The following is a 144,179-nucleotide window of genomic DNA, read 5'->3' as shown; positions in this document are numbered from 1 at the left end:
TCAGCCTCCTTCTCTACATCTTGTCTACAAAGGTTTTGTCTCTAACAAAGGACTCTGCAAGAGTTCTGCAAGTGTTCTGAAGCTCCTAAACTAGGAACAAATTTATCAATGAGTAATGTCACAAAGCATGACTTCATCTCCCTCCATTCCAAAATTCAACATTCTCCACAAGGACACCTGTACAACTGCATATGTCATCTTGTCAGACACGCAAGAGTGATTCCCACAGCAGGCACCTTCTGCATCTTAATTAATACAACTTCATCTCCTAACCTTCTTTTAAAGAAAACATTTTATTTCTTAACTAAACACATAACATGACCTACAAAATAACGTTTTAATTAGGCAAGACATATTAAATGTAACGTGCACTTTTAAAATAACTAATGTTTTCTATTCTCACTAAAGACAATAATTAAAGAGGGTTTGTTTAAACCTTCGAACAACTCCAGAAATACAGCTCAAGGTCACAGCTATAACTTATTCAGCTGTTCTCTTTACCAGGTGAGAGAAATTTCTTGGCTTATCTTGAGGGCCTACAGAAACTTTCTGAAAGCAATAGCTAATTAAGAGCGGTTTCTGTGTTTCAACATTATACAATATTGTGCTAATGATCACCCAAGTTATGTTGTACTAATGCACACGTTTAGCACTTTCACAAATTAAAATCACATTTTCATAGTGAAAACAAAATCTAACCAAAATACATGTAAGTCAAGCTATGAATTACTTGCGCACAGATTACATAATTTGCCCAGTGAAAAGTGTCCGGTAACGTCTGCATTTCAGAGCTAATGTTTTCACTTTGTAGCACAAAATATCTGTATGTCACTTTTCAAATGCACTTTCATTTCTGAAGCGAAGCAAGGTTTTACATTATTGATGCTACATTTTAAAGCACATGTTTTAGGCGCAATCAGTGCAAAGCCTTTAATATTAAAGCATTCAAAACAGGGGGCCCGATTCACAGAATGAACCTAAGATTCAATCCTAAACTTACTACTATTGTGGTATTTACAGAATGCACTTACTACTTTTAGCATGCACAGAATGAACTTACTACTTTTGGTATTCACAGGAGTTAGGATTTTGTCTTAGGTCTGTCTTAAGACAAACTTGAGACAAAATCCTAACTTCTGTGAATACCAAAAGTAGTAAGATTATTCTGTGAATGCCAAAAGTAGTAAGTGCATTCTGTGAATACCAAAATAGTAGTGTTAGGATTAAGTCTTAAATTCATTCTGTGAATCGGACCCAGTGTGTTTACCATCATTTAGACACATATCTTGCTCATGGATGTTCTAAGAGCCGTTTTGACTTCCTGGTTTCTCAGGCTGTAAAAAAGGGGGTTCATCATTTGAATAACCACTGTAAAGAACACCGCTGACACTCGGTCCTGAGCCATGGTGTGACTTGAAGAGGGCTGGGCATACATGAAGACAAGAGGGCCAAAAAATATAGTCATACAGACAAAGTGTGAAGAACAAGTGCTGAACGTCTTCCATCTCCCTTCTGATGAGCTTATCTTCAAGATGGCCACCACAATGCAAGCGTAAGAGATAAGGATGACAGTGAGGCATAGCAGTATGAGTCCACCTGCCATTGAAGCCAGCAGTATCTCATTCAGAGAGGTATCAGCGCAAGAGATCATCAAGATTGGCGGTATGTCACAGTAGAAATGAGTGATCACGTTTGAGCCACAGAAGGACAACTTGAAAGCGAAAATAGCATGGGTCAGAGAATTGGACATAGCAAGTAAATAACTAAAAATAATCATCTTGATGCAGGCTTTGTTGCTCATAATGACTGAGTACAGTAATGGGTTACAAATAGCTATGTACCGATCGTAGGCCATCAATGTCAACAAGAACACCTCTGAACTTCCCGTTGTAATATTGAAAAACACTTGTGTTGCACACCCTAGGAATGAAATTGTCTTCCTCTCAGATAAGAAGTTAACCAGCATGAGGGGTGTAGATGCTGAGGAGTAGCCAATGTCTGCCAAGGACAAGTTAAAGAGCAGGATGTACATAGGTGTGTGAAGTTTATGATTAAACCTAACCAAAGTCATTATCCCGACATTGCCCAGAAGGGTAAAAGTATAGACGAGAAGAAAGAGCATGAATAGTGGAAGATGTAACTTTGGGTTATCTGTGAGTCCCAAGAGGATGAACTCTGTCACCCGGGTTCTGTTGCTTGTTTGCATTGATCTAGAATGAGGAACCTTTCAGAAAAGACATGGAGATATAAACTTAAGATGAGAATTGTGCATCGCTGTCAAAGTTGACCATATTCAGTTACAATCGTAAAAACACAGGACGAAGTGGTTGGCATTCAGCATTAGGATGAAGTATCTGCTTGGGAAAGAAAACAATACATCTCCACTTTTTGTCTAGAACTTAAAATGGGCACAGAGTTTCAACATTCAGGGAATGACAAACATATCCAGAAGAACGCTTGGAAACTTGTGATTGTACAGTCCTGAAAAACTTTTCAGAATTCTATATTTGCATGAGAAAATGCACACATATATATTTGCTAGTGTGAACATCTTTTAAGCACATATTCATGGGTATACAGTCAAAATATCGAGTTTTTTATTTCGAATTACATTAATATCGATTCAAAATATAGAATGGACACAATATCGACTGGACAGAATATAGACTACAAAAATATCGACTAGAATAGCATTAATATCGATTCTAAAATATAGAATGGACAAAATATCGAATGGACAGAATATAGACAATAAAAATATCGAATGAGAGGTAAGTAAGTTATTATCAATTTTTTAAAGTGTGTTATATGTTACAATATGTGTGAAAAGTGTATATTTATTGTATAATTTATTTTAATAATTAATTTTATGGTATTTTTTTGTGTAATATAAATAAGTAGCGGGTTGTGGGTTTATAGGAGAAGAGGTTGGGAAGTAATTTAATTATAATTAATTAAATATGGTAATTTATTTATTGGTATTCATTATCAATTAATTGTTCATTATTTATTAATTGGTAAATAATTAAAATTAAATTTGTAATTCATTTTTATTAATTGGTTAATTGATACTTATGTTAATTATATTTATGTATTTTCTGTCGTGGGTTGTGAGTTTATAGGGGAATAGGGTGGGAAGCAATTTAATTATAAATAATTACATTTTTTATTTATTTATTGGTTATTTTTGTTGAAATTAATTAATTTATTATAAAAAACGAATGATTATTTTTAAGAAATCAATTGGTATTAATATTTAATTAATTGCCATTCATATATGAAGTATTTACGTTCCCTACTGTTGCACTCTCTGGAGTGAGAATAGTAATTTTTACCCGTACGCTATCCAACGCTTTCCCTACTGTTGCACTCATTGGAGTGGGAATAGTAATGTTTATCCCTACGCTATCCAATGCTTTCCCTACTGTTGCACTCACTGGAGTGGGAATAGTAATTTTTACCCCTACGCTATCCAATGTTTTCCCTACTGTTGCACTCACTTGAGTGGGAGTAGTCATTTTCACCCCTACGGTATCCAAGGTTTTCCCTACTGTTGCACTCACTGGAGTGGAAATAGTAATTTTTACCCCTACACTATCCAGCGCTTTCCCTACTGTTGCACTCACTGGAGTGGGAATAGTAATTTTTACCCCTACGTTATCCAGCGTTTTCCCTACTGTTGCACTCACTGGAGTGGTAATAGTAATGTTCACCCCTACGGCATCCAAGTTTTTCCCTACTGTTGCACTCTCTGGAGTGGGAATAGTAATTTTTACCACTACGCTATCAACGTTTTCCCTACTGTTGCACTCATTGGAGTGGGAATGGTAATTTTAACCATTTAACTCTATCCAACGCTTTTACCTACTAATGCACTCACTGGAGTGGGAATAGTATTTTTTACCCTCCCGCTATCCAACGCTTTCCCTACTGTTGCACTCTCTGGAGTGGGAATGGTAATTTTTACCCTCCCGCTATCCAACGTTTTCCCTACTGTTGCACTCACTGGAGTTGGAATAGTAATTTTTATTCCTACGCTATCCAACGCTTTCCCTACTGTTGCACTCTGTGGAGTGGGAATAGTAATTGTTATCCCTACGCTATCCAATACTTTCCCTACTTTTGCACTCTCTGGAGTGGGAATAGTAATTTTTACCTCTACGCTATTAATTTTTTAAATTATATTAATTATCCATTAGTTTTGTTGTTATTTAAGTATTTTAAGTATTTTTAAGTTAGTTATATTTATTATTTTATTAATTTTACATTACTTTTAACTATTTTAAAAAGTTTATATTTTGACTATCTATATTTTTTACATCGATATTTTTTTTTGATATTTTTGTACTTACCTGTTTTGAGATAGGAAGTGGCTATTTTGGTATTCTATATTTTTAACTCTATATTTATGTATATCGATATTTTTGACATCGATACTGTGTCAGTGATCCGTATTCATGCATATGCTAAACATATATTTTCTTTAGGCAATACGTTTGTCATTGAAAATCCCTTACTCCACACCACAAATACATTTGTAAGGTTTTTTTCATCCTATTTGCAATAGGAACCAAATACAGTGTTATCTGAACTCTTACACGTATTGCTTATTCCGCCTTTACTAGTGCTCCTGTTATTTCATCCTGTGCAATGGAGAAACAGAAAGCAACTTCTGAGATAACTGTGCCTGCTCAGGGGCATTCCCATACCACCATTGACAGTTATTTGGAAAGGGCTATAGAGGCCATAGCAAAGGAGATGCAGTTACGAAACAACTACTCAAAAATGTCAATTTTCTAAATACATTGTCCTTATATTTTGTATTAATAACACTATACATTGCTTTATAATGCATATATATTGTCCTTATTTTCAGATCTTAAAAGAATTAAGTTTTTATGGAGAAACAACTGTGTGATTTTTATCTTGTAGCTATTGCAAAATCATTTATATTATCATTTCAAATTGTTTTTTAATATAATGTACAATCTATTTCAATATACCACATGTAATTAGAATACATGCTAAACACTGAACTTATGTAATTTACTATTCCTACTCCCATCTACATTTAATTTTGGTAGGTGATGGACACTGAACCTATTTAATTTACTATTCCAACTCCAATCACCATTTAATTAGGGTAAGTGCTGGACACTGAACCTATTTCATTTACTATTCCAACTCCAATCACCATTTAATTAGAGTAAGTGCTGGACACTAAAACTATGTAATTTACTATTCCAACTCCAATCACCATTTAATTAGGGTAAGTGCTGAAGACTGAACCTATTTAATTTACTATTCCAACTCCAATCACCATTTAATTAGAGTAAGTGCTGGACACTAAACCTATTTAATTTACTATTCCAACTCCAATCACCATTTTATTAGGGTAAGTGCTGGACACTGAACCGATTTAATTTACTATTCCTACTTCAATCACCATTTAATTAGAGTAAGTGCTGGACACTAAACCTATTTATTTTACTATTCCAACTCCAATCACCATTTAATTAGGGTAAGTGATGGACACTAAACCTATTTAATTTACTATTCCAACTCCAATCACCATTTAATTAGGGTAAGTGCTGGACACTGAACCTATTTAATTTACTATTCCAACTCCAATCACCATTTAATTAGAGTAAGTGCTGGACACTTAACCTATTTAATTTACTATTCCAACTCCAATCACCATTTAATTAGGGTAAGTGCTGGACACTGAACCTATTTAATTTACTATTCCTACTCCAATCACCATTTAATTAGACTAAGTGCTGGACACTAAACCTATTTAATTTACTATTCCAACTCCAATCACCATTTAATTAGGGTAAGTGCTGGACACTCCAACTCCAATCACCATTTAATTAGGGTAAGTGCTGGACACTGAACCTATTTAATTTACTATTCCAACTCCAATCACCATTTAATTAGAGTAAGTGCTGGACACTAAACCTATTTAATTTACTATTCCAACTCCAATCACCATTTAATTAGGGTAAGTGCTGGACACTTAACCCATTTAATTTACTATTCCAACTCCAATCTACATTTAATTTGGGTAAGTGCTGGACACTGAACCTATTTAATTTACTATTCCAACTCCAATCACCATTTAATTAGGGTAAGTGCTGGACACTGAACCTATTTAATTTACTATTCATACTCCAATCACCATTTAATTATGGTAAGTGCTGGACACTAAACCTATTTAATTTACTATTCCAACTTCAATCACCATTTAATTAGAGTAAGTGCTGGACACTAAACCTATTTAATTTACTATTCCAACTCCAATCACCATTTAATTAGGGTAAGTGCTGGACACTGAACTTATTTAATTTACTATTCCAACTCCAATCACCATTTAATTAGGGTAAGTGCTGAACACTGAACCTATTTAACTTACTATTCCAACTCCAATCACCATTTAATTAGGGTAAGTGCTGGAAACTGAACCTATTTAATTTACTATTCCAACTCCAATCACCATTTAATTAGAGTAAGTGCTGGACACTAAAACTATGTAATTTACTATTCCAACTCCAATCACCATTTAATTAGGGTAAGTGCTGGACACTGAACCTATTTAATTTACTATTCCAACTCCAATCACCATTTAATTAGAGTAAGTGCTGGACACTAAACCTATTTAATTGACTATTCCAACTCCAATCACCATTTAATTAGGGGAAGTGCTGGACACTGAACCTATTTAATTTACTATTCCTACTCCAATCACCATTTAATTAGACTAAGTGCTGGACACTAAACCTATTTAATTTACTATTCCAACTCCAATCACCATTTAATTAGGGTAAGTGCTGGACACTGAACCTATTAAATTTACTATTCCAACTCCAATCTACATTTAATTTGGGTAAGTGCTGGACACTGAACCTATTTAATTTACTATTCCAACTCCAATCACCATTTAATTAGGGTATGTGCTGGACACTGAACCTATTTAATTTACTATTCCAACTCCAATCACCATTTAGTTATGGTAAGTGCTGGACACTGAACCTATTTAATTTACTATTGCAACTCCAATCACCATTTAATTAGAGTAAGTGCTGGACACTAAACCTATTTAATTTACTATTCCTACTCCAATCACCATTTAAATAGGGTAAGTGCTGGACACTAAACCTATTTAATTTACTATTCCAACTCCAATCACCATTTAATTAGGGTAAGTGCTGGACACATAACCTATTTAATTAACTATTCCAATTCCATTCTACATTTATTTAGGGTAAGTGCTGGACACTAAACCTTTTTAATTTAGTATTCCAACTCCAATCAACATTTAATTTGGGTAAGTGCTGGACACTGAACCTGTTTACTTTACTATTCCAACTCCAATCACCATTTAATTAGAGTAAATGCTGGACACTGAACCAATTTAATTTACTATTCCAACTCCAATCAACACTTAATTAGGGTAAGTGCTGGACACTGAACCTATTTAATGTACTTTTAATATTTCTTATCTACAAACATACTATTTTAGACAATATCCACACTTATCCACTATATACACAATAACACACTACCAAACATTATACATCATTTTAATTTTTTTAAGACTATGTTGCAAATATTATAAATTAAAAAATAAATTCAAAATAATAATTCTATTTAAAATACATTTTGAAATTTTAAATATATATTTTACTTTTATTTTTCTAAACACTAGCCACCCTTAACGCCTATAAACACTATAACCCACTACTAAACATTACTATACAATGTAATTATACATTATTAATCCACACTTATACACTATATACCCAATAACACACAAGCAAACATTTATAAAAAAATTTAAATCAATTTCGAAAATTGTTTAAATTTTTATTCAAATTCGATTTTTTTTTAAAAACAATTTCGAAAATGTAATACAATAGTTCAAATTATTTTTAAAACACTACCCACCCTTAACCCCTATAAACACTATAACCCGCTACTAAACATTACTATACAATTTTTTTACACAATATTAATCCATACTTATCCACTATATACACAATAAAACACTAGCAAACATGAAATATCATTATAATTTTTTATATACTATTTCGCAAAATGTAGTAATTTTTATTCAAAATCGAAATTTTGTAAATTTAATTTTTAAATCTTAATTTAAAAAAAAGATTTCAATATTTATTTTAATACACTACCCACTATATACCCAATAACACACTAGCAAACATGTTATGTTTTTTTTATTCAATTGCGAACATTTTGTAAATTTTTAATCAAATTCGATTTTTTTTTTTCAATTTGCTAACATTTTCGAAATTTTTAAAAAAAATATTTCAAAATATTTTTTAAAATACTACCCTCCCTTAACCCCTATAAACACTATAACCTGCTACTAAACATTACTATACAATGTTTTTTTGACATTCTTAATCCAACCTCATCCACTATATACCCAATAAAACACTTGCAAACAAAAAAAACATCATTTATATTTTTTATATACTATTTGGCTAAATTTTGTAAATTTTATTCAAATTCGAAATTTTGTAAATTTTATTTTATAAACGAAATGTTAAAACAAAATTTCTAAATTATTTTTAATACACTACCCACCCTTAACCCCTATATATATACATTTCCATACTATTTTAAAACACATTATTAATTAACTAATATTTTCAACTTCTTCTCTATATTTTAATAATTTTTAATTTATAATTATTATTAAGAATATATTTTTATATTATATACATTTTAATACACAACCCACCCTTATCCCCTATAAACCCTACATCCCACTCCTAAACATTTTACATAATTTATTTCACTAATAATTAATACTAAAATTATATATACCTAACATTTTACAATATCATTACTTAACATTCATTAAAAATACATATTTAAAATGTCGATATTTTTTATAATTGATATTTTTAGCTTCAATATTTCCTATTTCGATATTAATGTCCTCGATATTATTTCCACACACATAAATCGATATTTTTAACGTCTATATTTTGGTTGTCGATATTACTTACCTTCGATTTTTCTAACTCGATATTTTGTCTATTCGATATTATCAACTCGATATTTTGACTGTGTACCGGTAGGAACTTCGCTGAAGATTAGGGGCCCACTGGTCGTAGCTGGGCTGCAACCATTTTTGGATCCTCTCCCTGTGAAAAGTCTTCCCCCTTTCTCTTGCACATACATTGTTATATTAGCCAACACCCGAAACCTTCCATCTGGGGCAGCAGAGTCCACTGTAGTTCTAGAAAATGTGGTAACACACTGAATCTGATATTATTTTTCTGCATACGGTAGGGCAGATTGGGCCACTACCTAGACAGTTTTACTGTGAATGTGTTATCATAGACTTTCTCAAGCCATCAATTGCAAAGAAAAATTAGCATCAGGCCAGGACATGTTTATCAGATGCCGGAGTAATAAAAGTACTGCCTTTGGGTTTCTAAACCCCTTCCTTGCTCATGACGAGCTCAGCTCGTCATGCAGTACACTGGTCATGTGCTTATGACGAGCTGAGCTTGTCATGAACAATGGAAATCTGAAGAGTTCAGCACCTTGCTGGAATTGCTGTAGCAGTCAAGGTCTTAAACACACTTGATGCCATCTACCTCTCTGACGAGAGGATGTCAACTCCAAATCCAACTCCTCTGCCTCGATCAACATATATATTGGAATACGTTGTAGCCTTTGCTAACCTTGAAGAAATTGACAAACAAAGAGAAGGGGTACTTGTTTCTAGCAAGGTCTCAGACAACATGATTTTCACTCTCTTGCCTTCTCATCTGCCCTCACTCATGCTTACAACACCTCCTACACCAATGCAGAGACCCTCTAAATCCATTGACATGCCCCCTGATTTCCCCCATGCCCGGTAGTTCTGATGTGCCCCTGGAGCAATTGTGCTGGGATCTTTGTCAACCTGTACCTAGGGCTCATCTTAATTATCAGGTGCCATCTTCTGCCAAGGACAGAACCAATCTTAAATTCCTTATCTGGAACATTGCTGACTTTTCTTAACTATATATTGATAATTGAGTTACCCTTGTTAAGGCCTACAATATTGTAATTTCCAGGAGGTCTACTCCCAGGAGATATTCGTTTTGATGGAAATACATGCTATAATCGTTCTGTGTCTCCTTCCAATGAGGGGCGAGGAAAGGGTGGGCTGGTCATTTGGTTTAGAGTAAGCATTGACTACAAAATAACTCCAATATTGATAGATGAGGAGTTCACACAGATATTTGAATTAAAGTGAGGTCCATATCATGGCATTATAATGGTCAATTTTTATTTAAATGATTTTGCCAGCAGGGATAATTGGATTGTGTGTAGGTCGTTCACTTGAATAAATGAGATAGCATTGAATCATGCTGTCACACGATCTCCTTTCAATTTAATAGTGACAAATGACTTCAATGCAAAAGTAGGTAATTTGCCTCCCCTATCAACTGCAACATTTACACCAAAACTAGATGAAGTCAGCTATATAAACCAAGACGGTATTGATACAAGAGGGTGATTGCTGTTTTCTTTCATGCTATCATATCACCTGGACGGTACTGTCCCCACCCTGCTATTTGCACACATACCTACTTACATTGGAAGGGGGGTGGGTCCCTGTGTTTCAGAAATGTTATCAAGATCTCTACGCAGAGGAGGCACAGGGCACTTAGGAAAGTCTGTAGGGGAGGTTTCAATATCAAGAGGGTAGGAGGCTGGGTAGGGACAAGGGTGATAAGCTGGAATCCAAACTGGTATTAGAGGAAGTGCAAATAGAAACGCAGAAGCTGGCCTCAGGAAAGGCAGTGGTTGCAATTTTACAAAATCTTTTAAGTAGAACTGGCTTCCGTATTGATTGATCTATTTTTGGGGGTGCAATACTCCGTGTATCTGCCGTACTCATGGAGGGGCACTAAAATTATTATCTTCCCCAAAAAAGATAAGCTACCCGACATGCCTACCTCATTTAGACCAATCTCTTTTATAAAGGCAGATGCAAAATGTATTAAAAAATGTTAGCAATCCCCATTGCGAGGGGAGTAGTCATAACAGTCTTGATTCCCCTTGACAACACTGATAAATCTGAAATTATGTTGTTCAGAGAAGCTATGATGAAATAGTCCACAAACTGGTGGCCTGAGGAACTCGGATCAGCCACATCCCCCAAAATGTGGTGAAAAACTTAGGGGTGAATCTCGACCAGAAACTTACACTAGAAGTCAAGTCAACCACACCGCAGGGACATGCTATCACACTCTAGGCCTCCTCCGTAGTGGTTTTCCCCTTCTACCCCCATCTACACGCAAAACTTTAGTCCTTGCCCTAACTCTTAGCCGCCTGGACTATTGTAATGCCTTACTCATCTCTGCCAAGGAATCCTCCCTCAGTAAACTTCAAGTTGTTCAAAACACTGCGGCCTAATTGGTGAACGCCTCTCCCAGAACCTCAGCTGCTCCGTTACTTCAAGAACTTTACTGGCTTCCAGTAAAACTGAGATTAAAATTTTAAATATGCTGTATGGACCAACAATCGCTAAACAACATGGGATCCAGCTACCTAACCAAGAAATTGGTTAGATATATGCCACCCAGAACCTTGCGATCAAGCAACCAAGGATTCCTCCAGGTTCTACGCTTCAAACTAGCCCACATGGGTGGTAAAGCATTCTCCCACCTTGCCCCGCAGTACTGGAACCACCTCTCTTCCCAGTTGCGTCAATACCCCAACTTCTTAGCCTTCAGAAAACTGTTGAAAATGATTAACCCTGGGCTTAGTTCGCAAAGTAGTGCTACGCGTGCTACCGGAAAGGGCACTTCACACTACGCGAGGTAGGCGTAACACTACATGAACTGCATAGTACCCTGTTCGCACTGTGCAAGATGACATTTTCAATGATTGCACTGTGTGGACAAGCATCCGGCACTGTGCAGTCATTTAAAACTGCATCTTGCACAGTGCGAGCTGTAGTTTTCTGCTGCTCAAGTAGATTTTACTCGAGCGGCAGCTTTCTCAACGCGGACTGGTAGTTTATCGTCACGAACGGTCACGAGCATACGTGACCACTCGCAATGAGAAACCTGACCTCCCCGCGTTGACAATCTCGACGGTAGGTTTATTTTTCCATGCCCGCGATCGGCAACTTGATGTTGTTGATCGCGAACCAGGAAAAAGTCTCGCTTGGATGTAATTTTGCTTGCTCGCGGTCACCAAATATAATTACCGCTGCACTACGCTACCCGTGTTTGCACTGTGCTACGTGCAGTTTGTGTAACGAGAAGTAGCAGAAACTTCGCTAACTACGCGAGCATAGCGTAGTGCTTTGCCCAGGGTTAAAAACGACTCTGTTCTAACACTCCTTGGTTGGCCAAAAGCAGTCACAGCGCTGAGATACCCTGATCGTCAGAAACACCTCTGGGTTTGGGCTCCCAACAGTAAGGCAACGCCTCTGAGAACAAAATAACTGCCAGTACTGTGAATGTTTTACTTTCTTAACGGCCATCCACTAATTGACTCAAAACAAAGAGTGACATAGACTACTTTTTCTGTCTGAGTTAATCAAATTGAAATTATTGTTTATTCAAATATCACATTTTTTACTCAATGTTTTTACTTCTTCATTTTTTACAAAATTGCAACATTAAAAACACATCTAATATACAAATTCAAGAACATCCTATACGCTCTCAAGCACTCCAAAGTCTGGATTCTCTCACCTTCAGTCACACCCACTCCACACATTCACCATATACAACAACTAATATATTTACAATAGTCACATTTTTCAAACATTTCTATTGACAATGCCATAGAAAATTATATCAAACAAAGTTTGTTTTTCAAAAATCTTTTGAAGTTAAAGTTTACACGATCTTATGGCTTGAAAATAACTGGACCAGTTATTTTCAAGCCATAAGATCGTGCAAACTTTTACCTCAAAAGATTTTTGGAACAGCTCTCGGAGATCAATATTACAAAAGTTTTTTTAAAAAAATGCAAAAAGGAAGGGAGTGGGTCAGTAAGAGACTAGGTGGATGATTAGGATGACGGGTGGACTTAGTCCTCCCGCCATCCTATCGGAATTCTGGACCGCCCGTCATTAGGGCGGGGGTCCCGTGGGGGGTATTTTGGTTTAGGCGCCTTGACGCCCACTGGGCATAGCTGCGCGTTATAAATAATATTTCATTTCATTTCATTCATATTAGGATGTGCCCGCCACAGTGGCGGGCACATCCTGCATTTTTCCCATTGTGTTGGGTGGTGCTCTCAGCAGCGGCCGCCACAATGCTAAAAATGCACATTTGCATTTACAATAACAAAGCATCAGGCACCGCGCGGTGCCTGCCGCTTTGGTAATGTAAATGCAGGGGGGTCTACAGGTAGCCCCGTGTGCACCCCCCACCTGTCCTTCACTCCGGGGGCCCGCTAATATGGCGGGGGGTGATTAAGGGTAGGATGGCGGGCGGTTCGCCCCGCCAGGCCGGCGGTGGCTACCGTCTCCCTGGCTGGGGCAATCCGCCCGCCATCCTAATGGGCCCTTTAGTCTTTATCTATCGGAGCCAGCACCCCTTCATTGTAAATGGGTGGGTCATTCCCAAACTGCATACTGATCATAATCCCCTAGCCCTTACCTTTATCATATGCCAAGGGAACAAGTCTCACCAAGGGGAGCAGGCAGCTGCTGACCATCAAAGCTGCATGTCACATGCTAGTCTGGTACTCTGCAGACATGAATAGAGTAATGGTCCAGCTGACTAACAAGAGTGCTGATCTAGTGACAGGATGCATATTAGAGATGATGTGGTCCTCCGAAGTCCTGACCAGTTATATAGATCAAACCTCTTAAATTAGGGACTAATCCCATACACACTTAGCTCAGTAATACACTTTCTTGGTTTGATAAGGCGTGTAGAACAGCTAATGAAAAGTTACATTGCACATTGAAGCAATTCCCTAGGGACCAGGGAAAAATTAGTTCCTGTAGAAAAGCTCATAACCTAACTTTAAAAGACAGAAATGCTAAACTTAGGGTTGAGAAGTGGGGCAACTTAGTTGCTGCCTGCCAGGCCCAGGACAGCCTGGCCTTTTGAAAATCAGTCCAAACAGCTTTTGCTCCTGGATGCTCACCTGATGTAGTGACCATGCACATGGGACTTGATTGCTTGACAGAACATTTTAGGAAAATATTTGTATATAGCACCTACGTAGTGAGATTGTCCATTGGATGTACCACTACCTTTGAGAGATAACTGTACTCTGAATGAAGTATCCAAGGCTATTCACCATAGACCCAATAAAATGCTCCTGGACCGGCTGGGGTACCCATGGACATAGTTAAGGTTAGCCCGGGTTTGTGGTCAAGGCTGCTTGCAAACATTTGGAACTCTGTGTGTAAGGCTGGCATACCCTCATCCTGGTGCAAATCTATTATTGCAGCAGTCTTCAAGAAAGGAAACATGCATGACCCCAAGTGCTACTAGCCCATTTATGTCCTTGATTTGCCACAAACATATTTGGGCCTATTATACTGGATCACCTGTTAGGTGGACCCTGGAGAGAAACATCATTTCCCCAGCACAGTTTGGATTTCGGAAAGGCCATGGCACTATCTTATTTGTTTCTGAGTACAAGGATGCCAAGAGCAGTTACCCGCAGCTAGCATTTATGGAACTGTCAAGCATCTTTTATTGTGTTCAATGGTCCTAATTAAGGTCTATATTAACATCTATAGGTCTGAAAGCAGGAATTATCACTTTCCAGTGCCATCTTCACTGGGACTTATAGTCATCTTTAAGCCAGCGCACTCTAAAAACACGCCTCCAAGAAGCCTGTATCCAAGAGAAGGCCATCAACTGGACCACATCATTCATTTCCGACAGATCGTCCGCCTCCCACCTTTCTGATCTGAAGCCACCGACATCATCTGCGGCGTCCCCCAGGGCTCCTCCCTCAGCCCGACGCTGTTCAACATCTACATGGCCCCCCTCGCACAAGTGGCCCGCCACCCCAACCTCAACATCATCTCCTATGCTGACGACACTCAGCTCATCCTCTCCCTCACCAAGGACCCACACACCGCCAGAACCAACATCCACGATGGAATGAAGGCCATCGCCGACTAGATGAGGAGCAGCCGTCTGAAACTGAACTTGGACAAAACGGAGGTCCTCATCCTCGGACCCAACCCCTCAGCCTGGGACGATTCCTGCTGGCCAACCACTCTGGGGACAGCACCGACACCCACCGACCACGCACGCAATCTTGGATTCATCCTCAACTCCTCCCTCTCCATGTCCGAACAGGTCAACGCCGACTCCTCCTCCTGCTACAACACCCTCCGAAAGCTCGGTAGGATCTACAAGTGGATCCCGACCGAAACTAGAAGAACGGTGACACAGGCCCTCGTCAGCAGCAGGCTGGACTATGGCAACGCACTCCATGCCGGAATCCCAGCCAAACACCTACGACGACTACAGCGCGTCCAAAATGCCTCCACCCGACTGATCATCAACGTCCCCTGCCACAGCCACATCACCCCCCACCTGAGAAACCTACACTGGCTCCCCGTCGATAAGAGGATCACCTTCAAACTCCTCACCCACGCACACAAAGCACTCCACAACGCCGGACCAGCCTACCTGAACAGCAGACTCAGCTTCCACACCCCTCGCCGCCAGCTCCTCTCCGCCAGCCTCGCCCTCACCGCCGTCCCCCGCATCCAACGAACAACCTCAGGTGGCAGATCCTTCTCCTACCTCGCCGCCAAGGCCTGGAACACCCTCCCTACCCACCTACGGCAGACCAAAGACCTACTCGCCTTCAGAAGACTCCTCAAGACCTGGCTCTTCGAGCAGTAGCAAAGCTTACACCCCCCCGCTCAGCACCTTGAGACCCTCAAGGATAAATAGCACACTCTACAAATAGATTGATTGATTGGTTGATTGAAGGTCTGGTTAAAATGGTTAGTGCTCCCCCACTTTCTCGGTTAACCAAGGAGTTAATCAGGGGTACGTTATTGCCCCGATCCTATTCATGATATAAATAAACAACATTGAATCAGTTCTTGTGAACATGAGGGCCAATGTGCCTGTACTTAAAAATAAGCCCATGCCGCCTCTTCTTTGATAGGATGACGCTGTGCTGCTTGCCAGGATGGTTTACGGCCTAAAGTTACTGATATCTAGATTTGTGAGTTTCATGGAGAATCTAGATTTACAATCCAACTTCTCTATGACCTTTATTATGGTATGTGGACCCAAGAAGACAAGAACACAACCCATATGTATGAGAGGCATAGTATTTGTGAGCTTGACCCAATTTCCTTATTTAGGATTGGTGCTTGTCGAAGCATGTTCCAGGACCCCGGTGTTGGAATGAGGATAAGTCGTTATTTACTAGCTGATGGCTCTGTCTTCTCTTTAGCCACCACCTGGGGTGCTCCCATTCTTGAAATCTACAATAGAAAGTGTCTCGCATCTCTGACTTATGGCTCAGGCTATGTGATTATAAGCACTCTAGTAGGGTGCAAGTGGATGAGAATTGAGTCTGCAGGAAGATACTGAGCATACATCCCTCAACCCCTCACTTTATAGTCTACCAGGTCCTAGCTCTAGAATATGTGGAGGATCAAGTAAACCTTGCACGTGTGCTAATATGGTGCTCAACTTGGTCAAATGACAAGACTGGTGTTAATCATGTAATTATATCCGATTGCCGCTCTTGCAATCATGGTCCTAATAACCCTTAGCTCAGATACATCTGGGAAACAGACCCTTGCTTTAGGTTGCCTGTATGTATTTGAAAATCCAATAAGCATCACAAAGAGGGATGAACGGTTGATTAGGGACTGCTTTATGTCCTACCGAAGGGCTCGGAGGGATGCAGTAATGAAACCAACAGTTAGAGATTATTACCTCCTTCAACCTACTGAAGCTCTAGCCCCCTATTTAACTTGTACAGAATGCATCGGAGCAGATGTTACTAACGCGCTTCAGAACAGGCTCTATCAGATGTCTTTTGTGCTTCCCCCAGGTACAGTTAGCCCCTACAAACATACTATTGTGTCCCTGCAATGAACCCTCACTGCAGACCTTATTACATTTCCTATTTATTTGCAAGTTTTATAACCCTCTCACTAAATGGTTTTTACTTCCATTATTAGGCAAGCACATGTTTAGCAGGTACCTTGATTTTTCTTCAATAACTTGAAGGTCCCTCTACTTGCAAGGCAGTTGGTTATTTTCCAAATCCATGCTGTTTTAGTATTTGTCTTGAAGGCTAGTTCCTGAAGGACCAATGCAATGAGGTAACTTAAAGGAGAAACAGAGATTACTCAAGAGCTCTAGGGCACATTACTTTGGGGGAAAATTGCAATTTTGTTGCGATTAGCTGTAGCACTTAAATACAATATTGCACTGTTGTTCTGTCGCACTGTTGTTTTTATGTTAAAATGTTCAAACCTCGAATTAGAATGTCGCATTAATGCTTTAGAAGGAAAACATATATTTTAAATCTGTTTTAAGTGCTTTTAAATTCAGAGTTTTAATCTTTTGAACTTCCTGGTTGCCAATAAGAGTTGCTATCTTGGGGGAGTTAGCGCTTGAAACCAACTCAATGAGCTCTGCACATAAAATTATGGCAGCAGATGCACCACTGATGTGATGAGGGCGCACCAAAGGCAAGCCCATCAGCGCTTGTCTGCGTTCCTTCAGAAACCAGTACCAGCCACTATGCCAGATTTCCTGCTGACACCCCCAACACATATGTTACACATCTGAGGCATTGAAGAAACTGAACATCCTCTCTTGTAAGTCCAGTCTAACTTCCAGTATAGGCCCTGTCTCATGCGTCGGTTGTGAAGCCTGCTTAAGCTTTTTAAATAAAGTTTAAACAACTATACAGTAATAATGTCACTACAGGGTTCAGCCTCCCCTGAGAGCTGCTCTTGTTAACTTCTGCTCCCTACACACTCTTCCGACATCCATAATCTACGTTTAGACTCAGATTATGTTGTATTTTTCATGTCAGAGACTTGAATGAAAGAGGACTCCATCCCAGACATTGAACTTGCTTGTCAAGAAAATGTTGCTTGTCTGCACAAAGTCAGGAGAGAGAAAGCAGGAAGTGGGTGCTATTACCTTTAAAACTACACTCCTGTACATTCCCCATAGATTACATTAAAGGTGCCAAGGAACTAGCCTTCTTCCTATTCCTCATTGGGCAGTCCACTTTCTCAAGTGTCCATTTGTATCACCCTTCCAGGCTATGCTGGTCAATTCATTGATTCTCTTGCTTTGCCTCCTTGGAGACATCAATCTCCAGATGGATAATATAGAAGGTAAAATGCCTAGAACTGTTTTAGACATCATTACAGCCCTCAACCTTACACTGATGACCTTGGGCCCCACACACAGAGAAGGGCATACCATAGACGTAATAATGTCAGACTCATCCATTGCTCTAGAGACACCCACAGAAGTTACTTGGTCTGACCATTTCGTTGAATTATTCCTGGGACTCTCCCAGAACTAATGAGATACTCACGCAAGGCTCTTCTATGAGGCAATAGAATAAAGCTGACATTGCAGACTTAAAGAGAATCCTAAATCGCTGTATACCAACCCTATCAGGCGATGTCAATGGGGACATATGGTTAATCAGTAAATTGCTTCTGGATGCTGCTGATCAAATTGCCCTCAAGCAGAAATATACTCCCAGGAAGCAGAGAACTAACCCCTCAGCACTCTAGTTCATGTCAGATTCAGGAGAAAAAAGAAAAAATGTAAAATACTTGAGACTACCACACCATAGACAAATCATACTCTAAAACAGTTCTCAGAAACTATCACTATCACTATCTATCTTTTACGCAGATAAAATAGCCAAAGCTGAAAACAAGTCAAAAGAAACTTTCAACATCGTCTCATGCTTTATGGACACCAAAGCATGCACACCGCGGGAATACTCACCCCAAAAACTTGTCAGTAGTTAATCAACTTCTTTGATAACAAAATTATCCAAATACAAATTAACCTTGGAATCTGCACAACTTCTCCTACGTCTCCCCTCTCGCTTCCAATGTACCCACTCCATCTAATTTTCTGAAGTCTTTCATACTCCCAACTGAAGAACTAAAAAGACTGCTCCGATTTTGCAAATCCGGTTTACCACCCACCCCTTACCCCTCCCCTATACTGAGACAAATAACAAAGGTCATCGGTCTGGTCTGCACAAAGGTGTTTAATACCTACCTCCAAACTGCTTTGGTATCTTTGCTATGGAAATAGCTAGTGTCATACCACTACTGAAGAAAACCTCTGAAGACAGTAGGATATTATCTAATTGTAGACTCCCAGCAGCTAACAAAATACTAGAATCTATCGTATATAACCATCGTTTGGAATTCTTAGAACTCCATCATCTCCTGCACCCCTCCAAGTCAGGTTTTCATTCACATCACAACACCGAAACAGCGCTGCTTGAAGCCTCCAAGTCATTAAAAATGTTTCTACACTGTGGGCATAATGACACATTTATTTCCTAGATCTCTGCGGCCTTCTACACTGTACTCTGGTTAACTGGAGTGTCAGGGAAGAAGCGCTCGATTGGCTAACCTTTTTCCTCTCTGACAAGAACAATCCGTCTGGAATTTTTTTTAAATATGTGGGGTACCCCTGGGTTCTAAGCTTAGCCCAAAATTGTTTAATCTTGTAGAACTATATTGTTTGATTAATAAAAATAATTACAATGGTAAACATGTATCAAAGATTAAAAAACACATGTATCGATATTACTTATGTATTTACACATAATGCAGGAGACACGCATTTTGTCTAGGAGCTGTGTCTTAGCTTTAAAACGTTTATTTGGTTTTTTAGTTTTTTTCTCTGGGAATCCTCCTAAGGGTTGTCCGTTTGGTCCATTTGTATCATCACAGTGGGTTAAAAAGAAAGATTCATCCATAAATATTTAAAAACACCTGGCCATCCATCTTTGTTAGTGAAATGGTAACTTCAATTGACCAGTGCAACTTGATAACGGACAATTAAAAACAGTTGGGACCATGGTTAACATCTGCTAAGGTCACATGCCAAGACCCTAGTCGTTGAGGATGAGTGGTTGGTACCGCTGATAGCGCGGGTCCATTAATGTGGAGAAGGCCCTACATATGATGGTTTAAATGTTCTTCCAGCGCACGGGTGGAGGGGGGGGTAAGAGGTAATCCGTGTGAAAAAAGGCCGTTGTCAGTTGTTATTTGGTGCAGCAGAGGGCTTAGACCGCCCTTTTACAATTGACTATTATTTACTTGCTGGCTCTCTCTGATTATAAATATTCTTACTGCTCTTGTCATAAACTTAGGGAACCGAATATTGAGCAGTGAATTGTCCGGATTCATTGAAGCAATGATAGCTTGTCGGCGCGTGCGGATGCCAAGCTGATTCCATTCGCTCTTTAACAAGATTTTTCGGTCGTCAAGTAGTGTGAGGCAGAGACATGCCACATGCTCAATCGTTCCCTTGCTACTCCTGCACCCCCTGCACATTATATTAGTGTTTGCACGTTGCCAGCTCTGCAGGTGGTACAGGAATGGCGATTCACCCATTCTGAGGGCCATGAATCTTTTTTTTATAGCCCAGAATAAGTACATGACAGATATGTAGCCATAATCCCTGGCTGGAATCGTGATACAAATGACCAGGCATGCTTACGTTGGGCCATTTGGGCTCTGTCTGAATGGAAGGATCAAAGGCGAACGCTCCTTTTAATGTGGATTTTCAGTGCCTGCTGCGGTGGATTCAAGCTCCAGATTTCTTCTGAGTCCAGGAGTTTTAGGGAGTTTTGTAGATAACTCCAATATAATCTACCAAGTTGTCCGGCTGAGATTTCCTGCCACAAAAGAGCCTCCAGGCTTCCTTCTCTGGAGGCACGCAACTTGTTACACAGCCTGATAAAGGCTCCGGCCCCTACTGCTTGATGGTCTTGAAGTATTGAAAGAAGGTGGTCTGCACACCGTGTTTATCGTGATGTACTCATTTATATTTTTAAACAAACTATACAAATTGCATGCGAAACTGGGCAGTGCTTCGCCCTTCGTGCACCATAATAAAACAATGCATGTGGGGAGCGCAGAAATCACGCTCCACTCCCAGACGCACTGCATTAATGGATATCAAATCCAGCCACTATTTCTCCATTTAACCATGTTCACAAATTGTCCAATCAATGTGTGCGCGCCAAATTGAGTTCAGTACAGATTGCATTATGAGCAGGTACGCGTAGAGTCAGGCTTTTAATAATTAAGGAGTGCGTGTAATGTAGGAAAGTTTTGCAGAGTGTCGGAGCATGTGTAAAATCTGTCCAGTCGGGAGAAAAGTTACCATGATGTTTTGAAAGAGAGAATTAGAACCGATCTGTCACTATGATTGAGTAGGTGTAGTTTAAGGAGAAGGCGAGTCAAAAATGAAATTTTGCAGATGGGTGGAAGAGGTAATTAGAGAGAATGCGGCACAAGGGAAAGCTCTGATAACAAATGCAACGTAGGTTGCAGTAACGTTGGTTTTTATTCTAGTTTGTTAGAAGGATGAAAAAAGAATGTTTCGAGGGCCACGGGGGATGAGTATTTAATTGTTTTGTTTACTTTGAAATGATGATTTTTCACTTAGAAATGATGGTTTAAGCACATAAAGCTATATATGTAAGATTTAACAATGATTTTAGTGATTAAAATCGAAAATGGAACACTTTAGTAATGCTGTAATTGTTAACTTGCAGTTACCCCTGACGAAGGGCTGGAAGGTAGCCCGAAATGCATTGGGTTTTCAAGAGACATGCTGCTTTGAATCATCTTGTGTACTTGGATCGTATTTGCAAAGAAGTCTGGATGGGCGCACGCGAATATGGGAAGCATTCCTTATACACTACGTCATATATGTGGATTAAATGGAACAACACGAAGAAAATGTGGAAAATAATGTGCATTAAACTGGACAATTTGTGAACATGGTTAAACGGAGAAATACTGGCTGGATTTGATATCCAGTGCGTCTGGGAGTGGAGCGTGATTTTCGCACTCCCCACATGCATTGATGGTCTTGAAGGCCAAACTCGAGACGTATTTGAGCGGGAGATGAAGCTTTCGTAAGGCTCAATACTTGTTTGAATATTCTTGTTGGTATTTTGTTCACGAGGGTGTTGTCCTTCCCTTGCATGATCAAATGACTGTAAGTGAGGAAATTGATGATTTTTACCTTCATAACTGTCATGAGTGGGGTCAGACTCTGCCCAGGCAGTTGCCTGGAATGTGTCTTAAATGCCCCCTGGATTGTCAAAGCTTTGGCTTCTACCTCGTCTCTATGTTTGGAGAATGAGCCCCTTCTATCCATGTGGACCCCCAGGTACTTATATGAGATGGCTTTGTCAACACTTTTGCCGTTGTACAGCCATCCGCCTCCTCGATATTTCCTTGACCCAAAGGTGATTGCCCTTGTCTTTGTTAGGCTCAATTCCAGTTTGTTCCCAGTGGTGTAAAGGGACAATTGATCCAGGAGTCTCTGCAGGCCTACCCTGGTGTGGCTCAGCAGCACTAAGTCGATAGATTGCTGAATCTTACCCCAGCAAGTTTTGGTGGATGAGAATTAACTTTGTTGAGTGACTGACAGGTCAGAGATGAAGAGATGGAAAAGAAGGGGCGCTAATACACATCCTTGTTTCACTCCGCATGATGTTGGGATTTTCCTTGACGTATATAATCCGTCCCCAAGTTTTAAGCGGATCCATGTGTTGGTGTGTAGCGCAATTATTGCTCGTAGAAGAATTGTTGGAATCCCCCATTTCCGCAATTTGAGCCATAGTTGACTACCGGGTAAGCGGTCAAAGGCGGCCTTAAAGTCCACGAAGCAGCCATGCATTAACATTCCTGAGGAGACCGGTTTTTCCAACAAGACGGATATTGTAAGCAAATTTTTTATGGTGCCTATTTTTTCTCAAATCCTGTCTGGTTGAAAGGTGTTAGATTTTTTTTTGTTGCCAAAGACCCCAGATCTTGCAGGAGCAGTTTGGCATAGTATTTTGATTCCACGTCCAGTAGGGTGATCATCCTATAATTTTTCGGGTCTGATCTTTTGCCTCCCTTATAGATTGGATGTATGATGGCACCACGCCACGATTCTGGTAATATCGAATTGGTCCAGCAGTAGGAAAAAAGGGCTGCCAGTTGATGGTCCCAGAATACTGTGTAATTTTTAAACAACGCCTGTGGTAGCGCATTTGGCCCTGGGGCTCCGTCTGCGAGACCCTCGGTTATGATTCGAACAGTTTTATCCATGATGGTTCCAAATTTTGTAAGAACATGTTGGAATGGCTCTGGGGGCTGGAGCGAGGTTTTAATATTAGTTGCCGGTGGCATCCTTATGTTTGATTCAGCTTTTTTCTGTAGTGAATCTGCATCCGTTGTGTGGCAGCAGTTGCGTTGTTGGGCCAATACCGGGGAGTTTACCGGTGGACCAGCTTCTTTTTTCTTGTTCCTCGAAATGGGTTGTTAAATAGAATACCCATTCGGCTTTGAGATGTTGGCGCTACTTTGTCCTCCCTGCTTGTGTGTTTTGGAGTTGACAAGTGACCTGAAAGCTTTTGGGTTATGACTTCTACTTGCTTGTGTCAGTTTTAGCCCAAACTGTTCGGAACGTTTGTTTTTTTTCGAGAAATATTTCTTGTCGAAGTGCTTTCTGGGCTACCTTATATTTATTGAATATCTGATCTTCTCCTGGGTGCCTATGAGCTTGTCTTAGCGTAATTTTACGTATTGATTTTAATTTCTTAATTTCATCTGTTGTTATTGCTAGGTTACATTTTCTGTTTTTTCTTGAAGTACGAGAAAGGCTTTTGAGCAGTTCCCGGGAGAAGGTGTCCCATGCTGTAATTGGCGATGGTTCATTGGTGCTCCTTAGGTCTTGCAGGGCTCTACATTTACCCATTATTGATGGTATAATTAGATCTGACCATTTCAGCCTTTTGACATTTTTGGTGTAATCCCCTCCTGAGGTTTGGCTTGTTGTGGCGTGATGTGCTAAGTGAAATGACATAGTGATCACTTGAGGACGATGATCACTGTCACCTCGATCGACTATGGCATAATTCTCGATCAGGGGGAGGATGTCCTTGTTACAGATGTTGTAGTCTAGGAAGGAGTGCATATGACCATTTGATCTTGTCCAATTTGGTGGATTGTCTTTAGGGAAACGTCCATTCAGGATTGTGTAGCCCAGAGCGCTGAGTTGCAGCACCATGTATTCGCCGAGTTTGCTATATTTGGTGCTGGTGGGTTTTGTTTGTTTTAGAATATCTTGCCATGGTGCAACATGTTCTTGAAAGAGGTTTGTATTATAATCACCAGACACTAGGCAGGCTAGTCTTTTGTACTTACTTTCTAGGTTACACCGGGTCTGGATTAAATGGTTGAACTTCGTTTTTTTTCTCCTTAATACTTGTTGAAATATAAACGTTGATCAAGATCAGTTGGTCAGTCTGTTTGGCATTGCCTATCCTTATACCAGAGATCCAGACTTCCTTAAATGTCAATTGGGCAATATTAACATTTAGCTTAACTGAGATGTAGATTGAAAGACTGCTGCTGGGTCGGCCAGGTTTATGTGACCTCTGAGCGGGGACGCTATATTCCAGGTATCCTTCTATTGGAAGGCTGACCAGGGACCATGTTTCCTGCCATAGTATGACCCCGTGGTTTTTAAGAATGTTAAGCATGTTATCACATTGGTAGATTGAAGTTTCGTAGTGAGGCCGTTAATATTCCAAGAGCATACTGACCGGGTTGAGTACTGATTCAATTTTGGTTTCCCCCGTCCAGGGCCGCTGGAAGCCAAGCCCAGTCAGACGCTGTGATTGTGACCTCCTCTGTTTCAGGGCATATGGCACTTCCTGGGGATCGGCCTTTAGCAGATCTTAATATTGAAAGAGATGAAGGTCCTGGTTGATCGAGTAGGGCCTGGGATTTTGCGAGAGCCGATGGATACCGTGGATCCGCTTGTTGAACTGCTTTAATTCCCTATGTATTAAGTAAATCAGACATTGTTAGACCCTGCTCCATGATTACTGTGGTTGAAAAGGTGATTAACGTTGGTTCGGTCAGTTGATTACGTCCGATGGGTTTGAATTCAATCGAAGTTATATAGTTGGATTCAATAGGGCATAGTTCAGGGATGTTTTTAAAAAGGTTCAGAATGTTCCCTCTTTTCAGGATGTCATGTGGTCCTTGGGTGTGATATTCAGGGATAATTAACAATTCAGTTTTTGGATCTGTTGTTGTTGAGATCTGAAAGGGGGTCTTATGATTCTTTTTATCTATTGTCTGGGGTAAATTAATTCTCCTTTGGGTTTGATGTAATTGTTGCTTGTGTAGCACTTGTTCTTCTTGAGGTTGGTGGTCCTCAATCTTGGGGGACTGTTTGCCCATTTGTATTATGTCCCGGTTCTTGAATAGTGTTATTTGAAAATTCTCTTTGCGTCTTGTCCTATTCTCGTCCTCGTGCTGGTCTAACTTTTCCCATTTTTTTTTGTCCCTTAATGAATGTACCATATTTGTTAAAGCTATCAGGTCTTCAGGTCTGATCTTAAACATATGGGGCAATGTTTGCGACTTGATGGCTCCTCCTGACTCATCTAGGGTCAATTGGTATGGGGACTTTACTAAGACCTTGCCCCTAGCCGCAGATGTGTCCTTATGATTTTTCCTGTTGGTGGGGGATGATAACATCTTACTAGTTGACTCTGTGGGTACTTGCGAAGATGAATTTTGTGATAGTAAAAAGATGCTATCAAAACTCGCAGAATTGATTGAGCCACGTCGTGTGTTGTCATTTTCGGCGTAGGGGGGACATTAGTCGTGTTTTCAGTCACTGTGCAGCGTTTATTGCGTTTTTTCCTTAATCTCTTCCTTTCCCTTTTGCTAAAATGTTGGTTTTGAAGGGGTTTATTCATTGGTCTTGACCTCGAGTCTACGTCTCGGTGTCAATATTTTGTCTTTTCTCAGACGTAAGCAGTGTTTCTGTTTTTAAGGTGATGTTATTTTTATTGCTTAGTTTGGCGGTTTGAAAGATACTGAACTCCTTGGGAGCCACTTGATTATCTGCAAACGGTACTGGTACTGTAACGTTGGTCACTTGAATATCAGTTTTTGCTGGTAAAACCTTGTTGCCGTCACTGATTTTATTATGGTTTATGCGTTGTTTGTTAACTTTCTGAGTAGTTACGTTATTTGTGAGCAGACATGGGTGATTTGGTGTATCTTGCAAACCTGATGGTAATTTTCTTAATTCTGTCAAGCCCAGGGCAAGGAACTGGGCTTGACTGGGTGAAGCGTTGATAGGCTATCAATGATTGGTGAGCAGCAGCATATCGCTTGGGTCAGGTTGACTTTGGATTGTGCTTTTGTAATTAAGGCGTTCAAGCCTTCCAATTTATTGTCAATCCCTGCCATGTATACTGCTAGTGTGTTTAAAAGGTCAACTTGTAGATCGAGTTAATCTGAGTGATAATTTAAAGCTGATACTGTGGAAAGTAGAGTTTGTAAAAGCTGGTGCCAGACGGCGGTGAATTCAAATGCAATGGGGTTGAGACCTTCAGTCTCATTTTTTGTTTTATTTGATTCTGTTTTCAAGAAGGATAAGTCCATGAGGGAGTGATCATTGGGTTCACCTTGGTTGGCTTCAGGAGTTTCCTGGTGGGCCAAAACAGGTTGTGTTGTTGGTGTTAATGGTTTAATGATTCCCAGTGTAGTTCTGGTTCATTGAGCTGCTTGGGGGGGTAGAATTTATTTTGTTTCCAGGGGACACCGAGTTATCTATGAGAGGGTTGGATTCATGCTGCGGGGGTAATCTGGTGTTGAGAGGGGAGTCATCGTCACTTGACATTGAAATTGGGGATGAACATTGATCCTTGTTTAGTTGAAGCACTTGTAAAGTAGGAGACATGTCTCCAGACTGAATGTCTGATCTTGGCCCTTTTTTTTCTGACGTATGGAGAATGTCCCTTGTGGAACAACTGTCTGGAGGTGTGACAGTGACTTGATTGTGGAGTTGTTCATGGATAAGGGCCTGCACTTTAATCTGAACTAGATTGGTGTTGGGAAGGATTTGGGGGGCTGAACTAATACAGACAACATTTCATTGGGGTTGATCAGAGTTTGGGCTTTTGATCCTTTTCTTAAAATAATCTCCGAGGGTCCTCTTTTTTGTATCATTACTTGTTTCATCCTGCGTATTATGATGTTGGGTGAGGGGCGCTGGAGAAGTTATTATTTCCGTCGTGGTTGTTTGGACCGAGGTGCAAGGTTTATAAACGTGATGCTGTAGAGGGGGCAGTGATGGTGCCTGGGGAGGGGATCGCACCAAACCCGATTCCCCAGGTGACTCTGTAAGGTCTTTGTTCAGCTTCTTGTGGATTTATGTTGTTTCTTTCTTTAGCCTTCCGGACCGTGATGTAACTGTAGCTTAATGTTGCTAGGTTTCCTTCTTTAACGTTTTTGGCTTCCTTATGGAGTAAGGGAACACCCGTGGCTCTTATAAATTGAGAGGTTTGACCTCAGTGGGCTATAGCTAGCCTCTGCTCTGTTTTTGGTTGATGGTTGATGGGTGTGGGGTACCAACAGCGGGGGAGTAGGAGTGCACTAACCTGTGCTGGACCCTACTCAAACCCGCTACACAACTCCTCCGCTCTTCCAACTCGTCTCCCAATCACCGGTTTTGTACTGTGTCCAATGGGTGGCGGACTACTAACTACAAAGGGGTCCTTACCTTCCTTTGCAAGTGTGCACGGCCAGGTCAAGGATGCTCAAGGCTATTCTCTCTCCCTCCAGGTGAAACTCTGGATGACTCTCCACACTTTCGTAATGGGATAAGACAGTTGTGTGGTTTAAAAGGGCTAAACTACTCCACTCGACCAGCCTACATGTCCCATTGGTGAGTGAAGGTTTAAGGGGGGGAGCTGAATGGGAAAACTGAGTTGGAGGCTGGAGAGGGATAAGAGGGGGATCAGGAGCAGGGCACACTGGGGCACTGTAGCCACACCCAACCTAGTTGAGCCGCTTTCCGCGGTGCACCCGGGCACAACACTCTGTAGCCTCTGATAGCAGAAGCTGTGCTCCAGACCCTGCTCTTGCCCCGCCCGGGTGTAGACGCAGGCTCCTCGCTGGCTGCTCGCTTCTTATCGAAGGCTGCCTATGTTGTGACAGGGGCAGAGGCAGCAGTCAACAGATCGTGGACCTTCTGGGTGCAGGCCATGTGAAAACCGCATCTCTACCACGATTTGCCGATTCTCCGCGGTCCTAGACCCACCGAGGGACCCCCGGCGTCCTCCGGCAGCGTCAGCTGCAGTGACAGTTTGACTGCTCTTCGCTTGCTCCTCTCTCCTCGCGATCCTGCACTGCCACCTAGCGTTCAAAGTCTAATTCCCAAATGCTCACGCACGAAATCAATACTAGCATAGATTTTAAAAACGTGAAATACTTTACGGTTCGGTGTACCGATTTGATTGTCGTGGAATCACAGACCCACCTGTGTCACAGAATAATATACCACCCCATATATTAAGCTCAACGTACCAGGCCTCGGTTATTTAATGTGTACATGTCTTCATTTGCCATCCTGGAAAAGACGTTCACGATCAAAATAGATACTTATTTTGATGACACCCAGCTGGTCTTTTCCTATGAAGGCAATGCAGAAATCTGCAAAGAAGCATTTTCAATTTGCATGAGAGCAGTCTTAGTTTGGCTCAAAGAAAGCCAACTACAAATCAACCTGGATAAAACAGAAATCATACTGTTAGGGCCTAACCCTAATTCGGGTTGGGATGGTGTCTGTCCCATAGATGGACCTACGCTCCCCATCTCCCCCCATGTTGGCAGCTAGAACTCTAGGAGTCATTTTTGATTTATCCTTCAAAACCCAGATCCGCTCAAGTTTGTCAGAAACTGTATGTGGATCCTCAAGGCTCTCAGGAATTTCCTCCCCCTCCTCCCATAGGAATCCCTAAAAACTGCAGCCTGAGCGACACTACTCTCTCAGCTAGACAGCGCAAATGCCTTGTATCTAGGTCTACCTGCATATCTAATCCAGCGACTACAGGTGGTCAAACTCATAGCATTGAGCCTCGTCTTTAACCTGTAAAAATGCACCCCCACATCACCCTTCCTCATCAAATTGCACTCACTCTAGTGCACAAGGTCTTGTACAGCACCAGCCCCAGATATCTGAACAATAGAATCACTGAGTGTCAGCTCAGAAGAAATCTATGTTCCAGTAAGGACCCTCTTATCAATCCCCGCTTCAAAAAAGCTAGACAAGGTGGGACCTCTTTCTTAGCATGCACTGTCAAAATCTAGAACCACATCTTTTTTCAGCTCAGAAGCACAGAATCTGAATACGCCTTTGTAGTTCTTTAAAAACTGCTCTGTTTAGCAAATAGTTCTTTATCCTGCTCTCTCTTCTCTACATTTCCTCATTAACCACTTTAGGACACTACGTTTTAAGTATCGCTTTGCACTATACCATTTCCCTAATTCATTCACTCATTCTTGCTAGATCTTTTTTTACAACTGATATGCACTTATTGAATTTGTTGTTTTTATACACCTCTGCTAGTGTTTTATGTGTTTTCTTTATATATTATGTGTTTTTTATCTTACATCGTTTATGAACTGCTTTCATGAGATCAAATAAAGATGAATTTGATTTGATTTGATTTGATTTGGAAACATAGGGAAGAGAATGCTGACGGTCTTTGCAGCTAACATTTTGGTTGGTTCCTGGCGGTATAAGAAAAAATAAGGATATTTTTGTAGCTTATGTTATTTTTAATTGGTGTTTCTACAGTCAGTTAGGCAGATTATTTCTCAACTTTCAGAGGGACAGATCTCTCTACTTACCTTTCTTGCACGTGTGAAGGCTAAAAACGTATTCCCTTTTAAGTCTTCTACAGAAGTGTATGCTATGGTGGCACATTCTAACCTCCCTAAATAGAAGCCATAGTTAGATGGTCCTGTATTTGATCTTGTCAACAGTTTGTTTTATGACTAGTGTGGCTGCCACTATTCTGTATCTCATTTTATTATTGGTTAAACTACTGAGATATGTCATCTTACCACCAGTATTGTTGTATCTCTTGAACCTATTTTTCTTCTGATTATATACTGGATTGATTAATATCTTAAAATAAACCTCATTCAATCATATTTTGGTGATTCTTGGTCCTCATTTCGAGTCATTTTGGCTTCACAAGTTATAAATGTATTGATGCTGTCTTCTCCCTTACAGCACTTCAAGTAAACCAACAAAGCTCCATACAACCAATGGGGAAAATCTTTGATGACTTTACCAAAAGATTGTGGTATAAGTACCAGCACGCCATCACATTTAAGTGTTATTTAGAAAGACCAACCCAAACCAAACCAAAGAGCACTGTACTGTAGTGTAGTTACTATTTTCCCAATAGGCCCTGCGCATTGGAATAACATAAACAATAGTATGGACGTAGAAGTGCGGTCTTCCAGGTCTCTACTGACTATGCTAAACTTAATTGGGTTTGTTACCAACTAGCTCAGAGGTCACTGGAAACTTTCTTGACTGAATAGGAAGTGATCAGCTTCCCTGGTACAGACAAGAAGGGATTCAGTTTTCCAACAACCGCATAAACATGACAACTTTGCTCCTTAGAATAAGAGTCAATCTCTAGAGTCGTGTGAAACAATAGACAGTTATTTTACTCAGTCAGTTGTGCAGATTACTTTCACCAAGATGCAGATAAATAGAGAGACGGGCGTTTTCAATAAAAAGGTAGTATTTATTGAACAGTCTTTCTTCTCATGCAAGAGAAATGAATTGCCACAATTGCAAGACTAGTTATTATAAAAAGTGCGTACAGTAAAAGGAGGATTGCGAAATAATACTGTAAAAGCATTGATATGGTTTCTTAGCCATACAATGGTTAAAATGAATAAAATATATACATTCATATATACATTAGGCTAACGTACTCAACTGGTGCTTCTAACTACGCCTACCCCAGTGTACCTGACCTAAGCCTAATACTTGGGAGGGAGTAAGGAAGTAGCAGTTTAAGTTAAGTTGGTTTTGCCAAGGTTTGCTTCAAGAATTCTCTCTAAGGGTTTAGTCAACACCATACCTCTGAAATAGAATGTTGGAGGTCTTGTATCTCCTTCCAGGACTTGATATCCCAGTCACTCGCAAGAGTAGGCTGGGAAACGCCGGAGCTGGATTTTCTCGGCAGGAGAAAAGACAGCGTCTCTCTTAGCGCATCGAGGAGGAGGAGGGGCAGCGTCCGTGGGCAGCTTGTATCTGCTGGGCTCTGTAAGGGACAGCTGATCTGCTCCTGTGTTCACCACTCCATTGCTATCATCGATGTCGTTGAGGCAGCGTTTGCCTAAGGCAACGTTGGTAATATTTATACCTGAAAGGTGCCTTGTTTGACGTAAGTTTTTGGACATAAGACGTCAATAAAGATGTCACTAGGAAGTGATCGTCTCTCAGTGCTCATTAGAGTTCTATTACTAATCAAAACATTACAAGCAGGGCTTTCCCAGTTTGCTGAGTTTTATCTTGTTGAAGAACTCGGAGTGTAATCTAGGAATCTTAGATACTGGCTTCTGCTGTGTCATTTGCTCTAATGAGCTGCAGAGGAAGAGATTCTGAAATGTGGCTCTGATCGTGTTAGGCCAGAGACGAGTTTCTGAAATATCACTCTTGATCGTTTATGCCATTATAGGGGTATGAATGGATTATAGCCGTATAGGGGCATAAGGTCACAGTATTGATCGGGGTCCTAGATTAGAACGTGACAGTACAGGGTCAAAGACAAAGACAACATATAGTATGAGAGGTAGGGGGTTTATTAACGGTTACCACATCATGCTTCGTAGTGCAGTCTTCTTTAAAGTTGTAGTCTTTATTTCTTTCTTATAGGTGAGCAGATTTGCAGCAGTCCAGGAATGCAGGGATATTGTACCAGCCCCTGGCAGCATAAATGGAGAAGGCCTGTTTTCTTGTTTTTCCTCTTTTCCACGTTTGTCACCGGTGAGATGGCATCCTGCCAGTTTGTTCACAAAAAAACACCAGAGATAGTGAGCTTTTCAGCCAGATCAGCATATGCAAGTCCTGATGTCTTTAAAAATGGTGAGTATTTTTTTGTATATGGTGCCAGATTTGAAAATGTTGTCCAATTTGTTTCACTTCTGGATTGACTTGTACTGACTTCCTGTTGAATAAAAATAATATTCAAAGGTCTTTGAATCACTTGCATTTTACAACTTCTAGGTTCTTTCTGACCACTACACTGGAGCACCACATTGATTATGACTAGTGAAAAAGTAAATATAAAAAGTAGGTGATCACTATGTCTACCCTATTACAATGAGCTTACATTTACATAAACCTCCAAAAAGTCAAGCCCTATCATGCCTCTTACAACAAATTGCATTAGATGCAATTAAATTACATATGCAGCTTGTAGTCAAGCATTGAAAGTCCCCATAGCTTCACTTTTAAATAAATTATGTTGAATTGAATAGTTTTAGACAAGACTAAACATGTAATTAAAATAGCATGTTAACAGAAAACATTATAACAATGGTGAAGATAAAATTACATTTATAATTGAGCACTCAACTTCAGATAGAATCTCAGAACGTGAGCTTGCAACAATATAAAACAACATACTTCAAGAAACAGTTCACATAATAAAGGAAAACAAATGGGTATTATGTCAAAGATACTAACACATTTCCAAAAGATGTTGTCACAAAAGATATTTTAGCTGGTTCCATGTTTAAATATCAAAAACAAAAATATAGTCAACACAAAAATCGATGTAAAAATATCAATTACAAAAATATCGACTCCCTATTCTTAAACAGGTAAGTACAATAATATCGACTCAAAAATATTGATGTAAAAAATATAGATGTTAAAAATATCGACTTTAAAAACTATAACTTAAATTAAATTAATGAAATATTAACTAATTATAACAAATAAACTTAATTTAATACATATAAACACAAAAACGTGTACATATACATATATTTACTTAATTACATCTTATTAAATATTATCCTTGTATAATTTATATGCTTTATTAATTATATACAAATAAAATAAAAACATATATAAATAATTTAAAATAAAGTAAAATATTCCATATTTAGTTAACACATTCAACTATAAAAAAAGAATACATATATTTAATAACAAAATAAAACATTAGTAGTTAAAACATTGGATAGTGGGACGGTAAAAATTACTATTTCCACTCCAGTGAGTGCAACAGTTGGGAAAGCGTTGGACAGCAGAGGGGTAAAAATTACTATTCCCTCTCCAGTTAGTGCAACAGTAGGGAAAGCGCTGGATAGCTTAGGGGTAAAAATTACTATTCCAACTCCAGCGAGTTCAACAGTAGGGAAAGCGCAGGATCCCAGTGGAGTGGTGTGGCTCACTGGTTAGAGGCGGCAGACCCGGAAGCAGAGGACGGCCCGGGACCAGGGTTCAATTCCCTACGAGGCAGGGTCGTGGACCAGGGTCAGCGGACTCGATAATTCTCGCCTCAGTGCCTACTCTAACCAGGGATCACACTCGGCAACTCTGGGCATTAGCTTGCCTTATTTCCACAACGGCCCCCCACATATGCTGGGGATGCCTGGTTTCACCTTGGAGATACCTAGCAGGGACCATCTCACAGGGAAAGCCAGGACGGGTTCCCCAGCGGTCTACAGCGCTGAGATATCCCATGGCGGGGTGATACATGCGCTTTACAAGACAACATTACATTACATTACATCCCAAAACAATAAAAAAACAAAACTATCGACATTTTTATTAAATTGAATTTCCAATTTTATAATAATTAATATATAAATGTAAATATACTATTATTAACAAACATAATAACAAATTATTAATCACACATCATTTAGCACTATAATATACACAACACACACCTAAAATGAATTACAAAATTAAATTTAATGTGTACTAACTAATTATTGACAATTAATGTATAATTATTTATCAATTAATCAATACAAAATGTATTACATATCAGTTTTCACACCATTTACACATATAAACACCACAACACACTCCTAAAATTAATTACACAATTACAAATAATATTTACTAAATAATTAATGGTAATTAATTTTAAAATATGTAATAATTAATCAATACAAATTAATTACTTACAAGCCTTCACACCATTTTCACAAATAAACACCACAACACACACCTAAAATTAATCTAACAATTAACATAGTTATTAATTGACTAATTGAAATTAATTACCAACTAATTATTAAACTATTATTAATTAATACATTAACACATACATTTATTTATTTTTGTCCTCATACATGCCACCAGATGATAAATACTCTAGATGGGAACTCCACATGCCTTTTACACTGTCGATCTTAGTTACCACCCTGGACTCTCCCAGAGGTAGGCTGATTCCTTGTCCAATTCCCATTCCCTCTGATGGAACGCCTCGAAACCTGGGAGAACAGGACCCACACACCTCTGGCATAATCATTGGACCACCATTAGATCTTCGACCAGGCCACCAGTGCCGACCACACCCTATCTGCGCTCTCTGCTTGACAAGCCATGTGAGGCAAAGCTATTAATGTTATAGCCAAATGGCAAACCAAAGAGAACTAATCTTGGAGAGCATGTAATGGGGACTAATGAGACCTTTTCCAAAAAGCCAATAACAGTCTTCCAGTATTCAGAGATCTCTGGACATTCTAAAAACATGTGTCTATCATCGGCTGCCGTAAGTTTGCATCTATGGCAATGGTAGTTGTCTAGCGTAACCTTAGATAGTTTAGCCGGGGTCCAATATACCCTATAAGCAGTAAACAAATGATTTCTTTTAAGATTAGCCGGTTTTATTATGCTCTGGGACATGGAAAATGAGTCTGTCCAAATCCTTTGAGTTTCCTCAAGCTATCTGATAGCACATTACCCCAAAGGCTCATCAGCTCTAAATTTAACGTTCCTTTTACCCCCGTTAGAGAACTGTACCGAAAAGAGACCTCTCCTTTCCATAATCCTTCAATGCAGACAGAATCAAGGATCCCAGTTTCATCTTCAAACTCCAACGCGTGCCTTGACCACCAGGCAGAAAGTTGGTAGAATTTAAATCTTGTTGAAGACCCGTTGTCAGGGACGCTAGAGAATCCCAGTCTATAAGGCCTGAGTTACCACAGAGATCCCCCCATCTGCTCGAACCTGCTGCTTTTAATGGCTGGGACAATTGATCCTGAAGACATTCGGAGTGCCCGGGGAATCCCAAATTGGGGCATGAGTGTTATAATATGGAATCCCCAAGGCTCTCCGGACATATAACCAGTTCCTAAATGCTGTCAGCAGAATCTTGAGTCTGACTTTTTAAAATAATTTTTTTGTCCTCATACATGCCACCAGATGATAAACACTCTAGGTGGGAACTCCACTTGCCTTTCACACTGTCGATCTTAGTTACCACCCTGGACTCTCCCAGAGGTAGGCTGTTTCCTTGTCCAATTCCCATTCCCTCTGATGGAACGCCTCGGAAACCTGGGAGGACAGGACCCACACACCTCTGGCATCATCATTGGACCACCATTAGATCTTCAACCAGGCCACCAGTGCCGACCACACCCTATCTGCGCTCTCTGCTTGACAAGCCATGTCTAACTTACTGACTGACATAATTTTTTTTAAACAGTCAGCGAACCTAGGAGGGGCCTCCGACTTCCATTCCCTACAAATTTCTCTCCTTGCTATAACCGTCACATAGAATATAAATTGTGAGGCAAAGCTATTAATGTTATAGCCAAATGGCAAACCAAACAGAACTAATCTTGGAGAGCATGTAATGGGGACTAAAAAGACCTTTTCCAAAAAGCCAATAACAGTCTTCCAGTATTCAGAGATCTCTGGACATTCTAAAAACATGTGTCTATCATCGGCTGCCGTAAGTTTGCATCTATGGCAATGGTAGTTGTCTAGCGTAACCTTAGATAGTTTAGACGGGGTCCAATATACCCTATAAGCAGTAAACAAATGATTTCTTCTAAGATTATCCGGTTTTATTAGGCTCTGGGACATGGAAAATTAGTCTGTCCAAATCCTTTGAGTTTCCTCAGGGCTATCTGATACCACATTACCCCAAAGGCTCATCAGCTCTAAATTTAACGTTCCTTTTACCCCCGTTAGCGAACTGTACCAAAACGAGACCTCTCCTTTCCATACTCCTTCCATGCAGACAGAATCAAGGATCCCAGTTTTATCTTCAAACTCCAATGCCTGCCTTGACCACCAGGCAGAAAGTTGGTAGAATTTAAATCTTGTTAAAGACCCCTTGGTCAGGGGCGCTAGAGAATCCCAGTCTATAACGCCTGAGTTACCACAGAGATCCCCCCATCTGCTCGAACCTGCTGCGTTTAATGGCTTGGACAATTGATCCTGATGACATTTGGAGTGCCCGGGGAATCCCAAATTGGGGCATGAGTGTTATAATATGGAATCCCCAAGGCTCTCCGGACATATAACCAGTTCCTAAGTGCTTTCAGCAGAATCTTAAGTCGGACTTTTTTAAAGAATTTCTGGTCGCCAAATTTAAGAAGGAAGAACTCCTGGCCCTGTGGTTGGTCGTGCAAAAACGCCTGAAAGAGGCAGCCCTGTGAAGAAGAGTCCAATTTATTGGCCAATAACCTAAAATTTTTGAAGTGAAAGGCATGACAATATAAAAATAAATCTGGTAGGGCCAGACCACCTTTCTTCAACCCCCTCCTTAATTTCTTCCAGGCTATCATGGGAGATTTTAAGGCCCATATAAAGGAGCCGATCTTGCTTTACAGGCTCCTAATATCTTTCGGGGCAGAGGGTAATGGGATGGTATTAAAAAGGAAGGTTAATTTGTGAAGTATAGTCATTTTGACGAGATTAACTCGTCCATATAAATTCAGTGGCAGATTGCCCCATCCTGTTAGCTTTTTTTAGTAATCTCTTTCACAACTATCTACCAACTGATTTTAGGGATATCATTACATTTTTGAGTCAGATGGATTCCCAAATACCTCATTTTATGTTTGGCCCCCTGAATGACCGTACAATTATTCCATCCCATTATTTCTGTTTTCTCCTTATTAATTTGATACCCAGAGAATCTTCCAAATTCCTCGGCAAGTTGAAATAGCCTAGGAATTTCCTCCACATGATTGGAAGTATATAGGCGGAGATCATCCGCATACACAGCTGTTTTAAGCTCCAGGTCTGCTATTTTAAAGGGTTGAATTATCTGATCCGCTGTAATTGCATAACCAAAAGGTTCAATATAAATGTCAAACAAAAGGAGGGACAGGGGGCGCACCCTGCCTGGTACCACGGGAGATTTTAAACCAATCAGACAGGCCTCTGTTAACCAGGACTTTTGCTCATGGACTCTGGTAAAGTGATTTAATTCCATCTATACAAACAGAGGGGAACCCAAAACTGACCATGGTGGCCCAAAGATATGACCAGTTTACCTGATCAAAAGCTTTGGCCGCATCAATAGCTAATATGGCTAGTGGCAACCCTCTCTCTTCCGCAACATCAATCTGTCCTATCACCTGGAATGTTAACTCGTTCAATTGCCTCCCTGGGATAAACCCTCTTTGATCAGGGTGAATGATTGATTTTATGATTTTGGCAAGTCGAGTAGCCAATATCCTAGAACAAAGCTTCAGGTCCCGTTTCAAAAGAGAGATAGGCCTGTAAGATTCTATCTTTTTGGGGTCTTTGTTGGGCTTCGCTATAAGAGTAAGAGTTATCGTGGTTTCAGACCATAAAGGGGGGATACTATAACCATGAATCAGAAGGCTGTTAAAAAGTGTGGTAAGCACAGGAACCAATGTCTCTGAACAATCTATATAAACCTTGATCGGCAGCCCATCTGGGCCAGCGGCTTTACCACAACTGATCTTCTTAAGTTGTTCTCTTACTTCCCCCTCCGCGATCTCACTCACCAGATAGTTCCTATTTATTTCTGATATTTGGGGTAGATTTCTCTGGATCAGCCAGGCCTGGGCCTCCTCTAACCCAAAGCTCATATCTTCATGATATAAGCCTTTCATAAACCGCCTGGCTTCCTCCCTTATAGCCCCATCCTCCATGTTTGAAAGGTCTGACTCCCTCTGAATTAACTCTTTCATGTTATTCCTGGATCTCTCTGCTCTAGACTTCCAAGCTAGCAGGACCCCACATTTCTCTCCATACTCAAAGTTTCTCAATTTGCTGACCTCCCACCTATCCTTAATGATCTTATCATCAGCAACTTTGAGCAAAATGTGTAGATCTAACAGCTTCTTCTCCAGCTCCGGGATCATCCCCCTATCTGAGAAAGTAGCCAACTGTAACTCGGAATCCTTTTCTATTATTGCTTTCAAATCGTCTGACTTTTTTTTCTTAATAGTTTTCCTCTTATGAGCCACCAATGAACTCAACAGTCCGCGTAGAAAGGCCTTAAAGGATTCCCATACTATCTGATCTGTAGAGGAGCCAGTGTTGAAGATGAAAAATTCAGAGGCTTTTTCTTTCACCTCTGCTTTTACTCTGTCATCCAGGATTTGCGTCCTATCTAGTGTCCACCTGATATCTGTGGGTCTAGAGCTCAAGATGAAGACTAATTCAACTACAGAGTGATCGGAAATCCCCACTGGAGTATGGGAAACCGAAATGATATCTGCAAGCAAACATTGATCCATTAAAAAATAGTCTATTCTAGAATACTGTTTATACTTTTTGCTGTAAAATGAATAACCTCTAGTAGTACCATATTTGGATCTCCAGACATCCAACAAATTAAAGTATTTTATAATGATTCCCAGAGCCGAGATAGATTTAGTGGGAGCGTGATACTTCACCTTAGAAGTCCGGTCTAAGGTATGATCAAAAAACAAATTAAAATCCCCCCAAGAATCACAGGAGCCGATATCTCAAGTAGCCCTGCTCCAAATTTTAAAAGGGGGCCAGGATTATCGTCATTAGGGTCATAATAAATGGCATAGGTGTATTGAATGCCGCAGATCGAAAGGGCCGCCACAAGCCACCTACCTGTCTGATCCGTATCCCATTTTAGCAACCTTATCCCCCTATTTGCCCTAATAATTATCGCGACCCCCCTAGTTGCCCCCTTCTGTCTGGAGCACACTATTTCCTGCACCCACCCCAATCTCCCGAAAACAATCTTACAAGCATTTGACTCTAGGTGGGTTTCTTGTAATAAAATAATATGGGCATCTGAGTATTTTAAGAATTCGCAGACCATGGATTGTTTACTCCCTTCTCCTATTCCGTTCACATTCCAGGAGAGGAATTTTATGCTTGTTGACCTGCTCATGTTCCGGCACCTACTTCCCACCCATCCAGAGCTTTAAGTAGATTAGTTATCTTCTTTATGTATGAGGAAGTTTTTTCCCTTTTCCCTGCCACCCAGTGAACCCTCCCAACCCCACCCCCGAGAAACCCTCCCTTCATACCTGACGATGTAACCGCCTTTAGGGCCCCAGGAGAACTGCCCGTGGCTGAATTGTCTTCAACTACACCTACGGCGGCATGATGTTACAACTCCTAATATTTGAGAGGATGGTGCTTTAAATAAACCATATATTTTTATAATTTATTTTATCCCTTTATCTCCCTTTAATTTTTTTTTTCAAATGTCATTATTATAACACTCCCTCCTTGTGCTGTCCCTAGTATTTCGCTCTTTCTTCATCTTTTCCCCATTCTCTCTTCCCCCTTTCTACTTTCTCATTGTGCTATTATTTATGCCTCATCTGAGAAACGAGGTCGTCTACATCCTCAGGCTGACTGCAGTTATGCATTTTGTTCCGCCACATGATCTTTAATAAGGCAGAAAATTTCATTTGGACTTGAGCTCCGAATGATCTCACTTCGGGCATCCTGGAACCCAGTTCCCACTGCCTCTGAGCTGTTCTCCCACCAATATCTGATCTTATTAAATATGGGTTTGCCCGATGATGGAGGACAGACTGGGATAAACATCTTCCCAGTACTAACTCCTTAGTTCTATAGGACTGAAAGTTCAGTAGAATCTTTCTGGGAGCTTTCCTGTCTGTACGTAGCTTAAAGGGGTCCCTATGCACCCTTTGTATTTCTGCCTCCAAATTGATATCAGGCCGATCTTTTAAGACACCATTCCTTAAAAGCTTACAAACAAAGCCCTTGATATCATCCTGTTCTTCCCCTTCAGGTATCTTCAAGATTTTAAGATTGTTCCGTGGGGCTTGCGTTTCTAGTCTCTCCAAATCCATAGCAAGGGATTTGTTCTGCAGTTTTAGGGTGTCAATGTCCTTGGAGTTCACTTGGACAGATTTAGTTAGGGCAGCAACTTCAACTTACAGATTTCCAGTACGGGTGATAACATCGTCTAATTCAGACTCCAATTAATCGAACCTGTCGTGAATAGCCTTTCGATTACTTTCTGAGATCTCAAATTTGGTCATTATGTCCCCCCTTAAAGATTAAAAGAGGGAGCCGAACCTGTCTCCGTCTGAGCTCTCTGACTGCCTCCGATCTCACTGAACCTGAACCAGATCGTTTGACTGAGTTAAAACCTTGCAGTCGCTATGAGTATTACTCCCTTCTCCAGATAGTTGTGGCGTGGGAACCGCTACTGTCAGAGAGAACTGATGACTCTGTGGGGCTTCCGAGGCTCTTATACAATGAGAGGGATGTGAGGGAGGAGGAAGGGGACTAACTATAGCAGACTGCCCGCCCTGGGGCTCAATGGTTAGAACTTCAACCGAATCGACTTCCCCACTCCCAGCATCCAACAAGCCCTCCAGAGGCGCAAAATGATTTTCCAAAGGGAGCGGAAGGCTGAACGCCGGTCGTAGAGGCTCCGGGGGACTGCTCGGTCGGCTGAAATGCAGAGGATAAAGACGTGAAACCAGGCAGCTTGATTAGGCAGTTGTTGCGTTAAGAGGGTGATGGCACTGTTTAGGGGTTAGGAGCAGACGTTGTCAACCTAATTTGCTTGTTTTTCTCTTTTTCTGTTTTCCCGAGGTTTGGGCTCAGCTCCGGCTCCGGCTCTGGCTGCGATTATACTCCCTATTCCCTTCAGTGGCGGGACCCGGGGGCAAGAGAGGCGCGTATGACTTTCAAGGGGGAAATGGAGGAAGGACGATTTGGAGAACGCCAGACGAGCTTGTGGACTCGAACCCACTCGGTTTTGGCACTACTCCAGCTCCGGGGGCCAGTCTGTAAGGATATTTGCTACGCTCCTCATTTTTTTGGTATATCAAGGCAGATATCAGCGGTAAGGGGCTTTAAGGTGGGGTTAGTGTGAAGCACGATTGCATGGATCTGGAGTTGGCAGTTGGTTTTCCGGTTAACCCCACAAGTGGGGGGGAGGTAGAGCAGTGCCGAGAACAGGCGCAGAGGCAGAAATTGGCTGACAAATCAGCTCCGTTTCCAGTTACGATCCCCAGTTGCTGTTCCGCTCCTGTCTTTACCTCGGGTGTTGCTCCTGTCACTAATAACTCAGGGAGAGCTGTTAGCTGTATCTCTTTCCCCTCCAAGGACACGCAGGAACACATATCAGCTCAGATCACAGCAGGAGCTGAGATTCAATAGAAAGGGAGCGGCCTATGCCATTAACCCCCGGTAAAGGAAAAAAAAAGACAGGGAGCATTAAAAAAGTTAAGGGGTTGAAAATAGCATTACACATTAATTAATAAATTAATTTTATATAATGAAATTACTTCCCACCCTATTCCCCTATAAACCTACAACCCGCTATGGAACTAATAACGCAAAATAAACTTAAAATAAATTAATAACTAGAAAAAGTCTAAAACATATAATAAAATGACAAGCAATAAAAACACTAAAATACATAACATTATTAATAAATCGATATTTTTGTCAACTATATTTTTGTAAACAATATTTATTACAACTATATTTCTGTAATCAATATTTCTTACCTGTGTGGCGATATTCTTGTCATCTATATTTTTGTTGTCGATATTTCTTCCAAACAATATTTCTGCAGCAATATTAATGTCCCACGATATTTCTCCGTCGATATTCCTGCTTTGCACCATTTTGGCTTTTCAAAAAGTTTCATAATCGACTACCAGTATCTGCAAGTGGTCAGTTGCTCAGAGGTGAGGAAATCATAGTTTCACAATCTCAACAGAATCAAATTGATGAAACAGCACATAAACGTCATATGGGTGTAGTAAAAACAAAATCATTTCTAAAGGATACATTTTGGTTTCCTGAATTAGTTAGGCTTCAGGAAGCCATGATTAACATGAACCATCTATGCAAGTGTCCTGAGATACATCCACCTCCAGAAAAGTTAATTCTGTCTAAGCTCCCTGATTCTACATGGGATTCAGCAGCTGTTGACTTCTATGGTCTAATGGATTGTCTAAAATATTTACTTTTTCTAATAGATGAGTATTCAGGTTTTCCAATCGTACAACATGTGTCATCTACAGCGTTAACATCTATACTATCTATATGAGATGAATTGTTTGCAGAGTAGAAAATACCCTTCACACTCAAGTCAGATAATGGACCTGTATAGAATATGCAATATTCAGGAATAAATCATAGGAATGTTAAGATGGAAATTGCCTTATTAACAGAATCATCCATTGTGAACTCCACATAAACCTTGTCTTAAATGTAGTCAAGCATTCCATAGATGGCTTATTGTTAGGTCTCAAGTGGAAGGGTACGTAGCTGGTAGGCAAATGTTTGGCCAGGAAACTCTTGATCAGTCCCACGGATAGCCACAACGGCATTACAAGGTTCAAAGGCGATTTCCCCAATAGAGCACACATGGCCGAAAGGGGTACATGTATGGCAGATGAGGGTAGGTGCATTCCTAAAATACCACAAAAAAGTCATATGCCACTTGATTTAGGAACACATAGCCAATCAGGCAGTGATCACTCGCTCCCCATGCCGGACATCTGGGCACGTTGTGGTAGCCATTAGACAATTAACTTACTACTCCAACGTCAGAAACCAAGGCTACTTACCATATATTTACTGCACTGGAAATACTCCATCATGTTTTGTATAGAAGAAAGATTCATACTGAATATAAATTGAGACAGTCCTCAGACCTTGTGCCTGTAACTGTTCCTGTTTTGCTGAACAACTCCTGTCTACTGTTATTTAAGGGATTTCAAACTCAAGCAAAAGGAAGATCACACCAATGTGGTCACAAGTGGATGGAATAATTGAAAGATGTATGGACATCTTCAAGAAAACAATGCAGTGAGGAATATTTTTGCAAATCACAGTTCATCAAGCTTTATTCAAAACTCTTAGGGACATATTTATAAATTTGTTTGCATCACCCTGGCACTAAGCAATAACATGTGAGAGGGATGCAAAACCTAGATGAGATTTACCAAGCCACGCAAGGCCACCTATCATGACCCTATGGTGGTTAGTAAATCTGGAGTTAATCTGGAGTAAAGCAAGGTAACACAAGTCTCTGCCTGGCGTTGCTCTGCTCCAAGGAGGCATTCCATGAATGGGGCATGGGTGTCTCAAAGCATCCACCCATGGATGTTGTGCATTCTCAGATTTACCATGAGCGGCAGACCTGTGAATGCCCCAAAAGGCTATACGATCCTAGGGGAGGCATATTGAGAAGAAATATCTTTATCTTTCCTAGTTTTTGCTCTTTCTTTGTGTGCTGCATTCTGCAGGGCACACAGAAAGAGAAAAAGCCACAAAGGATTGTTTTGTGCAATGCAGGCACACCTGTACCATGGTGCAAGGATGCCTGGTTTGGCCAAAAGAGTTCCAACGCAAGGCAAGAGCAGGAATGTGCCATATTTTGTGAAATGCATTGCTGCCCCTCCCTCATGCTAGAGAGTATGATATTGCTGTGAGTGACTGGGTTATTGTAGTATAAATTAAAAAAAAGAAACCTGACCCCTTACTTCACAAAGCACCTTTGTAGGTTACACAAGTTAAAGGAACTATGATCTGTGCAACATTCTCAACCAAGTCTGTTACCAGAAGTAATTCACATTTCAAAACAATAATTAGTCAAAGTGATGAACCAAGAATATCATGAGCACTAACAGGAGATGTAGAAAACAGAACTAATGGATGTCCTTTGAACGATGATATGATTTCAGAAAAAAAACAAAGTAGTAACGGAAAATAAAGTGGTAAAGGAAAATAATGTTCATACAGGAGTGCATGACAACCACAATTATTCTTATGAATTTCTTAAGAATTCATAAAGCCCATGGCTATCCAGAATGTTTCCTAGAGCTGAGGACACTGTATCAGCCGCAACGTCCTGTGCATACACAACTAATTAAAGACGACGGTCTGCAAGTATTTTCTAAAACTCCGTTCGGTCAGTTCTTTCTCAGCTCCATCAGAAGAGCATTCTAAAGTTTGTGAGTGTCCCCCCGCCCCCAGCCTTCTTGATCCTAAGACCCGCAAACAACCACTAACAGCCTCTGATCAGTAGAGTGCAGTGTTCTCCTAGTGCTGTACGGACAAAGCAAATCCTGCATCAGCCGATGCCCATTCTTATGCATTGCTCGATGGTCAAGACAAAGGGGCATATTTACAATAAAGTGGAGAAACGTATCATTAAGCAAGGTACAAACAGGTGGAATGGTGGTAGTGTTCCCCTAACAAGATGGAAAACGTCCGCACATAAGGCAATATCCTTCACAGAAATAATTTTTAAGACGTATAGCACAAAATGAGGTGGTTATGATGTCGCCTGCAAAGGGTGCTCTTGTGGCCTGATGAACACCCACCACCAGGAGTGTCAATAAGGCACAATGTGCCTAAGAAGCAAGAGAAAATGAGAGCAGGCCACTTCGCACTCCACTTGATGTCCAATTGGTATGTATTCTAGGAAATCCTAGACCCCAAATCCAGTCGTCAAACGCCAAACGTTTGACGACTGGATTTGGGGTCGGCCGACTATCAACTCTGTAGAGACTTACGAAGGTCTCTATTTTCATACGCTCTAAATTATAAGAGGGACCTCCACCCAGTACTAACATACTATATACTAAAACGGGCGTACAATTCCCTGTGGTTCGCAGTGGATAGGTTCCCTAATACTCAGACCAATTATAACTGACCTCGATTTTTCTGCCAACCGCTAAATGCGATGAACAATAGAAGGTTCTCCACACAGCCTTAGTTAAATTAAATTAAATTGTGGGTTTGTAATGCGCTAGAATCGACTCCCGAAGGAGTATCTCTGCGCAGTAGACCACTGGGGAACCCGTCCTGGCTTTCCCTGTGAGATGGTCCCTACTGGGTATCTCCAAGGTGAAACGAGGCTTCCCCAGCGTATGTGGGGGGCCGTTGTGGAGATGAGGCAAGCTAATGCAGAGTGTGATCCCTGGTTAGAGTAGGCACCGAGGTGAGAAATATCGAGTCCGCTGACCCTGGTCCACGACCCTGCTGCGTCGGGAATTGAACCCTGGTCCCGTGCCGTCCTCTGCTCCCGGGTCTGTCGCCTCTAACCAGTGAGCCACACCACTCCACAGTTGTGAGGATAGGAATTGTGGGCGTATATTTTCCTTCTCTACCATTACTGAGGACCTGTACTTGGGTGAACATATTCCGACCAACTATATCGGACCTTGGACAGCATTCCTATCTGCACTTTTATCTTCTTTGCCTTGAAAAAGTCTCTGTGAGACGAAACACGTGTCGGAGGTGTGAGCTATGAAGTTGTTATATAATTTTGGATTTACAATAAAAATTTGGAAGAATACAACTTGACTTGGATCTCTGAATTCGGAGTTGTGTGATAAAAAAATTGGACATTATATATCTATGATTGTGGACTAACATTAGATAGAATAACCGGTTTTGACAGAATTTGAATATAGATCTAGGATTTCCTAGAATACATACCAATTGGACATCAAGTGGAGTGCTAAGTGGCCTGCTCTCATTTTCTCTTGTGTCATAAAGCAAGAAGGCTAACAACATGCTTCTTTACTTTAAAAATGCAGGGCTGCGCCATATTTACCAGAATATGGTGCAGTTTGCGTTTCGCCCTGCGCTGACACTAACTTTAGCTGCCTAGTGCCAAAGCAGGCCCCCTTGCACCAAATTGCAAGGGTGCCTGTGTTGAGGGGAAGATTGTTTCTGTGCAGCAATGTCCCTGCACATAAACAATCTTTAAATGCTGTTTTGTAACTTCTATGTTGTCAGCTAAATGCAGCACACATTGAAGTTGCAAAATGGACCTTTTTTTAAATGATTGTTTATGTGCAGGATGGGGTTTCGTTCTAGCACATAAACAATCATACACACTTTTCTGCTTCGATGTGTGCTGCACAAGGCAGCACACATAGAAATAGCAAAAACAAAGAGAAAAAAAACATTTCTCCTTATTTCGCCTGTTTACGACCAGGGTTTCCTGGACCAGCGTTCTCCTGAGGATGAAAACAGTTGCGAGAGGTGGGTCAACAAATGTGTTCTTAAGGGTATAGGTCACCCCACACTACTTCAATAAACACACAATCAGCCCTCAGCATCTGTCAATGTCTCAGGAATCTGACATTACAACTTCTTTCAAATTAGCATTGGAACTCTACACTTCCTAGCACAGTTAGTTGTGGTTGAAGGCGTACAGGTATTGGTAACTGACTTGATACTGCTGATAACCATGCCGACCCATTCCTGACGAAGATTAGATGGCTCCGCTGGGGACAAGTGCAACTCCTGCAGGAAGGCAATATGTGAATGTTTAGTGGGAAGGAAATGTAGGGCTTTCTTATGCTTGATGTAGTGAACAGTCCGAAACTACACACTGTCTGTGTAAATAACGGACAGTTTGTCACCCTACCTGTAATATTGTTTGGCCAGGAACCTCCTGATCAGTCCCACGGATAGGCACAGCGGCATTACAAGGGACATGGGAGATTGCCCCACTAGAGCACATATGGCTGCATGGGGTTCATGTACGGCCGTTGGGGGTAGGTGCGTTCTGGAAATAGAACAAAAAAAGGCATATGCCACATGAGTTAGGAACACATAGCCAATCAGGACCTAGCACACGCAGTGATCTCTTGCTCCCCATGCTGGACATCTGAACACGTGTTGGTAACCATTAGACAATTAATTTACGACTCCAAAGTAAGCATTTCTTACCATATATAGTACACCAGAAAATGTTATAATCCATCATGTTTTGTATAGAAGAAGGATTCATACTTAATGTAAATTGAGACAGTCCTTCGACCTTGTGCCTGTAACTGTACCTGTTTTGCCGCACAACCCTTGTCTTCTATAATTTAAGGGATTCCAAACTCAAGCAACAGGAAGATTACGCCAATGTTGCCACAAGCGAATGGAATGATTGAAAGATTTATGGACAACCTTAAGCAAACAATGCAGCGAGCAACATTTATGCAAATACCAGTTCACCAAGCTTTATTCTACATTTGACATAGAAATCATATTGCCAAGACCAAAATAAATAAGGATGAAGACCGTAGAAGACATGGTAGAGATAATGATATTGCTGTAAGTGACTGGGTTATTGTAAAATAAATTCAAAAAAAGAAAACAGATCCCTTATTTCACAAAGCACCTTTGAACGTTACTTAAGTTGAAGGAACTATGATCTCTGCAGCATCTCCAACCAGTTAGAAATAATTCACATTTCAAAAAGATAATTATTCAAAGTGATGAATGAAGAATATCATGAGCATTAAGAGAAGATGTAGAAAAAAGAACGAATGAATTTCCTTTGAACGATGATGTGATTTCAGAAAAAAAACAAAGTGGTAAAGAAAAACAATTTTCAGACAGGAGTATGTGTTGACCACAATTATTCTTATGAATTTATAAAGTACATGGCTATCCAGAAGGGTTCCTAGAGCTGAGGACACCGTATCAGCAGAAAAGTTCTGTGCATAGAAAACTAGTTGGAGAAGATGGTCTTCAAGCATTTTCTAAAACTCAGCTCCACTGGAAGAGGATTCTAGAGTTTGTGAGCTAGGAAGGCAAATGAGTCTCCCCCTTGCCCCCAGCCTTCGTGATCCTAAGAACCGTAACAACCTCTGACAACCTCTGATCAGTGGAGCGCAATATCCTCCTAGTGCTGTATGGACAGAGCAATTCCTGCATCAGCCATGGCCCCTTCTTATACATTTCTCAAAGGTCAAAACAAAGGGGCATATTTACAATAAAGTGGTAAAGCGTGTCGTTAAGCCAAGAAGGCTAACAACATGCTTTGTCACTTTAAAAACGCAGGGCTGCAACATATTTCCTATAATATGGTGCAGCGTTGCGTTTCCCCCTGCACTGACACTAATTTTAGCTGCCTATAGCCAACTCAGGCGCACTTGCACCATAGTGCATGGGTGACTGTGTTGAGGGGAAGATTGTTTATGTGCAGGAAGGTACCCCTTCCTGCACATAAACAATCTTTACATGCTGTTTTGTAACTTCTATGTGTGCTGCTTAAAGCATGCCTCCATCCAAAATGTCACAGTATATCACATTTACGGAGTAGGCTCCTGTTTAGTAAGAAATATCCGGTACAAAAGGGGGTGGTAATGGAGTGTTTTATTTGATTTAGATGCTCTGTCCTGTGAGTGTTTGATTGATTCAGATGCTCTGTCCATCACCACCCCCTTTTGTACCGCTTTTGGCCGCCATAAGTGTGGCAGGGTATGCTCAGACGTGAGTCCCTTGCTCACTTTGCCACTGGATTCAAGCAAGCCGGGCTGAAGACGGCTGGAATGCCAGAAACCGGTCCTCGGAAGCTTGTTTCCGGTCCAGGGAAGACATGGCTTGGCAGTTCGGGCTGGACTGTTCCCATGAGGCACAGGGTCAGACTGATTTGCATATGGCCATGTCTGAACTGGGGTGGCAGAGTGGGCTAAAGAACGGTTGGATTAAACCCAGATCTTTTGACTGGGTGTGAGTGTTTGATTGATTCAGAGGCTCTGTCCATCACCACCCCCTTTTGTACCGCTTTTGGCCGCCATAAGTGTGGCAGGGTATGCTCAGACATGAGTCCCTTGCTCACTTTGCCACTGGATTCAAGGAAGCCGGGCTTAAGACGGCTGGAATGCCAGATACCGGTCCTCGGAAGCTTGTTTCCGGTCCAGGGAAGACATGGCTTGGCAGTTCGGGCTGGACTGTTCCCATGAGGCACAGGGTCAGACTGATTTGCATATGGCCATGTCTGAACTGGGGTGGCAGAGTGGGCTAAAGAACGGTTGGATTAAACCCAGATCTTTTGACTGGGTGTGAGTGTTTGATTGATTCAGAGGCTCTGTCCATCACCACCCCCTTTTGTACCGCTTTTGGCCGCCATAAGTGTGGCAGGGTATGCTCAGACATGAGTCCCTTGCTCACTTTGCCACTGGATTCAAGGAAGCCGGGCTTAAGACGGCTGGAATGCCAGATACCGGTCCTCGGAAGCTTGTTTCTGGTCCGGGGAAGACATGGCTTGGCAGTTCGGGCTGGACTGTTCCCTTGAGGCACAGGGTCAGACTGATTTGCATATAGCCATGTCTGAACTGGGGTGGCAGAGTGGGCTAAAGAATGGTGATGGATTAAACCCAGATCTTTTGACTGCATGTGAGTGTTTGATTGATTCAGATGCTCTGTCCATCACCACCCCCTTTTGTACCGCTAGTAAGAAATAGCCAGTGGGACTGAGATGTATGAGGCAGGAACAACATTTATAGTCCCTTTGAGATGGGTGGTGCAGATGCCAGAGTTCAATTAGTGCGAGGTCATCAAGAAGGTAACACAGCAATGATTTATTATTCCAGTAATAGATGTCTACACGGCCTATTCTATCTCAGGCCAGGTCCAGGATCAGGCTCCAGTTACCCTCCCCTAACAGGTCCAACATTCTCCTCAGGATGGTAACAGTTGTGATAATTGGGTCAAGAAACATGCTCTTAGGGGCATAGGTCACCACACTACTACATTGAGATCCAATATTCATACTTCAATAAACACACAGCTCAGCCCTCAACATCTGTCAATGTCTTAGGAATCTGACATTGCAGCTTCTTTGAAATTATTTTTTGTAGTCTGCACTTCCTAGCACAGCTAGTCGTGGTTGAAGGCTCTCAGGTATCAGTAACTGACTTACTACTGCTGCTAACCATGCCCACCCATTCCCGCCGAAGATTAGACGACTCCGCTGGGGACAAGGGCATCTCATGCAGTAAAACAATATTAGTATGTTCAGTGTGAAGGAAATGTAGGGCTTACTTATGCTTGATGTAGTGACCAAGAACATTGACTTTCATGGATAATATTGTCAATGACAAGGGCTTCCCCGAGGCCAGCGCCAGAGGGAAACAACATTCTCATGAAGATGGGATCTACCGAGGCCATATCATTGCAGGGTCAAGCAGGTTGCAAGGGGGTAGGCATCAGGGAAGCTTTAGCATTAGTACTCACTTCAGGGAAGTACATCACAGCAGCATCTCCATACAAGGGCACAATATGACATCTGTTCTCCACCAGAACTCCCCTTTCCGGCTCCGAGTCCACCGCCTGCGTACTTGGGGCTTCGTGGCTAACACAGAAACATCTGCACTGCTTGTAAACTCATCTTACCCGTGCAAGCCCACGTCATTGGTCTGTCTCCAGTAATGGCACCCATTGCAAAAATTCAGTGCTTAAGGTCATCCGGTGTAGGTCTTCCATCAAGTATGCAATTCATGACCCTAGACAGATTGTGCAGAGAAAGGTATTTCTACAGGAAATAAATCCATGAAGATTGCAATGCATTCTTGTTTGCACTATTATATATCAACTGATTTGCCACCACTTTCCCAAAATGTTAGAATCAAAATTGAATAACTAGTGTGGCTGGTGGAATCTCACAAGGAGAGGATCTCTACCTACTTTCCTACAATCAGTGCCTCCCGCGTGGAAGGAGGGATATGTCCTAACATTATCACCATCTCCTCGGCCCATAAAAACAGAGGTGCCACACTTACTTCCTAATTTGAATGGAATTTCACCGGGAGACCATCCGTTTTTGATCTTTTACATCCACCTATCTATGAAGTAGCTTCCTTTATTTCCTGCAGCTGGATGGGGTCCAATGTCAGCTAAATTTAAGGAATTAACAGAGGGAAGTGGGGTATAATCAAAGTAAAAACCAAGCTCAGGGCAAGGCATACAGGATTTTACATAGTCCTCAAACACTCTCCACTTCTGAGTTCATGGCCAAGCATCTCTCCGGTCATGTAAAGCTCCCATCTGAGTACTGGGATTGTCAGGTTTTAGGAGCTATGCAAGCATGTGCCCACCTTGTCGCCCTGGGCGTGTTGTCTAGCAACTTTCTTGCTGTGCTCTATTCAATTTCCACCTGGTCTAATCTTGAATGCCCTATCAGCCACAGGCCAATCTAGGTAACGTAACAGGCTGTGTCTTTGGAGGGTGAAATCCAGCCACAACGTTGGCTGTCGCCTTGCACTGTACGACAATGATGGCAACCTGCATCAGTTGAAGAAGCCATTATGGACAAAGGACAGAGTCTGAAACTACACACTGTCCGAGTGACTAACAGACAGTTTGTCACCCTACCTGTAACAGAACTCACTGCAAATGTGTACGTCATTATTTTAAACTTGAATTACCACCAGTATAACATAGGCTTCAACAACATGTACAAAACAGTTAAGTTTAAGATTAAAAAAAGTACTTCCAATGAATACCTCTATTTAGCGCAACATTTTTTTTTAAATGCCCATCAAAAGCAGGCACTCCAGAGCTCAGCTGGTAATCCCCTTACAACACCTCTAAAAAATAAATCTTTATAATTATGAAGCTTCAATTTACAATGGAGAGAAAAACTGGCTTCCAAGCAGCCTTTGGATTTGCAAATTAACCAGTTGTGCACCTTTACATTTCTTTCAGGCAGCGGGCACCATGGCAAGTAGGCTATTTAGCAGCCTGCCCCTCCCTTGGCCCCACAGGAGGCCCCTTTCCTCTTAAGCTGCAGCACCTTCAGTGCCAAAATTAACCTTTCTCTATTAGCACAAAGGCTGACATTGTTTTAAGAAGAGTCACAGCCAAGAGACACAAGGGCTAATTACAGACTGACCTTGTAAATTAAAGATGGATGGTCACAGTAAAATATTCAATGAATGCTTGTCTCTGACGTGTATGTGAAACCTCAGAGTTACCTAAAAACCGCAGATTCACTCTGGCTACACAAGAACGTCGTGTGTGGTGCAGTTAAGGGCAGCATCCTGGGAGGGACACTCTGCCATCTCCTTAGCCTGGATCTGAAAGGATATGTGTTTATGTCAATGGTTTTAAAGTGTTTTGGTTGTCATCAAGGAGACAGTCCCAGTGGTATGGAAGCTCAGGCAGTATTGAGGATAATTACATCTGAAGACATAAACAGTTGCACATATCCCCACAGGGAGGGTATGGATGCAAGATGCGACTAAAGCTTATTTGATGTTTCCTAAGACAGAGCTATGATAGTAGACATGGGAATACTGAAGTATAAGGGTTTCACTTTTTCATCAAGGGTTTCACACAGTCACTCTGATACACAGAGGTAAACTTACTCTTTTGCCTAAGTTTCCTACTATTCAGTTTTTACAAATGATATTCTGCATTTTACGACTCCGCACTCTCTATACTTATGTGTGCGGACTTCTCTGCGCCAGTTGTGGGGTCTCCCGGCAGTGAGAACTCTGCACAAGGAAGTGTAGGGAGTGCAGAGTCATAAAACTCTGCACGTAGATTATGACTACCAAAAATTGGTAAACTTACACAAAAGTGTAAGTTAAATTAGTAAATATGGCCTGGGATGCTCTGCTCACATAGCAATGGAAGAGTGGTGGGCACTTTGTAAGTGCGCATGACAGTTTGGCGGGTGTCTTGAGCCGGCTAAACCATCATGAGCACTTTGCAAGTTCCCCTCCAGGCTTTAATGCACAGCCTGTTTGGGGAGCATGGACAGGCTCATAGTCCTTGTCTAAGCCTGGTGCTCAGGCCAATCACAACACTGCTAACAGCAGCGTCTTGATTGGCTTAGAGGAGCCTGGATGATTCTGTTCCGGCCGGACGCAGAGAGATGATGGAGGTGAGACAGGGTGACAAGGTAAGTTTATTTTTATTTTCTACACCCCTTGGTTCTCAGACGTTCATGATGACAGCTTCAAACTTGTTTGAAGCCAGTTCATCTTCCCTATTAAGAGAGGAATGACTTTACAATAGCTTGACTTGCTCAATAAAGTGCTGCAGCCGAGAATCATCCTGAAAAATGGTGCCAGACTTTTTACTTGCTATGATCCCAATTTATGAGTAGTCCACACTGACTTAGAGACCTATATTTCGCAAATGCTACTGGGAGCTAAATCGGGGTATGTTCTGTATCCTAACATTTATAATATTGTCTTCCAATATTAACTACTATTTCTCACCAGATTACAGTTATTTTACTGAATACTCTGAATCAATCAAGGGTTTTTAAGTGCAACTACTCACACAAATGTGTCGCAAGGCACTGGGGGAAGGAGTGGAACGCAACTTTGAGGGTTCAAGCTGACTCGTCAAAGAGCCAGGTCTTGAGCTCCTTCAGGTACTTGGAGAGAGTTAGGGCCCGATTCACAGAGCAGACTTTAGACAAAATCCTAAACTTACTACGTTTGGTATTCACAGAAGTTAGGATTTTGTCTTACAACAGACTTAAGACAGACTTAAGACACAATCCTAACTTAAGTCTGTCTTAAGTCTGTCTTAAGACAAACTTAAGACAAAATCCTAACTTCTGTGAATACCAAAAGTAGTAAGTTTAGGATTTTGTCTTAAGTTAGTTCTGTGAATCGGGCCCATTGAGTCTGGAGATGTTGGAGAGGGAGGTTGTTCCAGGCCTTGGCAGCGAAGAAGGAAAAGGAACGCCTGTTGTGGTCTTCTTGATGCCCGGCACCGTCACAAGGGAGAGTTGGGCTGAGCAGAGGGATCTTTGTGTTTCGTGAAAAGAGAGGCGGCGGTTGATGTAGATGGGGACCGGTGGTATAGAGGGTGTTGTGGGCGTGGGTGAGAAGCTTGAAAGTAATTATCTTCTTGTCGGGGAGCCAGTGCACTCTTGCTTATAAACATTCAGTTCCGCAAGGTCTGCAGAATATACATACTTCGATAAGATGAATAATGGTTAACACAATATGATAAGGCATTGAAACCTTTGGCTCACTGAAATTCAAGTCAAAATTAGTATAAACTGTGCATAGAATTTTTCCAGTGATTGTCACCTATCCCACTCAAAATAATTCATTAAAAAGGTTATTTGTAGACAATGAATTAATTAACTGATGCAAATATTTGGGATCATATCAGTTATACTGAAGACCTCACAGAAATTGCCATCGTCCAAGTAGTGTTTTTTCTTCTTGCCTTTGAGATACTTCACAGCATTATCAATGAAAATGACTCTTAACTATTGAGCTGATGGTGGGGGTGGTTACAGTGCCATTGACAGAGGCCTCATATCCTGCGGTTTTTTTCTCTCTTTTTTGCAAAATCAGGTAAAGCATTCTCGAAAACTTGATCATTTATGCTTTTTTCGAACCACAGATTTTTGGTTCTACCCTTAGTCTTGGATTTTCACCACTCCACAGCTCAGGAATTTGTACTCCCAGTGTTTTTGCACCACTATTCATCCTATTAAATATTTATTGCTGATGAGTGTTAAATCAATATCCAGGAAGACATACGGTATAAAAAGTAAGTTTATTCCAAAATAGGAAGCAATCCCTGGAACACATCCGATGGCTCCGTGCAACAGCAGTAACTGATCTCCATTAACTGAATGACATGGAATGGTACATTACAAACAGCACAGTGTAGCGAGGAATATACATTTGAATGAATACAGGTCACGAGATACATTTGAAAGGAAATACACCCGCGAGGTAGGCGCGAGTATGTGCAAATGAATGCAAGTGCGAGGCAAACAAGCACGAGAGATAACATGTGAACACAACAATGAGCAAGTTAAGACATAGTTTAGCTACAGATTCCTTACCTAAGAATTTCCCAGGTGTCAGACTGGATCCGGCAGACTTTTGCTCAAGCAATACTATTGCACGCTAGTAAGTGGCATCGGTCGACAACTCTGCATGATGTCATCTGTGCCATCTATATAGATGCTACCTCAGCACGCTGACGTCAGTTACTTTTTCATGACTTTCCACGCCAGAAGCATGGAGCCACGAAGCACAGTGATGTATTTAGAATAAATAGGGCCCTCAAAAGGAACAGGCCTGACCCTAAAAATCTGTCCACAGTGTAGGGAGGATGGGTGGGTCAGGAGAAATGTAAATCGTTTCAAAAGGTAAGTGACTTGTCCATCTGATAGAGACATCTAGCTGCGGATTCCTTAACTAAGAAAAGATACCCCTGAAATATCATCCCTGGAGGAGGGACTGCAGACAAGTTTAGACCAGGAAGTACTGTAGTACAGAGTAGCCAAAAAGGCCATCCATGCAGACTTGACTGTCCAGGCAGTAGTGCTTAGTGAACATGTACAGTGATGCCCACATTGCTGCCTGACAAATGTCAGGCACTAGAACACCATGTTGCATCACTGTGGTTGCAGCATTAGCTCTGGTGAAATGAGCTCACAAGCCTACTTCTTGACCAGAGTGTAGCAAATTTTGATGCAGAGTTCAACACATCGCAAGATAGTCCTCTTCTGCACTACATGACCTTTTTTTGATCCAACGTGCCCCACGAAGAGTTTGTTGTTAACCCGGGTTAGAACTGGCTATTTCTGGTAGGCTAAGGCTGACGCCAAAGCCAGGCAGAAACCACCATTCTAGTCAGTGCAAGGAAGTCACACGCCAAGATAACCCCTGCTCACCCCCTTGGTAGCTTGGCACAAGCAGTAAGGCTAAACTCGGAGGCAATGTGTAAAGCATTTGCGCCAGCGCACAACAGCAACAACATACTAGGCACACCACAAAAGAGACTCCACACAAGGTTATTATACAAATAACTTTTGTATTGTAAAAACACATCAGATAAAATCACACATATACATGGTGCCAACTGGCACGGGCAATATTCACAGGGATTATGTACACAAGACAGGGCCACATGGGCGCTTGTCAGAATCAGATATAGCACTTCTAGATACAATGTAGAATATAAAATCACTTCTAGAAAATGTAACATTAAATAATAATCAAAGATAACAACCAGTAACCACTGGTAACAGGAACCAGGACCTTACTAGGACCCCCTGTACTAAAAAAAGAAGAACCACCTAAGTATCACACAGCATTTAGGGGTCTAAGAAAGAATACATTACTCATGATGCAATAAACCTACATTCAGAGGAGTAGAAAAGACAACCACCTAAGTATCACTCAGCGTTTAGGGGTCTAGGAAAAGAACACATTACCCATGATGCAATAACCTACATTCAGAGGAGTAATAAAGAGAACCACCTAAGTATCACTCAGCGTTTAGGGGTCTAGGAAAAGAACACATTACCCATGATGCAATAACCTACATTCAGAGGTGCAGCGCAAGAAGACGCATGATGACTAAGCATTCAGAGGTGCAGCGCATGGAAAGAAAGACACATGATGCATAAACCTACACATTCAGAGGTGCCAGAACAGAAGTCAATAGCGCAAACAAAACACACAGTAGGCAATTACTATTAAAACCATAGAAATTACATTGCGCATGACTTACATAAGCCACCACCTGTGGCAGTCCCTAGGCCAACTGGCCTTGTTGGGGCTAAGATGCCCTGGGTCCAAATGTCAGGGCGCGCTGCCATGCAGCACCAGTCCAAAAGTACCAAAACCTAAACGTGGCAGCCGCCCACAAAGTGCTGGGCAGCTGGGATCAAAAAGCTGTGGCAGGGCTCTCAGTAGCCCCTAGAACAAATCTGTGCCACCTGAGCCACACAGGCTCTAAAACAAACACTGCGCACGTTGGAGCCACACAGGCTCTGGCCAACACTGGTCAAACGTTGGAGCCACACTGGCTCTAAAGCAACATGCCCCCTGGAGCCTCCCTGGACTCTCTAAGCGTTGGGGCGACCCACTGCCAACCGGGGCCGCCTTTGAAGCCCTCGTGGCTTCACACTGACCATGAGCGCGAGCTCGCGCTACTGGGGAGGGGCGGACACCGACAATGTGTCCCGGCGCCCCCGCCTTGCTCTTCTACCCCCTAGTTGGAGCCTTGCAGGGCTCAACACAAACACTGGCCCCCAAGCCCCTCACAGGGGCTTCTGCAACAACTGCGGGCTCTCAAGAGCCCCTCGCGGGCTCTACAACCACGGTGGGGCGACCCACTGCCATTCGGGGCCGCCCTTCCTCGGTGCCCCGACCGGCACCAACCGCAGCCACACGGAGCCCCCCCCAGCCCTGCCAACTCACCGGGCTCTCAGGGGCAGGCTCCTCCGGGCGGCGGCTCAACTTCGCTCGCGGTAGAGGCAGGCACCGACAATGTGCCTCGCGCCCCCTCCGCTCCTCTCCTCTCCTCTTGGCGCGCCTCTTCCTCCTTCTCCGGGGCTCCCTCAGGTCAGAGGAGCCCCGTAACGGCTGCCATGCTTCTCTCCTTTCTCCCGCCTCCCAGGCTGCGGGGCGGGACTTCCGGCCGGCCGCTAAGGGATTGGCCGGCCAGCCAGGTACTTCCGGGTCGCCACGGGCAGCGCGGCTGCCCTTTCCTTAGACAGGCAGGCGCATGCAGGCACAGTTTCCCGAGGAGTGGGATCCCTCGTGGAAAATAAATAATATCGCGGCAAGGTCCCTGGCAGGGTAGGCACCTGCCAGAGGACAATAAATCCAAAATAAGCGAGGTGGGCACTCGCAGGATCGATAATCCACATACGGGCAACATCGCAGGGTAGGCACCTGCCAAGTCTCACGCATCGGGCGTGAGACGCTAAAAACACCCGTAATATCGCAAAGAGCGCTCTCAAGGCGCTGGAGGCATAGGCAAGCCCACAGGAATGACCCCTGCATCAAGAAGGGTCCCAGGGACACAGCAAGTCCATCAATAAAGTCCCCCCTGGAACCAAGGGGGCAGAGTCCAGTCAGCCCCCAGCAAGGACAGCACACAGCAGGTCCCAGCAATAAGTCCTTCAGGAGTCCAGTAAGCAGGGGGACAGTCAGGAAGAGTCCCCCATCAGTCCATCAGGTGTCCAGGAGCTGGGCAGGGTCCAGGGATTCCCCTGAGCCCCAGCAGCAGCATGCCCCTGGCAGATTCAAGTTAGAAACAAGAACCTTATGGAAGGGGACACAACCCCTTCTTATACAGTGAAAAGTCTTTGAAGTCTTTGAAGTCTCAGTGTGAGAACCAGCTGGACTGGTTTAGAGGGAAGTCCCTTCAGTATCAGGGACAGAGGTGACAGTCGCCCAGCGGGAGGTGGAGCCAGCTTTGTAGTTAGGCAGGCACAGCCCTTCACTATAAGGTGCCATCTCCTCCCACTTCCCTGGCAGCATATGCTGCCTTTCATCCATGGGCTGACTTCAGACAACCTCCTGGGCTCTCTAGCCCCTGTCATCCTCAAACCAGACAGTCAATCGACAAGCAGGCCCAGGCACTCTGGGCCAGGCTCACCAGCCAATCACACGCCAGCACTAACTGACACAAATATGCCAACTTTCAAAAGTAGTACTTCTAGACTAGACACAGTCATGCCGCATATATCATTTTGCAGCATTAATTCTCACGAGTTCATACATATCAAACTCGACCCTGCACTCCCCACACATCAGGAACTACCATGGGCATACATATTCCCCATTCATTCCTATGGGAGGGCAGGTCACTCACCACTCATTCACAGAGAGCTCCAGCACTTTACACTGTACCACAGTGAAAAAGTGCGCAGAGGCCTAAAATCACCAACACCAGGTTCCATAAACAGGCTAGGTAAAAGCAAAAAGTCTAGGGGTGAACCTGCCCAACGGGCCGGGTCCAACAACCCGGAACTCATTTTTGCGGTCAAGGTAAAGCGAGAATGCTGTTTTTGGGTCCTGACAGTGGAGTTGATCCTTTGCCTTAGAGAGGTGCAGCGGATCATAGAAAGTAGGCAAGGTGATTTATTGCCTCATGTGTAAAGGTGTTACCACTTTCGGAAGGAAGAGGGCCTATTGCAAAGCACAAATTTATCAGGGAACATTGTCAAGTAAGGATGCTTGGATGACAAAGCCTGCAATACACTCACCCTCCTGACAGATGTGATGGTAGGCAGCTGGAGGGGGCAAGTGTGCAAAGGTACAAATGGAGCACACATTAGGAATGTGAGAACGACATTAAGGTCCCAATGAGGCATGATGAAAGGGGCAGGGTGAACATATGTGCAAGTCCCTTAAGAAATCTGCTTACACTAGGGATTAAAGTAAAGAGGGTTGGCCTAGCAGCCTCTAGAAGGCGGAAAAGGCTGAAAGGCAAAATTTAATAGTGCCCATGCTGTCAATTGCTGCTGCTCAATCTCCACACAAAAAGGTGTTGAGTTGACATGTTCCGGTGGAGGACACTCCCCTGCTGCTAGGACCTAAGATCCTCCTAAAGGGGCACCCTGATTGAAGGAGCAATGCTCAATTGGAGAACACAAGAATGGCTTGGGCCCAGTCGCTCCTGATCTTCTTGGGCACTCTGGACAGGAGTGGCATTGGCAGAGACCTGAGCTCCACTCAAGATGAAAAGCAGTTACAGAATGCGTGCTGCCTTAGAAATTCTGTTGCAAACATAAGGAGATGATGGAAGGAGCACTTAAACTTTTCAGACAGTCATCCACAGTCACAGATATAGGTTAAATCCATCATCGTTCTTTAGCATACTTCACCACCCTAGTTCAGACCCAGCCATATGCAAATCAGTCTTGACCCTGTTCCTCATGGGAACAGTCCAGCCTGAACTGCCAATCCATGTCTTCCCTGGACCGAAAACAAGACATGGGCCCCGGGCTCACTGTGTCTCTGGATTCAAGCTACCCTGGTTGATGAGGAGTGATGCCCAAAATCCCATCCCAGAATGCTTGTTTCCGGTCCAAGGAAGACCTTGCCTGGCAGTTCTGGCTGGACTGTCCTCATGAGGCACAGGGTCAAGACTGACTAGCACATGGCTGGGTCTAAACTAGAGTGACATGGTGAGAAAAAGAACAATGGATTTAACCCAGATCTTTTGACAGGGGTTGAATGTTCAATTTGCTTTGCATTTTATCCATCATCTGTATGTCTTTTGCTTTCTTCCCCTAGTGTGTCGGTTATGCACAGACATGGGTCCCAGACTCACCCTGTCACTGGATTCAAGCTAGTCTGGCTGATGAGTGGTGATGCCCCAAAACCAGTCCCAGGATGCTTGTATTTGGGCCAGGGAGGACAAAGAACAATGGATTTAACCCAGCTCTATCGATTGGGGGTGAATGTTTGATTTGCTCTGCATTCCGTCCATTATCTGTTTGTCTTTTGCCTCAGAAATACCAGCACACAAAATCAATCAATCAATCAATCAATCATAGTACTTGTAGAGCGCCTCTACTTACCCGTGAGGGTTTCAAGGTGCTGAGGGGAGGTGGGTGCTGCTACTGCTCGAAGAGCCAGGTCTTGAGGAATCTTCCGAAGCCGAGTAGGTCTTGGGTCTGCCGTATGTGGGTAGGGAGGGTGTTCCAGGTCTTGGCGGCGAAGTAGGAGAAGGATCTGCCGCTGGAGGTTGTTCGTTAGATGTGGGGGACAGCGGCGAGGAAAGCTGGCGGGTGGGGTTGTAGAAGCTCAGTCTGCTGTTTAGATAGGCTGGTCCAGAGTTGTAGAGTGCTTTGTGTGCGTGGGTGAGGAGCTTGAAGGTGATCCTCTTGTCGACAGGGAGCCAGTGTAGGTCTCTCAGGTAGGGGGTGATGTGGCTGCGGCAGGGAACATTGGCGATCAGTCAGGCGGAGGCGTTTTGGATGCGTTGTAGTTGTCGTAGGTGTTTGGCTGGGATTCCTGCGTAGAGTATGTTGCCGTAGTCCAGTCTGCTGCTGACGAGGGCCTGTGTCACCATTCTTCTTGTTTCGGTTGGGATCCACTTGTAGATCCTGCGGGGCATGCGTAGGGTGCTGTAGCAGGAGGAGGAGATGGTGTTGACCTGTTTAGACATGGAGAGAGAGGAGTCGAGGATGAATCCTAGGTTGCGTGCATGGTCGGTGGGTGTTGGTACTGTTCCCAGAGTGGTCGACCACCAGGAGTCGTCCCAGGCTGAGGGTGTGGGTCCGAGGATGAGTACTTCCATCTTGTCCGAGTTCAGCTTCAGACGGCTGCTCCTAAATCCAGTCGGCAACAGTCTTCATTCTCTGGTGGAGGTTGGTTTTGGCAGTGTGTGGGTCCTTGGTGTGGGAGAGGATGAGCTGGGTGTCGTCGGCGTAGGATATGATGTTGAGGTCGTGATGGTGGGCCACTTGTGCGAGGGGGGCCATGTAGATATTGAACAGCTTCGGGCTGAGGGATGAGCCTCGTTGGTGTGGAGTTGAATGCCAGGCTGCAAGCAGATTTAAGGACTGCTCCCTCAAATTCTTCGGAGCCATGGCCCCGGCAGTCGAGCCTGGCTTCAGGTTGTGATCATGCCCCAGACACCAGGAACAAACCAAGTGTGGCTCTGTCACTGATATTGTGCTATGCAGGCACTGCATGGTTTGACTCATTAGCACAACATGACCCGGTTCTTTAAGGCAGCTGGAACGTGTACAGCGTGTTGCAATTTAGCAATTTTCTCCCCTATCTTTTATATGTTTGGGGTAGAGCGTATCACGTTCATTTGCCCATTTAATAAAACAAAATTAATCCCTGCGGGCGCATGCTTTAACTGTGTTTTACTGTAGATAAGCCGATGGTTATCAACAGACGCGGCTTTGATAAACATCGGGAACGTGCAGGCCTGAAGAGACACTAGCACAGATAGAACATCTAAGCGCTGAGGACTAGCAACGTTCTGGTAGCAGCTCAACTTATCTACAGTAAAACACAGTTAAAGCACGCGCCCTGGAGTTCTGGACTTTTTGGTTCCGTCCAGAGGTGTCAGGGAAACAACACCCAAAGACCCCGGAGTTCCACCTGCCTTGGTGCACAAATGAACAGAAACACAGGCTTCTCGATGGTGGCGTCAAAGACCAAAGGTTTATTACTGCAGGGACACAGAAGTCACAGAAACTACGCATGGGCAGTAACTAGGAGCCTGTTCGAATTGTACAAAGAGGGTTGCTCCTTATATACTAAATATTGGCCTTTAGGCGAATTCTTCACATGTTAGTACATTCCCAAACCTTTGTGTCATAAACAATAAATATTTGGCGTACACAGGAATCGTCGACAATATCTGATGTCAAAACATTACGAACGAGGGGTTCCCACTTTTCCATCATAATCCCATGTCAACTTTTCATTCAAGAGCCGGACCGCCTCATCGTAAATTTCGTTACCTCCCCCTAATAAAGGCCCAGAAGGAAAGGAGCAGAGCCAGGTGCAGAAGATAGAAAAGCAGGATAATGGATGTTTGTGGGTTGTAAATGGGCAAGGCTACCGACTTCGGCCGCCTAATCGTGATCAGGACAATGGACACGAAGACCAGTTTAGCAGGACTGGCCTCGGGCAGAAGAGGCAGCCTTTGTCGAGTCATGCAGCTACAGCATGATCTGGTTTAAGGTGCACGTGTCATGAAAGAGGTGAATCTCCGGCTAAGGCTACGTGTCCTTAATCGAAATGAAGTGATCAGAGGTTATTGCGTATGTGAGGGCAAGAAGCACAAAATGGCGGCCATGATCTAAGATGGATGCCGTGGGTAGATCAGAAATGTGTTTATAAAAGGAGTGCTCTTGCTCGTAGCGTAGCGAAAACACCAGGATATACTAAATGGATCATTTGCGGTTCGCTGATACCAATATTATGTATTTCCGACAATATTGAAAACACGGGTTCAAATCGTCACGGAACCTCAGGCCCTCCTTTTGCCCTTACATAGGCAATTACTCAGTCTATGTCAGCCCCACGCTGAGATCAGAGTCCAAAACCACTCCAAGAAGGACCAGTTTCCCTTGTCTACGTGAATAGAGTCGGAAATCTTATGTAGCTTAGAGATCGCCTCATAAACTGTTGGAGCATTATTAGGAATGAAGACACAGCAGCTCGATTGGATCATTCTGCATACCCCACCTCGATCTGCAAGTATAACGTCTAGAACCATACGGTTCTGCAACGTCATGAGTCTATCCGCCTGAAGCTCAGCTGTCAAATTGCTAAGGGCACCAGCAGTTTCTGTAATAGTAGATTCAACTACCCGTGTTAGCTGACGTATGTTTCTACTATTGGCCATAGGCCCCCAAAACGGAAGGAAGCCTTTGAAGAAGTCTCCGGCTTCCTGACCAGCAGTATCTTCTTTGCTGAAGACACCTCTCGCTACTCTGGTTCTGTGGTAATCAGATGAAGCAGTGTATGTTGGAGGCAACAATCGAGCAATATAGCATGATCCTGAAAACTCGGCAGGCAACCATGTATAAACTCTATCTCGACAGATGAAGTAGGTACCCCTAGCAGTAAGAAAGGCAGGGGAAGAGTTAGCCGGAAACACATAAGTCTCTACGCACTCACTCCTCCCTAGCTGAGCTCTCGGATTTCTCCCATTCCCTTGCAAACAGACCTGACCTCGGTGAGGTACGACCCAGATTGGAGTTGAGCTTTTGCGCTTGCTTTCTCCTAAACTAAGGCGATACTCTGAAGTATTCCAACTTAAATACACTCGTAATTCGTCTCTAGGGTATGATGGAGTATTATTGACGTCCTTGACCATGTCAATAATTCCCTGGACTAAAGCTTTGTTGGCAGAGTTATATTTAGTGGAACGTGGTGGACGTGGAGGATAGGTCTCGAGGGCATAAGCAAAGATGGTTTGAAGGGCCTGAAATGATCCATTGTAGCTAAAAGGCAAAACCAGATAAGGAATACCTTTATCCATAGTGTGGGGTATCAGGCCACACACCCAGCAGTTTGTAGTGTTAACTACCAGTTGGTGTTGGTGCAAGAGCTGTACAAAAGTGTTGTTAATGAACTCTGAGCGTCGAGCTTGCTCATGTTCAGGAAACGAATGAAAAGAGTGTATAGAAGAAACAGTAGAAATAGCAGGATCAAGGGGAGGTACTGTAGTAACTGGCACAAAAATCTAATTTATACTGAAGACGATTCCACCCACCAACGTTATCAAAATAATCAAGAATGTAATGGCACATTGCATCAAAAAGCATTTGCTATGAAGAATTCTATAAAGTCTGTTTCTGCGAACATAAATCACATTTTCTCGTTGCAGCGCAGGAAGCTCCATCTTCTACAATCCGCTCGCGACCACTGATGATGTGTACGTAGATGAAAATGCCTCTATCAGCCCTGGGAGTTCCCAGAACCAACAGAAAGATCGACCTTGTGTCAGATCCCTGCAGATTCAACTAGGCACACAGCCACGACCCTACGGCTACCCAGACGGCAAGGCAATTTTAAAAACAATAAAACAATAGCAAACTTCCTGGCTGAAGGCAAAAGTTCAAAATTATAAAATATTCACAATAGGCAGTTGCCTGCTTTATTTGTCCATTTTACGGTTTCGTAAGTTATATCTCTGTTTCGCAGGTACTGTCTGATCAGCAAATAGCGTTTCACTAGTAGTTGTTGTAGTGTTCAAGTTCGCAGATGACAGAGTTCTTTCTGATACAGGGGACAAATGTTCAGTGTTCAAAAGAGTCTTTTCTGAAGGAGAGTCAGAGCTTGGAGTGTCAGTGATCAATTCGGCATCGCTGAAAGGGATGAATTTTGTCGGGCTTTCAAATTCGGAGGAACCAATTCCCTTCTTCACCCAGTCGTCGTAAGGAAGTGGCAAAGGCACACGCTTTACATGGGATGCATGCACCCAGTGCTTGCGTCCAGCCACACGAACCGCTGTCCTGGTTGCCAGTAGGATTTGGAAGGGGCCGACAAATCTCGGCTGAAGGTTCTTCGTCCTCGCGAAGTTCCTGATGACAACGAACTCGCCTGGTTTCAGCTGATGCCCTGGACTCTCCGGAGGCTTTGGCAAAGCATCGAAAACCTGTTGATGAATAATACTCAATTTAGCAGTCAAGTCGTAAAGGTAGTCGATCAACATAGGATATTCTAGAGAACAAAACTTTTTAGGCCTTGGCACACCCCAAATATTTGCCGGGCGGCCAAAAACGATTTCATACGGGCTAAGCCCCACTCTAGAATGTACAGTTGCTCTCGTGGATAACAAAGCCAGAGGAAGAGCGTCTGGCCAGGCTAAACCTGTGGATGCTTGTATTTTAGCTAATTTCAGCTTGAGGGTGCCATTGTAACCCTCTACTAAACCAGCAGACTGGGGATGGTTCGCACTGTGGAACTTTTGTTTGATGCCCAAACCGGCACACACACTCTGCATAACTTTCCCTATAAACTCACTTCCGTTATCTGACCATACAATCCGTGGCATTCCAAATCTAGGGAAATATTCTTTGAGAAGAATCTTGGCAGTTGATAGGGCAGTATTGTCCTTTAGTGGATATGCTTCAATCCACCTGGAAAAAGCACAGACTACCACCAGGACATATTTCAAATTATTACAGCGATCCATGTGAATGAAGTCTAACTGGATCACTTCAAAGGGGCAGGAAGGAGGAGCGAAATGACCAGCTGGAGTTGGAGTTCCCTTGCCAGGATTATGCATCAGGCATACCATACAATTTTTCACCACTCTCTCTGCACACTTACTGATCCCATCATTCTTCCAGACCGGAGCCAACATCTTACAAATTCCCTTAGAACTTATATGCGCTACTCCATGCGCCATTGTCACCACTGCAAGCACATACGCGTCAGGCAACATCCATCGCTGCTGTTCTGTCAAATCAATCCAACACCCATTCGTATCTAATTTGCCCATACTTTCTTTCCATACACGTTTTTCTTCCTCAGTTGCTTCTTTCTGAATCTCTTTCACGCTTTCCATGGTATCCTCACACATTCCAGAGTCAGCAATCCATCTTGCAGATGTAGCAACATACATTCTGCTCATCGTGTCTCTAGCTGTCTGTTTAGCAATTTCATCAGCAAAAGCATTCCCACGACCAACATCATCCGTGATTGCTTTATGAGCACTGCACTTTACAATCGCAACTTCAGTCGGCAAGGTTAGAGATTCCAACAAGTCGTTAACTAGCTGACCATGTTGGATCTTAGTCCCATGGGACGTAATGAAACCTCTTTCTCTCCACAAACGGCCAAAACTATGGGCCACGCCAAATGCGTACTGACTATCTGTAAAGACATTCACTCTCTTTCCCTTAGCTAAAACACACGCTCTTGTTAGAGTGATTAATTCTGCAGCTTGGGCAGAATTCTGACTCACTCTTGCAGTCTCCACAATCGTCTTCAAAGTCGTTACTGCATAAGCAGCAGTCACATCACCATTCTCCAATTTAAAACATGACCCGTCCACATACAGCGTACCATCTGGATCGGATAACGGAGTATCCTTTAGGTCGATGCGTCCTTTTGTCTCTTCCTCCGTTTTAAAACAACAATCATGTGGCTCGGAATCACTCGACTCTTGATCAGTCGGCAACAGCGTTGCTGGATTCAATACATTACATCTTTTGATCTGAATATGACTCGCTAGTAATGTCAGCTCGTAACCAGATAGTCTCGCACTGGTAAGGTGTTGTGTCTTCGTTCGATTCATGAGTGTATCCACTGCATGAGGAACCATGACTACTAGCATGTTGTTCATCACCAAACCAGCAGATTGTCGAATGGAAGCCGCAGCTGCCGCTGTAGCTCTCAAACAACTAGGTAACGCTCTAGCTACTGGATCTAATGTTGATGAAAAATACGCACAAGGGCGTTGTTTATCACCAAACTTCTGTGTCAGAACACTCAATGCGCAACCTTCTCTCTCATGAACATAGAGCGTGAATGGCTTGCTGTAATCAGGTGTACCCAATACAGGAGCTGAACATAATGCTTTTCGTAATTCAGTAAAACTCTCTTGACATTCATCAGACCATGGCACCGGACTCGGAACATTTTTCCCAGTCAAAGTTACCAACGGTTTTGCTAAAAGAGAAAAATTTGGGATCCACTGCCTACAGTAAGAGGTAATACCTAAAAAGGCACGCACTTCTCTCTGCGTGCGAGGAACGCTCATCTGTGTAATTGCTTTTATTCTTTCTGGGGTCAACTTCCTTCCCTCCTTTGACAAGAGATGACCTAGGTAGGTCACTTCTTGGCAACAGTATTGCATTTTAGAAGGTGATACCTTATGGTTCAAATTAGACAAATGATGTAATAACGAAATCGTAGCTGCTTTGCAAGTTTCGTTGTCATCGGCAGCCACTAGAAGATCGTCTACATACTGTACTAGAGCAGAACCTGGAGGAAGGACAAAGGAATCTAACTGGCTTTTCAATGCTTGACTGTAAATGGATGGGCTCTCACAATAGCCTTGCGGAGCGCGTTTAAATCTGAAACTTCGACCTCCTAGACAGAAGCCGAAAATATCTCTGCTTTCCTCGGCTATCGGAATGCTGAAAAAGGCATTTTTCAAGTCGATGACTGAGAACCAAGTAGCTGTTGCAGGAATCAGTGTTAACAAGGCAGTAATGTCTGGAACTACAGGAAACTGCGGAATTACAATCTTATTAACTTCTCTAAGGTCGATAACAAACCTATAAACTGGAGGCTTTGTAGGATCAGTTTGTTTCAAAATTGGTAGTACAGGACTGTTACAGACATTTCCTCTTGTTTCCTCAACCACACCTTTCTTAATCGAATCTTGCACAATCAATAAAAGTGCACGCTCACCTTCACTAGATATTTTGTATTGAGGAATTCTTGGAAATTTTACATTTGCTTTCAAAGTCACTACATATGGTGGTATTTCTAAAAGGCCTACATCGTTAGGACCAGTCGCCCAAAGAGAATCAGGGAGTGAACGTAGCTCTGGCGGGAGTGCATCCATTGACAAGTACATCGGAGAAGTGATATTTTTACCCAACGTAAGCTGTACTCCTTCTGGAGAACAGTACAATGTTGCATATAGTCGTTTTAACAAATCTAAACCAAGCAGATTTTCATTACAACCTGTTGTCAAAATCAGAGGTGCTTTTAAGTGACACGGTCCAACAGAAATAGATAAAGGACCAGATATCGGGTTGTAAACAGGGGCGCCTGAAAAACCTACAGAGACATTTGTTGAGTCAGACAAAGGTGCGCCAGGGAGTTTCGCATGAATGATCGAACTTTTTGCGGCACCAGTATCCAACAGAAACGGTTCGACTACACCTGATGTTGCTACTGCGACATAAGGCCCACTCTGATCCACTGGAACTGATACTACTCCCTCTCTTTGTCTATGGCTGTCCTAGTACCCATTTTGCTGAAATCCCTCATCCACTTCACAATAATCTTCAACAAGATATTGTTGAGATCTATTTTGCTGAGTAGACTGTCCATTTCGGTGATCAAAGTGATTTGAAGGACGATCATTCGTTTGTGGAGGCATAGCACCTCGTCCTCGACCTCTAGAATTTTGCACAAAACCACCACGACCTCTCTGAGCTGCTGCTGCATTATTTTGTGCTAAAACCGGACACTCATTCTTGTAGTGACCCTCTTTCTTACAGTATGCACATTGGTTCCACTGATATTGAGGCCTCGATGTACTATAATCTGTTCTTTGATACGAACCCTGTTGCGTATTAGTCTGATTCGTGCGAGGCGGATACGCCTGCTGCAAAAGAACTTTAGTCTTTAAATCCTTCGTTTTCTTGTCTGATTTCTCCTTTACCTCTTTATCCCTGTTTTCGTAGTACTGTGCAGTCGCAAGTATTTGCGCAGTTGTGGAAACAGCCCACGCACTCTCTGAATCCTTTAATTTATTGCATAACTCAGGTAACAAATTATGCACGAATTTATCGACAAACAGTCTTTGTCCTCCTTCTGTGCTCATATCCTGACCACTGTGATCTACAAAAGTTTCTTCGAACCTCGTGAAGAAGTCGGAGACACTTTCGTCTTTCTTCTGCCTGCATGCTGATAACTTGTCCCAATTAACACGTAATGCGGGCATCAGAGTCTTCATTAAATCAATAATTCTACCTGGAAGATTAGCAATTAGAGGTTCGGGTTTTGCACCACCTACTTGCTGACCATCCGCTGCAGTGATGGCTGCCCAGTCACCACCTAAGGCAACTTGATGATCCTCTCTACGGATCTTAGCCCACACTGGTTGCGGAACTACGTTGCCAAATAACATATCTATGTCTGCTAAGTTCATTATACAAGCCTCAACTGTCTGTGTTAATTCCTTGTAATATCCAGCAGGATTCTTACGCGGATCTGGCAAAGCCTGCTTCACTGCCAATACTTCAGCTCGCTTCCACGGAATGTGTATCCACACTCTTTGGAATTGGGCCGGAGCAGCTGCAATATTATTCAGTGCGTCAGCTTGCACAGCTTCACGCCAAATTGGAGGAACCTCCCTCATTGGATATTGGCGACTTAGCTTCGTCTTGCTTTTCTCTAAATCTCTCGGTGAACGAAGTGATGGATCATTCCTATAACTTAAAATCAGTTCCATCGCTTCTTCTATATTCTCACCCACTATCATTCCAGCAGCAAACTCTTTCTGAACCTTAATCAAATCTTCTAAATTTGATTCAACATCATCTTCTTCTATTTCTTCACGTAACAACGAGCACATCTCGTCAAAGACATACCGTTGCGTTGGTTCTTTCCACTGCATAAACGTTTCTAGCACATCTCTCGTATTATATCTCCTACTCTTCGAAATCCATCTGAGAGCCGTGGAATCTAAAATTCCCCGTTCCTCAGTACTCGGAAGCTGACTACGTCTCTGAACAGAATCGGAAGTAGGAGTCTTAATCAGAGTTTTATAGAAAGGAGATAGTATATTAGATACAGAATCAGTGATTCTCCGACGAACAGAAAGTGGAGTCAACATACTCGCAGACGTAGAAAACGCAGTAGAGGTGGGAACAGATAACGGAGTAGTAGACGTATCAAGGAAGATAGTTTGCGGAACAGTAGGTGTAAGCGAGACAGATACAGGTATAGAAGTCGGCAATCCAGGAGGAGGAGGAGCCGTAGGAACATTTACATTGACCACAGGAGGTACGGGAGCCTGATTCTGAGGGACAGGAGCAGGAACACCAGGTTGTCCAGCAACCGGTAATTGAACATTCGGTAAAGGTGGGGCCGTAGCACCTTGTGCATACGGTGGAGGTGACCGTAACAAATAAGATAGCAGAGGATCGTTTTCGGAATCCTCCAGTATCTTAGCTGTTTTCGATGGCAAGGCAGGATAGCACTTGTCAATCGCTAAATTGTGCTCTCTAATGGCCACCTCTATGGCTTTCTCACACTCGTTCACTTGCAGCTGCTTAGCCGCTTGTTCCAGAGTCAACTCTTCTTGCTCTTTTTGTTCTTTCTTTAACCTTTTTATTTCTCTCTGTTTGGATTCCTTTCGCCAGAAACGGAAAGAATCAAACATTGCCGGCCGGGCTTTCTTCCTAAACAATTTTGCTTCTAAATTGTCGAGAATTTCGGGTTCAAAACTACCATGTAGTGGCCAACTAAGGACACCATCCTTCTGAGTGTACCGGACCCACACCTCATTATAAGATATAGGACCCACACCGTGTTTACAATATAAGTCATATAGGGGAGTCCCAATCGGAGGAACCAGACATGAGTCCTCCAATCGTGAGTCACTGTTGCAACCAAAACAAGACAGCATACAATTTCTCCGACTTACCATTTTAGCCCGGAACACAAAACAAACAAAACACGAAACAGATATGTGCACTCGAACCAAGAACTTAGGCCTACCAAAACGAACTGATGTATCGATACCCAAACTAAACCAAATAGATTATCGTAACTAGAACAACCAGTGATAATCTTACGAAACCAAACCAAACCAAGAACCGATCAAGGATTTTAGCAATCCTCACAAAGTAACCAGCTAGCAACCACTAAATACTTAACTGAGGCACTGAAGACGTCACCAAGGAGAAACCCGTCACGTTTCGCTGTACTAAGGACTGCACCTCGGGTCCAAGACAGGGCGACGGTCAAGGCAACGGCCCACTGCAGCCGTCCTGAACGGGAACCCTCGTGGATGAGAACGTCGGGCCACTTTTGCGATATGCCGGGATCGATGAAGTGGGGCGCCTCCCTCAGGAATCTTCACACGAAGCTTCTCGAACTCTTCAGGCTTTTGGACCGGTACCGAATGACGTCGCCCCACGTTGGGCGCCAATTGGAGTTCTGGACTTTTTGGTTCCGTCCAGAGGTGTCAGGGAAACAACACCCAAAGACCCCGGAGTTCCACCTGCCTTGGTGCACAAATGAACAGAAACACGGGCTTCTCGATGGTGGCGTCAAAGACCAAAGGTTTATTACTGCAGGGACACAGAAGTCACAGAAACTACGCATGGGCAGTAACTAGGAGCCTGTTCGAATTGTACAAAGAGGGTTGCTCCTTATATACTAAATATTGGCCTTTAGGCGAATTCTTCACATGTTAGTACATTCCCAAACCTTTGTGTCATAAACAATAAATATTTGGCGTACACAGGAATCGTCGACAATATCTGATGTCAAAACATTACGAACGAGGGGTTCCCACTTTTCCATCATAATCCCATGTCAACTTTTCATTCAAGAGCCGGACCGCCTCATCGTAAATTTCGTTACCTCCCCCTAATAAAGGCCCAGAAGGAAAGGAGCAGAGCCAGGTGCAGAAGATAGAAAAGCAGGATAATGGATGTTTGTGGGTTGTAAATGGGCAAGGCTACCGACTTCGGCCGCCTAATCGTGATCAGGACAATGGACACGAAGACCAGTTTAGCAGGACTGGCCTCGGGCAGAAGAGGCAGCCTTTGTCGAGTCATGCAGCTACAGCATGATCTGGTTTAAGGTGCACGTGTCATGAAAGAGGTGAATCTCCGGCTAAGGCTATGTGTCCTTAATCGAAATGAAGTGATCAGAGGTTATTGCGTATGTGAGGGCAAGAAGCACAAAATGGCGGCCATGATCTAAGATGGATGCCGTGGGTAGATCAGAAATGTGTTTATAAAAGGAGTGCTCTTGCTCGTAGCGTAGCGAAAACACCAGGATATACTAAATGGATCATTTGCGGTTCGCTGATACCAATATTATGTATTTCCGACAATATTGAAAACACGGGTTCAAATCGTCACGGAACCTCAGCCCGCAGGTGCAGGGATTTGTCCACACAGACTGGCCCCTGATGAAGGTACCATTGTGTACTGAAATGCATTGGGCAGAATAAGAAAACTGTGTTGTCAAACTTTAATGGAATGAATATTGTGTATGAATAATTCAAAGAAAAAGTGAATAACATGATGCATTTGTTGATATGATGAATTAATCAGCATTGAGTAAAAAAATGTAAAGCAAATAATGAGTACCATGTATTAAAACAATGAATTTTCTGGCATAGAGTTCATTAGAATTTTTTGGAAAATTGTGAAGGTGTATCACACCAAGTGAACAGTGCGCGTCTAGATGGGTTTTTAAACCCATCACAACTTACATTCATACACAAGGAGTGACTACCCTTATTAGCCGCAGCACCGATCGTTAAATTTACAAAGGAAGCCAAAAAAAATGAAGTGCTCCTCACACACCCACGTAACCCTTAGGTGCCTGCCACATGGTGCAGGAATGTTTAAAAAACATCATTTTACCATGGAAGCTTGTGCTGCAACCCTTTTCTGCCCCGCCACTCAAGCTTCCATTGTAAAATTGATGTCTCCGACCGCTCACATCCTAATACAGAAGTTAGAACAGTTGAGCTGTGGATGGGCATTTACAGACCGACACATTGTCGGGGTACACAAGTCTACCCGCCATCCTAACCATGGCCTTAATTGGATAGGCTCATTCCTTCAGGACTGAAAAAATAGTCCTACATGTGGTGTGTGCCCCAGCCTTTAGAGGTCGTCATTAATGAGTACCTTGAGATGTAATTCAAAATGTTCATGCAGAGTGCACACAGCTTATGCTCCACAACTAGAAAATAGTTTGGCTATGCACCCAGATATTATATTATGTTTAAATGATGTATAATAAGAGCCAGAGGAAAAATTGCCAAAGATGACTTACTACTTTTCAAGGACATTGACCCTAGATTGCTTGAGTTCCAATGGCTTGCAACGTTGCATGCCCATCAACTCCATTCACTGAAAATATAGCATGAAACCTGGGGTCACCACCGGCCATTCCATCCAAATGAATCTAATGACAAAAAGTTGCTATCCCAAATTGCACATGCTCAGCATTGCCACTGTTGGGCTTAGACTTAAACACAAGGGGGTATATTCACAAGAACGTGTGATAACTACTTCAAGTGTAGCGTAATGCAACTTTCAACATCGCAGCCTATTGCTGGAAAACAACTCTGTGACAACGTGGAATTCACAACATGGCGGTAGCATGCAATAGTTTACCGTAGCCAATGCTACAACCTCAATGGAGATAAAATCACAAACCCCAACGCGAAAAAACCTGCAATGGCCTAAAGTACGATAAGAAAACAGTGACAACCAGCGCGAGGGGAGCAATACTCATGCGCAATGCGGGAAAAAGTGCTTGAACGGCATACGGAAAATACCACAGAACAAAATTCATCAACAGCAGAGTACAACGGATGCACCTTGGCTAAATGCAGAGGACAACATGTACACCACAACATCCAAGCACTGTGGAAAAACACAACCAACAGGTACACCACATGAAAGAGACCAGTGGCAGACAAATCAGAGCCGCAGGAGCGACACACCCACCGTGCAGCATACGCACATAAGCAGAAGTGCACCTCGACATTGACAACATCCTGGTACAACCAGCAACCTCTCCATAATTGAACACAGGACAAAATTGGTTCCGCCAATGTGCACAACCTGGCAAACCACATCTGAAACCACAGGAAAATGTTACTTGACAATGTACAAGTACAACCTGTAACCTGCAAATATGATTTAATCACACCGCAGTACAGTTGGATGACATCTACTGTCGCATGATTGCCATGGACGGTCACAATGTGATGTGATCATGAGAAGTAAGTGTCAATGATGGTATTCCAACAGGCCATTCCTGCCATAGCTGCAGTGGGTTGAGGGCCACCTCCCCATCACCACCATCATCATCCATAACCTCTGGAACTGGGATCCATTGGGCCCTGGTGCAGACACAGATGTTGTGCAACACACAACATGCAACGATCATCTTGCATACGATGTCCGGGCTGTACAGGAGCTACCCACCTCTGCCGTACAGGCACCTGAAACGTGACTTCAACACGCCAAATGTGCATTCAATTATGCCCCTGGTGCATATGTGGGCTGCATTGTACTGCCTCTGGGCAGGTGTGGCCGTGTCTCGGAGTGGTGTCATCATCTAAGGGCAGAGTGCATATCCTTGATCACCTGTGACAGTGCAGGGAGAAAAGAGTCAATACTTGCCGGCTCTGTGTGGGGTGTGTGTAAGCCAGCCCTCAGGGAGTAGCTGATGCTGGCAACTACACCAACAGTAATCAGGCACTCAGGAATGCAATGTCAGAACTACAAGGGGGGATGACTCGAGTTGAATTCTGTATAGGGTGCAGGGGTAGCCGATGATGACCATGGAGTGGTGTGGTCGTGTCTGTAAGGTGGTTGTGTAGTTTGACATGTTGAATGTGGTTTGGTCATGTGTGCATCCCCAGAGTTGTGTTTTGCGTGTTGGAGGCTTTGGGATATGTGTTGTGTTGATTAGGTACTTACCAACGAGCAGTCCCATTCCATATGTGCCATCCTGCTGGTTGATGATGGACTGTCAGAAGATGAAGGATTCATGCACACTGCCTGAGTAGTTGGCAACAACATTCGTGATTAGTCCCTGGTGGTCCACTATTGCCTGCACATTGATGGAATGCATGTGCATTTGTAGTGTAGTTCCTATATCCCTTATAGGTTCTGCGCATTGGAATAACATACACGATAGGCTTGACATAGCACTGAGGTCTGTATGCCCCAATTATGTATATTAAACTTAATTACTGTGTACCAGCTAGCTCAGAGGCCACTAGAAACTTCTTGAAGACAAGAAGGGAATAGCTTCTGGCAACCACATAATATAAAACCCACATCCCTCAGGATCATGGAAACAATATACTACTTTTCATTCAGTCACTCATCTCAGAGAAGTACATAGAAGAAACAGTTGGTGTGCTTACAATAAAATGTATTGCACAGTTGTTATTCTAGTACTGGTTATATGTGCTGCACAACTGTTGGACAGTAGCAGAGAATTATTGCCAGCAGTGGAGTTAAATAAAAAGGCTTTATATAGTTCTACCATTTTGCAATAGTAATGAACAAATACATGAAATACAGAATGCATTAAGATAAAGCCTATGCCCCTATGATGCCTAACTATATGTACCTAAGTGTACCTAGCATGTGTGTAGGTCTTAGAGAGCCATGAATCCCCCTAGGAGTTAGTCTAACCCCTTTATCTTAGTGGGACTTCATCCTGATCTTGAGCTGGACACCCACAGATGGGTGATGGACCTCTGCCAGCTGGAGCTGTGGCATGACGCAGGTTGCCGTGCCTCGGGCAGAGTGTAGCCCTGGAAGTCTCTGTCTCCTCTGGTTTGCTTGAGCAAAGGGAAGTATACTTATACTGGATCAGTGTCTTGGACTGACGTAATGTTGGTCAGAGGAAGATGTGTTCTTGGTCTGTTTCCAAGAATTTGTTGTGACGTAGGTTAGTCACTGTTGGACATGGAGATTACGTATTTAGGATGGACCGTCTTGTGTGCACAGAGCACACAGTGATCAGATAAGGGGACAGCCTCTCTGTTGCTCGTTATTGTGAAATGAGGGCTAATCTAGGTCAAAGGGCCTGCCTGTCTCTATGAAAGGGCCTGCTTTTCTCTGTGACACAAAGGATGTGGGCCTTTGAGACACTATCTATGTTAAGGCCTCAATTTCGTTTATAACACCCACTCCAATCTATGGACAAGAGTTAATAACCCATTCAAAGCAAACTATATGACTAAAATAGGCATTTGCATATAATTGGCAGGTAGTTGCATGAGAGTTTTATGAGCTGAAAAAAATAGTAGCTGTTAAAATATGTAAAATTACTATAGACTCTGTGGAGACAGGAAAAATCTATAGTGTCATTAAAAAAATATATATACTCTTTAGAGTAAGTAGTTACTTATAAAAGTTTCTGTTTATAAAATTGAAAACTCTTTCATGCTTTTTTCAGAAGACCATGATTTCTTTAAAAAAAAATCCTATTTAGAGGGAAAGCTCCAAGCACTCAGTAAAAGTTAAAACAATAACAGAAAAAATGTGTTTCAGGACATGTTTTGAAGAACTAGAGAAAAATAGTGCTGGTAGTCACAACATATCTCGTAGCCATTTGCTGCAGTGAACAGACCTTTTTAATTCCTCGCATAGTCGTTGTGAAAGCACAGAAAGGCAGTGCTGCCAGTTGCTGGTTCTAAGGCAGCCGGTGCTGTAATCCATACCTTGGTATTGCTAAATGAAGCACAAGGCACCCACTGGATTTGCAAAGAATACTTTGGTTTGATGGGAATACACTTGAGACACAGCCAAGCATAGGACTTCAGCAGACCCTGCATGGTAGTAATTGCCACTGGCGTTTTCCTTTGGAAGAGGTACGTTGCAGTTTTTTCAGACTGTTCTTTTAAATATTAGAAACCATGAGCAGCATAGTTCCTGTTAGAGGTATTCCCAAGGTGTATCACACTGCTTGTATGTGAAAGACCAAATTTATCAAAAAGGACAAAGGGGCAGCCTGTATTTAAGAGTGCTTTTTTGCAAAAAAGAAAAAAATATTTCTTTAGCTGATGTAAAATAAAAAATAAAAGGTGCTGCACAAGCATGGTTTTCAGATTGCCTTAAGCATTGAATTTCACAAAGGACACTTTCGTTTTTACTACTGTCAGTGAAAAAAGGCACAATTTCCCTATACTGTAGAATTTTACTACCTCTGGATGTTATCTGTACATAACGTCGGTCTGGCCTATGTATACTGAATCCCTTGGTGACGTTCAGGAATCATTTCTGGGACAGGTATTTGTGTCAAAAGGCCAAACCACCCATACTTTCCTAACTGGGTATGTCCTCTTGTGTTGTAAATAGCATCTAATGTTGCCCCGTTGATGTATGTTAACTATCCCACCGCGTGCGATGGTGTTTGGTGGTGTTTGGCAATGTTTCTACTGGTGTTTAAACAACCACATTTCTAGATGCATTTCAATTCTGTAGGAGATGATAACCTTAATGAAGGTAACAGGTATCAAGCGTTGCAATATAAATACATCTCTAACATTTCATGATTTGAAAATGTAACAATTATTCCTAAAACAGACAGTATATTATACACTGGATCAGTAACCCATTTTTCGGAAAAATGTACTGAAGGTAATTACATCACTGAATGCATGATAAAAATAAATGAAAATGAATGAAAGTTCAAAATACATTAATCAGAATTAAAAACTGGATGATTAAGTACATCATTTAGAATATAAAGTTTTGTTCAGGTTGAATACATTTATAAGTCTCTTTTGCATTTGAATTGAAAATGGACGTGGCTTCAGTTTTATGTTGATCCTGTGTTGTATAAAGTGTCCACTAAGAGTCATACTAAAAGCTAGCTAACAGAAAAAGATGAACCCAGAAATACCCCATAGTTCTACTCATGGTGAAGCCAGGTCTGTATCTTTTGGAAAGGAAAAGGTTCAAAAGTTTGTACTTGCATGTTTGTTTGTTTTTAGACTGGCTGTCGCTTCCTGTTCACGTGTAGCCATAAAAAACGTATCACAGTTAATGAAATAGCCAGTAGCTGTAAGATCAATTGTTGAAATTGCATAGTATTTAGTTGAAGTTATTTCTGCTGTTTTTGTTGAAAAACGTTGACATTTTGAAGTTAATAGTTGATGTCTTTGCTGAAAAAACGTTCAGATGTTGAAGTTATTATTTGATGTTTTGTTGAAAAACTTTGAAGCTTTTATTATTTGATGCTGTTGTTGAAAAACTTTGAAGCTTTTATTATTTGATGCTTTTGTGGAAAAATGTAGAAGCTTTTATTAATTGATGCTTTTGTTGAAAGAATGTAGAAGCTTTTATTAATTGATGCTTTTGTTGAAAAAATGTAGAAGCTTTTATTAATTGATGCTTCTGTTGAAAAATCGTAGAAGCTTTTATTAATTGATGCTTTTGTTGAAAAAAGTAGAAGCTTTTATTAATTGATGCTTTTGTTGAAAAAACGTAGAAGCTTTTATTAATTGATGATTTTGTTGAAAAAACGTTGGTGTACACATTTGTTTTTGGCCAAATTGCAACTTGAGTGTTGTCTTGACTTTTATTTTGAATTTGAAAGGTTGGTTCAAGGAGAACTGGTTCCATTGCATTGGTGCATAGTCCCCCACTCCATGGATTTGATTGCTCAAACCTGATGAGCCTTTCAGTTTGAATTTCTTGAATAGTAGTGAGAGGGACGTCTACTATTGTGGAATTTATGAGGCCTACTGCTCAGTATTGGCCACATAGGTTTTGGTTGATTCTTTCATTTGAAATTAATCTGGTGTTCTTATCACGGCAGGATGCGCCAAAAGTTCAGTTCTTGTTCCTTTCACTTTAAGGAGTGGCCCAAATTCCTTTGTCTCCGCGATCTTTCTCTCCCTCTGCCCAGATCCACGATTTTTGTGATTCAGACAGGACTTGCCAATGGCATATGCTGACGATACCCAGCTGCTCTTCACTTGGCCAAAAAACCACTTAGACCCCTTGACCGTCCAGAGTTGCTTATTGGTAGTTTTCCGTTGGCTGGCATTGTCCCAACTTAAGTGTAATGAGGAGAAGACAGAGATCCTCCTCTATGGGTCTTTCCAGGATAATTTCAGGGAGCAAATCTGGCCCTCCGATCTACCCTGTCCGAACTCAATAGGAGGCCCTGTAAAGAACTTGGGTGTCTGGTTCGGGCAGGACCTAAAGTTCGGGGAGCATATTAAGAAATTAACCTGTACTTGCTATGCCACTCTAAAGGCCCTCAGAAGGTTCTTCCCCTTCATCCCTGGTGAGGCCAGAGAGACTGTGCTAAGAGCGCTGATTTTGTCACGTTTGGATTATGCAAATGCACTCTTTAGCGGCCTACCGGACTATATGGTCCATCAACTCCAGGTGATTCAAAACTCTGCAGTCAGACTGATGTTTCAATTACCTAGGAGATCCAGTGTTCGTGGACATCTGCGTGGTCTTCATTGGTTACCTGTTGCCAACCGAATTCTGTTTAAAATTCTGGTCCTGGCCTATCGTGCTATCCATCAGTTGGGTCCAGTGTATCTGCGGAATAGATTCGCCCTTTATGCTCCTAATCGGGCTCTCCACTCTGCCAACCTGTGTCAGATGGTTCAGCCCAAGTTCAAGCTTTCAAGAACAGGAGGCAAGTCCATTTCTGTCAAGGCAGCCAGAGCATGGAATGCTCATCCCCTGGCTCTTCGAACTGCCCCCTCACTCTCTCAGTTCAAGAAGGGACTTAACACCCATCTGTTTAATATCACTCTGTAATTTCTTCGTATGTTATGTTGGCTGCCCCTTTTCTCTTTTGACTCACCGCGCCAGGATACTCTTGAGTAATAGAGCGCGTAACAAAAGGCTTTATAACATAACATAACTTGCCGTGATTATCTCGACTTCCCAGTGGCCGCCTGTTTCACTTTGATAGAATCTTTGTTTGTTTCTTTGTTTCCTTTAGTTCCTGTAAAACAGCCAAACGATCATAGATACAGAATGGTTTTCATCCGCCACTGTGCCTTCACATGTATGATCAGGTTCCCACTTTTGTAAATGGGGTGATACCTCCTAGAGAGCTTCTTGGCTGAGTGTGTATTTCTCCCTGAATCCATATAAGTGTTTGACCCCACTAATACCCCGCCTAATACCCTCGCTGTTAATGATTGCTCTATGCCCCAGTCCTTCCTCTCCTCTACCTTAATTCCCTCAGGATGGCGTTGGAGAGGAGTACCACAACACTACGTCCATCCCTTCCATGGCCTCTCAGTAGGTTTGAGAGCCAAGTGTGGGGCCACAGTCAGGGAGTAACGTTGATTGCGTATCTCCTGTTGTGGACTCGCAAATCTTTCTATAACAGTTTTGAGCGTCAGCCAAGTATTGAGGACATACTTATAGGAAACTTGAGCAAGGACCCACTGCCACTAAGATATATTTTAAAGCCACCTCAAAATGTGAGGGGCCGCAGTGGTCCTTTACACGACACGATCAAGTGGACAGTCTGAGGCTGTCTAGCAATGGGACCTGCGCAGGTCTTGTGATGGTGTAGCCTTGCATTCGTTTGCTGACGTTGCAGTTCAAGACAATCCAATAGTCTGACTTCTTATCCCAGGACACCAATAGCACTGTTGTAATGAAGAAATAGTAGCTATTACCCCTGAATGCGAGGAGCCCATGCCCTTGTGTGCTTTAAATTATTAATTCCTGCCTATTATCCATATTTGGAAAATACTCAATCCCCCACTCCAGGAATCTGAGCATATCGAATGTTGTTTGCATCTAACTTGTAGGAGTATTTAAGTGGAAATTTCTTAGGCACTGCTGTGCTGCTTTTGTGTGAAGCAATTACAGCCACCATATTCTAACTGTCTATTCTCGTTATTGGACGAGTGTGCACAGCTATGGAAGCTGTGTGAACAGCCCCCCTTTGTGGCTTCAACAGCCACTGAATTCCCTTCAACGTGCAAGCCATCACGTTGATGACTCAGCGTGTTAATCGCGTGAGTTTTTGGTAGGTCGTTTCTCAACTCCACTACCTGTTCCCATAATTTTGTATTTTAATTGTGCCACCTTGTTTCATCTTTAAACACATTTTGTTCCCAATAGTGTAAATATTTATTATATTATTGCACACAGTAAAAGGAATCACACACAATGAGTGTGAGGAATTCTCGATCTGTGTTTAAAGGTGCAAGTATCAGGGCTTTAAAAGCTGCCAACCAAGCCGTGTTATTACCTAGAGGTAGTTTTTTTGGTGCAATGAGGACGGAACTTTCCATCCAGCATCTGATCTTTAACAAAGGCGGCCGGTGGGGCAGACCCATCAGTGTAGATTCATACTGATCTAGAGGCAAGATTTCATTTGGTAGATGGTGTTCTTTTTCATATTGCAGAAATGCCTGTTTTTTTAAACTTGGATCAAGTCTGCATTCAAAGTTTGATGCAGCAAAAGAGATAGCTCTGTGTATCCATTCTGGATGTAAGGTTTTGGCATTAGGAATGCTAACCCATTTACTGGGGTGACGACAAGCATGCATCTTCCCCTGAGCCAGTACTCTTTCTTTTGCTACAGCCTGAATGGTTGTCAGAATGTATTTATTTTTCAGTTGAATTAAAACTAATTTTTGTGTTTGTGTACAGATGAAAATCATATGTGAATGGTACAGTGTCACCTTTATTAAATGGTAAAATAAGAGTACCCAAATTGACCCAAAATTATACTGAGTACCAAGTGGTGCTAGTTTACACGTCTGTGTATGTATTTGGAAGCAATAATATCTTCCTGCAGTAAACAAAGAATAATGGTGTGTTATTATGTCCAGTGTTTGACTGAAAAGTCAGGTTTGAAAAATGTCGTAGAAAGGTTTTACTCTCTTTGTGAAATCAAAATGTATGTTCTGCCAAAATCTTGGAATCCCAGTACTGATTGGAAGTTGTTTAATGTATTTGGAGGCTGGAGCAGCACACATTTTTCTAAATAGTTAGCTGCCAGGCTTTTGCCTTCACTTGAAAACTCTTATCCCAAAAATAGGATACTGAGGTGGGCAATTTCTGATTTTCTCAAAATTAAATTTGTTGCCCCCAGAGGGCAATCCCATAATAATGGTGTTTACCCTGGTCAAGTGTTTCCCCATAAGGTTGTCCGTTTAGATAAATATCACAGAATATAGGACAACACTTCTTCATCAAAGTGCTTTATCAATTCAGTAATTCTTTCAGAAAATACCCCTGAGGTGTTTTTATACCCACGGGGGAGATGACAAAAAATTGTCTCTGGGACTCTAATATACTAAATGCTGTTAGGTACCAGTTTTCAGGTGCTAAGGTTTGACAGAAACATCCATTTGAGATAACAAATGTTGATTTGTATTTTCTCTCGCATAATGTTATTCATTAATGCGGCACTATCTGCATGTTGGACAGCATGTGTCTTTGTGCAAGTGTTCAAGTGTCTGTAAATGAAAACCAGACTAAGGTGGTCATTAGGATCGCGGAAGAACTTGAGTCAGTCCGCGACCCCTGAGGAGGAGGGAACATCCGCAGGGGCTGCGGCATTCCCTCCGAGTAGATTAGGATGTGACCGCCAGGGTGGTAGTCACATCCTTTATCTTTAACATTGCGGTGGGTGCAGATTCAAGCTGCACCCGCCGCAAGGTTAAAAATGCATGCATCTCATTTGCATGCACAAAGCAGCAGGGCACCCCCACCCCCCCTTCACCCAGAGGGCCCGCAACAGTTCCCCGAAGTGAAAGTCCATATGCTTTTCCACGGCGGAAAAGCCGCCGTGGAAAAGCATGTATTCACCACCATCCTAATATGGCTGTCGGTGTCTGATAGACACCGCCAGCCATGTTAGAGCTTTTCTGCCACGGTCGGAAGGTGACCGCTGCCGAAAAGCTGCGGACATAATTCCAGACCCACCAGCCATCCTAATTTGGCGGTGGGTCTTTGGAGGCTCCACAGCAGTTTTTCCTCATCCTCCGGGCCGGCGGTAGGTACCGCCGGCCCGGAGGATGAGGAAAAACAGCTATCATAATCGGCCCCTTAATGTATTATCAGGTTTTGATAAGTGATGCAAGGGTTTGTTCATTTGTGAAGTGCATTTTCAAACGATCCCCTTGGATTCAAGTTGATCTATGATCTAACTGACCTTTATTGTAGCTTCTTGCTTAATAGGATATTGTCTTTGAGCATGTGGTCAAACTATTAACAGGATCACATGGTGGGTTGAGTCCTCATCCCATCCATCGTGACTTTTATACACTGCTGGAGCTTGGGCTACTGCCCACTCCTGTGCATATGTAGGTATAAGGTGAACAGGAACATGGTTGGAAAATTCAGGAAAAATATACTTTCTCCCCTTGGGCGCTCCCTGACGAATGCTGGTGGCTAATCTTATTCTGCTAACAGTATGTCAAAACCAGACTATAGGTTCTTTGCAAAGAGACCTTTTACTTGCCTGTGTTCGTCCTCCTCCATGCGGAGTGTTATTTCATATAACTTGTGTGGGACGCTCACCCTTCTGTCTGGTGTTTCCACGGTGATGTAATCATTCAATTTTGCTGTCCAGAAATTCCTTCAGGTCCTGGTGAGCTATTATTAATTCTGCCGCTCTGCCTTAGCAATGTCAGAGCCCAATCCCCGTTCAGAAGTTGAGTCCTTAGAATTCTGTGCAAGTCTAACTTTGAGACCTGCAACTTTCTTCTTTTTATTACAATTATTATTATTTTTTTTAAATTGAGGTGTGGCTTGTCTTCTCTTTCAGAAGAGTACTGAGCGTGCTCGTCCCTGGAATGCTTGCGCTCTTCTCTGTGTGCTGAGTTTCCTTCTCTTCCTGTGTTGTTTTATCTGGAGAAATGTGTATCAGTATCCTGATACCTGTCAGGTTTCCAGTGCTTAATTTGTGCCGGGGCTTATGACTGTCTTTCACATGGTAGTTATGTCTGCCAATTTTGGTACGAGCTCACCAACTTCTGTTCATTATTTAAATGTAAATTTGCAATTAGTAGTATTTTCCTCCAAAGCCATTCTTATAGCTTTGGGGGCCTGTAATAGTATGAATTGTCACACTTTAAGAGTGTGATGATTAGTAGTGTGTTGGTGTTGTCATTGGTAGTGCTGCCAGGGTCAATGGATGGTGCAAGCTCTAGTGTCCTCCTGTCGAGAGCCCCGGTACTACACTTTTTTTTTTTTAAACAAATTAAGCACTGCAGTTTTTCTAATATTATCCCTATTACAAAGGTTATACCTCTTTGTAGAGGGCTCCTGTTGAGGAGACCTACCTTAGGACTGAGAATCTTTTCAGAAATTTTTTTTTTTTAATTATTTTAATACTTCTTTTTTAGAAGAAGTAGGTGTCTGCCTAGAAGTATCCTTCTCAGGACTGTCCATTAGCTGTGATTTTTAAAAGCTTTTCCACCCGAACTGTCCCTTCCCAGTTCTGCATAAGCAGTTTTAATTATTTTGGGAAGTTCTTGTGGTTGGTCTATAAGACTGACCTCTCTTACGTGTTGGCGGATCACCACTGAAGCTGCTTCCCCTTTAATGTTAGCTAGTATTATTGTTAATACCTGGTCATAATTACCTAGTTATGTCCTACCTAAGCTCAGGGCTGGTTCAGCTCCATACTTGTTCTTTATCTGTCGTAAGACATCTGGAATTACTGCTAAGGAAGGAATACCATGAGTTCTGGTATATATGGCAGCCAAGACTGTACCCCAATTGGTGCAGTCCTCTAACTGTGGTTTGATCCCCATGGGCAAGCAGAGGGTTAGCATTATATGCTTTCAAATGGTGTGGTATTTAGGAATACTGTTTCTAACTGGGTGTTTTTCTGAGCTACCAAGAAAGGAATCTGTTCACGTTTCGTGGTCAGTTTACCCATTACTGTGTGTACGTTTTGTGGAGTGATTTTAGTAGCGGTGCTCTGTGTAGGAGCTGTATTATTTGTAGCTACCGTGGGCTGGACACCAAGTGTCCTCATGACGAGTTGCGCCATGGCTCTGTAAGAGTTTTGCCAACTCTTTGTGTTGTAAGAGCAGTGCATCTTGTGGCATTATTTTAATGTCAGGATGTGGAGTGTAGCCAGTTAATGTCGGCCATGGAGCTCCTGGTCTACCTAGTGGACCGAGCCTTGTTTTATTTATTTGTTTGTAGGGCGCCATTAAACCAGAAATTGTGATTCTGGTTAGTGAGCGGAATCTTAATCTCCTCAAAAGCAGTGTAGACCGCCGGGACTTTTTTATGTATGTAAGAATAAAAAGTCTGAGTTGTTGCTTTTACTGCTGGGAATGTAACCCAAGAATAGAACACATCTGTTTGATAATCTTCGTGTGCCTCTATAATTATCACTGTACCTCCTCGATCTGTTAAACCATATCTGAGGGGGTTTTGTGTGAGTGTATGCCTGACTTTGGGTGCAAATGTATTGCATTTACTTCCTCTTCGTCGTTTGAGACCTGTTTCCCAGTGACAAAAGCAGCTGCCTTGGCAGACATTGTATTGTGAAAACAAAATGTCCTAAAAAAGGGTTTTCAGATAAGGTTTTGAAAAGGCACAATTGTTCGGGAACTTTTTCCTTCAAGCTTGATTTAACCAACAGCCAATACATAGGAAGTTTGCCTACTTAGCTGTGGCGGAATTTTGTGCCTACCCTCTCCAGACGTCTCTGGTGTTTTGTGAGTAGGGTCTCTGGGAATAAGCATGACTGAATTACTCAGATTCTACTGTTAAATAAGTGCGGCAATCACGGTTGGGCACCATGTAGTGTAGTCCCTATTTCCCTTATAGGTTCCACGCATTGGAATAACATACACGATAGGCTTGACATAGGACTGAGGTCTGTATGCCCATATTATGTATATTAAACTTAATTACTGAGTACCAGCTAGCTCAGATGCCACTAGAAACTTCTTGAAGACAAGAAGGGAATAGCTTCTGGCAACCACATAACATAAAACCCACATCCCTCAGGATCATGGAAACAATATACTACTTTTCATTCAGTCACTCATCTCAGAGAAGTACAAAGAAGAAACAGTCGGTGTGTTTACAATAACATTTATTGCACAGTTGTTATTCTAGTACTGGTTATATGTGCTGCACAACTGTTGGACAGTAGCAGAGAATTATGGCCAGCAGTGCAGTTAAATAAAAAGGCTTTGTATAGTTCTACCATTTTGCAATAGTAATGAACAAATACATGAAATACAGAATGCATTAAGATAAAGCCTATACCCCAATGATGCCTAACTAGATGTACCTAAGTTTACCTAGCATGTGTGTAGGTCTTAGAGAGCCAAGAATCCCCTTGAAGTTAGTCCAACCCCTTTACCTTAGTGGGACTTCATCCTGATCTTGAGCTGGACACCCACAGATGGGTGGTGGACCTCTGCCAGCTGGAGCTGTGACATGACGCAGGTTGCAGTGCCTCAGGCAGAGTGTCGCCCTGGAAGTCTCTGTCTCCTCTGGTTTGCTTGGGCAAAGGGAGGTATACTTATACTGGATCAGTGTCTTGGATTGACGTAATGTTGGTCAGAGGAAGATGTGTTCTTGGTCTGTTTCCAAGAATTTGTTGTGACGTAGGTTAGTCACTGTTGGACATGGAGATTGCGTATTTAGGATGGACCGTCTTCTGTACACAGAGCACACAGTGATCAGATAAGGGGACAGCCTCTCTGTTGCTCGTTATTGTGCAATGAGGGCTAATCTAGGTCAAAGGGCCTGCCTGTCTCTGTGAAAGGGCATGCTTGTCTCTGTGACACAAAGGATTTGGGCCTTTGAGACACTACCTATGTTAAGGCCTCAATTTCGTTTATAACACTTTCTGTTGCTGTAATGGTGCGCAGCAGCCGCAGGACGCACACGTGTATCATGTGTGCTGTCGATTGCCCCAACACGGGACAGAATACGGCTATGGCGTAGAAGGCTTGCTTTGTCTCCAGCTGTTCCTGCGCAGTGTAGGGGAAGTGAAGGTACTCAGGTATAAAGCTGAAGATAGCATCCAGGGCAGGTATGATGAACTTTGATAGGGCTGGCTGTGAGACCCCTCCGACTCAAGCAGTTGTTGGTTGGAAGGTACCAGAGGCCAACAGGCGCAACACAGCCAGCAGCTTTGTCTGCCGGGGGATGTTGGCTCTCTGCTGTTTTGGGACCATCAGCCTGTGGGTGAAGTGGGTCATGATGCGTAGGATGGTTGTCCTCTTGAGCCTGTAGTGGGCAATGACTTCCTCTGGTGTTAATATGGAAATAAGACGAAGACAGTGCTGCTGATGGATTTGTTGTGATTAGAGTTTTGTTGTGCTAAAAGTTGCAAAACAAATAAAGACACACAGAAATAAAAGTGAATAAGGACGAAAAAAAAAGTAAGTATTTCAAGCCTAGGTGTCAGGGAAGTAGAGCTTGTCCTCAAACTCTGTGAATTGAAACGGGAGTAGGTCAGCAAACAGAGAAGAACTTCCGTCACCTAAGTCGATGTCCTCTTCTTCCTGCGTGGATTCACGTATTTTGTAACCTGGTGGTATGACGTGCTGATTAATCTTGATCATTGTTAACCTCTCCACACCTTTGGACGAGAGGCAGGTCCTTTTTGAAGTTACAATGGAACCAGCAGCACGGAAAACACATTCAGAAGAAACACTTGCGAGTGGGCAAGCCAAAACATTTATATCCAGCTTGGTGATCAGTGGCCATTGAGACCTTTTCCAATACCGATACACCAATGGGTTCTGATCAAAGAAGTCCTCTGTTGGGTCATCTAGATAGGCCTGCACCATCTACTCAAGGTCCTCCTGTCGCCTTTGCATCAACACTGGAACGAGCAAACCCTTGATGAGTTATCCTATCCGCTTCCGACAATATTATGGCTGGGACTGATACAGGTGATGATGATACGGTTGCTGGTGTCTGTAACGGCTCTGAGGGAAATGGCCCGCCTTCGGCCACAGAAGTGGACATTTACGACGGATGGCCTGCTGCTTCAGTAGGACTTGTGGTGGCTCCTTCAATTTCCTGCCCTCTTTTTGGAACCGAGTGGCTGACATATCTAGCCAATGTTTGTTCTTGGAAAACATCTGCTTCAGAAAACGGAATGAATGTATTGCTGGCCAGTGCCTTTTTGTACCGTGGATCCAGAATAATGGCACAAATGTAATGTTGTTCTTAATGTATGGCTTTAAGCCTTGCATTGTCAACTAGGCGGCTTATTAAGCTCTCAACCAACTGATATGCGTCTTGTTTTTCAGCATCAACTCGGAACGTTGAAGACACCGCCTTCAGTTGGTGCTCTAGCATGCGCAACAATGGGATAGCTTTGCCCAAAGTACAGTCCTCCCTGCTGACTTCACGCGTGAAGACCTCAAAAGGACAAAGCATGTCTGTCAGGCTTTTAACTAGGTCCCATTCCTCCACCTCTAGCCTCATGTATTTCATAGAAGCACCCCATGCATGAAAGACATACTCATTGATTACGAAGTTCTGCTCAGACGGTCAAGCATGTAGAAGGTTGAGTTCCAACGTGTTGCCACCTCCTGAATGAGTCCTCTGACTGGCACTCTACAGTCTTCCGGGCCTTAAAAGAATGGCTGAAATATGTGCAGATTCTTCGGCAGGTGGTCAGTAATTTGCTGACTGAGTTTTCTTTTTTCAAACGCTCCTTCCATCATCCCCTTTTGTATCGCTTTGTTCGCCCTAAGTTGGCAGGGTATGCTCAGACGTGAGTCCCTTGCTCAATTGGCCACTGGATTCAAGATAGCCTGGCTGATGAGGATTATGCATCCGACACCGGTCCCATGATTCTTGTTTCCGGTCCAGGGAAGACATGGCGTGGCAGTTCGGGCTGGACTGTTCCCATGAGGCACAGGGTCAGACTGATTTGCATATGGCCATGCCTGAACTGGGGTGGCTGAGTGAGCTAAAGAATGGTGATGGATCAAACCCAGATCAGTTGACTGAGGGTGAGTGTTTGATTTGCTCAAAACTCTCCATCCATCATCCCCTTTTCTATCGCTTTGTTCGCCCTAAGTTGGCAGGGTATGCTCAGACGTGAGTCCCTTGCTCACTTGGCCACTGGATTCAAGATTGCCTGGCTGATGAGGATTATGAATCTAAAACCGGTCCCAGGATGCTTGTTTCCGGTCCAGGGAAGACATGGCTTGGCAGTTCGGGCTGGACTGTTCCCATGAGGCACAGGGTCAGACTGATTTGCATATGGCCATGTCTGAACTGGGGTGGCTGAGTGAGCTAAAGAATGGTGATGGATTAAACCCAGATCAGTTGACTGGGGGTGAGTGTTTGATTTTCTCAAACGCTCCATCCATCATCCCCTTTTGTATCGCTTTGTTCGCCCTAAGTTGGTGGAGTATGCTCAGACGCGAGTCCCTTGCTCACTTGACCACTGGATTCAAGATAGCCTGGCTGATGAGGATTATAAATCCGAAACCGGTCCCATGGATGCTTGGTTCCGGTCCAGGGAAGACATGGCTTGGCAGTTCGGGCTGGACTGTTCCCATGAGGCACAGGATCAGACTGATTTGCATATGGCCATGTCTGAACTGGGATGGCTGAGTGAGCTAAAGAATGGTGATGGATTAAACCCAGATCAGTGGACTGGGGGTGAGTGTCTGATTTGCTCAAACGCTCCATCCATCATCCCCTTTTGTATCGTTTACCTATATTACTGCCATTTTCCGTGGAAACATAATTAATCATGCACCTTCTTGGCTGCAGCCATTCAAAGACCTGACTGTTAAACTCCTCCAAAATGTTTACTACAGTATGAGATTTTTCCATGGCAAACATGGCTACTGTTGAATGTTTCCGAGTAGCTTGATAAATTGTGACAGTGGCAACACCTGCAGCTGTCTTCTCTCTAACCCCCGCAAAAGAGACCCAGTGTGCAGTGATGCACATGTAATCAACGGCTTGGCAACTGGTCCACATGTCTGTTGTCAGGTGGATAGTGTGAACAGCACTCTTCTGCAAAGCTGCTCCAATCACATCCAGCACATCTTGATGTAGTGCAGGAACTGCAACTCTGGCACAATAGGACCGGCTAGGAACGTTTGATTTAGGGTAGACCGTTGCCACACATTCTAGAAAAACCACCCCTTCCATGAAAGAAAAAGGGAGAAGTTCCAGCGCTAATATTTTAGCCAGCTTTGCATTATACTGACGTGCCGTTGGGTAGTTGCATTCAAATGGCGCCTCTGATCAAAACATGCTTTTAATGGTGGTCTGGACCGTTTTCATATGTGACGATGATCCAGATTTCTTCTACCCAGTTAGGCTCATTGATGTACCTTTTCACTTTGGTGTCTCTACCAGACTCTTACTGTGCCATCTAGATGTTGCTAGGGTAGAGGGTGTGGGCGCTACCACTGCAGTGCTGCTGCCAGGGGTACTGTGTGCACCATAAAAAATGTCTCTCGCTTCTTCACCTCCCCACTGCACGATCAGCTCCTCGTCATCAGTTGCAATATCAATGGCTACATTTGGATTTGTACTTTTGGCTTCCCGGATGTTACTTAGATGCGTCTCCCACTGGATGCTTCGGTGTTTTTGGAGATGACCTCTCTGGCCTCCGGTACCATAGTTGGTACCAAGCTTACCCCGACTAACTACTTGTTTTCAAATCAAACCAATAACTTGGTTTTCCACCTTTTTGCTTGTACTAAAGAAGTCCCAAACTGGAGAATTTCTAGCGGTGGTGGAGGTGCCACTTTTAATGCCAGATGAAGCGGAGGATGGGCGTGGCGGAATTTGACTCTGTTGTGCAGTTACAGCACCACTACTTGAGGTAACGGAGGTCGAGCTGGATGGAGGTCCCTGCCGGCCCTTCTGAAGAGAAAATATAGAAGCTGTAGGTCTTGTTGGTGTAGTAGTTACCTATGTTGGTGGTGGTACCAGTGCCACGCCACCCACATCCCGCGAAGCATTTTGGGATAGGGTAAAAATGTCTGTCTGCTTCATGCCTGCTGGGGCTGGAGTGATGGCTGTGTCATCATCGTCAGACTCTTCATCACCAGCAGAATATACCACTTCTACTTCTTCGTCATCACCCATAACTGAAAGCCTTGCGGGAACCTTCCTTTTACCTAGCTTTGTCGGCTCATGGCGTGCCTCCCTCTCAGACTAAATTGGTGGATGCCAATCAAGATCTAAATTATCAGAAGGAAGAGGGCTTGAAGAAGAAGTTGTACTAGCCCTCCTTTTCCTTGCTGGGGATCTGGAAGTCAATGTATCACCAGGAGTGGCTTGCTCAGCTGATACCTCCGCATGAATCTCGATTTCCTGATGTGCCGCTACTTCTAGAGGAACAAGTATTGTGGGCAGTTGTGCCTCTCCTTGTGCCTCTCCTTGCGCCTCTCCTTGCGCCTCTCCTTGTTGCACCTATGGTTGTCGTTGCGGCTGTGGTTGAACACTCGTCAGATGAGTTACGCCCTGCATTGATTGGATGCTAGTTTGCGATGAGTCAACGCCAACATCACTGGTCGATGGAGAAAGAGCAATTAAATTGGCTGCCTCTGCGGCACTCAGAAGCTTCGGCCTAACTTGGCGTGGTGGCACTGAGACCAATGAAGCGGAGGTGCTGCTCCCACCTTGGTCCCCGGCGGACACCGCTGCTGCAGGCCTAGTTATTTTTTCCCAAAAAAAGGGGCGGTCAGTACACCAGTCTCCTTGGTAAGTGGCACCACTTGCTTCTTCTGCTCCTTCTTACTGGAAATGTCACTGGCAACTTTTTTGGTAGAGGAGCTACGGCTACCTTTCTTTGGGCCCATCTTCTTCAGATGTCAGAACAGCAGGACGCAGATTCACGAGTTGCAGAGATGTCTGTGGCCACACGTGACATCAAGTGACGTGGTGCACACACCGCAGCAGGACTTCTTCCTGGCAGTACAGCAAGTGATGATGATGAGGATGATTCCTGGTTCTCTTTGTGTGCACCTAAAAGCAAAGAAGCCAGAGGAACATCAGTTAAATAAATGTTTGCATATGTCGTGCTTCAATTAATACTATTGCAACTAGGCATGTATTATTATTAACATAACACACCCAAAAACGGAAAGACCCAAAATAAAAATTGCAATTCTAATCAAAAATGGATGTTTAAATTAATAGAAGAGAGACCACACAGAGAGAGTTGTTTCATGCACCCATTCATAACCCTAGGCCTACTGGCCCGCAAGCTTGCCGGCCTATGACAAAAACTGCCTGGTCTCAATATGCCCCCCCACCCACATGGCCAGAACCTTTACCAGGCCCCAAACAATACCCAAAAAATCTAAATACACACAAAAATCTTATCAAGCCAATGCCATTCATGTCCTGAATGATGTTTAAATTCAAGAGACCCCACAGAAGGACTTGGTCCATGCACCACTGAGTACCCCTGGGCCTACTGGCTAGTGTGGCTTTAAAACTTCCACATATAACAGTGAGCTATTCAATTTCATGCCGTAAATGATATTTAAGTTCAACAAAACTCACAGAAACAGTTGTATCATGCACCCATGACTAACCCTGGGCCTGTGGTTGTGAAAAAGATTATAAATTGTAGTTGCAGCAACTGCAATGCCCCAAACAAACAACACCAACTTACTTGTAAAATCTCAAATCCAAAAGTGATCCAAACAAAAAGTCCTCAAATACAAATATCCAGCAAAAGCCACAAAGAGTAATCCTTCCAGCTCCAGATCCAAATGAAAAGTGACCAGGACATGGACAAAGCACTGGGAGGAGCCTGCTGGACAGGAATGGGAAGTTGGCGACTCTGGGGCACTTCCTTCCTCCCACCCCCCAAAAATGGACTCCTTGCACAAAAAAGTGCAGCCAAATGTCAATCTGAGGAGTTATTCTGATCCAAAGCATCATTTTTAGAAGGTGTATGCTGCCAGAGATAAATTTCTTGTGCAGAATTGCAATTTTTGCGACTTCGGGAAAGCGAGCTGTTCAAATCTCCCACCGGATGTCAGCTGTGCGTCGCATCTACGTATTGTCTATTGTTTACTCTTGTGATACATGATCACGGGCCCTTATGACGTATTCACGTTCTCAAAGTCTTGCAGTGCAAGATGGCGGGACTCCATGACGTACTCGCAATCAAAAAGTCTTGCACGATCACGCAGCCAGATCTAAAATGGCACAGCGCACGCAAACCGGGAGGAAAACAACTCTGCGAACTCAGAATCACGGTAAGTCAACGACGCGTGGGCGCGAAATTGTATTTTTGAAGCGCGACCAAGCGAAAAAAAATCAGCAACTCGCGAATTGCAAATTGTTTGGCAATTTCGCGTGATTCGCGGATTGCAAAATTTCCAAAAATGTGCACATTCCGCGAGCGGATCATATTTTCAGCCCATACTTAGCCAAGGCAACACGGAGGGAGAGGATGCAGCAGTTGCTGAAGATACCGATGGAGCGGCAGGGGTAGTGCCAGCACCAGTGGCGGGTGGTGGTAAGTTAGATTCATAATCCTTAACTATTGACATTACACTCACTGCAAGGGTGTACTGTATGTATACTGTACTGTTGAGACTTAGGGCCCCATTAGGATGGTGGCGGATTGCCCCAGCCGGGCCGGCGGTAGTCACCGCCGACCCCGCAGGGGCAAACCTCCCGCCATCCCTGTAAAAAAGACCCCCGCCATATTACGACTGGGGGGGTCCACGGTGGATAGAAACCGTCTGCTTATTTTCCGCACATTCGACATGTCGACCGGGTTGAAAAGGTTTTAATATGGTGGCGGTGTCTGAACAGACCAGCCAGCCATATAATCTGCATTTTGGAATGCTTTTCCATGGCGGCATTGGCGCCATGGAAAGGCATGCAGTGTATGCTTTGGGTGCCCGTTGCGGGCCCCATTGGAGGGAACCTATGCTATGGTACCCCCTGCCTTTCAAAGCACAACGTGGGAGGCTCCGCCCACCACAATGTTAAAAATACGGGATGCAACCCCCCACTGTGGCAGGTGCATCCTAATTGTCCCCACGAGACCCCCGCCCTTATGGCAGGTCTTCCCTTTTTAGCGTAAGGATTGCGAACAGACTTTATTCGCCCGCCATCCGATGTCCTAAGTAAGTAAGTTGGTAAGTAGATGTCCTAAGTAAGTAAGTTGTTGTGAACATTTGAAAAGTGAAGACACCCTTTAATTGGCATAGGGGCGGCATAGGGGCGGGAGTATTAAGTAACCAATGGGCTCATCTATCTGTGATTTTTCGAATCCGCTTTGAAAATTTTAAGGAGAAAACTAAAAGTCAGATCAGATTACCTGGTGTTCAACTAAATGTGAAAGATGGGTGGAAGGAAGAAGGACGAGCGAGATTTAATAAATGTTATGTACTGTGCTTTATACTGCTACCATGCCACTATGTGTATAATTAACTTGTCTTACTGTTTTTCTAAGAGTATATTTTACAATTGTCTTGTTTTTTCTTTTTGATATACAGCTACTCCTTCCAAGGTTGATCGGAAGGAGTGGGCCGCCAAGGCACGGCGCCGGTAACTAGAGGCAATCTAGCTGGAATATCGGCGGCTGGTGGTCTTGGCAGAAAAGGAGGAGGAGACTGCTGCAGCACTTGAAGCTTCCTCCAGTGCCCCGGGCCACTGCCCTACAGCGGTATGGCCCCAGGATCTGGCAGCCGCCCGCCGCCGACATACCATCTCTGGTGCCCCCCCACTGTTGCTCCAGCTGCAGCGCTCTTAAGTGCTGTGTCGCCCGTTTAGAGGAACAGATGCCTGTCGTCCTCCAATCCCGCCACTCCTCTTAGAGCCTCTGTCTTCTGCCCCTTTTTTAATTCTTGTTTGGGTGGGTGGGAATTGGGCGTTGGGGATTTTTGGACATTTGGACTTCAGTTTCTTACGGACATTGGTTGGGGTTTTCAGCTTCTGTGGGTTTTACATAGATTATTTTTGTTAGGGTAAATTAAATCTATATTTGTACTATACATGCAATGTTGGTAATGTTTTGTAGGTGGGGTTACTGTTTTACATCACATTCCTTGCTGGTGCAGGTCCGCCCATAGCCAGTGTTTGATTTAAATAATTGGCTGACTGTGTATGACACAAACAGATAGATGCGACACCCCTCACTGATTGAGTTGTCCTTCCAGTACTTTGTCTCTCTCTTCTAGTCTATGCATTCTTTATCTGGACTCAAAGGGGTGTGTGAATTCATTGAAAACAGTCCATTATTAAATATGCCTCTCCCTAACTTCTCTTACCTTTGCTTGATGTTTAACTTAGGCACAGCGATGGCTGCATGGTGAAGATGGTTTCCTTGTTCTAACATGCCATGATTGGGGTGGTGGTGGTAGTATAGTAGTAGTTGTAGACACGGCGACTTGTAAATCTCTCCTTGACTGAAGGTGAGGTCTCCAGGGGTGGAAAAATGCTCTGGTAATACCAATTAGGATAAACTCTGCAATTCCGTGGACAGACTTGTCTTATCTCAGACCAATTTTGCTGCTACCGTTCCTGGGTAAACTCACAGAAAAGCATGTAAATCGACATCTATCTAATTACATCGAACAAGCAGGAGGTCTGGATTCCTCTCAATCCGGCTTTAGGCCGAAGCACAGAGTCAACCCTACTGTCAGTTACGGACGATCTGTATATGTATCAGGACAGGGGTTACTCCATTGTCCTGATATTGTTAGACCTGTTGGCAGCGTTCGGCACTGTGTCACATAACATCTTGATAGGGCGGCTGGCAAACATCGGTCTTAACACTATGGCTGCTAAGGCAATTCCCCTCATGTGCTGGGAATTGCCATTTTGCTGGTGTCATGACGAGCTCAGCTCGTCATGAGCACAGCTCCAGGCTACCTCATGACGAGCTGAGCTCGTCATGAGCATGGAGGGGGTTAAGGATAAGGCACTGGCCTGGCTAAGGAGCTTTTTATCCAACCGCACCCAATGTGTCACCATGGGTAAATATCGCTCGGTGGAGGTAGAGATCTCTAAGAGGGTGCCACAGGGCTCCTGTTTGAGCCCAACTCTTTTCAACATCTATGTGGCACCCCTGGCTAGAATTATGCGAGCTTTTGGTTTCATCCCAGTGTCTTATGCAGACGACACACAGCTCCTTTTTCCCTTCAAATCTCTCACCACCGAGGTTAAAACCTCCTTCTCCCAGGGCATGAAGGCTGTGGCTCAGTGGATGTCATCAAACTGCTTACAGTGTAATGTAGGGAAGACCGAAGTTATGCTGTTCGGGGAGGCTAAAATCCTATGGACTCCAGACTGGTGGCCACAAGATCTCGGGCCAGTCCCTGACCCTAAACATGTCGTGAAGAACTTAGGAGTTCTACTAGACCAGGAGCTCTCGCTGAAGCAGCACAGTAACTACATTGTGGGCTCATGTTTCCATGTGATAGACCTTCTACGCAAAGCGTTCCCCTTACTCCCTGACTGCATCAGGAAAGCATTGGGACAGGCTCTTGTTCTTAGCTGTATCGATTACTGTAATGGCCTGCTGTTATCTGCAAATGAGGGAGTATTAGCCAAACTCCAAGTTGTACAGAATACTGCGGCCCGTTTGGTCTTGAACGCCCTTCCTAGATCTGCGTCCAAACCTCTTTTGGACAAACTACATTGGCTGTCGTTCCGGCAAAGGATTAAGTTTAAGACATACTGCCTAATCCACAGAGCTTAAACGGATTAGGTCCTGCATACTTAAAAAACAAATTTACACCTTACTCTCCTGTCCGCTCCCTTAGATCCAGCAACCAGTTTCTACTGTGTGTGCCCCGTGCAAAGAAGGCCAGACGTGGAGGCAAAGCTCTATCTGTTGTTGGGCCCTCATTATGGAACAAGCTCCCATAAGCTCTCAGACAATGTTCAGAACATCTGTTGTTTAGGAAGCGGCTTAAAACTTTTCTGTTTCAAAATTAATTCTTTTAAGTTCCCCCCTGACTGTGCTTGTGGTGTTCCTAGGGCGCAGAGATACTCATTCGGGAGTCGATTCGAGCGCGATATAAACCCGCAAATAAATATATAAATAAATAAACTGGCAGGGCAGCAGCATTTGCAAAAAAAGAAAATGAGACAGTCAGTCGCCTTTGAGAGACTGTTCGAGGAGTAGTAGAATGGAGTACAGTACAGAACTTACCGAGAAACAATAATATGCTAAAATATTTTACAACAAAACATAATGGTGGTGGGGATAGCCTACTAGACAGAGTGCTGTATATGAGGAGTGACAACAAATCCAATCAATGTCGGCAATTAATGCTGAGGTATATGTTCCTTTGTTAAATAAAAATCACCTCTAAAATATACTGCTCATGGGTGGACCCCAACAAGCGTGTGATTATTTATTGGTGTACATTTAATTTAGTCACATCCCAATAAGTCACACAGCCCGGGGAAAGAGGGTTAGGGTTTGTTGAATGGAGGGGAAGGGGGTTTGGGGAAAGGTTTGACAGTGAAAAACAGTATGCATGGACAAACAAACGACAATCTTTGAAGACTACCATATCCATATTAATATATTAAGGGAGAAAAATTAAATGCATGCATGATGATGATTGATAAGGAGACCCGGATTACATACACTTCTTGTTCTGTTGTTCCGAGCTTAATACGTTTACAGATAGCAAATAGAATTTTTAAATATTTCTAGGGATGAATCATAAACAGAGAGCAAACCGAATGATAATAACAACAACAAGAAGAACACACTGCTGTTGTAAAGATTGTAGACAAAAAAATGAATCAAATTATTTAAAAGAAAGTGAAAGTTGATACTGTTACTGTGTTATCCTTGTCAAAAATGTGGACTGGATTTGCATCGGGGCATTCCTCTTGGTCCTCTCGTCCATCAATCTTGGGTGTCGCCACTCGCCACTGCCCGCCTGGAAAAAAAATGTAGATTTGTTGGTAAGGTAAGTGTGTGTTGTAATGTTCTCCCAAGTATAAGGCAAGGCCGGGCCTGTAATTGTAGATGGAAACACAAAGGGGATATGGAGAAACAAAGTTAAAACAAATGCACAAGTTATGGTGTAGTGCAACACAAGAACACTTGTATGCATCATTTCTACTCTAGTCTGTTTCCAGCATTGACCTTCAACAACAACAGGACAGAGCAGGCCCACAGTGACAGGCCTGATGGCACGTTGCTTAGCACATCCTCCGTTTAGAGTATTTTTTTTTAAGAGTTGGACAAAGGCAAAGCACATATTTATTACAAACATAGCATTTTACAATTTAAGGTAGTTAATTAAAAGCACGACAGCCATCCCACCGCTATACTCGATTCCACTTCTACACAGACATTTGGGTCTGCTGTGGTTGTTGTTGATGTGTTTACCTTTAGGCTTTTATGCCACGCATAAAACGTCCTCCTGGCTTGTTATTATTCCATCAATCATCTCCGATACTTCTACTGACTGACTGTGAAGGTCGGCCTGCAGCAGAAGTAAAATGTTGTTATTACACAACTAGAGTAGAACTATTATTGACTTGAGTCACTCTTTAGTGTGTACAGTAAAAGTACTAGTACACTTTGACTTCACTTCGTGCACAACAAGCAAACAACAAAAACACAAACACCAATCGCTCAGAGTCAGGTGTCCAATGCATGCCATTCATTTTTTCATTACCTGTTCCTTCTCATTTTGGGTTAACGTGCCGTCTTCTTTGCCATCATCATCATGGACGGTGCTGTTGTCATGCTCAGTGCGCAGATTCAGTCCCCTTCCTGTATTCAATCAAAAGCAATTTATCAAGCTGCAGTAGAAGTACAAATTTCTTATTTGCAAGAAGGGGAAAATTCACCTTGAGTTACGTTTAGTGTGTACTGTCAGAGACAGCTACGATTTTAAAAAGTATTTCTTTGATGGCTGCGCTTTGAAGTTTGTAACTGTGCTATTTTCTAAAAATAAGTTCTTCACTCACCCTGCCCCGCCTCATTCACCGCCCGCTCCACACGCAGACTATTAGGATCTGATGCGTTGGAGGCAGCGCTTGCCGCCATTGGGGGTCGAGTCATTCAGCACACCTGTGCTGGGCTGAGTCCCGCCCACCCGCCTACTTAATCATCCGCCTCCCTGCACGCCTAGATCAGTGATTACTACTCCTCTGATGCAGAAGCCGGAGGACGAGACAGCCAAGATTTTAAAAAGCATTTCTTTGTTTGCTGCGCTTTGAAATTTGTAACTGTGCTATTTTTATAAAATAAGTTCTTCACTCACCCTGCCCCGCCGCATTCACCGCCCGCTCCACGTGCAGACGATTAGAATCTGACGCGTTGGAGGCAGGGCTTGCCGCCATTGGGGGTTGAGTCATTCAGCGCACCTGTGCTGGGCAGAGTCCCGCCCACCCGCCTACTTAATCACCCGCCTCCCTGCACGCCTAGATCAGTGATTACTACTACTCTGAGGCGGAAGCTGGAGGACGAGACAGCCACGAATTTAAAAAGTATTTCTTTGTTTGCTGCGCTTAGAAGTTTGTAACTGTGCTATTTTTTTAAAATAAGTTCTTCACTCACCCTGCCCCGCAGCATTCACTGCCGGCTCCATGCGCAGACGATTAGGATCTGGCGCGTTGGAGTCAGGGCTTGCCACCATTGGGGGTTGAGTCATTCAGCGCACCTGTGCTGGGCTGAGTCCCGCCCACCCGCCTACTTAATCACCTGCCTCCCTACACGCCTACATCAGTGATTACTACTCCTTTGAGGCGGAAGCCGGAGGATGAGAAAGCCACAATTTTAAAAAGTATTTCTTGGTTTGCTGCGCTTTGAAGTTTGTAACTGTGCTATTTTTTAAGAATAAGTTCTTCACTCACCCTGCCCCGCCGCATTCACCGCCCGCTCCAAGCGCAGACGATTAGGATCTGACTCGTTGGAGGCAGAGCTTGCCGCCATTGGGGGTTGAGTCATTTAGCGCACCTGTGCTGGGATGAGTCCCACCCTCTTTCAACCCTATATAGTACACACCACTTCCCGCCTGCGCAGGGGGCGGGCGCAGCGGGCACGCCGGAGGTGCGCCGAAGGCGCGCCAAAGGCAAGCCCCTCTGCGCCCGTCCACGCCGGGACTGGGCCCAGGGCCACCCCCCCCTGGTCAATTGCACCCTCGGGCCCCTAACGCCCCTGTAATGATCAATTATACCTCTTCGCAACTCTTAGCACTTAATCCATCCCCCAACCTACTGCATTCTATGCCATTATTTCTCTATACAGACCCTTCGGTAGGCCCTTTCAAATGCCTTGTTTGCACTGACCATATTCCTTCAGCTGCTACCCCCAAACAGGCTTTGGCAGAACTCATTAATGTACGCTCCCATCCAAAACACAAACTTGATATTTTAGAGTTCATTGCGTCATACAATCCCGATCTATTGTTCGCCACCGAGGCTTGGGGTGACAACTCCTCTGGCCCTGACTTCAAAGCAGCCCTTCCTGAGGACTACTGCATGTACAGACTAGATAGAAGTATTTAAAAGGGTGGCGGTATAGCTATTACATATAGAGACCGCAATAAACTAAAAACCACAGCCCTTAATTACGGAGGCTGCGAAGCCTTTTCCTTTTCCATCAGTTTTTCCAATAACCAGTCATTCACAGGCACCTTGCTCTACCGCCCTCCTGACCCTAAAGCTAATTTCCTGGTGAGTCTTAACAATCTAGTCGAGAATACAGCTGGAGCTCCTCACTACACCATATTAGGAGACTTCAATTTCATTTGGAATCCCTCAACAACAATGATACCATCTCCCTTATTAGTGATCTCTCAGCCGTAGGACTTCAGCAACTTGTTATCCTGCCTACTCACAAGGCAGGACTTACCCTTGATGGGATATTCACTAACAACCCTGACATTTTGATTTCTCCTCCTATCCCCCTCACTTGGACAGATCATTCTGCAGTTTGTTTTTCAGTTAAAGCCAAGTCCCCTCCACCTCAAGCCAGGCCATCATCCCTAGCTTCAACACGAGATTGGAAAAACATTGATATTTCTCTCCTAGCATCTATGCTGACCACTGGCAGCAATGCGGTGGAGCCGGATCCGTCATTAGCATCTAGTAACTACCTCAAAACCTTGGACACTGCATGTGTCACACTGGCACCTCCCAAAACTGTTCTCTGTAACCGAAGATCCCCTTCCGGTCCGTGGTTCTCCGAATCCCTCCGCTTACAAAGACAATACTGCAGAAATCTGGAAAGACACTGGCGCAGGCACTACAACCCCCTTGACAAACATTCTTACAAAAGCGCCTTGTCCAAGTACAAAGACCTAATTTTCTTAGAAAAGACTACCTACTATACTTCCCAAATCAATCAGGCACACAACTCCGCAAAAATATTGTTTCAGGTGGATAACCACCTCTCTAATCCCCCAACCCTCCTCCCGACACGTCTCAACCCCTCTGCAATTCTCTTGCAGATTTCTTCTTGGACAAAGTCACTTCTGTTTTTTCTGCTTTCCTGCACGAACGTTCTTCAACTCACATAATAGTTAAGCACCCTTTTATCAACAGCTCTCCCTCTTTTTCTAAGTTTAATCGGGTCTCTGAGGAACAAATCTCTCATCTAATTTCCAGTACCAAATCAGGCTCACTCCTTGACCCATGCCCTCCTTCCATCCTGAACCTCATCATGGATGCCATTTCTCCTGCTTTGGCCAACATTTGCAATACCATGTTCATTACTGGTTCATATCCAACAGTATGGAAAAAGGCTAACATCAAGCCACTTTTGAAAAAAGCCACCCTCAACCCCACTTCTCCTTCCAGCTATAGACCCATTGCCTGCCTTCCGTTTCCTGCAAAAATATTTGAAAATCTAATGAACATGCAGCTTTCCAAATTCATTGATGCTAACAACCTGCTTGACGATACTCAGTTTGGATTCAGGCAAGGGCATAGAACCGAGACAGCCCTCATAAAAGCGGCTGACGAAATCAGAATGACTCTAGACAAAGGCGGTGCAGCAGTTTTGAAACTGCTTGACTTGTCCGCGGCCTTTGACACGGTCGATCATACCACCCTGATTGACCGTGTCTCAGCAGTTGGTATCCAGCATAAGGCCAAAGACCTTCTTGCTTCTTTTCTTGCCAATCGCTCTCAAGCTGTAAAATTAGGCTCTTTTTTTCCCCCACTTTTTCCCTTCCTTGTGGAGTGCCGCAGGGCTCCTCGCTAAGTCCGACCCTGTTTAATATCTATGTTTCGGACTTAGCGAGGGTGATCAAGTCTTATGGCATTAGTCTCACAACCTATGCCGACGACACCCAGCTGGTTCTATCTGTATATCATGATGAACTTTCAGTTGCAGCGAACTTCCAAGAGGGAATGCTTGCCATCAGCTACTGGATGTCCTCCAACTGTCTAAAATTAAACTCTGAAAAGACGGAGGTAATGACATTTGGGAGGCTTGAACCTGCTTGGTCCCCCCACTGGTGGCCTAATAAGATGGGACCTCCACCTGAACCTGTCACTAAGGTTCGTAATCTTGGAGTCGTGTTTGACGATAGACTGCTTTTCCACCACCACGTCAATTCGGTCGTCTCCACCTCCTTCTTTACTTTAAAGAAAATCAAGAAGTTTCTCCCTTACCTTCCCATAACAGCCGGTAAAACTTTGATCAGCACCCTCATTTTTTCCAGAACGGACTATTGTAATGCCCTCTTTCTTAACGCGCAGGAAAAGGTTCTCAATAGGCTTCAGCTGGTGAAAAACGCCTCAGCCAGAATCTTATTGGGCATACCTAAGTACACCTCCATCACTCCATTCATCCGACTGCTTCACTGGCTTCCTGTCAAAATCCGTACAAAATTTAAGGCACTTTGTATTGCTTACAAAGCTATTAACAACTCTGGCCCTCAGTTTCTTAAACAAGCTTTCCGTCCTCTTGTAACTCCCAGGACTCTTCGCTCATCCTAAGCTCATCTGCTTAATGCCAACGCACAAGGAAAGCGAACTGGGGTAACAGATGTTTTGTGATTTCCACAGCCAGATTATGGAATTCACTTCCACTCACTATTAAAACTTCCCCCACCCTCCTTAGTTTCAGGAAGCAATTAAAAACCTGGCTGTTTCCACATTAAGATCTGTTAATTGTCATCATGTTATGTTATGTTAAATGGCACTTTTTGAACGCACTGACACCCGGAGGTTTCCTGGCGCTTGCTGACAGAGCATGTGTAGAGTGACAAGGAGAGATTACCCAGAGAGAGTGCAGAAAAGTTTTGAGAAGTTTCCTGAACTGAAAAAGGGAACCACTGGACTTGATGGCCTGGGGAAGGGGGTTCCAGAATTTAGGGGCAAGGAGAGAAAAACGACGGCCCCCAAATTTATTGGTTTTGAATTTGGGAGTGACAAGTAGGTGATGATGAACTGAACGAAGGGAACGTGCAGGTCGATACAGAGTGATCAGGGAGTTAAGAAAAGCGGGGCAGGGACAGTGAAGAGATTTGAAAACCATGCAGCCCGTCTTAAAGGCTGCCCTCTCCTCAACTGGAAGCCAGTGGAGCTTGCGGAGCAAGGGCTTCGCAGATTGCCACCTAGGGATCTTAAAGATAAGACGGGCCGCCTGATTCTGCACGACCTGGAGACGACACAAAAGACATCGGGGGAGTGCGTGATAGAGAGAGTTAGAAAAGTCGAGGCGAGAGAGGACAAGGGAAATGACGACCTGGCACAGAGCCTCATGTGGAAGTAGGTGCCGGATCTTTCGGAGCTGGAACATGCACGAAGAGACCGTAGCACCCACTTGAGCTTTAAGTGACAGCTCCGCGTCGATTGTCACCCCCAAGCTCTTAACTGCCTTGACTGTTGTGGGGAAGGGACCAAGATCGAGGGGCCAAAACTGCGGGCCCCAGTATGCAGCACTCAAGCCAGGGAGGAGCAGCTCAGTCTTTCCAGGGTTGAGCTTTAATTGATTTTGATTCATCCATTGTTGGATATGGGTCATAACAGCGTGAAAGTTGTTGACCGCCTGTGGAGAATCAAGAAAGACGAGCTGCAAATCATCCGCATAATTGAAGACTGTGACATCCCAATTATGGAGGGAGCAAATTAAAGGGCGAAGGTATAGGTTAAATAATAAAGGGGAAAGTGAGGAGCCTTGGGGGACTCCGCAGGTGGTAGGAGACTTCGGCGCAGTGAAGGGACCCAAACGTACAGCTTGTGACCTGCCTGTGAGGAATGACTCGACCCACCTAAGAGCTGAGCCCTGAATGCCAGCCTGTCCGACACGGTGGAGAAGGATGTCATGATCCACCGTGTCGAACGCGGCCGACAGGTCCAGAAGCACAAGGACCTGAGGTCTTTTTGCATCTGCATTCCCTCTCAAAGTATCCATAACTGCCAAGATAACAGCTTCCGTGGAATGGGCCGGCCTGAAGCCGGCCTGATTAGGCTCAAGGAAGCAAGAGCTCTCGATAAAGTTGGAAAAGCACCGGGTGACATGGGCTTCGAGAAGTTTTGACAAATAGGGCAGCAGGGATATTGGTCGGTAATTAGAAAGTTCGGCAGGGTCCGCCCCTGGTTTTTTCAAGAGCGGCACGAGGATTGCTTCCTTGAAGGAGCTAGGGACTGCGCCAGAGATGAGGGATGCATTCAGGAATGGTAATATGCATTCTGGTAGCTTAAGACAGATGTCCCGCAGTACTGAAGGAGGGCAATGGTCATTCGGTGAGCCAGATCTTACACGAGTAGCTAATTCCGCTAGGGCGGGAGGATCTATGATAGGGAGATGAGTGAAGGATAGAAGATTATCAGGGGGAACATCAGGGAATGGTGACTGTGGGATAGGAATGATAGAGTCTTTTATTTTGATGATCTTCTCAATGAAGAAGAGATTGAGGGCATCACAGGTCTCCTTAGTCGGGGTTTGGGCTGGGAGGGTCCTATCATCAGTGGTCAGCTCGTTCATAATCTTGAACACTTCTCGAGATTTATTGGTAGCAGAGAAGATTCTGTCGGAGATATGCTCTGATTTAGCTGAGAGAATAGCTAATTTGTATTCTCTGCGGGCTGCCACGTATCTCAGTCTGGATGACTTAGAGTAATCCCGTCTCCATGAGCGTTCCAATTGGCGGTGATTGGCAATCATCTGATCAGTTAAGTGCCCAGACACCCTCAGGTATTTGCGCACTATAAAAATTGCCAAAAACATAAACATAAACATAAACATACTGTAGAAAGATGATTAGTGCACAACTTCATGCACAACAAACAACAACAAAATCACTCAGTCTGCGACTCTGCGTCCAATGCATGCCATCAATCATTATCTGTTCCATCTCATTTTCAGTTACTGGGCAGTCTCTCTCGCCTCTTAAAGGAGGATAGCTATAGTGGTCATCATGTTCCACTTCTTTTGGCGGGACTAGGAACCTTTTTATTTTTTCTTCTATTTTCCATCATCCAATCATCATGAGGGCAAAGGATTTTGGTGGGAGATTCAGTATGATGGAGTATAGGAGCTGGATTTGGAGGACTGTACTGTCAAATGCAGACACCTGAAAGTTGTATATTGAAATAGGAGTAGAAGAGGGTGGTAATGGATTTGTTGTGATTCAAAGTTTTTAACTGGAACAACAGACACACAAATAAAGGAAAAAAAGGGAGGAAGACAGTAAGTGCAAGCCTAATTGTCAGGGAAGTATAGCTAGTCCTCAAACTCTGTGGGTTCAGCCAGTAGTAGGGAATCATGATGTGACACACTACTTCCGTCACCTGAGCCGATGTCCTCATCTTCCTCGCTTGCTTCATGTATTGTGTAATTCGGTGGTATGAACTGCTGATTAATTGTGATCATTGTTAACCTCTCCACGTTTTTGGGCGAGAGACTGGTCCTTCTCAATGTTACAATGGAACCAGCAGCACTGAAAACACGTTGGGAAGAGACACTTGCGACAGGGCAAGCCAGATAGCTTATCGCCAACCTGCTGAGCAGTGGCCATTCAGCCCTTTTCCTATACCAACACTGCAATGGGTTTTGATCAATCACCACCTCTGTTGGGTCGTCCTGTAGGCCGTCGTAGGCCTGGACCATCCACCCAATGCTTAGGGGTTCTTCTGCTAACGTTTCGGGCTCATTTCTCTGTGCATCAGCACTGCGCTTATTAATGCCTAACTGGAACTACCAATCGTGTAACGATTCTACTGGGCCTAATGATCCAGTTATTGTTGCTGTTGTCGATAGAAATGGTGAGTGTTGTGATCCAAACATACTGCCCTCAGCCGCCGAAGTTGCACTTGATGCTGCATGCCCTTCTGCAGTACTTCTTGTGGGTTTATCTTGCGGGCTTTTAATTAACAGCCATTCATTTTCCAACTTACTCCCTGCCTCAGCTATCCAAGTTTTGTAGAGAGCAACATCAATCTCTGAAAAGAAAAGAATGTCTTCAGTCCCAATTTTGCCCGTGGATCCAGAATTGTGGCAGAAATGTAATGTTCTTGTGACAAAATTTTATTTTCAATCCTTGTATTTTCAGCTAAGCGACGGGCTAAGCTCTCCACCAAGTCATAGGCTTCATTTTTGCCCTCTACACTTTGTATCATTAGGACACCTTCTTCAGCTGATGCTCTAGCATTTGCCATAATGGGATAGCTTGGCCCATTGTACAGTCCTTCTTGCTGACTTCACGTGTGAAGACCTCCAAAGGACGAAGCATCTCAGTCAGGCATTTAACTAGGCCCCATTGCTCCATCTGAAGGGTCATGCCTTTCACAGTGGCATCCCCTCTTTACATGACATATTCATTGAGTGGCCTGTACTGCTCAGATGATCAAGCATGAAATACGTCGAGTTCCAACGTGTAGCTACCTCCTGGATGAGTGCTTTGACTGGCATCCTATATTCACGTTGAATGATTTTCAGCTGCTTCCGAGCTTTAAAAGAATGGCTGAGATGAGTGCATATTCTTTGGGAGATGGTCAGTAAGTTGCTGACTATGGGTTCGTTTTTCAGAAAGTCACCAAACATGAAACCCTGAAATAGGAACCAGGATCCATGGCCTTAAGTACATTACTGCCATTATCTGTGGCAACAAAACCAATAATAAGCCCTCTTGGGCGCAGCCATTCAAAAACCTTGCTGCAAAACTCTTGCAAAATGTTTACAGTGGTATGAGATTTCTCCATGGCGAACATGGCTACAGTTGCATGTTTGCGAGTAGTTTTAAAAATCTCAGCGGTGTCAACAGCACCTTGTTCAGATAGCTTATCTCTAAAACCCACAAAAGAGACCCAGTGTGCAGTGATGCACATGTAATCTGTGGCTTGGCAACTGGTCCAAATGTCTGTTGTCAGGTGGATATTGTGAACAGCACTCTGCTGCAAAGCTTGTCCAACCAATTCCAGCACATCATGATCTAGTGCCGGAACATCAATTCTTGTGAAATAGGAACGGCAGGGAAACTTACATTTAGGGGAGATGGCTGACACAAATTCAAGGAAACCCACCCCTTCCACAAATGAAAAAGGGAGAAGATCCAGTGCTAACAATTTAGCGAGCTTTGCATTGTAGAACATTGCCGTTGGGTGGTTGCGTTGGAACTGCCCCTCCAACCCAAGCATGCTCTCAATGGTAGGCTGAATTACTTTCCTTTGTGGTGCTGTAGTTTTCATTACCCACTTAGGCTCAATGACGCAGTTTGTCTCATTGCAGTACTCGGTCGCCTTGGTGTCTCAGCCTGACTCTGAGTATGGCTCTTACTGCGGTGCCACTCAGATGATACTGAGGAGGATGTGGGCGGTACCACTACACTACTGGGGACAGGTCTAGAAATGCCTCCCTCTCCTTCACCTTCCACCGCAATAATATTGTCCCCTGATTCTTCCTGAGCAACTTCAATGGGTTGAGCTGGAACAAGATCACAGCCGACCAGCTCGCAACCTCCCTGAGCAAGAACCCACCCACCAGCGCTACGAACCCCAGCCAAGCGGCCACCAACCTCACGAAGTGGATCAGCGACTGCGCAGACGACCTCGCCCCCATGAGGATCCCGCCCAGCAGACCCGGCAGCAAGATAACCCCATGGTTCACCGACGAACTCAAGAACTCGAAGAAGAACTGCAGAGCCCTTGAGAAAGCCTGGCGCAGAGACTCAACACCGGACAACATGACTGCCCTCAAGCTCGCCACCCGAAAACACCACCAACTGATCCGCACCACCAAGAAAACTGCATTCAAGGAACGGCTGGACAACAACGCACACAACAGCAAGGAACTCTTCAACATCGTTAAAGAGCTCTCCAACCCCAACGTCGGGAACAACGACATCACCCCTTCGCAAGACCTCTGCAACTCCCTCGCCTCCTACTTTCACAAAAAGATCGCGGACATTCACAACAGCTTCAGCACTCGACCGACGCACGCCACGCCCGAACCACCGCCCCCCACCACCACCCTCCGCGCCTGGACCCCGATCATCACCGAAGACACCATCCGCACGATGAACTCCATCCACTCCGGATCTCCGACCGACCCTTGCCCTCACCACGTCTTCAACAAGGCCGACGCTGTCATCGCACCCCACCTGCGAGACATCATCAACACCTCCTTCAACACGGCTACCTTCCCGGAGAACTGGAAGCATGCCGAACTCAGCGCCCTACTCAAGAAGCCATCAGCCGACCCCACCGACCTCAAGAACTACCGACCCATCTCTCTGCTCCAGTTCCCCGCTAAAGTCATCGAGAAGACCGTCAACAAACAGCTGGCCGCCTTCCTCGAGACAAACGGATCCCTCGACCTCTCGCAGTCTGGCTTCCGGGCCAACCACAGCACCGAGACCGCCCTGATCGCAGCCACCGATGACATCCGAGCTCTGCTCGACAACGGAGAAACAGCGGCCCTCATCCTCCTAGACCTCTCCGCGGCCTTCGACACTGTCTGCCACCGTACCCTAGTACAGCGCCTCAGCAACGTCGGAATCCAGGAGAAGGCACTGGAGTGGACCATCTCCTTCCTCGCCGGAAGGACACAGAGAGTCCGCCTCCCCCCGTTCAGATCAGAAGCCACCAAAGTCATCTGCGGCGTTCCTCAAGGCTCATCACTCAGCCCAACCCTCTTCAACGTCTACATGAGTCCCCTCGCAGCCATCGCACGCCAGCACAACCTCAACATCATCTCCTACGCTGACGACACCCAGCTGATCCTCTCCCTCACCAACGACCCCGCCACCGCCAGAGCCAACCTACACGAAGGGATGAAAGAGGTAGCCGAATGGATGAAGAACAGCCGCCTGAAACTGAACTCGGACAAGACGGAAGTCCTCATCCTGGGACCCTCACCCTCCGCCTGGGACGACACCTGGTGGCCCCCCGCTCTAGGCAGTGCACCCAAACCAACAGACCACGCACGCAACCTGGGATTCATCATGGACTCCTCCCTCTCCATGACCAGACAAGTCAACGCCGTCTCCTCGTCGTGCTTCAACATCCTACACATGCTATGCAAGATCTTCCGGTGGATCCCCACCGAGACCAGGAAGACGGTCACCCAGGCCCTCGTCACCAGCCAACTGGACTACGGCAACTCCCTCTACGCCGGTACCACCGCCAAACTCCAGAAGAGACTCCAGAGGATCCAGAACGCCTCAGCACGACTCATCCTGGACATCCCCCGTCGCAACCACATCTCCGGACACCTGAGAGACCTACACTGGCTCCCGGTCAACAAGAGAATCACCTTCCGTCTCCTCACCCACGCACACAAAGCCCTTCACAACCAAGGACCAGGATACCTCAACAGCCGCCTCAACTTCTACGCTCCCAAATGCCAGCTTCGATCGACCGGCCACGCCCTCCCCGCCGTCCCCCGCATCCAAAGAGCCACCACAGGGGGAAGGTCCTTCTCCTACCTCACCGCCAGGACCTGGAACTCCCTCCTGACCCACCTCCGCCTGACCCAGGACCACCTCGCCTTCAGGAAGCAGCTCAAGACCTGGTTGTTCGAGCAGTAGCAGACCCCCCCCCCCTAGCACGCTATACAAATGCTATGATTGATTGATTACTTTGTTTTAACTGAAGTAGGTGATTCTCCCACACAATAGTTTGGTGTATTCTATGATGACTTGCTTACCCTCCGGTACCATAGTTTGTACCAAGCTTACCGCGTGGAACAGCAGTGCGACAAATTGAGCATATAGCAATGTTCTGCTCCCTGGTGCTAACAGAAAAGAAGTCCCAAACTGGGGAGGAAAACTTTCTGCCACTCCTGGATGTGCCACTTTCAATACTAGATGAACTGGAGGGTGTGCTTGGAATGTGATGAATCTGTGCAGCTACACTGTGACTTTTACTACCACTACCTATTGAGATGGATGTAGGTCCCTGCCGGGCCTTGGAAAATATGGCAGCTGGAGGTCGTGGTGGTGTAACCTGTGTTGGTGGTATCCGTGCTACATCCCGCTCAGTAGCAGCCTTTCTGGATAGGGTGAGAATGTTGGTCTCCATCTCGTTTGGGGCAGGAGTGATGTGCGTGATGAGTGGCTCGTCTTTATCAACTTCATCACCCTATCCTACTTCTACCTCCATAACTGTACATTTTTCGGGAACCTTCCTTTTCAGAAGCATTGTCTTGTGGCATGCATCACTCTCAGACTGAGCTGGTGGCTGCCAAGTGGCATCACGGTCATCAGAAGCGGGACTTGAAGAAGAAGATGACGGACTAAGCCTCCTTTTCCTTGCTGGTGGTCTGGAAGACGATAGATCTTCAGAAACAATGGTTGGCTCCACTTTGTCTGCAGTTAGCTCGATTTCCTGAAATGCCCCTACGTCAGGAGCAACAACTACTATTGTGGGCTGTTCTTGTGGCTGCTGCTGTTGTTCTTGCTGCTGCCGCTGTTGTTCTTGTGGCTGCTGCTGTTGTACTTTTGGCTGCTGCTATTGTTTTTGTTGTTGTGGCTGCACACTTATCTGCTGAGTTACCTGCGTTGGTTGTGTACTAATTTGCGATGATGACATTTTAACATCACTGCCCGTTGGTAGACTGGCTATGTCTGTGACACTCAAGGACTTGGGCTTAGGTTGGTGGGGTTAGACCGCTGGTGCGGAGGTGCTGCTCCCAGCTTGGTTCTTGGACAACGCTGCTGCAGGCGTAACTTTTTTGCTCCCCAAAAAAACATTGGCCAGCACACCAGTCGTGGTTGTTGGCACTTCCTTTTTCTGTTTCTTCTTCTCACCGGCAACTTTCTTGGTACTGGACCTGGTACCTTTCCTTGGCACCCACACCTAATCACCACTGTGCCACTAAAGAAACTGACTCAGTGCCTGCCCACAGCAGGAGAAATTGCTGCAGGCAAATACGGTACACTGATCTCTGAAGTTTCGAGATCACTTCACCGATTCTGACTCAGGCCCTGCTGTGCAGTTGCAGGAACAAACGCATCATTGGACCACAGCTGGAGAGACCAACAGAGTGCCATTGCTGCCACAAGGAGATCTAACGCATCCCTGATCCTCACACACCAGGTTGCCAAATCTACAAGAACACCGGGGCTGCAGTAAAAAACTGACTCATCACCTTCCTGCACAGTATGAAACTGACACATTACCTCCCCTTGAGTAAGGAACCGACCCTTCACCTCCCCTGCGTGGTAGTAAGGACCCGTTGCATCACCTCACCTGGAGTAATTAACCAACGCATCACCTTCCCTGGGCGTAAGGATCCCGACACAGCTGTTTGTGTTTAATAAATTTGACGCATCCAAAGTACTTTGTGTTGAAAGTGTTGCATCCATAGTTTGCTATGGACAGAAATGTTTAACCTTCTAAAACTTACATTTTGATTACTATATTTGTGGATTTTTGTCACTTGGTCTTGTTTGGTTCAAATAAAGATTACCTAATTTTCTAAACTGGTGTGGTGTGCATTTGTAGTGTTTTCACTGTCTTACTGTATGTGTGCACAAACGCCCTACACGCTGCCTCTAGGATAAGCCTGTCTGTTCATGCCAAGCTACCCAGGGGGTGAGCAGGTTTTTTTTTCAAAGTGTATCCCCCTTACCCATTAGGAAAAAGGGTCCCTACTTGGACAAAAGTGCAAACCACTGCCAACAAAAGACCACAATTTCTAACAGTACCCTAAAACATGCAGCTGAAGAATGCAGTATGATTATACCTTACTGGTATACCTTACTGGTGTGAGGTTTGACTAAAATATCAGGGATGTCCATCTGGATCATTCTAAATGGGATGTTCTTAACTAATCAACAGCAATGGTTAGTAATTATTATTACCATAAGTTATAGTAATTAATGGAGGCTCTTTGTTATGTCACAAAATGGGTAGGTAAGATGAAAAATTGACAAAAAGGACTGTCCTCCTACTCATCAAGTTTCAACAAACAAAAGAAGGTCCATTTTGACAACCTATTGGTTGTCTTAGCTAACTCTGCCCCACCAGGGATATTTGATATTTGATATTTATTGATTTTTATATAGCGCGACTATCGCTCCGGAGGGAGCATCTTGGTGCTGAGCAATCAGAAGAGACCAGCTTGGTGGAAACAGGAATCATATGGCTGCGAGGACCAAAGAGTCGGGCTGAAGGAAAATCCATGTCTTCAGGAGTTTCCTGAAAAGGCTTTCTGAGGGGGCGTGCCTGAGGTTAGAGGGAAGGCCGTTCCATGCCTTAGCCGCCAGAAATGAAAAGGTTTTTCCACCTTTCGTTTTGAGCTTAAACCTGGGTATGGTAACCAGATTGGCTCCTGATGACCTCAGGCAGCGCGATGGAATGTACTGAGGGAAGCGCTTAACAAGGTAAGAGGGGCCTGTGTTCTTGGTGGCTTTGAAGACAGTGACAAGGAATTTAAAAAGGATCCGTTTGTGGAGGGGCAGCCAATGGAGGGTGTTGAGGGCCGCAGAGGCCGAGGACCTTCTCGGAAGTCCAAGAACGAGCCTGGCCGCCGCATGCTGGATGCTCTGTAGCTTCTTGAGGGTGGACTTCTTTATACCTGCCAGGAGACCATTACAATAATCAAGCCTAGACAAGATCAGAGCCACGGCAACTGATTTCCTGGCAGAGATAGGGAGAAAGTCGAAGAATTTCTTTAGCTTTCTAATGAGATTAAAACAGCACCCTGCAGTGATGCGCACATGGTCGTCAAAACTGAGAGACGAGTCGAATTGGACACCCAGATTGCGGGCCGATGAGACTGCACTAGGGGGTGCTTGAGAGTGTTGAGGCCACCAATCATTTGGAGAGAAAAGGGTGTCTTTGCCGAAGGGTATAATTTCAGTTTTGGCGCTATTGCACTTAAGATGGTTATTATTGAGCCACGCAAAGACTTGGGACAGGCAATTCTGGAATCTAAGAGCGGCATCGGGAAGTTTTTTGTCTAAGGTGACGACAAGTTGGGTGTCGTCCGCGTAAGATGTTACGAGGATGCCATGGGATTCAATCAGGGTAAGCAGGGGGGCCATGTAAATATTAAAGAAAAGAGGGCTAAGAATGGACCCCTGGGGCACACCTGATGGAATAGTTCTTTCGCTAGAGAGAAAGGGGCCAAGTGAGACTGTTTGTGATCTGTTGGATAGAAATGAAGATATCCATTTTAGAGCGGTATCCGACACACCAATTTCGCGCATTCTGTGGATGAGGATTACATGAGAGATGGTATCAAATGCTGCGGTTAAGTCGAGCAGGATGAGTACAGCGTGTTTCCCCTCATCCTGCAGGAGCTTAATGGTGTCGGAAAACTCGATCAAAGCAGTTTCAGTGGAATGGTCAGGGCGGAAACCAGATTGCTGTGGATGGAGAATATGGTTGTTTTCCACAAAGGCTTTTAACTCTGCTTGTGCTATTTGCTCATTAATTTTGCCTAGTGCCGGGAGTAGGGAAATTGGGCGCATATTGGAAAGGTCAGTCGGGGGTTTATTATGTTTTTTCATTAGAGGCTTTACAATGGCTTTCTTCCATTCAGCAGGAACAGTGCCTGAGCTGAGGGATTGATTAATGATGGAATTGATAAGAGGGTTAACGGCCTCAATGAGAAGATGGAGAATAGCCGGGGGGCAGGAGTCGGTGGGAGCTCCGGATCGGCAAGTCATGATGGCCTTCTGGGATTGAAGCAGGGACACTGGTGAAAAATTACAAAAAGAGGGTGAATTAGTGTTGGGGGGTAACGGAGGGATGGCGGGGGAAGGGAAATCCTTGTGGATGTTATTAATTTTCTCAACAAAGAAGTCAGCGATTTGGTCACAAAGTGTTTGAGATGGGGGGATTTCCAATGCCAGGGCTTTGGGGTGGGTGAAAGACTTGACAATATTGAAAATGGTTTGTTGTTTTTGATTGGCTACTTCTATAGCTGTGGTGAAAAACTCTTTTTTGGCTTTCTTTATATGGGACAGGTATAGTTTCCTCTGCCGAATATATAGGGTTCTGGAGGTGGGATTGTATGTTTTCCTCCACTCTCTTTCAAGAACCCTGCACGTATGGTGGCTATCGGTGAGGGCCTGGGTATACCAAGGGGCATTGGGCTTCCTTTTATGGGGGATTGGTTTTTGGTTGGTTGAGTTGGAATTATCCAAAACCAGTTTATTGATCCAGGTATGGAAATTTTTGGAGTCTTGCGATACATCTCCTACGATGGTGGGAGGATGGGAGGGGAGCTGAGGATGTAACTTAATGGACTCAGCTACTTTCTTCCAGTTTATCGCAAAGGTTGAAGGGGAATTCTTAGTGTGTGGTTGGGGTGAGGGTGTTGCCTTGATGAAAAAAGGTATAAAACAATGGTCAGTCCAGATTTGTGGGATTGGGGGAGATACAGTTAAAGTGACTGAATTTGTGCAAATGCCATCTAATGTGTGGCCGGCCGAGTGCGTGGGGGGAACGACCAATTGAGAAAGTCCAAAGATATCAAGGGATTGTTGAAAGGTTAAGGTGTGGGGGTCTACGCGGGATTCCAAATGAAGATTGAAATCGCCGAGAAGAGTAAAGCTGGGGTAATGGGTCAAAAGAGATCCAAGAGTGTCATCCAGGGAGTCCAGGAAAGGCGTGGCGTTTTCGGGGGGGCGATACACAAGTCCTCCAGTAAAAGAGGTAGAGGAGTTAATGTGAATCACAAAGCCTAAACTCTCACAGTCCTTGAGTGAGGTCAGTTCAAATGTGTGGTACTTAACATCTTTTCTAATGATGATGGCTAACCCGCCTCCCCTGTATAGAAAATGAGAGAAGGTACCCTGCCTAATATTTATAGAGGTCCTAATTAGAGGATCCAAAAGTGATAAGAGAGGGGTGATTAGCCCAAGGGCTGGAGCTGCACAGGACAAACACCAGGTCAATCAAAACAGACTAAACAGGATATATTGGAAAAATACATACTTTTTATTTTTCTTCTTTTTAGATATATTATTAGTAATTTTCAAAGGACAGACATGTACAAGTTCGATAGTAAAAATGATATTTCGCAAAATACATAGCAAAGATTCTTTTTTTTAAAGATTAAGAACTGCCCAGTACTGACCACACTTCAGACAAACTTACACACTCATTCATACAGGGATTGTCTCTAACTATAGTTTAAGCATTCAACTACCATTCATCCATTCATATAATCCTGGCATGGGCAACAGTAGATATTCAATAAGTTGCCTAAATCAGGAAATTCATCCAGGTAGATGGTATTAGTACGGGTCCTGATGTAATTAGGACAGAATGCCGTATTCCTGGGAAAACGTGCCTACGCGCGTTTCGGTGAAGAGCCAATATGGCAACACCTTCATCAGGGCCAGGGTAGTATGCTGGTCAGGGGGAAAGGAGTAAAATCTGTTTATTTTGTTTAGAATGGCGTTTGATTAAAGGACCACCTTCACAACTTCAAAAGGAGATGAGTTCCAGTTGTAACCAAGCTATTGGATCTAGGCTTGTGGTCCCTCTGGTCAGACTTATATGACGCGTTGCTCCACCAAATGGTTCACATGGGTCAGGTAACCCAACATGTAGAATTCTCTTCCGTGATGTTATAATGTTGAATATTATCTCGTCTCTTCGAAGCCGTCCTGTTGGTCAGGTCAGGGGTAGGACCTGTCGTATCGCTCTCTGTAGTGGTTCTATCGATAATAGGTACTCCTGCAAGAACTAACGTTGTGGCTTCGGTACCGCTGGTGAAGTCAAAGCATTTGAGTCAGAAGCTTCGGTAGCTAAAAAGAATCAAGTCAGGCTTTATCACGGGGATTTCACCAACTAGGGCGTACTCAGGACGGGAAACTGCTCACTCGAATTCCTTAAGTAAATCAAGTCAGGCTTTTTCACGGGAATTCCACCAACTAGGACGTACTAGGAGTGTCCTGTATCACGCAAATTGGCCGACCAAGGCTGCCGGCGGAACCCCATAGGAAGATGACGACCGACTTTGTGACGGAATGCGAGTGAGCGGTTTCCCGTCCTGAGTACGTCCTAGTTGGTACCCCTGACCTGACCAACAGGACGGCTTCGAAGAGACGAGATAATATTCGACATTATAACATCACGGAAGAGAATTCTACATGTTGGGTTACCTGACCCATGTGAACCATTTGGTGGAGCAACGCGTCATATAAGTCTGACCAGAGGGACCACAAGCCTAGATCCAATAGCTTGGTTACAACTGGAACTCATCTCCTTTTGAAGTCGTGAAGGTGGTCCTTTAATCATACGCCATTCTAAACAAAATAAACAGATTTTACTCCTTTCCCCCTGCCCAGCATACTACCCTGGCCCTGATGAAGGTGTTGCCATATTGGCTCTTCACCGAAACGCGCGTAGGCACGTTTTCCCAGGAATACGGCATTCTGTCCTAATTACATCAGGACCCGTACTAATACCATCTACCTGGATGAATTTCCCGATTTAGGCAACTTATTGAATATCTATTGTTGCCCATGCCAGGATTATATGAATGGATGAATGATAGTTGAATGCTTAAACTATAGTTAGAGACAATCCCTGTATGAATGAGTGTGTAAGTTTGTCTGAAGTGTGGTCAGTACTGGGCAGTTCTTAATCTTTAAAAAAAATAATCTTTGCTATGTATTTTGCGAAATATCATTTTTACTATCGAACTTGTACATGTCTGTCCTTTGAAAATTACTAATAATATATCTAAAAAGAAGAAAAATAAAAAGTATGTATTTTTCCAATATATCCTGTTTAGTCTGTTTTGATTGACCTGGTGTTTGTCCTGTGCAGCTCCAGCCCTTGGGCTAATCACCCCTCTCTTATCACTTTTGGATCCTCTAATTAGGACCTCTATAAATATTAGGCAGGGTACCTTCTCTCATTTTCTATACAGTTGTTTTTTCCCCCCTTGGCCTGCCTATATCACTAAGAAACCCTTTGGGAAGCCCCCTTCTTTTGTCTTAACCCGCCTCCCCTGCCGACTGGTCTATCTCGTCTGAGAATAGTGAAATCAGGGGGAAGGGCAGTTGCCAGATCTGGATTAGATGCGTCGTTTAGCCAAGACTCGGTGATAAACAGGGCGTCTAAATCATGGGAAAGTACAAGGTCATGGGTATCTTGTCCATGACAGGCTAAGGATCTGGCGTTAATAAGTCCACAACGGAAGGTAATTGGCTTATGTGAAGGTGGAGAGGAGGTGTGTGAGATGATGCCAGTGGGTCCCAAGGATGACCATCTGCAGGAGCGGCATGAAAATGGTCCCCAGAGGTGAGCAATGGGAAGATGATCCCTACAGCTATGGCTTGCTGTTGTCGGGCGCATTGAGAGCAGCGCGTTAGAGTCATACCTGAGAACAGGAAGGAATTGGGCAGCATGGCCCGCGCCCGGCGCAGTCCTGGCGCGGACGGGCGCAGACGGGCTTGGCTTAGGCGTGGCTTCGGCGTGCGCCCGGCGCGCCCGCTGCGCCAGCCCGCTGCGCCGTCTAGCTATGACACACATATTATAGTATGAGGAGGGTGGGAGTCCTGCGCGACTAGAGCGCTGACCCCACTCCTCCTAAGATGGCGCCCACCGCCGGCCGACGCCTGAAGTCGTCTACGTCGGCGGTGGCTGGAAGAGGGAGCGTGAAAGAGTGTCAGTGTGCCTCAATTATTTTTCCCACATATTTCTAATTGAAAGCCCCCCAAAATACAATTTAAAAATTCGGTCGAACAATTTTGCTATCAGTGATTAAAATGCGCTAGTTCGTTGTCCTAAAATACAGATAAATCAGCATTAGCTCGCAGCCCCTGCAGCTGTCTCGGGGAGAGCTTCTAAGGCAATGTGGCCTCTAAACAGTGAGTTTAAATATCAAGGGAGGGCGGGAGTCCTGCGCGACTAGAGCGCTGACCCCGCTCCTCCTAAGATGGCATCCACCGCCGGCCGACGCCTGAAGTCGTCTACGTCGGTGGTGGCTGGAAGAGGGAGCGTGAAAGAGTGTCAGTGTGCCTCAATTATTTTTCCCACATATTTCTAATTGAAAGACCCCCAAAATACAATTTAAAAATGCGGTCGAACAAGCATGCCACCTTTGGTGGCATGCTTCATACTCGGGTTCTTTCCGCTCTGCTGTGGAACGGGGCGTGCTGCAATTTACGAGATATGCAGGAGTCCTTAATAATGTATTATAAGGATGAAAGTGGATAGGATTGGGAGGGGACTTATGTAGAAGGTTACAAATACCAGTCTAGAAGGTTTGTGAATCCTTAATGTTCTCTATGTGATATGGTTACAAAAAGGGGAGAAAGTGGAAAGTTTAGGTGATAATATACTTGCCTTCTGTTAGACCTGCAATCTTTGGCGTGGTTTCCCCTAACTTTTTTGCCTCTACCTCCTGTATTTTTGATGCTGTGCTGGATTTAGATTTTGCTGGTTTAGATGCGTTGTGCTCTTTGCCACTGCTGATCAGTGTCAAAGTGCAAGTGCTCCCTGAGTAAAATGTAATTGTGATTGGTTATCAATGATTGGCATATTTGTATTACCAGGAAGTCCCTAGTAAAGTGCACTGAGTGTGCCAGGGCAGGTGATTGAAATGCTACTAGTGTGCCTGCAGCACTGATTGTGCCACCCACATGAGTAGCCCTAAAATTGTGTCTCAGGCCTGCCACCGCGGTGCCTAGGTACAGTTGCTAACTGCCATGCTGCCCTGGCCAGTGTCCACAATGGCCAGGCTTAACCCTTTCCTTTCTGTACACATTGGGCACCCCTACAGAAGGCCCTAGGGACCCCCAACCCCCTGGGCAGGTTGCAGTGTATATGAAAGGTAGAGCATGTACTGGTGTGTGTGACAAGCTGTGGTAGTGAATTACAGCAATTTTCATTTTTGACTATTGAGAGGGCTATCTTGCTCATAGGCTATAATGGGGAATGCTGAGTATATGTTCAACTGCATATCTTCCCATAGTAGCAAGACAGGAAATTAAAATCTGGTATTCCTGAACTCAGAATTTATTAACAAGTCGTTTAGGAAGGATGGTTTTTAAATCCTGTTTTGAGAATAGCAATTTTAGAAAGTGGCTATTCTCTTGTCTATCCTTTCTTTGTGCCTTGGCCTGTTTGTGATTTGACTCTCTGGTTTGTGAGTGACAGGGGCTGGGGAGCCCCCAGGAGGGTGGATGAGTCAGCCCTAGGTTGAATGACTGCATCTGCATCTTGAGTGGTGGGAAGGGAAAGCACCTGGGCCTGAATAGGGCTGCGCCTGCCTTCCAAAATGATGGCTCCACCTCCTGCTGGAAGGCTGATGACCCTGCCCCTCTCTCTGAAAGGAGAGGAGAAGACAGAAAAACAAAGTGCTTGGGAACTAACCTGAACTGGTTCTGTCCAAGCCAAGGCCTCTCTGCTTCTAGAGAATAAAGGAAAGACCTGTATAAAAAGGGCTACCCAGACTACAGAAATTTAGATCATCCTGGAACCAAGAAGGAACTTCTGCCAAGGAGAAAGCTGGAAGACTGAAGAGGAAGGACTGTCCTGCTGTGTGTTTGTGGGCTGACCTGCAGTTGATCTGCTGCCAAGGAGAGCGGAAGGACTTTGCTGTTGCTTTGTCCCCTTGCTTGAAGAGATCTCCAAGGGCCTGAGAAGAGCTGGCTCCCTGTTAAGAAGTCCCAGGAACAAAAGGAGTTCACCCTCAGCTTCCCCCTGAACTCTGCTGAGAGAGTTCTGCCCTTCCTAGAGTGCTTGATCCAATTGCGGGACCTCTGGAAGTGGTGCCTGTTGTTTGGGAAGCCGGACAAGGAGAAACTAAGACAATCTGCAATTTTTCCATATCGCTCGCTTGCGGAGCGCATCCCCAACATTGCGAGCAAATTCCCGCGGCCGCAAAGTTCAAGATCGTCGCAGCGCCTGTTGCTGCTGCAAGAACCGATGCTTCGTTCACTTGCGGAACGCATCGCTCCGGTGCAGGAAGATTACTGTTGCTGCAAGTACCGTCGCAAAGCCTGTTGTCGATGGCTGAGATCGCCACACCGCTTTCTTGCGGACCGCATCACGTCGCTGCAAACACCGTCGCAGAGCCATCCCATCAAGGGGCCGGGAGAGGAGAAGATTGACGCAGCGCTGCGCATCGCTGCCGCACCTGAGTTTGTCGCCATACCGAAGATCGTACCATCGTGCCTGTGCGAGACGCTTCCTACCGAACCTGCGTGCTGGAATCCATACAAGGAATCGCATCCCACCCAATACAGACCGGATTTGCCACAACACGCCCACTGCGTCCAGCGGGGCTGTCTCATTGCCTCCCCAGGGACTCATGAGTGAGGCATCGCTTGTTTTTCTTTTTTCTTTTTATATTTTTATTATTGCAAGAGTATAAACGTAATACAGTTTACAAAATATAAGATGTACATACATATGTAAAACAGAAAGAAAAAAGAAATACATTTACACTTTCCAACTTTCATCGATAACCAGAGGAACAGCTTGAACATATCATTAGGAACAGAAAGTAAAAAGGTAAGGCAAAATTAGCTTGACCTCGTGTAGTACAAGATAGTGAGAGAAGCAATAAAGAACAAGTATCATAAATCAAAAAAGGTTCGCCAAATGGTTTCTTTCTTAATCAAGGCCCTAGGGCCTCTGAGTCTGGCTAGAGAGATTTCCATCACATTATTTTCGTTTGTTAAAGTCCACCAATCCATTACAGTCGGACTTTCTTTTGATATCCATGGTCTTGCTAACACTAGCCTGGCACAAGCAAATACAATAGATATTAAATCTGTGTGTTGACTTAGAGTATATTGAATGTCCAGTAAAATCAAATGTGCTGTGATAGTTGGAGTATTAATATGTTTGTCCCTTAAAACATCCATTATCCCCTTCCAGTAAGTAGTCAACCTCGGGCATGAGTATAGCATATGCTCTATGCCTGCAGCTTGTAAATCGCATTTCAGGCATTTTGTTTTATCAGAAAGTTGAGCACCCGACGACCAGCTAGATATACGTTGTGGAGTGTAGTATAGCTGCGTGATAGTTTTGTACAGTTGTAACCTCAGATTAGAAGACTGGACAATAGAGTTTATGTGACAAAATGAAGTGGATATCTGGGTGGGGTTAATGTTCATATCCAGCCTTGATGACCATTTAGCCGCTAGTTTCACAGTGTCATCAGTTTTACCAGATGTCAGATAACGATACCCTATACTTATAAGAGATTTAGTTTTTTCTGAATACAGGCATCTTAATATATCCGATGTGGCCACGTCTACAATCTTCATTTTACAATGTACGAAATCTCGTATTTGCATATACTTAAAGTACATATCGTTGTTTAACTTATATATGCACTAAAGCGGACTTGCTGTTGTTTGCTGGCCACCCTGATTTGTTGCTGCTACCGACCTTTTTGACTTTGTGGGGGATCAACACCTCGCCGGACCCACTTTGCGGGTCCTGCAGCGCCTCGCATTTACCTGGAGCTGTGCTGGGAGAGGAGCTGTGTGCTCTGAAGACCTCGGGCGCGTGGCACTGCCGGCAGGGCTGCGAGATTGGAGGCAGAGACTCAAGCTACCAGGAGTCCCTGCGAGCCTCATTTGCCACACCTGGGCAGCTCTCCCTGCTGGCCCCGCCCCCCCCCGTCCACGGAGTGAAAAGTGGGTTGGGAGCTTGTTCTAGTGGGACCCTCCTAAAGCGGACTTGCTGTTGTTTGCTGGCCACCCTGATTTGTTGCTGCTACCGACCTTTTTGACTTCGTGGGGGATCAACACCTTGCCGGACCCTCTTCGCGGGTCCCGCAGCGCCCCGCATTTACCCGGAGCTGTGCTGGGAGAGGAGCTGTGTGCTCTGAAGACCTCGGGGCGTGTGGAACTGCCGGCAGGGCTGCGAGATTGGAGGCAGGGACTCAAGCTACCAGGAGTCCCTGCGAGCCTCATTTGCCACACCTGGGCTGCTCTCCCTGCTGGCCCCGCCCACCCGCCCATAATCTTTCCTCATTCCATCAAAAGGAGGTCTATAGGCCGCTGCGTGGGAGCGCGCCCGGGAGAAGTCCGGGACAAGGGAGGGACCGTCTGTGGCCGTCCGGGGCCGAAGGAGGCCGGGCTGGGCCCCCCCACTGACATCTACCGGACTGGTACTCTGCTTTAGTAACAGTGTGATTCGTATGTCGTTTTTGTGATCTAAATTGCCCCATCTTTCTTGAAGGCGTAGGAGGTTTTATAGTATGGCTTCCTCCTCAAGCACTCCTACTTTGTTGCCTCCTTTAAATGAGACAGGGTCAGCCATTATGGGTCCCCTGGACACCTATTTTAAACGAGTACCTCAAGACATTGATAGAGAAATTGCCCTGGCGGAAAGACGTGCAGAACGTAGGTTATCTATTGAACTCTTGAAAACCTCTTGATAAACGTCCCTCTCAAAGCTTTCCGGCACTGGTTACCCCTTTATCATCTATTACACTGCCGGTTGCATAGGAAACTCCCTACCTCTTTCCTCCAAATACAGAGCCACCGGTAGTCTTGCCTTTGGAATCTGAAACCTCTATTTTGCCTGTAATTCCTTCTAGTACCTCTATGGATCCATCTATTGATCAGCTATCCACGGCTCAACCTAGTGTCTTAACACATGTAGTAAAATCTAAACCTTGTTCTAAAAAGAAGAGGAGTGTAGTTCCAAAGAAATGTTATGTTCCAAAACCCCCGAAAAAAATTAGAAAACTAGGAACATGTACACGACCCCAGGATCTTACTGGGAGTAGTCCTAGTGGGCCACCAATGGGCGAGGGGGAAGTTGTTTCACCAGGTCCAGACCCCATAGTGATAGTATCGCCCGAGATATTATCGCCCGTTCCGCCATTGTTCCTGGAGTTGGAGAGACTAATGCGGTCTCTTCTGACCCCCATTGAGGAATGAGTTAAAAAGCTAGCAGACCAATTAGATCATTTGGAGCAGGCCAGTCTGGATAATTTTTTCTCCACAAAATCATTAATTAAGTCCTATTTTAGGACGGGTGAGAGTAGGAACTCCCAGCAACCTGCTGGGCGGGATGAAAGTGTTCCCACAGTGGAATTCCATTCTCCCGTAGTTAGCACTGTAACTGGGCCACAGGGAAAGGGACAAAGCCGTAAGACTACCACTGAACTGCCAGTTATCTTAAGCAATAACAATGGGGGGAAAACTAAGCTCCCCGATACTGTGGTTAAAGGTAGTAAAGAGTGTTCTAAAAATGTCACCCCTCTAAGTAATGGTATCCAACACCTACCAAGCACCCTGATACCCTGTCAAGGTCCTGTAGCTGGCGGTAACAGCAATTCGAGAAAAAAGAATGCTGTATTGAATAAGTCCCAGGCTCCAAAAAATGTTGGTGTTGTAATTGGTGGTAATGACAGCTTTAGAAAAAGTAATGCTGTACCAAATAACTCCCAGGCTTCCCTGGTTTCACAAAATGTTCAAATACCCCGCCCTGCTGTTCCAGATACAAGTCGCCCCAGACTCCTTTTGACAAAGCCTCCCCCTAAGATACCCCCCATAAATCTTACCCCGGATTCTTACCTCTATGTAGCTGTCCTTACCAATGTTCCACCTTTATTGGTAGGCCAAAGAGAAACCTTCCAGATGTTAAAAAACAAGGTCATACACTGGTTAAGGGCTAATAGACCATTGCCCGGTGAAGTTGATGGTTTGATTATCGGGGTAAGATGGGTTAATTGGATAGGTTGTACTCCAAAAGATTTGGGGGGAGAATGTATTATAATTAATTTCCAAGATCCAAGGGTGGTAGGTTGGATCACGAGGCCGGGCTGGGGGACTAGCAGTGGTGGGATTGGTATTGTGGATCTCACCTTTTTCTACCCAAGACCAACTGGTGCCCAATTTGGTGGGAATAGTGATCTAGGCAGTTCTAGTTATCTATCACTGTCAAGGATCACCCCCTTTACTGTGCCTTTGTTACAACCAAACTTTTACAATGGTCAAACCTATAATTCCTATGATGGGATGAAAAAGTCGGGGTGGGGTTGTTGACGAAAGTCTGGTGATTTCCTGAATATCGGGGGTAGTGTGGTAAGGGGGGACTTATGTGAGAATTCTGTGGGGTCCACCTTGGACATAATAGTGTACCCAAAAGAAGTGACCGGTGGTGGGAAGATTGTGAATTGGAGGGGAGACAGTGGGGCGTGTAGGTAAAGTTTGGGGGGTGACGAATCGTCCATAACAAGCACCACTGTTACCCAGGAAACTGGTGCTAATTCTGCGGATATTGTTGTAGACCAGGAAGGGAACTCTGAGAGTCCGATTAACCTTCCATCCACGCTAGCTATTGAGGTGGGAATCAGAGATGGCCCTAGCCCGGGGAAGTTTTTCTCATGGAATATTGCGGGGCTAGGTAGTAGACTATTGTCCCAAAATTGGATAGATTTTGTCAGCGGGTTCGAAGTGTGTCTATTTCAGGGGACATGGGCTTGCGATCCCATCTTCCTCCCAGGCTACTTAAACTTTTCCATTCCAGCGATTAGAGGTGCCAGGGGTCGACCTATGGGAGGTTTAACAGTTTGGGTTAAGCAAGGTTTACAAATTAAAGTGAAAGTGCTGGACCTGGGTTGCAAGGATATCCAATTGCTAAGAATGGCATCGGATAAGTGGGGTGCAATAGACATATACAACATTTATGCTAGGGGTACTAATACCAGGAGCTCCCCCACCCTAGAGGCCCTGTCCACTTTTCTCGAATCACAGTCCCTGGGAAACAGAGTGGTAGTGGCTGGTTGATCTTAACACCATCGATGCTAGTGTTATTTTCCTCCTGTGCTGAGCTTTTGGTTTTCCCATTGTTCATGACGAGCTCAGCTCGTCATGAGTGTATGGAGGTGTACATCATGACGAGCTGAGCTCGTCATGAGCGTCGAAGGAGTTAATAGGACCTTCGAACCGTTGGATAACACGGAAAATCCACTAGGGCAAGAGGAAGATGTCCAATGGGGTATCCCGACTCTAAACCTAACTCCGGTCAAACGGTGGACGAAGGATATATTGCTATTAAATGCAATGTGCCTGGAATACGGGTTGAGGGCCCTCAATGGAAGGACAAAGAGTGACCAGGGAGGTGTTTGTACATTCGACAATGACCACAACAAAAGTAGAATAGACTATGTCATTTGTAGCCTCAATTTATGGCAGGGGATATGCGATATGGAAATAAAGGGAAGATTGGAAAGCGATCACAATCCCCTTGTGTCACCCACACTTGGTGGACGGCCATGCCAGGCAGTTCGCAACCTCGTGGTGGAGTATTACCTGTTATGGCCAATGACATGCATAGAGTCAAATGACCAAATGTGCTGGCGAATGTAGCATCTATGGACTATATAAGTTCCGAGGTGGATGCTGCAATCGCCGCCATAGAGATAGCAAGCCCCGTAATTCCTGGGTCTAGTGTAACCACAGCCATACATGACAAGTTCTCTCCCTTTTAAAACCACACTTCATGAGATCGTCCAAGGCAAATAGGAAAGTCCCACCCAAACTAGCTAGGTGGTTTAATAAACAGTGTAGGGCAGCTAGATTAGAACTGGGTAGAGCAATTAGAAGCAGGGATAGGGCTATGATTGGTGTAGCCAGGAAACACTATAATGCTAGTGTTCGCCTGGCTAAGAAAATATGGGATGAAGAGTATTGGGATGAATTGCTGGAGGCCTCAGGGGCAAGGGATTCCAGGCTTTTCTGGAAAGTTGTGAAGTGGGGTAGAGGGGGCACCCCAAACAAACCAGATAACAATGTTGATGAGGCATCCTGGGTGGAGTATTTCAAACCCAAGTATGCTGAGATTAGGGAGGCCGTGGCTCTAGAAGCAATTCCAGTAGTATTCTGTACGGAAAGTTTGTTTTCCCCTAAAGAAGTAGAATTGGTAATTTGCTCCTTACAAGGGGGAAGGGCACCGGGTTTTGATGGGATACCCTCTGACATATTCAAAAACGATAAAGTACGGTGGGCCAGGTATGTGACCCTACTGGGAAATGCAATAGCAAAAGGGGGTGTAATCCCAGAAATATGGAAGGGAGCAATAATTATACCCATCTACAAGAAAGGTGATCGGTCACTCCCGGCCAATTATAGGCCAATAAGTTTGATTGCCACTGTCCAAAAAGTGGTAGGGAAGATGGTGGTAAACAAACTGATGGACTGGGTAGAGGAGAACAATGCTCTTTCCCCTTATCAGGCATGTTTCAGGCGAGCAACCAGTACGGTAGACCAAATATTCCGTTTCACTATGTTGAGGTGGGGGACGGTGCTCCTTGGCGAAGGCAGCCTATACGTCGCTTTTGTCGACTTGCGGGCTGCCTTCGACCTGGTCCCAAGGAGCAAGCTCTGGACAGTTTTGAATGGAATGGGGGTCCCGCCTGAGTTGCTCACTCTGATAATGAGGCTTCACGAGTGCAACTTTGCCAAAGTCCAATGGGGGCTGAATGGGGAATCCACTGTCGACTTCCCGGTTGAACGGGGGTACGACAGGGATGTGCAATGGCACCCTTGCTCTTCTCCCTATTTATTAATGGAATTGTGGGTAGAATGTTGGACGCAGGTGTGGATGCACCTTCGCTAGCGGGCATTAGGGTCCCGATCCTGATGTTCGCTGACGATACCCTAATTGTGTCCAAAACCCCGGCTGGACTGCAGCGTGCTCTAAATTTATTTGATGTTTTCTGTGGGGAGCATGGCCTTGAAGTTAATGTTGGCAAGACCAAGATGATGGCTTTCTCCCAAAGGTGTAGACCCCGACCAAGGATATCTCTGAACAACATTGAGCTTGAGGTAGTAAGTGTCTTTACCTATCTTGGGGTTGAGATATCTAGTAAGCCAGGTTGGTCCCACCATATAGAAAAGGTGGTACTGAGGCACCAGCAGATTGCAGGGGCACTTCGGGTGGAGCAAGCAAAATCAAAAACCAAGCCTATAAACCGGTTCTTCTAGTCTATGATGCCAAAGCTATAGGGTCAGCCCTATATGGGGCAGAAGTGTGGGGTTTCGAGAGGTTCCCTACTCTACAAACATCAGAGAATAGGTTTCTTAGGGTAATTACGGGTCTCCCCCAGAGTGCGCCATTAATCCCGCTCGGTCTTGATCTAGGGAGGAGATCTGTTAGTGACCGAGCTCGATTAAGGCCTATTCTCTATTGGAGACGGCTATGGACAACCCCAGAGATTATGCCGACGGGTTTCTAGCACTGATTAAAGCAGATACCTTCCATAAAATATCATGGTTGAAGAAACTCAGGGTCGTTCTGGGTGAGCTTGGCCTCCCTAATCTTTGGGATAATCCATCTGGGGAAGTATTCCCAAGTAAAAACACCATTAAGACCCTTTATTGGGATTACATAGAAGAAAGACTTTGGAGGAGTACAACATCTGAAACTATGGGGGGAAGATTTTTGGAAATTAAAATGAGACCTATATTAGAACAATATTGGGACAGTATTACTGTCCCAATGGACAGGAAGTTATTTTTCCAGTTAAGGTCGGGTTCCCTTCCCTTGAGATCCTTGACGGGTAGGTGGCGGAGCTCGAATACCTCATGCTGTCCGGTGTGTGGAGTAACTAACGAAAGCGTAGGCCACTTTTTATTTTTGTGCGAGGCCTATGCTATTCCAAGGAGAGTATGGCTGGCCCCAGTTTGTAGAAACCTTGGGGCATCTAGTGGTGTTGAGGGGCTAAGAATCATCTGTACCTCCACTGATATGCCCATTGTGCTGGGAACAGCAAAGTACTTGGGGTGGGCATGGTCCATTAGGCGGAGGGTTTTATCTGCTAATATGAATTGATATTGTGATATAAGTTTAAATTAAATTTTTCTTTCCCTTTTTTGTTAAAGCTTACACAATTGTTTAAAATGTATTTATATGTATTTATATGGATTTTAATTAACATGTATTTTTAAATGTATGTTTGTGCTTTTATGAGTATATATCTCGAATAAAGCTTTACAACAACAACATATATGCACTTGAGTGTATCGAAGTCCATAAACCCATTCGGACCATACAAATCGCCCAAGGTATTAATGCCAAACCTAGCCCAAAGTTTTCCTGCCCTATCTGAAAAAATACTAGGTAAACCTGGGTTGCACCAAAGTCTAAGATCTGCGTTGATATTATCAGTTTGCATGACTTCATCCCAAATATTTTTAATATGTCTAGCTGTCTTGAACTTTACACGTTTGTAGTAGTTAGGATCATGTAAGCGAAACAAAATTGACTACTGTCAGGTCCCAACATGTAGTGGTGATAATAAAGCAAACTTTCATTTTTTAAAACACTACGTGTTCGGCGAAAAAAAAGTGGCAAGAAAATATAACCTAAAGTTTGGAAACGATAGCCCCCCCTTATCAATTGGTAGTGCCAGGAATTTTATTGCCCTGCATGCTTTTTTATAGCCCCATACAAAGCTACTACATATGCCATCCAGCTTTTTAAAAAAAAGTTTACTAGGTTGTAGGGGTATAGACCTGAATAGGTAAAGCAATTTGGGCAAAATCTTCATTTTTACAAGATTAATACGCCCTACTAAGCTTATCGGTAACTTATGCCATTTTTTCAAAGTTAGGGCAGTTTCCTTTAGAAAGTATTCATAGTTCATTTTAAGTGTCCTATCGGTACTTGCTGATATTTTAATACCTAGATAGGTCGCACTTTGACAGATACCAGATATCGCTTGAGTCGGTTTGTAGTTTGAAATAACCTGCGTCTTACTTACGTTTAGTTTGTATCCTGAAACATTACCAAACAGTTTAGCTTCATTTATTATTTCTGGGATAGCTTTAGTTAAATCGGAGGTAAACACAGCAATGTCATCTGCAAATGCTGTTATTTTTTAACTGACACCACAGTGCTGTACGGGAATAATATTAGCTTGGGCTGAAAGTGCATTTAAAACGGTTCAAATGATAGGGCAAAAAGCAGAGGGGACAAAGGGCAGCCTTGTCTAGTTTCCCTATGTATTGTAAAGTTTGCTGATTCCCTTCCCCCATAACTAATCTTAGCCAACGGATTATCATATAGTGAGCGTACCCAGTCTAGATAGTGCCCTTGAATTCCAGTCTTCTTTAAGACCTCCCACAGATATACCCACCCCACTCGGTCAAACGCTTTCTCAGCAACAAGCATGACCATGCCAAGTGGGGTGAGAGTAGTCGAGGCCACATCGAACGCTGTTATTGCAGTGTTCACATGCGCAGTGGTGTCTCTACCCATCACAAATCCGTGCTGCTGTATGTTGACCAAATCGGGCATGATAGGGGCTAGCCGATTAGCCAAAATTTTGGCGAAAATTTTGGCGTCCGAATTTAGCGAAGTGATCGGTCGATAAGACCCACAATCCTCTGGTGTTTTATTCTTCTTGAGAAAAAAGACTATTTTTGCTATTTTCCAAGATGCAGGAGCTTGCCCGGAAATAGCTATAGAATCAATAACTGTTTCTAAAAGGGGTAGTAGTTCCTGAGCACAAGCTTTGTACAGTTCAATAGGCAAGCAATCTTCTCCTGCAGATTTCCCACCGGGCAGTGCTAAGGTTGCTGTGTTTATTTCCGCCAGCGTGATTTTCGAGCTAAGTAATTGCATTACTTTTATATCAGAGTCTCTTTGAATCTGCATGCATTCGTTTAGATATAGTAATATTGCATCCAGAGTAGGAGTAATATCTGGGGTGTACAAATTCCGATAGTAATCTACAAACTGGTCCAAAATTTGTTCTGGCTGGTCATATATACGTGAGTCTGGCCCTTTAATAGATTTAATTTTAGTACTTGCTTTTTTATCGGCTACCTTATATGCCAGTACCTTGCCAATTCTATCGCCCCCTTCATAATGAGCCAGTTTGTATTTATGAATTTTAGCACTATATCTCTCTCTTAAGGTCTTTTTCATGGATGCTTGTAACTTCAACAACTCTAGCCTTAGCTCCCCTATATTAGATCTAGCCTGTGTGGTAGCTTCGGCTAGTTGGTGCTCTGTTTGTAGTATTTTAGATGTAGTAGCTAAGGTAATTGTTCGATTTTCGGCATTTTTCCTAAATATGTATTGTTGTACGAAACCCCTGATACTGCATTTACATGTGTCCCAAACAACATTAATCGAGGCTGAATTTAAGTTTAGCTCAATGAATTCTTTTATGTACTCCCTTAGTGATGAAAGAAAGCATGCCATGCCAAGTGGGGTGAGAGTAGTCGAGGCCACATCGAACGCTGTTATTGCAGTGTTCACATGCGCAGTGGTGTCTCTACCCATCACAAATCCGTGCTGTTGTATGTTGACCAAATCGGGCATGATAGGGGCTAGCCGATTAGCCAAAATGTTGGCGAAAATTTCGGCGTCCGAATTTAGCAAAGTGATCGGTCGATAAGACCCACAATCCTCTGGTGTTTTATTCTTCTTGAGAAAAAAGACTATTTTTGCTATTTTCCAAGATGCAGGAGCTTGCCCGGAAATAGCTATAGAATCAATAACTGTTTCTAAAAGGGGTAGTAGTTCCTGAGCACAAGCTTTGTACAGTTTAATAGGCAAGCAATCTTCTCCTGCAGATTTCCCACCGGGCAGTGCTAAGGTTGCTGTGTTTATTTCCGCCAGCGTGATTTTCGAGCTAAGTAATTGCATTACTTCTATATCAGAGTCTCTTTGAATCTGCATGTATTCGTTTAGATATAGTAATATTGCATCCAGAGTAGGAGTAATATCTGGGGTGTACAAATTCCGATAGTAATCTACAAACTGGTCCAAAATTTGTTCTGGCTGGTCATATATACGTGAGTCTGGCCCTTTAATAGATTTAATTTTAGTACTTGCTTTTTTATCGGCTACCTTATATGCCAGTACCTTGCCAATTCTATCGCCCCCTTCATAATGAGCCAGTTTGTATTTATGAATTTTAGCACTATATCTCTCTCTTAAGGTCTTTTTCATGGATGCTTGTAATTTCAACAACTCTAGCCTTAGCTCCCCTATATTAGATCTAGCCTGTGTGGTAGCTTCGGCTAGTTGGTGCTCTGTTTGTAGTATTTTAGATGTAGTAGCTAAGGTAATTGTTCGATTTTCGGCATTTTTCCTAAATATGTATTGTTGTACGAAACCCCTGATACTGCATTTACATGTGTCCCAAACAACATTAATCGAGGCTGAGTTTAAGTTTAGCTCAATGAATTCTTTTATGTACTCCCTTAGTGATGAAAGAAAGCATGCCATGCCAAGTGGGGTGAGAGTAGTCGAGGCCACATCGAACGCTGTTATTGCAGTGTTCACATGCGCAGTGGTGTCTCTACCCATCACAAATCCGTGCTGTTGTATGTTGACCAAATCGGGCATGATAGGGGCTAGCCGATTAGCCAAAATGTTGGCGAAAATTTTGGCGTCCGAATTTAGCAAAGTGATCGGTCGATAAGACCCACAATCCTCTGGTGTTTTATTCTTCTTGAGAAAAAAGACTATTTTTGCTATTTTCCAAGATGCAGGAACTTGCCCGGAAATAGCTATAGAATCAATAACTGTTTCTAAAAGGGGTAGTAGTTCCTGAGCACAAGCTTTGTACAGTTCAATAGGCAAGCAATCTTCTCCTGCAGCTTTCCCACCGGGCAGTGCTAAGGTTGCTGTGTTTATTTCCGCCAGCGTGATTTTCGAGCTAAGTAATTGCATTACTTCTATATCAGAGTCTCTTTGAATCTGCATGTATTCGTTTAGATATAGTAATATTGCATCCAGAGTAGGAGTAATATCTGGGGTGTACAAATTCCGATAGTAATCTACAAACTGGTCCAAAATTTGTTCTGGCTGGCCATATATACGTGAGTCCGGCCCTTTAATAGATTTAATTTTAGTACTTGCTTTTTTATCGGCTACCTTATATGCCAGTACCTTGCCAATTCTATCGCCCCCTTCATAATGAGCCAGTTTGTATTTATGAATTTTAGCACTATATCTCTCTCTTAAGGTCTTTTTCATGGATGCTTGTAACTTCAACAACTCTAGCCTTAGCTCCCCTATATTAGATCTAGCCTGTGTGGTAGCTTCGGCTAGTTGGTGCTCTGTTTGTAGTATTTTAGATGTAGTAGCTAAGGTAATTGTTCGATTTTCGGCATTTTTCCTAAATATGTATTGTTGTACGAAACCCCTGATACTGCATTTACATGTGTCCCAAACAACATTAATCGAGGCTGAATTTAAGTTTAGCTCAATGAATTCTTTTATGTACTCCCTTAGTGATGAAAGAAAGCATGAGTCTAGAAATAGATATCTTGGGAATGAAAAATGACGTACATCCTGCCGCTGGTTATTAATATCGAATTCAAACAGTATCGGGTTATGATCCGATGAAATCCTTGGACATAATTCAATCTTACTACTACCCGCTAACTGATCGGAAGCCCAAACCATATCAATTCTGGAGCACGATCTATGAGGTGCAGAATAGAATGTATATCCCGCTATTTTAGGGTTTTTAGAGCACCATACATCCTTTAAGCTATGTAATCTTCCAAGTTCCAAAATTGCAGATCTAACCTTGCGCATCCTGTTAGGGAATCCCTGTCCTGTCGAGTCTGTTTTATATTCCATAACACAGTTAAAATCCCCCATCACCAACAACTCCCCCTCCCACTCAAGTAACTCTATACTTAGCTCCTCATATATTTTTGGATTGTCAATATTAGGTCCATAGACCAAACACATAGTGATTACCTTGAGATCGCATTGTATTTGAGCAATTGCCCATCTCCCCCGTGGATCAGCCGCAGTTTTAATAATTTCCACCCCCAACCGTTTCTGTTTCAGAATAGCCACCTCCCGAATAGGAGCTCCCAAAGTGGTACATACTACCAACTCGTACCCAAATTGTGACAGCAATTTTCTGTCTTGATATCTTATATGTGTTTCTGTCATAAGGGCAAAATGTGGCTTATACATGTCAACTTCCTCTTGTACTAATTTCCTTTTCTGATTGTTATTGAGGCCAGCAACATTCCATACTAATAGTTTAATTTTCAACATGACTGTTTATAATAAACTTAACATAATTATACCAGTATTACTTTTAATTGCATCAAACATCACTCTTGCAATAACATTTTTCCCCCTATATGTGATCCCACCCTTCCCCACATACCACCCCAGCGATCCCACCCTCCAGTCCCTTGGGGAGGAGCACCCCTCTATCCCCTGCTGCTGCTGGAGTGGCAGCACTGTGAAGTGGAAAGCGCTGAAGCGGCCACCACCCGCCAATAATTTTAGTACTGTAGTTCAGCAATTAAGAGAGACCTCGAAATGACTGCATCAACCTAGAGTAAGATGCAAACATAAGTGCCAAAATGAAAAAAAAGAAGACCTTCTTTTAAAAGTTCAAAATTATGACCTGAACCCAAGCTTGATTTTTACGTGTCAGAAGTCCCGTATTCCCTGTACATTAATTTGAGTTCAAAAAGATCAAAAAACAGAAAGAGGAAAAAAGTTCAGGTAAAGGTCATTTGGTCATTGCTGAGTCTTAGCTTATTCCGCAATAGTATAGTTATCATTTTCCTCTCTTGAGTGAGAATTTTTCCAGAGCAGCTATTGCCTCTTTTAGATCAGTGAAAAAAAATTACTGACCGTTCCTGATCACCTTAAGTCGAGCCGGCTCTTGCAAGTAAACCGTACAATCTATAGCCTTGAAAGAATCGATCAATTTGCGCAGCTCCCAACGTCTATCCATTGTTCCTTTGCTCAGATCAGAGCGCACAAAGAAAGTAATATTATCAATAGTTACCGGGCTATTTGATTTGGCTTTCAGTGATACTGCTTGTCTTAACAAAAAGTTTCCAAGATAAATCAAAATTGGTCTCGGGAATTTGTTGTCCTTTTTTTTTGGAAAGGGGGAAGTCTATGAACTTGCTGTAGCTAAGAGTCCCAATCCCAGTCCGACAAATCACAGAATGCCTTTTGAAATCATTTTACCACGTAGGATCAGGGGTCGGCCCCCTCTGCACCTTCAGGAATCCCAAACAGTCTGAGATTATTCCTGCGTGCCCTGTTCTCCATATCCTCCACCTTAGCTTCCAATTTAGATATGCGTGCGGAATGTAGACTGGTTGTTGATTCTGTTTTAGTAGCTCCTTCTTCTACTTCCACTACTCGCTGTTTAAGATCTTCCATTTCCTGTGCTACCCCTCCCAATCTTTGACAGACCTCACTCATAAAAGACTGTAGCTTGGTGTTGTCCTCTCATAGCTGCAAAAAATATTGTTGACCTTCTTGCCTTTGTGCTATAAGAGTCTGCATGATTAGTTCAGTGATAGCAAAATTATGGCAATCAACAATTGAGCGGCAGATACCCCCGGTGGGGCCTGAGGTGAGCTTGGTAATGGAGAGTGATTAAAGTTAGGCATTTCTGTGTTGGAAAGACAAAGAGAGCCTGGCACCATGACTCTGTCTTTATCAGTATTTGCGATATTATCACTGCTTGAGTTCAAAGATTCGTTGTTTATATCTATCAGCTTTGTTAATAGCCCCGATCTAGACACATCCTGGGCATTAATCCCCGAAGTCAACGGTGCAGCTGTAGTAGCTATAGTATCTGTTGCACTCGCCACCGCGAGCCAACTTGCATTCTCTATTTCCTCCATAGCTTTTTTATCTCTTAAATGTGTAACTTCGTCTGGACTAGTCCCAGAGAGCCGCAATGCCATCTTCTTTACCCCCCCTTAGCTTGAATCCACTTCCTCAGGGGGCTGTCATCTACATTAGTTTTGCAACCAGCTTTAGAGGAAGACAGAGGTTTACTTGTAGCCTTCTTCCATTTTGTCTTAGCTTTCCCTCTTGTTTTTCTTAATCCGGGCAGTGTGATAGTATTGACTTTATTATAAGAAGCCTCGGTCTCGCTGTCATCTCCTTCGGGTAGTTCTTCATATTCCGGGCTGGAGCTCTCCTCTGCTAATTCATTTTCCTCTGCCAGTATGCTATCGTTTGCGCTAAGCACCCTGTTTCCTTGTAAGAGCTTATCACTTAGTTCCTCAGCAGCTGACTTTGCCGACACAAGTTCTGCTGGAGTCAGGGTAGCTTGGGTTAGATCCGTTAAGTCAATGTGCTCGAGGTGGGTAGTTGTGAAGGCAGTAGTTTCCGGAGCGGTCTCGTATTGAGGATTATTTTCCGTAGCAGTGTCTCTAACATTAATACTGCTTGGCCCTATATCGATCCTTTCAGTTCTGACACTATCAGTGATAGGCGCCTCGGCTTCTTCAATAGAGGACCCCCCTGTAGCAGTTAGACCATTAACAGAGTTTTCCTTGTTCAGTCGGGTTCCCACCTCCTGCACGTTCAAAGCCACAATGGTATTTGGGGTTACTAAGCCAGCTTTTCAAGGCTCTTTGGGCGCTTTTCCAGTCTCATTAGACGCAGTGGTAGCTATCTCCTTAATGGGATTGGTAGCTCCCCCAGAAGGCTGAGCACTAGCATGATGAAGAGTCTTCACAACTTTAGAAAATAGTTTATATAAATGTTCAGGAATACTACCGGTATCTGTGCCTGGTTCAATTACTCTAGTTGGTTGTTTAACGGCCGGTGCACCGATCCCAGTTAGCGCTGTTACTGTGGGATTTATATTAACAGCAGTAGCCCCCACCGAGATTTTGGAATTAGTATTAAGTGTAGGCACAGTACCTGATGTTGAGCCAGAAGTGTCCAGCTTCCCAGCTTTGCTGCCCGGTTGGATCGTGTGTTCAGCTTGGGTGCAATTGTGAAATGATGTAATAATCTTCATGGAGTCAAGGTGTAGTTCCAAGTTAGTATTTATTGTAGTTGAAGTTACAGATGGTATAGATGAACCAAGATGGTAGTTAAATGGTCAAGTAAGTAGGTAAGTTAGCTAGCCCCACCAGGAGCTGTCCTCCTGGACACTCAGCCTTCCATCACCAAGTGAAGGCCCATCTCATAGCCAGCATTCTATGACATACATAGCATTCTAAATACAGAGAAGCTGGAAAGCATGAGAAGACAGATGACAGATAAGGAGATTAAGAAACACTTTACAACATATCCCCTTTCCTTACACTAGAGAAGAGAAACAAAGAAGGAATAAGAAAAGAATGAAGCATAAGAAATGTAAATAACGGTATACAAATAACAGGAAGAAATGATAATGTAGAAAAATAGAACTAGTAAGAATCAAGAACAGATATGTCTAGAAATGGAATGATATAGAAAAAGATAATGAATTAAAACACAAGACACAAGACACACACATCCCCTTTCCTTACACAAGAGAAGAGAAAAAACATTAATAAGAAGATGAACATTGAACACAAAGTCCACGGGATCATTAACCACACCAATTGGCCAGATTGGCGTAATTGTGAAACCAAGTAGTGAAAGATAGAACAAGAATGAATAAATATAAGAAGGAATTCAAGTAAAGGTGAAAGAATAACACCTAACAAGAACATATCAGCAAGAAAAATTAATTAAAGCAATGTAAGAAAAACATAAAACTTAAGTATCACGAATATAATTCCATGTGACGTACGTCTACGCACAGGAAACAATCAGTAAAGCTATTTTGCGCAAAAAGAAGACAATAAATTAATAGAGCTCGAGCAAAACTATCATAAACAGTACTGAATTGAAGGAATGACATCAGAAAAACGTATTTCAAACCGGTAACAGTAGACAAAAATATTGCCCATTCATAAAACATGCATCCATTGAATAATAACGTAAATATCATTTTTAAAACCGATAACTGTAGACTGTCGACTCATAAAACATGCACCCATTGAATAATAATGTAAATATCATTTTTAAAACCGGTAACTGTAGACTGTCGACTCATAAAACATGCATCCATTGAATAATAACGTAAATATCATATCATCTTTAAAACTTGTAGCTGTAGACAAATAGTGTCCACTCATCAAATATTCATAAATGTAACAATGACAGAACATATCATTATAAGCTGATAGGTGTAAACCAATAGTGAACACTCATAAAACACACATAAATAGCTGAATTCATCATGAAATTCAATAAACATCACTATGTTAAACCGTGAAAAATTCATGTAATTAATTTATAATTATACCTGTTGCAACCTATCATTATAATGCAAAATTTCATTTTAAAAGGCATCACAACAAGGAGAAATAAGTGGAAGAAATCTCACTATCAAAATGTGATGGTTAATAATTAAAACAATAAATTAAAATAAATAAGGTTGACACAATTGTCAAAGCACTAAGAAGATGCAAGCTGTGCGAATCAGCGCAGAGGATCCGCAGTTGAATCAAGATATTAATAAATAATTGGTGCTGAAAGAACCTGACAACTGTAGACTGAAAAACGGAAAACATGCTTGGCATTGTAGTTCAAGTAGAATTGAAGCAGTACCTGTGCTGAAATAAATGATAAAATGTACTCCATGCACTTTCCCATGTGAAGAAATAGTAATTCCGAGTACTATGAGAGACATGCAGATAGAATGGTACCACCACAGAATTTAAGCAGGCCAAAACAGAGGAACTGAACTTGAAGGAAACACGTCTGGAAGAGGTGCAGGTTATGACGTGCTGAATAAAAAAAACACTTCGAAGTATTGTGAAGATGGCAGCACGTTTCCTCACGTCGTGCCGGGTGGTTAAAGGCACAGTAATGTACTCCATAGCTAAAGCGCAGTGACATTGACGCTAAAGGCACGTCATTACAAGAGGAAAAAAGAACATTGAAATCTTGTGAGGCTGCAGGCAAGATGAATGCGCTGGATGCACGCGCTGGTGCCACATTTGAATGGAATGAAGACGGTTGAACTGCCGAGTTAGACAGGCAAGGTAAAAATAAATCTCTTACAGATCGTAATCCAAATGCTTGACGTATAAATTCATTTTCCATGTCACGCTGCATATAGAAAAAAAAACATATCACGAACGAAGTGAAAAGCTCTTCAAATGCCTTCACTTCGCCCAGCTGCCCCATAAATCTGTAATCACCAGACAAGCAGGGTCGGAAAGGGCAAAGCAACAACAGATGGTGACAGATGAAACACATAACTCGGGTGGGTGTAGTAATGAAACCTTTCCTTTTAGAAAGTTAACACTTTAAGTTGCAGGAATCCATGGAAATAAAACACACTGAAGGCTTATGAATGAGCACAGTGGAAACCGAATTAACGTTTGTGATGATGGTTCAAACAAGTCAAGCACAGTCAGGCAGTTTCTTTTGAATCAGTCAGGCAGTCTCTTTTGAATCAGTTTAAAAACAGGTGCAGCAGTAAATAATTTAAAACTTCGAAGTAAGCAGAGAACTCACTCACCAAGCTTAAGTTGATGTTGGCAAGCCCAGGTGAGGCTGACCGTTGACAGTTGGTCACTGGTGGGGTACGGGCAGCCAACAATGTATAGTTGCAGGTAAGTGCTTGGGTTCTTAGTTGCAGAGTTAGAGTTCTTAGATGTAGTTGAAGACTTTGAATGTAGAAATCCTTTAAATAGCATCCACGCAGGGTTTGAAGTCTGGATCGTCGCCAATGAAATGATGTAATAATCTTCATGGAGTCAAGGTGTAGTTCCAAGTTAGTATTTATTGTAGTTGAAGTTACAGATGGTATAGGTGAACCAAGATGGTAGTTAAATGGTCAAGTAAGTAGGTAAGTTAGCTAGCCCCACCAGGAGCTGTCCTCCTGGACACTCAGCCTTCCATCACCAAGTGAAGGCCCATCTCATAGCCAGCATTCTATGACATACATAGCATTCTAAATACAGAGACGCTGGAAAGCATGAGAAGACAGATGACAGATAAGGAGATTAAGAAACACTTTACAACAAATTGCAGCAGAGTCCTGCTTTGCCTCGGCCGTCTGGCTATCAGTTAGGCCTCCGTAAGCCTGCGATCAGGTCGAGGACTGCCCAGTTAGTACCGTGATTCCGCGCCCAGCACAGCCTCCAAACCGGCAGTGTTTTTCCTAAGCGGCACAAAAGCTGCATTTATCAAGTATTTCTGCACTTAAGCAGTGTTTCCACGTTTCAACGTTCCTGCCAACTGCCGACTTTCCGCGTGCAGCCGCGGTACGTTTTGTAAATTGCTCTGGTCCTCTTGACTCCTCCTCAGGCCAGCCGAGCTAATGCTGCCCGCATGCACCGGCAGCCTTCTTCCAGCACCGCTACGCATCCAGCCTCCAGCCCAACAGCGGGAGTAACTGTTCGGCGTCCAAGCGATGTCTGTCTCCGCTCCCGCTCGGCTCCTGCTGACAGCCGATTTTCAGCGGTCCGCTCAGTCTCCGTCACTAGCCTCCAACATGGCAGAGGGAGTGCCTGCTCGGCGTTTCAATGTTCAGCGATGTCCGTTTCGGCTCCTGCCAACAGCCGACAGCCGACTTTTCCACCTGCAGCCGTGGTAGGTTTTTTACACTGCTCCGTTCATCCTAATGCTCGCTTACAGAAAAAGCAGTCTCTCCGTCTCCCTGTGAAGAATACAGCGGGCGGCAGAGCCACTCGACCTACCTCCTTCACCAGGCGGCCTCAGCCCGCCATCTTGACTCCGCCCTTCGCTTGTTTTTCAATGCTGCAGCTTCCATTTGCAACTTTTGTTGCATCTACAGGTACTTTGGACGCAACTGTGGATTATTTTAATGCAAACCCTAGAACTCTTTGAAAATCATAGTCTTGAACTGTGTATGTTGGATTTTTTGTCGTTTTGGTCTTCTGTAGTTTAGTTAAAGATACTTTGTTTTTCTAAACTGGTGTGGAGTCCACTTGTGGTGTTTTCACTGTGTTACTGTGAGTGTTGGTACAAATGCTTTACACATTGACTTTAATAAGCCTGTCTGCTCGTGCCAAGCTACCAAGGGACTGAGCAGGGGTTATCTAAAGAGTGTATCCCCCTTACCCCGACTAGAAGCAAGGGTCCATATTTGGACATTGGTACCTACCTCTTCCAACTAGAGACCCCCAGATCCAACATTGGTGGTCAGCGGTGAGGATTTGAACTTTTATTTGTACTTGACCCACAGTAATTGGTGTACATCACTAGTTTAGTGCAGACCAGTATGCAGCCACATACCATGTTTGGATTTCTGGCTCTATTTTTGATTAACTCTTCAAAGCATCATGTTTCAGAAGGCAGCAACTGCGTCAACAGAATTGGAGTTTTGATTTGAGGCTCTGTATTCATACAAAGTTGAACAGCTCAAACAATTCTGCAAAGATCTTGGTTGCCCTGTGAAAAGCAGCTCTAGAATGGAGGAGCTGCAGAACACCTTGAAGCCCTAGTGGGAGGCCCAAGAGGGAAATGATGCAAGTGGCAGTGGCTGGAATGGGTTTCAACACCACGAGTTGCCTGTAAGCAACCTAGGCTCAAGGCCTGGCAGCAACCATTCCAGCAGAGTTCTTACCCCAGAAGAGTTAGACGAGAATCAAAGAGTGAGAAACCATGAATTGGAAGCCATGAGGATAAAGATGAAGCAATTGGAGGTAGACAAAGAGGCAGAGGAGAGCAAGAATGCTCGTGCCCTGGAAGAAAAGAGATTGCTTTGGCTCATGAGTTGAGCATGAGAGAACTGGATATCAAGGCCTAGAAGGTGGATTCCAGTTCAAATGGTGGCAGCGCACAGCCAGTGCCGGGGGGTAATGTATATATTCCCAAGGACGTTGTACAGAATTATAATAGGAGTGAGGATATCTAAGTCTGGTTTACCTCTGTCATATAGATATATGTAGCCTGTATGCTGTGTTAAGTTAGCATGAGCTTTTTAGGAGTTTAAACGCCATTTTACCTTTCTACTGCCTAGTAGAATGTTTTTGATTCATGCGAGAATAATATGTTGTTGCTCTGATATCAGCCTTGCTTGGCGAGCTGTGTCTGTACAGTGAGTGCAGAAACCTTCAAGGATATCTCAACACAGTGGTTGTTGTGAGCACTGATCTTCGTACCTTCCTAGACATAACATACATGCAGCTGCAGCTAAGTTCTGGCATTGCTTGCGCCCACAGAACGTGTTTATGACTTGCGCGGTCGCGCGATGATAAAATCACCTGATCGTTTTCAGGTTTCTGACCGACGCTTTACTCATTCTTTTCAGGAGTCATAGGCCTTTTCGTCCAGGGGCTCTGACCTTGCTGGACAATGAGGTAATAGAATTTTTATGGTCAATTGTGTCCCCTACTATGTACCCCAACGGTTCCGTGTACGTGCTTCAAGTACATGTAATTTCCCTCCATGACCAGATATGAAGACGCAAATACATTTGCGTCCAACGTTAACAAGTCCTCTTTCAGATCCACCATGAATGGATTGATAATTCAGTTCCTAAGTATGCCGTGCCACCGTCTTTACATGGTGCACTTTCACGTTTTCCTGGCTCTAGCGAGCTAGGCCCTGATTTCTGCCATCGAGCCCTTTCTGCCTTCTGCCTCTGAAAGCTGCAGCCTGGATCTGCATCCATGACCCTTGCCTTACTCCCTGCGTGGCGAGCGGTGCCCGGCTCGGCCTGCTTGCCTGCCAAGACAGTATTCAGCCTTCAAGTTATCTGCTCCGCTCCTCGAAATACATTCCTGTCTAGAGATTTAGGTAAACACCTCCCCAGCTGCAGAGCAAAGGGCCCGGCCTTTCTGTCTCCGTGCAAGTAATTCATAGCTCCCGTTACCATGGTAGGCCCATGGCCCCTCGCATTACACGTAGACACGTAGATATGTAGACACATATGCACGCACTAGCAGTCAGTATAGAATAGCCTCTACCCGACAGACCTTTCCTTCTAGATAAAACAGTTCTCCAAACACAAGATATCAGATATGATTTGGGTTTAGGTTGTTCTGAGACGCCAGACTTCTGTCTCCCCTTATAGTGCTAAATGTCAAGTCCCCTTCACCCTCCAGTGCCACGTCAATCACACGTCATGTTGCCTGTGCGCGCATCCAGCCATATATTTCTGCTGACACTGCAGGAGTCTTCTATGAATCCACCCACTTGTGACACTTTCATGTGACGTTTCTAGCACACACCTCCGTGTACGCCCTCGTGCACGCCTCCTGTTACGCACATGTGTTCTTATCTCGTTTCTTTCAGCTGTTACGCCTTCTGTATCCATCACCATTGTATGCATTTACTATATATATTGTGCACTGTTAATAAAGCATTGTCTATCCCTTCCTGAACCTTCGAGGTAAAGGAACACGATACCATGGTTCGAACCATTCCATTACATGGAATAAAACCCTTATAAACTCAGATGCCACGGACTCTGCCTCTCATTTGATTGAGCTATTTTATTGAACTTATACCGCATAGAAATTCAGTATACGGTAAATATTTATATACCACAACAGCGTGGCGGAGATTACCATAGTGCGAGAGGCCCTGCGTCCTCTACTGAAGGTGACAGTGACTGACCGTTATTTTGTTGTGGAGACCGCTGACACTAGAGTAGCTCCCCCTGACAGACTCTATGAAATAGTCTTATTCATTGAAGGTGACCTTCAACGTACCATTGAAGGGATATTTTGGGAGAATCTTACGACTACCCATTACATTTTGTTAGCGGAGGCTGACTGGCCCCCACCTTTTGTGCTCGCAGCTCCGAGATGGGAGGAGGTAATCCTCCCTAGTTTCGAGCACATGGTCTCGAAGGAGCCTGCTCTGAATTTTGCAGAAGAGTTGGCTAAGGCCCTTGTGCCGGCTCTGTACCGTACGCACTGTGGATGGGATACATTATCCCCGCACCACAAGATTCCTTTGTGGTCTATGCCTCAGCCTCAACCTCAATATCCCATAAAGCGTGAAGCGAAGGCTTCCGTTGCGGAAATCCTTGAACAATTAGAATATCAGGGTGTTATTGAAACTTGTGTGTCACCAATGAAAAACCCTCTTTTTACTGTAACCAAGCCTGACGGTTCATATTGTTTGGTATTGGATTACCGGCATTTAAAATGGTATTGCCGTACCTGTGCAGTACAGAATACTCACGGCTCTGCTTTAGTGAATAGTCTTGTGCGTAAGCGGTTTAAAACCACGCTTGACATTTCCAACAGTTTTTATGGCCACCATTTGGATGGTCTTAGTTCCCAATGGACCTCCTTTACTTGCGGCGGTGTCAATTAACATTTCAAGCGTTTACCGATGGGCTATAAATAGTCCGGGAGTGTTTGCTGCCCGCATAGTCTCTCTCTTAGAGAGAGTTGACCCAGATTCTTGTTCATATGTGGATGACATTTATCTCATGGATGATGAACTGTGGGAGCATCTGTGTCGCGTTGACCGCTTAATTTGTAGCTTTGCGGACTTTGGTTACAAATTCAACTTTGCAATATCGCACATTGCAGAGTACGCAGTGTTGTTCCTGGGCTATGAGCTCAACAATGAAGGACAAGGATTGGCTCCTCACTTCTTAGAGAAATGCGCACAATTGCACGCTCCGACAACTCTGAAAAAACTACAGTCTTTGCTGGGATTTTTGAATTTCGGGTGGATATACGTACCTGATTATGCCCAACATATCAAGCCCTTGTATGCTTTGATGCAACCAAATTTTACAAAATCAACTTGGCTGCCTGAGCACTCGGCTATACTGCAATCTTTGCAGGCTGATTTGCTCGCTTCTAAATACTTAATGACTCATGATAATCACACCAACCTGGTGATAAGAATCATCCCTGGGACGGTGGGTTTCACTTACCTTACTTTTAACGAAGGAGATACAGTACCTATTGCCTACAAGACACACTTGTACACTTCGGCTGAAATGCGATTTTCCACTGTGGAGAAAGTTTTGACGGCTATACAGATGGTGATTCTGAAGGAACGCGCTCTGTCACAGGGAAAACGCATGTTGGTGGTTACCCCGTGTCGTGCTTTGGAGGCAGTTACGAAGCCCAGTG

The 144,179-nt window shown here is 43.9% G+C and overlaps 1 protein-coding gene across 1 annotated transcript; it reads right to left on the bottom strand.

Annotated features, from left to right (window-relative positions):
• Positions 1-1,273: 1,273 nt before the first annotated feature.
• Positions 1,274-2,206, bottom strand: LOC147734975 (olfactory receptor 5AP2-like). Its single transcript, XM_086953718.1, has one exon. It carries the CDS (start codon positions 2,204-2,206, stop codon positions 1,274-1,276), a length of 933 nt encoding a protein of 310 aa, XP_086809844.1.
• Positions 2,207-144,179: the final 141,973 nt, after the last annotated feature.

Source organism: Lissotriton vulgaris, chromosome 1_2 (assembly GCF_964263255.1).
Source record: "Lissotriton vulgaris chromosome 1_2, aLisVul1.2, whole genome shotgun sequence".
Taxonomy (NCBI): Eukaryota; Metazoa; Chordata; class Amphibia; order Caudata; family Salamandridae; genus Lissotriton; species Lissotriton vulgaris.
Note: the sequence above shows the minus strand (reverse complement) of the source record. Positions and strands in the feature narration are given on the sequence as shown.

What these genes read in the sequence shown, in the direction of transcription:
- LOC147734975 (XM_086953718.1), bottom strand. Translation starts at nt 2,206, where the DNA reads ATGCAAACAAGCAACAGAACCCGGGTGACAGAGTTCATCCTCTTGGGA.